At 32.5% G+C, this 114,876-nt stretch overlaps 17 protein-coding genes across 23 annotated transcripts; 7 read left to right on the top strand and 10 right to left on the bottom strand.

Moving 5' to 3' along the window:
* The first annotated feature begins 15,725 nt into the window (after positions 1 to 15,725).
* Positions 15,726 to 17,396, top strand: LOC137832210 (LEAF RUST 10 DISEASE-RESISTANCE LOCUS RECEPTOR-LIKE PROTEIN KINASE-like 2.7). 3 transcript variants are annotated; one of them, XM_068640252.1, is made up of 3 exons: positions 15,726 to 16,645; positions 16,977 to 17,040; positions 17,147 to 17,261. In XM_068640252.1, the coding sequence occupies exons 1-2, from the start codon at positions 15,826 to 15,828 to the stop codon at positions 17,000 to 17,002; spliced, it is 846 nt and encodes a 281-aa protein (XP_068496353.1). In that variant the 5' UTR covers positions 15,726 to 15,825; the 3' UTR covers positions 17,003 to 17,040; positions 17,147 to 17,261. The 3 variants fall into 3 exon arrangements, with proteins under 3 accessions (XP_068496353.1, XP_068496354.1, XP_068496352.1); XM_068640251.1 differs by having other exon boundaries at positions 15,732 to 16,645; positions 16,996 to 17,040; positions 17,147 to 17,396; XM_068640253.1 differs by lacking the exon at positions 17,147 to 17,261 and having other exon boundaries at positions 15,727 to 16,645; positions 16,897 to 17,035.
* Positions 17,397 to 17,440: 44 nt separating this feature from the next.
* LOC137832209 (putative pectate lyase 2) lies at positions 17,441 to 19,053 on the bottom strand. Its single transcript, XM_068640250.1, has 4 exons — positions 18,390 to 19,053; positions 18,181 to 18,284; positions 17,961 to 18,099; positions 17,441 to 17,866 (listed from the first exon to the last, which is right to left on the bottom strand). The coding sequence occupies exons 1-4, from the start codon at positions 19,044 to 19,046 to the stop codon at positions 17,648 to 17,650; spliced, it is 1,119 nt and encodes a 372-aa protein (XP_068496351.1). The 5' UTR covers positions 19,047 to 19,053; the 3' UTR covers positions 17,441 to 17,647.
* Positions 19,054 to 22,416: 3,363 nt separating this feature from the next.
* Positions 22,417 to 24,280, bottom strand: LOC137832207 (putative pectate lyase 2). The gene is made up of 4 exons (XM_068640248.1): positions 23,526 to 24,280; positions 23,130 to 23,233; positions 22,885 to 23,023; positions 22,417 to 22,779 (listed from the first exon to the last, which is right to left on the bottom strand). Exons 1-4 carry the CDS (start codon positions 24,258 to 24,260, stop codon positions 22,561 to 22,563), a joined length of 1,197 nt encoding a protein of 398 aa, XP_068496349.1. The 5' UTR covers positions 24,261 to 24,280; the 3' UTR covers positions 22,417 to 22,560.
* A 1,790-nt stretch (positions 24,281 to 26,070) lies between these two features.
* LOC137832208 (pre-mRNA cleavage factor Im 25 kDa subunit 2) lies at positions 26,071 to 29,406 on the bottom strand. The gene is made up of 7 exons (XM_068640249.1): positions 29,052 to 29,406; positions 28,764 to 28,809; positions 27,458 to 27,551; positions 27,284 to 27,357; positions 27,080 to 27,166; positions 26,877 to 26,987; positions 26,071 to 26,565 (listed from the first exon to the last, which is right to left on the bottom strand). Exons 1-7 carry the CDS (start codon positions 29,168 to 29,170, stop codon positions 26,494 to 26,496), a joined length of 603 nt encoding a protein of 200 aa, XP_068496350.1. The 5' UTR covers positions 29,171 to 29,406; the 3' UTR covers positions 26,071 to 26,493.
* A 2,713-nt stretch (positions 29,407 to 32,119) lies between these two features.
* LOC137833152 (stigma-specific STIG1-like protein 1) lies at positions 32,120 to 32,852 on the bottom strand. The gene has a single exon (XM_068641514.1). It carries the CDS (start codon positions 32,829 to 32,831, stop codon positions 32,352 to 32,354), a length of 480 nt encoding a protein of 159 aa, XP_068497615.1. The 5' UTR covers positions 32,832 to 32,852; the 3' UTR covers positions 32,120 to 32,351.
* A 2,869-nt stretch (positions 32,853 to 35,721) lies between these two features.
* Positions 35,722 to 36,117, bottom strand: LOC137833551 (stigma-specific STIG1-like protein 1). The gene has a single exon (XM_068641893.1). The coding sequence runs from the start codon at positions 36,115 to 36,117 to the stop codon at positions 35,722 to 35,724; it is 396 nt and encodes a 131-aa protein (XP_068497994.1).
* A 2,266-nt stretch (positions 36,118 to 38,383) lies between these two features.
* Positions 38,384 to 41,304, top strand: LOC137832206 (uncharacterized). Its single transcript, XM_068640246.1, has 7 exons — positions 38,384 to 38,749; positions 38,819 to 38,885; positions 39,215 to 39,261; positions 40,046 to 40,133; positions 40,537 to 40,667; positions 40,775 to 40,873; positions 40,978 to 41,304. The coding sequence occupies exons 1-7, from the start codon at positions 38,543 to 38,545 to the stop codon at positions 41,056 to 41,058; spliced, it is 720 nt and encodes a 239-aa protein (XP_068496347.1). The 5' UTR covers positions 38,384 to 38,542; the 3' UTR covers positions 41,059 to 41,304.
* Positions 41,305 to 41,909: 605 nt separating this feature from the next.
* On the top strand, positions 41,910 to 44,834 carry LOC137832205 (pentatricopeptide repeat-containing protein At4g04370). The gene has a single exon (XM_068640245.1). The coding sequence runs from the start codon at positions 42,105 to 42,107 to the stop codon at positions 44,397 to 44,399; it is 2,295 nt and encodes a 764-aa protein (XP_068496346.1). The 5' UTR covers positions 41,910 to 42,104; the 3' UTR covers positions 44,400 to 44,834.
* A 2,388-nt stretch (positions 44,835 to 47,222) lies between these two features.
* On the top strand, positions 47,223 to 49,482 carry LOC137833151 (uncharacterized). Its single transcript, XM_068641513.1, has 3 exons — positions 47,223 to 47,406; positions 48,129 to 48,152; positions 49,014 to 49,482. The coding sequence occupies exons 1-3, from the start codon at positions 47,223 to 47,225 to the stop codon at positions 49,340 to 49,342; spliced, it is 537 nt and encodes a 178-aa protein (XP_068497614.1). The 3' UTR covers positions 49,343 to 49,482.
* Positions 49,483 to 56,258: 6,776 nt separating this feature from the next.
* On the bottom strand, positions 56,259 to 62,456 carry LOC137832204 (glycosyltransferase BC10-like). Of its 2 annotated transcripts, XM_068640243.1 has the most exons (11): positions 62,141 to 62,456; positions 61,759 to 62,011; positions 61,567 to 61,683; positions 60,811 to 60,911; positions 60,560 to 60,631; positions 60,331 to 60,412; positions 59,223 to 59,303; positions 58,963 to 59,004; positions 57,790 to 57,849; positions 57,442 to 57,588; positions 56,259 to 56,733 (listed from the first exon to the last, which is right to left on the bottom strand). In XM_068640243.1, exons 2-11 carry the CDS (start codon positions 61,996 to 61,998, stop codon positions 56,554 to 56,556), a joined length of 1,122 nt encoding a protein of 373 aa, XP_068496344.1. In that variant the 5' UTR covers positions 61,999 to 62,011; positions 62,141 to 62,456; the 3' UTR covers positions 56,259 to 56,553. The 2 variants fall into 2 exon arrangements, with proteins under 2 accessions (XP_068496344.1, XP_068496345.1); XM_068640244.1 differs by lacking the exon at positions 62,141 to 62,456 and having other exon boundaries at positions 61,759 to 62,134.
* Positions 62,457 to 64,333: 1,877 nt separating this feature from the next.
* LOC137833150 (probable F-box protein At4g22030) lies at positions 64,334 to 65,882 on the top strand. The gene has a single exon (XM_068641512.1). It carries the CDS (start codon positions 64,415 to 64,417, stop codon positions 65,711 to 65,713), a length of 1,299 nt encoding a protein of 432 aa, XP_068497613.1. The 5' UTR covers positions 64,334 to 64,414; the 3' UTR covers positions 65,714 to 65,882.
* A 617-nt stretch (positions 65,883 to 66,499) lies between these two features.
* Positions 66,500 to 71,975, bottom strand: LOC137832202 (lysine-specific demethylase JMJ26-like). 2 transcript variants are annotated; one of them, XM_068640242.1, is made up of 13 exons: positions 71,842 to 71,975; positions 70,342 to 70,841; positions 70,135 to 70,247; positions 69,949 to 70,048; positions 69,690 to 69,822; positions 69,559 to 69,619; positions 68,785 to 69,481; positions 68,177 to 68,506; positions 67,541 to 67,846; positions 67,388 to 67,460; positions 67,229 to 67,314; positions 67,017 to 67,136; positions 66,500 to 66,851 (listed from the first exon to the last, which is right to left on the bottom strand). In XM_068640242.1, the coding sequence occupies exons 2-13, from the start codon at positions 70,834 to 70,836 to the stop codon at positions 66,786 to 66,788; spliced, it is 2,580 nt and encodes an 859-aa protein (XP_068496343.1). In that variant the 5' UTR covers positions 70,837 to 70,841; positions 71,842 to 71,975; the 3' UTR covers positions 66,500 to 66,785. The 2 variants fall into 2 exon arrangements, with proteins under 2 accessions (XP_068496343.1, XP_068496342.1); XM_068640241.1 differs by lacking the exon at positions 71,842 to 71,975 and adding an exon at positions 71,032 to 71,095.
* A 2,341-nt stretch (positions 71,976 to 74,316) lies between these two features.
* Positions 74,317 to 80,085, bottom strand: LOC137832201 (chitin elicitor receptor kinase 1-like). The gene is made up of 12 exons (XM_068640240.1): positions 79,301 to 80,085; positions 77,531 to 77,564; positions 77,424 to 77,428; positions 77,159 to 77,332; positions 76,720 to 76,913; positions 76,270 to 76,359; positions 75,808 to 75,901; positions 75,570 to 75,721; positions 75,407 to 75,498; positions 74,994 to 75,132; positions 74,800 to 74,898; positions 74,317 to 74,601 (listed from the first exon to the last, which is right to left on the bottom strand). The coding sequence occupies exons 1-12, from the start codon at positions 79,932 to 79,934 to the stop codon at positions 74,437 to 74,439; spliced, it is 1,872 nt and encodes a 623-aa protein (XP_068496341.1). The 5' UTR covers positions 79,935 to 80,085; the 3' UTR covers positions 74,317 to 74,436.
* Positions 80,086 to 80,989: 904 nt separating this feature from the next.
* On the top strand, positions 80,990 to 83,224 carry LOC137832200 (chaperonin-like RBCX protein 1, chloroplastic). Its single transcript, XM_068640239.1, has 6 exons — positions 80,990 to 81,205; positions 81,385 to 81,479; positions 82,348 to 82,465; positions 82,604 to 82,620; positions 82,703 to 82,765; positions 82,869 to 83,224. Exons 1-6 carry the CDS (start codon positions 81,058 to 81,060, stop codon positions 82,938 to 82,940), a joined length of 513 nt encoding a protein of 170 aa, XP_068496340.1. The 5' UTR covers positions 80,990 to 81,057; the 3' UTR covers positions 82,941 to 83,224.
* A 220-nt stretch (positions 83,225 to 83,444) lies between these two features.
* LOC137832199 (uncharacterized) lies at positions 83,445 to 96,163 on the bottom strand. Of its 3 annotated transcripts, none has more exons than XR_011084524.1 (16): positions 95,897 to 96,163; positions 95,592 to 95,689; positions 95,378 to 95,468; positions 95,146 to 95,272; positions 94,860 to 95,040; positions 94,378 to 94,522; positions 94,203 to 94,293; positions 93,517 to 93,575; positions 93,362 to 93,439; positions 92,951 to 93,034; positions 92,222 to 92,406; positions 91,643 to 91,771; positions 91,369 to 91,489; positions 91,072 to 91,157; positions 84,049 to 84,136; positions 83,445 to 83,906 (listed from the first exon to the last, which is right to left on the bottom strand). XR_011084524.1 is itself a non-coding variant. In XM_068640238.1 (16 exons), the coding sequence occupies exons 1-16, from the start codon at positions 95,984 to 95,986 to the stop codon at positions 83,898 to 83,900; spliced, it is 1,614 nt and encodes a 537-aa protein (XP_068496339.1). In that variant the 5' UTR covers positions 95,987 to 96,163; the 3' UTR covers positions 83,445 to 83,897. The 3 variants fall into 3 exon arrangements, 2 of the variants coding, with proteins under 2 accessions (XP_068496339.1, XP_068496338.1); XM_068640238.1 differs by having other exon boundaries at positions 91,417 to 91,489; XM_068640237.1 differs by having other exon boundaries at positions 83,445 to 84,136; positions 91,417 to 91,489.
* Positions 96,164 to 101,255: 5,092 nt separating this feature from the next.
* LOC137832198 (protein STRUBBELIG-RECEPTOR FAMILY 8) lies at positions 101,256 to 107,410 on the top strand. Its single transcript, XM_068640236.1, has 16 exons — positions 101,256 to 101,679; positions 101,970 to 102,102; positions 102,350 to 102,421; positions 102,512 to 102,577; positions 102,700 to 102,771; positions 102,865 to 102,936; positions 103,443 to 103,514; positions 103,594 to 103,659; positions 103,732 to 103,797; positions 103,892 to 104,202; positions 104,753 to 105,009; positions 105,495 to 105,769; positions 105,935 to 106,070; positions 106,174 to 106,313; positions 106,439 to 106,595; positions 107,018 to 107,410. The coding sequence occupies exons 1-16, from the start codon at positions 101,586 to 101,588 to the stop codon at positions 107,168 to 107,170; spliced, it is 2,142 nt and encodes a 713-aa protein (XP_068496337.1). The 5' UTR covers positions 101,256 to 101,585; the 3' UTR covers positions 107,171 to 107,410.
* A 1,489-nt stretch (positions 107,411 to 108,899) lies between these two features.
* LOC137832197 (uncharacterized) lies at positions 108,900 to 113,776 on the bottom strand. Its single transcript, XM_068640234.1, has 9 exons — positions 113,609 to 113,776; positions 113,165 to 113,313; positions 112,994 to 113,046; positions 112,746 to 112,863; positions 111,911 to 112,059; positions 111,463 to 111,570; positions 111,230 to 111,349; positions 110,049 to 110,222; positions 108,900 to 109,264 (listed from the first exon to the last, which is right to left on the bottom strand). Exons 2-9 carry the CDS (start codon positions 113,280 to 113,282, stop codon positions 109,163 to 109,165), a joined length of 942 nt encoding a protein of 313 aa, XP_068496335.1. The 5' UTR covers positions 113,283 to 113,313; positions 113,609 to 113,776; the 3' UTR covers positions 108,900 to 109,162.
* Positions 113,777 to 114,876: the final 1,100 nt, after the last annotated feature.

Below are 114,876 nucleotides of genomic sequence, written 5' to 3'. Positions count from 1 at the left end.
TACTTCGTAGTTAAGGACGGTGATTGTGAAAATTAACTAGAAATGCAAAATTGTAATTAATTTGAGAACATAACTCAAATTAAGACCAAGTACAAAGAGAGGGAGGAGGAACAATACTGTATATAAGGAGATGAAGATGGTCTGGTCAAAATACAATAATAACTCAATTGGAAACCACTAAATTAGAAAATAATAACTCAACTGGAAACCACTAAACTAAATGTTCTAGTTGAGAGTTCTTTTACTTCGTAGTTAGGGACGGTGATTGTGAAAATTAATTAGACATGCAGAATTGTAATTAATTGGGGAACATAACTCAGATTAAGACCAATTACAAGAAGAAAGAGAAGGAACAATATTGTATATAAGGAGAAGAACATGGTCTCATTAAAATACAACGAAACTGGAAACCACTAAACTAAATGGTATAATTGATAGACATCTTTCTTCACTAGAAAGTATCTTGAAAAAATAATCCAATTTTAATGATTTTGAATTTTTTCTTGCACATATACACAGTAAACAAACCCTCTTCTTCTCTCACACCTAAAATGTTTCCATGAAAAATTAATCATCCTTTTTTCTTCTATTACCATATAACAAACATAATTAATATTTTTTCTCAATTAAAATGAGCGGTTTTATTATATAAAAAAATCCTTATTCATCTAATTAGTTTTGTACTGCTTATAATTTGATACTAACTGATAGATATTAGTAAGCTGCATGTTTTTTTTTTTAAAAAGTTAAAGGCCAAGAAATCCGTACTTGAAGACAATAGTCAGAGTTTGGAGTACGTGATGGGAATGCAATCCCGAGGCAATATCTTGAAGTAGAGAAAAGATATGGTAATTGAATAAATTTTGGAAGTTGTTGGATAAACGTGGATCCATTAAGAAAGAAAACCCGACCCGATGATTGAATTTGTTGGATAGTAGTGGGAGTAGCAGTCTCTGTCTGAATTCTTTTAAAAAGGGGTAAGAGGTTTAATTGGTGAAGAAAAAAAGTAATGTGTTAGATAAAAGTATAGACGTGCGGGGGGTTTCGTCTGGGTTTCGTGAAGAAAGGATTTGACTGACTCATAAATGAGGAAGAAAAAGAGCCACCGCCCCCGAATGGTGCGGGATCGTTACACGTGATGAAAATGATCCCAATTTTCTCTTTTTCTCTCTCAAAACACAAATTCAACAACAAAACACAATAAAGCAAAAGCCAAGTCAACCAATTTGACGGCCCGGCTCTCTCTCTCTCTCTCTCTCTCTCTCTCTCTCTCTCAAGGATGACCGAAGACTGGTTGCCCAAGTAACTTAGTCTTTGCATGGCCCACCCACCTCATTTCAGATCCAAACCCCCGGGTACCTTGTTGACTCTTTACTTGTGGGACCCCCCTCTTCTCTTCACACCTCTCTCCACATTATTTCTTTTATCTCTAATCTCTTCAATTATATAATTTTATTCTACTTATTTTAGATTATTTAAGTTTTGTATTACGAAGATGAGAAACATTAATTATTCATTCATTGAATTGCTTAATTTGTTATATTTGTCAGATAATAAGTCGCTGTATTTCCTAAACCTCTAACGGAGAAAATAGCAGGAGTCGTTCGTCAACTACTGGAATGATTGATCATTTGCCATTTTATGTATTCATTGACCCAAAGAAACCAGACCTCAGGAAAAAACAATGTTAAATTCCCATAAAATAAGGTGAATTGGTCTAGCTACAATCAACAATACTTCTCCAAGAGTGCATATATTTTTGTACTTATTCATTTTTTACAATATTATGCAGCTACCGGATCAAATTAAATGTATATATTTTAATCAATTCACGTCTTTCATTCGGTGCAAGTCATGACTTTAGGTTGTAGCATTTAAAAAATGAAAAACTCTCCTTCGATTTCAAGAACTTGACAATCTTATATTTCACAGTATTCGCCTGTATTTCCATGCCTATATTTCAAAAAATTGACGCAACAAACATCATTGTGGCGTTTTCTTATTTTTGTACTCGTTATATTATATACTTTTACAACGGAAGCAAATTAGGCAATGGACTGGCCAGTTTCTAACCCTACCTGCCTCTTTCTGACGATACAAAAATAAAATAAAAACAGGTATTTATGGATAAAAATACCACATTATAATTAATAAAAGGGATTTGTTACAGAGTGAACGAATAGCAGGTGAGTTGAAGACTTCTGAACCAGGAAACTTTCTCTCAATTATGTCACGCATCCATGCTAAATATGTACATAACTTCATCTTTCACTTCAACAAAATAATGTCACAATTAGTAAGAAAAATGTTGGTCACACAATCACTTCTAACAAATAAAACTTAAGCTAATATAGCGTACATATTTTTAATTTATATTAACAGATTAATACACTAATAATATATAAATATTCCATCATAATGAATTTTTAACAATCAGCGTAGGAGTGCCCCATTTGGTTATAGTTTTTGGGTTTTAATCTTAAACTTGAAATGTACTTTTGGAAATAGAAAAAAAAAAAGTTCTTGGTTTAAGTTTCTAAAAAATTATTGTTTCATAATGTTTTATTCCACTCTCTGATCTAATAAAATTAAACGACATATTTAATTCGGGCATAGAATTTAAACTAAATTAATTTGAAAAAATTGACTAGCCTAATGTATTTGATCACTCCTATCTTCTTCAACCTCTTATTCAAATGTCTGTATCTCTCATTCATTTTTTAGCATTGACTGTCTCACTCGAGTAGTCTCAACTTCAACCTCTCCACCATTTGCTTGCCGTCCCCCCAATGCGACTTCATCGCCTTCTTCTCACCAATGGAGATAAGCTCCCTCGTATAGTCTCCTAGGTAGTGATGTTAAGTAATTACTCTAATTATGGATGTTATGATGAGAGAAAAATAGTATGAAATTTTAAGTAAAAGTATAGAAATGAAAAATATAAATATTTTAAAACTACAACCATTTTTACTACTACAAAAAAAATCTTTATAATATGTGAACCTTTCAACGTTCTAGAATTATTTATTGATATTCATCAATAATAGTCAAACATCACCAATCTCAAATCCTATTTTGAAATTTTCATATATATAATTCTGGTGATTTATATTCAAACCCAATTGAAATCGTAAATGAGCATGCCTAGAGGAGGATGACTATGGAGGATAATTGGATGGAAATGAAGGTGACAACATGAAAGTGAGAGCAATAAGAGGAATTCATGTAATGAAGGTGCCACTAGAACAACTAGATAATAAAGGAGAAAGGAAAATTTTTTGTCTTTTAGGTTTTGTTTAAACAAAGGAAGGAATAGAAAAGGTAAGGAAATAAGAAAAATATAGTGGAATGTTATGTTTTTTTTTATAGAGGGGAGAATGCAAAGTGAGAAGAAAGTTTATAGTAGATTTGATTGATGTAATAAAATAAATTTGATTATATATTAATATATTTAGAAAATATTATTTATAAATAATTTAAATAAAAAAATATTTTGAAAGTGTAAATTAAAGTTAAAATAAATTTTAAATAAAAATAAAAAATAATTATAAAATATTTAATAAATAAATAAAATATTTTAAATAAAAGTATACTAAAATAAATTATCAAAATTTTAATTTTTATTATTTTAATTTTTCTATACATTTTAGAATAAAAGAATAAATATTTTGTTATATTTTATTTAAAATATATTAATTTTGTCTGCTTAATCGATTATAGGTTATAGAAATCAAACCTTCTTCATATTTGAGAATAATAGAAAGTCTGAAGATTTTTTTTTTTCATTTTTGGTGATTTCACGTCTCATTTTTTAAGTTTTACTCCAGTTCCTTCATTCAACGAGTTTTTGTCTTTAGAATAGAAACAGACACATGCTTAAAGACTTTTCATTTAAAACAATTTTTTTAAAATTTATTCTCAATCAAAATAAGATATTATTTTTATCACCTTTAAACATATTAAAAAGAAGATAATAGCTAGTTTTTTTTTTCTTACTAAACTTGCAAGGACCAAACTCCTATTCGAACCTCGATAAGTAGCTCTTATTGCTTCAAAATGAGCTTCTTCTCTAACAACATGGGGGATTCTTGGAATATAATTAATTCTAACAATTATATTATTATTGTTTCAAGGCTATTATGTATTATATATATATATATATATTAATGACTTAGTTAAGTTTTTTAAGTATTTTATAAATTTAAATATTTTTAATTGAGTTTTACATTAAAAATTTGTGTTCTATTTAGTGTTTACAATACTTGTTATTATTATTCAAGTATCCAGTTGTCAACAGGATAACATTGTCTATCTTTTCATAAAATTATTACGATAAAATTATTCTTTTAATTCTTTTAAATATGACTAATTTTAATTTTAAACTTTAAAAATTGTTATTTAATTTTCATACATTTTAAACTTTTGAAATAAGTTTACACGATTTAATATTATTACTTCAAAATAGTCACTCATATAATATGAAGATGTAATAAATGATAATAGAAGTTAACTACAAGAAAATCATAAATCAATTTAAAAAAAAAATTAATTATTATATTAACTAAATTATTTATTATTTTAAAAATTAATTTATAAATTTTATTAATAATAAAAATTAGTTTAAATATCAATAATTGTTATAGTATCCAAAATAGTATCTAATTTAGTTTTTTTTATAAAGTTTTCGTGTTAGGCATCACTATACAACTTGATATCTCAGCTAAGCTGACACTCCAAGAAACAACAATCATCTGCCATCACATGAAAAAAAAATATTATTAAAAAGAAATAATAATAATAAAAAATACAAAAATATGGGAGACTAGACCAAAACCCATATGTTAACACAAACGATACATAAATATAGAGATTAATTATTTTTTTATCTCTAAAATTATTTTTTATTTAATGATTTTTTTAGTGATTATTTTAAAAAATGAATATTAAAATTAATAAAGTTTAAGGCTATTAATTAAAATCAATTGCATTAGTTTATAAAGATTAAAAATCGATTAGTTCAATTTTACACCCAGATATTTTTTAAAATTTTAAATGGAAATTAAAGTGGACATATTGTTAGAGAGGAAATTTTTAGCACTGGGTTACCTACTGAACCGTTTTATTCCCCAAACCATGTAATGTAAATGGTAATTAGAAGGAGAAAATAGGAAGGAAATAGTAGTTTAATAGACACTTTTTGTTGCTTCCATGCATCAACAAATTTCAATTTCTTGCGACGTTGTTCTTTAGCTTTGGTCTCTTTCAGATTGCCTTTAATACTTCTTTTGAAAAATGGGTAAAGTTGAAGGGGAAAAGGCAATTCTTGATGTTACCAGACAAAGAAAAAATAGCACACATGAGCCTAGCTTCCTTCCTTTACCTTGACTACCAAGAGTCCTTCTTTGAAACAAAAACTTCCAATTTAAACCAAAAGAATAATCACCTTCAAAACCATTGAACATAACCACATTAATGGAAGGACAACGTCCATTGAACGTTGACTAATAACTGCACAACATATAGCCAGTTTCAACACTTTAAACTCATATTATATAACATATTTTGATGTAACTATTTCGATTAATTATCTATATCTTACATTGAAAAAAATTACATCGAAAGGGACATTTTGATACCAACTTATGTCCTATGTTCATTTGTTACGAAGAAAATAAAAGAAAGTGTCAAAAAATATGATTATTCGTTTGAGAGAAAAGTAATATATGAAAATGAAAACAAAATATAATTTTAAAAATGAATTATTTTTCAATATTTTTTATTTGAATAGAAAGTAAAATATGTGACCAATGAAAAGTAATATTTTTTTTGTTGTTGAACAAAGAAAATACTTCTTTTCTCATTTTCTGGGTAAACTTTCTACTATACATTTTCTGTGTGAGGTTCGTTTGTTTAAAACAAAAAAAAAAAAATCTGTCCAAACAACACAGACGCGTAGATCTTACATAAAAGTGTAGTTACGAACTATATGCAAGTCTATAGGACTATTATATATGTGTGTGTTCACCCTAATTAAGAGGAAGATTCCATAAAATAAACAACGTGCATATATAAAATAAAAATTGCTTATAATAGAAACATATAAAAAAAATTGGTCATCCTCCTCGAATAATTGGAACTTTGGAGCTATTTTGAAATATTTTTATAACAAACAAAATTTACAGCATGTTTAACTTTTCAAACTAGAAATAATAAAAAAGTCAATTTTTAAACTTTTAGTTTTACTTCTTCCCTTGTGCATTTATTTGGATTGATAGTTTGATTTTTGTTTTCTTGATTGTTGTTCGCTTCCAAGTTTCATCGTGGGACAAATTTAATTAATTGTTTAAGTCACTAGCATTCTAATTGTTTAATACTTTTTTTTATCTTAACTTAATATATGATTAATGTTGTTCTATTAAAAATACAGCTCAAAGAACTTTTTCTTTACATTCTTAAAGAAAAAAACAACAAGAATTATTCATCTTTTAGTCACTCCTCTGCTACTATAGCTTCAAATCTTTCACCTTAAGATTCTACACCTGAAGGTCATTTCTTTAACTGTTAAAAGAAATTCATATTATTAACGGATTGAAAAATGTAGTTATATTTACTTAACAAGTAACTTTTAAATAGTTATTTATATCAATAGATTTAATATTTAGTACAAGAAAATTTGTATTCATCTATTTATTTATGTATATACGGATTTATATTCGTATGTAAATAATCATTTACCTAAAAATACAAATACAAATTTTATATGTAGGTATGGTTAAGTGACATGTGAAAGGTGTATATGTATTTTGAAGAGAATTCATAGGCAATAAAATTAATATGTTACATATAAATATTACATATAAAAGATAAAACAAAAATTGTAACTTATTTACATTCCAATAACAGTATATTTAAGTCATTTATAAAACATATTTTCTCCCAAATTTTCAAATTTATAAGTTAAAAGACAAATTGAAATTATATATCGTTAATTAAAATAAAAATGTCCAAGTTTTAATTTTTGAATTTAAAAATTAATATATATATATATATATAGTAATAAGTATGACTATTCATATATATTTTTTTCAAATGATTTATTAATCCAAATACATATTTTTAATAAATAATATAAAATTCATAAAATTATTTTTAATAAATGTCCATAGTGATTCATAAATATTATTTTTAATAAATAATATGAAATTAGCTTCACAAGAAAATAATATAATATAATATCCATTAAATTATGATTTTTATTTTAAAATTATTAATACTATTATTAGAATAAATACACAACGATCCAATTATAGCAACCATTCAATGACCAAAATTTTGTTTTAAATTTTTCTATTATAGGACTCATTTAAAATACACGAGACAATAAGTATTAAATGCGTAAATTAGTCAAATTTCTTTCTCCAGCTGGCTTTCTACATGAGAGAAGACAAATGGAGCAATTGTTATTGCGGATCCTTCAACATTTTCTAACCAAATTCACACAAAACCAAAAAAATAAACATAAACTAACCACACAAAACCAAAAAAATAAACATAAACTAACCACGTCTTTCTTTATTTTCAAATTTCTGTAAAGAATGTGATGCATAGAAACAAACAGAATGTTAGTAATAAGGTTATATTAATAGAAAAATAAAATATTAAAATTCGTGATGAATTTATTTGTGGAAAAACATTGACCGGTTAAGGTTATTGTTAGTAATAAGGTTAATATTTATTCTCAAATCAACCCTCTGCCGCTCTCTAACAATAAGCTTCAATGAGATTATTCAAAATTTAAATCATATTAAATAAAACTTATATTTAAATTATATCAATTTCAAACAAACTAAATTTAAACAAACCAAATATAAAAAAAATATATCAAACTAGAAAGATAGTTAGTGTAAACAACATATGTGGATGTCGAGACATAAGTAATGTTGATCCACTTCATACACAATTCGTTGTTGTGCTAGTAGTTTTCGAATTCTTCAAAGTTCTTCCTCTCTTACGCGTGTGCTCTGTCGGTCGGTGGGGTACCTGCAATTGCACTCCGACTCTCAAGTCAGTGCTAGTTATTGGTATGTTCTCTTAGGATATGAAAAAACGTACATTTTCTCCCTTCAGAAGTCTTGTTTATAGGTTGACCTGGACCTCCATTAGTGTGGGCCAGATAACCAGTTCACCAAGACGTGTGTAATGGTTCTCAGATCGTGTGTAGTGATTTCTTGATATCACGGGAATATGTTTGAAGTGTGTCTTTGATATATTCAACGTCCATTATTGTTATATTACCGGTACAACATATGTATAAAATATAGTTAAAATAATTTTATTTGACTAAAAAGAAAAGAAAAAAAAAACAGCGTAGGAACGTCCCTTTTTTGAAAGTAATTTTCGGCAGTTATATTGAAGCATAATAATTGGTGTTTTATTTATTTAGTTAGTTAACTAAATAGCGAAACTCGTGGCTTGGACTGTGAAGCCAAGAGCGGATAATTGTCCACGCATGGCTTTGTCTGCGTTGATTTACAGTAGCTGAGTAAAATGTCTGCGTTCAAACTATTTCCAACGCCCAAAGAAAAGTATATAGCAAACAGATCCATGAGGCTGCTAAGGGAAAAAATATACAGTCCCGTGTAGAAATTGTGTTTCTAAAGCATCTGAAAAAGGTAATCAATCACTCTTCATGAGGAAACAAGGCTTATTACAATACATTTTAACAATCGGCACATGCTTATATTATATTTATATATAAATACAGTGGGCGATGCCGACGTAGAAAAGAAGAGCAGCTTAACAAATTTACAACGTCCATAGATAGAGAGTAGCAGTGGCACTACTGAACAAGGCTCATTAAAAGCAGAACAGAAGTTCAAAGAAGTAGACGTAATGATTCTTGAATTCAAAGCGTACAATTTCAGGGACCTCATAAGCTCGCAACTTGATCACTAGAATTTTAATTTTTTGGAAAGGAAAAATTGTTATTAGTCAGACATGGTTGGTCGTTGGTCAGCAAATGCAGGTAACATATAGGTTTTATTTTCCGAGAAATATAGACAGTCTTATAATAAGGGAAATAGTCAATGACGTACGTATGGCACATTCATACATAACTATTCCTACTTCACTATATACCTCACCGTCAAGCTCAAATATTAAATTTGAATATTTAAAGAGTAATCTGAGTTGAATTATTGACGGTGAGAGAGATGTTAGTAATGAAAAGGTGGTGAGGTTTAAAAATGGGAGGATTTGAAGAGTAGGAGAAAGAGAAGGGAGAAGAAAAAGGTTAGGGTTGACTAGGATATTTGTTGACGATTAGATCCTGCCCCACGTGGCTTACTTGTGTTGACGTAGAAATATGGTGTGAGGTTAGGTTGTGACAGCAGGGATTGTAGAAAATAAGCAGACCAAATTGCACAGAGAGAAGAGAAAAACTCTCAGAGCCATGCGGCGAACGGCATCATGACAGCTATTTGTTGCGTACGCTCTTTAGAAACCTATTGATACCTTTCACATTACAATTATTATCACCTCATCTTCAATAAACCCAATTAACTACTCCAACATTTCATCCCATTCTTATCGTTTTATCTTTCTTAATAAAAAACAAACATCAATTATACCTCTTTGCATGTTCGACCAATTGCATCAGATTCACCTGTTGCAACACAACACACCCAGATTATATGTACATAAAAATACAATCCATATATTAATGTGAGTTTCAATCAAATTATAAGTGACAAGTTTTATCAATTTAAATATTAAATGCATATTATATTTTTTGCGTTTGTCTTATTTTGATATATATATATATATATATATATATATATATATATATATATGAATTTTTAGTTATTCAGACATATAAGGCTTTGGTAGTTAATATAAAACAACAAATAGCAGCTGCTCTTCAAATTCTTGTATCATTGTATTTTGTAAATACTTGAGTTTAATACAAATTTTTGAACTTTCAGAGGATCAAAGTGTTTTTTTAATGATTTGAGTTTGAATATTTTTGATTTTTTTTATGTAGTATTCTCTCATTTATTATATTTTTTATTATCGATAAAAAAAATTATGTATTATATGTATAATTCGAATAATTTGATTTTAAGGATATCAAATCTGAAACATATAATCACTTATTAATAGTCATGGATAAAGTTTAATCTGTTAAAATATGACTATTTTTAGAAAAAAAAAGTGATATATTATAACTTGCATTAGTTTACAACTTCAAGTTCTTTGCTTAAAATTTTAGTTTTTTTTATGAAGTGATAAAAAATACTATTTCTCTATATTATGAATCATAAGTTGAAGCAGGTTGTCAATGTATCATTACTCTTTTTAAAAACATGTTATGTAAATAATTTTTTTTTAATTTTAATTATTTAAATATATAGTAGGATTTCAGTTTCTATATTTATTGTTGACACTTATTAATCATTTTATAAGTGTTTTCACTTAAGTAGTACCTTATCATGTTTTGACTAATTTAATTTTAAATAATTCGAATTTGTTTTTTTTATCATTTGAATATAATTATATGAAATTTCAACAGAATCCAAATATTGTTTTCATTGAATGACTTGGTTTTGTTGGGCAGCTTTGATGTAATGTATTCTTATAGCCTTTGGTGTTTTGATGAGTTAGTTGGTCTCTTTTCTCAGCCGCAAGGGAGAAAATGTTGTGAAGTAATAATATAGTTTTCAGTGGCATTGGATGCATGGCACTGCCATTGCCACAAATATCAAAATATATACACACACTACATGAAAGCAATTAAATAACTTGGACCTGCTCATTTTTAATATCTGATATATTAATAAAATAATTAATAGGTACGATTCATGGACGTAATTTTTTATAGCTTTTGTAATAAAATAAAATTATTTTTGTTTGGTTCAAAACCCTAGTGGAGTAAGTGATGATGATGACAGTGTCGCTGTTGAGGTGGTGAAAAGCAAAATAGACGGTGTGTGATACCCCTCATCACTACTTTCCGAGTGGGCTTGGAGTTTTATTCTGCATTGTCCATAAAGATTCAAAAGCCCATTAGCTTTCATCTGTCTCCAGTGACTTTAGATTGCTTCTGTAGTTTCCTTTTTATTTTGGGCCTATTCCATTATTTCCTCAGGGCAGTTTCTTCCTGCAGCCCTACATTTTTCTTCCTGAACCCCACAATTTTGTAAATTCCGAAACTGACCCCGACAATTTCGGGATTTGGGAGTGTGCTACGGATTCATCAATCCGGAAGTGAATCATGGTGCATTCCAGATGAGGGGGTATTCCGGAAGCAAAGTTTGCATAAATTATTGAATTCCGGATTGCTGAATTCGGAAGCCTAATTTCTATTACAGATTGGTGGATCCGGAATGATTTTTTTTAATTATAGATTTCTGAATCCGGAATGCATATTTTGAATTACGGATTGGCGGATCCAGAATGGTTTTTTCAATTATGAATGTTTTGCATTTTTTTATTTTGAATTGACACTATTATTCATGTACTACCAGAAGCATCAATCCGGGAGATTACCGAATGCGCCAATCCAAAAATTTACCGGATTTCATAATCCGGAATACAAAAAAAAAATGTACAGTTTTAGAGGGACAATTTTGTCTTTGCACAACCTTGTGGGGTGCAGAAAGAAAAATGGGGGGGGGGTGCAGGAAGAAACTGCCTTTCCTCAGCTGCAGGCAAGTTGTAAACAAGAAAATAAAAACAGCTTAGTGACAGGTCACAACATAGTAAATTGGTTGATATAGTAATTTTCCTATTTTTTCGTTTCTTATATTTATTTTTATTAATTTTTATGTTGTATATTACATATTGTGTTGTATGCTAATAATTTTGGTGTATTTAATAATTTAAATAAGTAAATTTTTAACATAACTGTATAAAATTAGTATTTAATAATAAATTATGGCCATGAATATTTATCATTTATATTTTAGATTGTTTAAAAGTTTGATACTATTATCTGAAATGATTTTTTAATGTGTTAAATATAACTATGGTGGTGTAACAAAACATGTGGAGGTGCAAAAAGGAAATGATAATTCTGTATTTCAAATTGCACTATACAGTTACAGGCCCATGACTACAAGATCATGGTAATTGTGACGAAAATATAGATATTCATGGAATACATATTTCATTCTCACATGTGCTTTTTGTGATAATCTTTGCAACCTGATGTGATCTAGTAGTCTGTTACTATCAATCCATTTCCATTACATAAACATTCAGTCTGAATCTAGTTCACTAAAAAAATTATTGGTGTTTCAATCTTCAACTTAAGTTTATCATTTGAGATACATGATGTAGTTAAAAAATTAAAATACTGTAGAGTAATTTGATCATAATCATTAGTTGTAATTCCCTCATAATTATCAATCCTATTAGAACTTAGATATTTTTGTTGTTGTCATGAAATGATGATAGATATAAAGTATTTGATATGCAATATTGTTTACATAAATAACTATATGATTAAATTATAAATAATTGTTTGCAAATGTTATATAAATGTACAAAGTATTAAGGATCAAAGATATTCATTCATTTGATCAACTCTTTCAATTTTACTAGTAAATATTGCCCTAGACTCTCATCTTTGTAGTTTTCAGTTAATATTAGATAAGTGTTTACGATGATTATTTCAATAAAAGCCAGTGGAATTTGTATTTCTGCTAAACCATCATTAGGTTTACTTACCATCTCCGAATTTGACTATCCATTCAAAAAAATTCTAATTTTCTTGTGCATGAGTAGATTGTAATTTTTTTGCAATAAAAAACAAATGGGTGGTGCTAGTCTACCTCCTCTAAGATAAACAAGGTAGAAATAATTAATTAATAAAATTCATATTTTCTTTATATAATATTAGCGGAAACACATGCTACAGAAATAACTTTGGATGAATAGAAATTGAAAAAAAAAAATAACATGTAAAAAAAAATGATGAATTGATAAAACAACCTCTTTTTCTTTTTCTCCGATTTGAGTCTCTCTTCTTCTTTAAGTTTTTCTCTTCTTCATTGATAGTTTTTGGGATCAGAGAGTGTGATAATGTTCACGTTAAAGTTAGGATTGACTCGATGGTAGATACAAAAGAATAATTGTTTTACCAAAGAATATAGTTGCTTGAAATGGAGTGAAGAAGATGATTGGAAATGGAAGTTATCTTATCTAATATATGAGATTTGGTGTGGAAATGTGTGAGAATATGTTCTCTCTCTTCCTATTGTTGCCTTAAAATAAGGAATTAAGGAAAGAGTGTGGAATCAACATATAAAAATGACATTAATATTAATTTAAAATTAAAAAATAATTTTATTTTTTAAGTAATTTATATGAAATGAAAAAAAAAATACTTCATTATACTAATAAATATATTAAATAAAGATAAAATCGAAAAAATTTGTATAAAAAAAACAATTATAATGAATAATCCCTTTATATATGTATAAATATTAAACAAATTGAATTGAATAATACGGATTAACTAGTCTTAAGTTTCAGTTTTTAAAAACTCGGTTACATTAAAAATATGTTTAATTACCTTTTTCGTCCCTATATTTATAGCCAATAGTCAATTTGGTACAATGGTTTTTAAAAAATTCAATTTGGTCCCTAAGTTTTTTAAAATGTATTCAAAATGGTCCTTTCTGTTAAATATCACTGATGACTTTTTACGGCAAGTGCACCACGTTTGTCAGAAGTAATAATTGTCCCTAAGGACGGATATCGATCCCACAAAGAACAGTGAATCATCGAGTACAATATTCGCTAAATATAACAACAGAACAATAAAAAAGAGTGTGAAGTGATTATGTTGGCACTGATCAATAAGAAAACAAACAAAGAATTAGTTGCTTCAATTGGAAAAATTGGGATTAAGTTTCATCTCTCTCACTCTCATGTATTTTGATTAGCATGTTAATATTAAGTTCTTTAATTGAAATTGATGCCCGTATAAAAATCATTTATATCGATTCCTCGCATATAAAATTCTTAAGAATGTTCCCTAACTATCGATCCCTCGCATACTTATAAGAACAACTTAGAACGAAGCTCAGACGTTTAATAGCAATTAACATTTCAAGTCTATTCCTAGCACTCAAATATGTTAAGTATTGTTGTTTAGGTCCGAACCCTAAAAATACCTCCCGGTCAGATTTAAGATTCTCAATTTGTCACGGAGAATTAAAAGTAAAACAACAATACCAATAATCAATCAAGAACTGAATATTAATATATAAAATATCACCTCAATACATAAGAGTTTGAGCAGATTACTCCCAATCCCAAAGGGTAGAATTAGCCACGCATACTTCTATCACCTTCCATTCTCCCAATTGGGTTACAATTCACTCTATGGTGTTTTCCTCTCAATCTCACACACTAAGGTTGAGCCTCTAGCCCTCTATTTATCCTAGTTTTCTAGGGTTAGGTTGTTTATTGTGTCGCGCTAATGGGCTAAATGATAAAACATAAAAAGGCCCAATCTTTCTTTCTTTCTTTTTTTCTTTCATTCTGGGACCTTCTATCTTTATCTTTTTGGCTCAAATCATTCATCTTTAATCCAAATCTCCAATCTTCCTCAGAAATCTGCAATTAACACCAAATTTGGGAATAAAATACTCTTATTCAAATAAAGATCATAAAAAATGTAAAAAGGTATAAATTCATAAATTAGGGATTATTTTATATGTAAATTAGCAATAAATCCTCATAAGTGCCTATATTTTAATATGAAATATTACTGAAATTAGACACTTATCAATCACCAAACGGCGTTAAGTGGTGCTTATGTGGCAGACACATGTAAGTTACGTGGATTGTGCTTACATTACTTTGGTGAATACTGAATTAGGGTTTAGGTTATTCAAATTGGGATTTTGAATTTCTGATTTAGGGTTTCTGATACTAGGATTGCTCCCCTGGTTGGATTCTGTGGTGCGCTTCCTTGCTTCGATTCCATTTGGAGGTGTGCTCCCTTCATTCGATTTTGTGATGCGATCCTGAGTTACGATGGTGAGCTGCGTCCCCATGGTGAACTCACTCATTTCTAAACATATGTATTTTGAAAAACAATTATTATAGGACCAAACTGTGGTAGCTCTTATGGATTCATTAGTGAAGAAAATCTGCTTGTGCTTTATGTTCTAATGTATTACATATCTTTTGTATTACTTTTACATACTTTACCTTTATATTATTATAACATCAGTTTTCCTTCATTTATTTAGTCTTTGATGAGATTGACCTCTGCTTGCTCTGAATTTTCTTGCTTAATTGTTTATGACACTAATCTGTTTGCACCATCCACGTAACTTACATGTGTCTGCCACATAAGCACCACTTAACACCGTTTGGTGATATTTAACAGAAATGACCATTTTGAATACATTTTAAAAAACTTAGGGACCAAATTGAATTTTTTAAAAACCACTCTACCAAATTGACTATTGACTATAAATATAGGGATGAAAAAGGTAATTAAACCTTAAAAATAAATAGATTAGTCTAATGTTAAATATTATTGTGACTAGTGGTTCCAAACTGTAGTACTTTATATTTTCTTCACAAGGAAGAGTCTACCTCTCTCTCTTCATGTTGTATCACAGCTTGACAATGCAGAAAGCAAAAGCAACAAGCAAGGAGAAAAAAAAAGGGAATAAAAGCAAAAGAACACTATAAAAGAACATTTCACCAATATTCTTCTTCTTTTCTTCCACTCTCACAACCTATACTTACTTGTGTCTACTTCTGATTCAAAAGACCATCTAGTGATTCAGAAAGTCTCTCATGGCTATGACTCACACACACAACAACCTCATTCACACAATCTCATTATCACTACTCATTTTCTCATCGTCTCTCACTCTCACAACATCTCAATCCAGCGTCTGCAGAACATCCTGCGGGGACATCCCCATCAAGTACCCATTCGGCATCGACGACGGATGCGGAAGCCCATACTACAGACACATTTTCGCATGTTCCAGCTCGGGAAAACTAGAACTCAGAACCCCTTCGGGAAGATACCCGGTTCGCAACGTTAGCTACGCTGATCCACACGTTGTGGTCACTGATCCCTTCATGTGGAGCTGCGAGGATGGTGAGAGGTTTCGTCCCACTAGACCCTTCAGTTTGGACAGCAGCACCCACTTCAAGCTCTCTCCTCAGAACGAGTACATGTTCTTCAACTGCAGTGAGGACAACGTCATCATTCAGCCCAAGCCCATATTCTGTGAGCATTTCCCTGAACACTGTGACTCTTCCTGTGACAGTGCTAGCTATCTCTGCAGGCACTTGCCTGGGTGCTCCTTTGCGCTCCCTCGTAGTACTTGTTGTTCGTACTATCCCAAAGCCACCGAGTCCCTTAGGTTGATGCTTAAGTATTGCACCAGTTATGCAAGTGTTTATTGGAAGAACGTTGGTGCTCCTATGCCTTATGATCAGGTTCCGGAATATGGGATCAGAGTTGATTTTGATATCCCTGTTACCACGCGCTGCCTTCAGTGCCAGGACCCTTTGAAAGGAGGTGGGACTTGTGGATTTGACACGCTCAACCAGAGCTTCATGTGTCTTTGTAAGGATGGAAACTCCACAACTCATTGCAAAGGTATATTCAAGTTCAATACTCTTTTAAGATTATACTAGTTATGTTTTTCTTCATTATCAGATACCACAAAACTACCACCTAGACATGGGCTAGTTAAGTATTTAACATCAAATCAGATATTAAGTTTTAGTCGTCATATGGCCTTATTAGTACACATCAGTTGGCTGTTAATTTGTTATGTTTTTTTGTCTCTAAAATGTTCAAGTTTTTATCTTTTTACAAGCTAAAACTGAATAACTTTTTTTTTCCAGAAATTAATTACTGAATGATTGTCACTTATGTGGATCAAAAGATTAGTTGAAGTGTTTAACTTTACTTAAGTGCGTTATAGACTATTGGTTGTTCGGCAGATTATGACATTGCAAGGCACAATAGGAGGGTCCATGTAATAGCAGGTACAGAGATTAAATACGGTTCATATAGATGTAATTTAATGTTAGATTTTGTAGTGGATGATTATGCTTATGTTTGGGGTTGTGCACGCTGGAATTGTGGGTGCAGGGACAGTTACGGGCTTTTCCGTTGCGGGTGCATTTGGAATTGGAGCTGCTGTTTGGTACTTGAAGAAAGTGAGGGCTAAAGCACCAGTCACATGTGGAGTCCAAAGCAACGAAAATAGGCTATTCTGAAGATCTCCAAATGATGTGAACCGCACAAACATCTTCCTTTTGTTACTGTTTTATTGTGTTTATTTATTTATATATACCATAATTATACAGTCATTGAATAGCATCCCAATTTTTCCTAGTTTGATATGGTGTTCTTTACTAATGTCGGGTTTATGTATAGTCTATTAGAGATAAAGTACTCTGCTGGAGAATCATATCCTTTACACTTTTTTTTTACAATAATCCTTACGAAACGAATCTGGCATGTGTCACAATTCTGCAAAGGAGTTAATTGGCCTACTCTGATACATGACTCCAAATTGAGTCTTCGGGAATCAATCAAAACAAAAAAGCTGAGAGAGAGAAAGATACAAATGCAGCTTGCAACACAAAACTAACATGCTTTACCAGCAACACAAGTTAGGGGACCTGCGTTTAGAGTTATAGCGGGAACCAACGAAGCAGGTGCAGCAGTAAAAGATTGAGAAGGTGAATAGTTTGGGTCACAACTTCCATAGCCTGATGGAACAAAATAAGCACCGTTTAGGAATGCATCCTTAGAAGACCTCCATTTCCAACTCTTCAATTTTCCCTTCATTTCCCTCTTGGTAACCTGTCATCAAGAAGCCAACTCAATCTCTGTTGTCATGTATTAATGGGGCAGGGTGTTTCATTTCATGTTACTTTGATTATATTCCTTTCCTTACCTGTTTTGAAGCAGGGTCATTCGGAGCTACATAGTAGTTTGCTTCACTTAGAATGGTTGGGTTAGAACTGCCACCTATAGCATACATCTTCCACGCATCATATTTGTTGTTCACCACATGGGCATAACCAAATCTCACCCTGCATGCATACAAACCAGTTAATATATATACTTTTTTAAACCTGTTCCATGGAAATTCAATCTATAAAATACACTCTCACCTTGGCATCCTTTCAATTAGACCACTAGCAAATCGGTTGAAGGCTATTGTTACTTTCATTATTTTATCTGCCGTGTACACGTCGCTGTGTCCTAGTAGCATAACCTGCAGTCAAGGAACAGTACCATCCAAAAAAAATGAGTACAAATAGGATGTTTGAAAAACAACTAAAACATGTTAAGAGGAATGGGTGAGAATGGTAACACTTACTTTGTCATGCTGGGTAAAGTAATTGTTAGAAATGGTAATGGCAGTTGAGGCGTGAATAACATCAATCAAGCCATCAAAACAACGAGCAAAGAAACAGTGATCAATCCAAACATTTGAGGAGGCAAATATGCTAATGCCATCTCCATCAGAGCCTTGGCGATGGCCAACATGAGATGGGGTGCTCATTACAAGGCCAGCCTTGCTTGGTTTACAATCATGGATGCTAATGCCATGGATGATAACATGGCTAACACCTTGTATTGTAATGCAAGGCCCATTTGTAATCTCCACTTTAGCACCTCTTCCATCAATGGTCTTGTAGCTATTCATGATAAGCTCGTTCTTGAGCTTAATAGTCATATCTTTGGCAAAAATGATCCAAAGGGGTTGTGTTTGCACCACACCATAGCGAAGTGTGCCTGGTTTTGGGCTTATAGGATCATCAGAGGGATCTGTGACTTTATATATTGCTCCATATTTGCCTCCAATCGCATCTTTTCCAAAGCCAATGACACAATCAGCCAAGGCTTGGCGATTTGATGCCCAATTGGATTTGGCAAGCCTGCATGAGTCTATTTTGTTTAGAACTGCACTTTGTGATGAACTTGCAAGGAGTAGTATGAAGCATGAAAACAAGAGTAAGGAAGAGGTTGCCATGCTTGTAAGGCTTAGGCAACCAATGGAGTGAGTGCATTTAATAGATGTTAGATGAGGTTGTGCATTCACTTCAGAGGTTTGACTTTTAATTTCTTTGCTTTTCTTAATTGAACTAACCAAAACGTGGATGCACGAGTGTTGTTGTGCTTATTGTTTGACTATGCTAATTGGCAATTACCATCTAAAATTCCACTCAAGGATAACAAAAATGTAAATACATGCCTAATGTCGCATGTTTTAAGTTTGATTATACACTGATTAAATTTCTAAATTATAGTACCAAATTATTTAGTCTTTGACTTTCACAAACATTATTCAATTTAGTATGTTAATGAGACTGCTAGTTTAGTTCCACCACTAACATTTAAAAACTAATTTCTCTAAAAAAGTTTTTGTATAAATAACTATTTTAATATACCAGTACAAAAATATTCAGAATATAATTGGGTCAAATCACTACAAATTTGAAAACTCATTTTTGTTAGTCACAAGTATTATAATAAACTAATTATTCCAATATTTGTTAACCATTGTATATTTAATTAACCCTAAAAGTTTATAAATATACATTTATTTTCTAAAAAATACACTCAATCTAATTTTTACATCTTTAAACTTTGTATTCACTTAAAACATCATTATATCTCTAAGATCTTAATAAATTTAGCATATTTTTTTTATAATTGAATCATTATTCGGTCTTTATTATTAAAATTCGACCATTTTTAAATAAAAAAAATGTAAACTTATTTAAACAGTTTATTCATACACCTCATACGATTTCAGTTATTTTCAATGAAAACAGTTGAAGAATATAATTGAATTAAAGAGAAATGCAAATTATACAATTACGGAATAAATTGAATATAATATGCACTAAAACCGGACCAAGAATGATAATTTGTAAAAGAAATTGAGGATAAATATATTTATTACTTTCTGAAATAGATCTATATTCTTTATTAAGAGACCTTATACGAGATTTCAGCTATTTTCAATGAAAACAATTGAAGAATATAATTGAAATAAAGAGAAATGCAAATTAAATGACAATTACGGAATAAATTGAATATAATATGCACTAAAACTGGATCAAGAATTTTTATTTTTTTTTATCAGCAAGAATGATAAAAAATGATAGTTTGTAAAAGAAATTGAGGATGAATATATTTATTACTTTATGAAATAGATCTATATTCTCTATTAAGAGACCGTTTCTTAATTAACCCAAGTATTATTTTTTAAAAAATAAATAAATAAAGAGTATAGATTATATGGTTCAACAATATGTGTAAGTTATGGTAAAACTCTAACATCCATGTTCAAATTTTGTGAACCAAAAAAAAGTCTTAAAATAAACAAAATTAAAAATACCACAAATAAAGGAAATATATAAACAAAATTTGTTATAAAATGAAATATATATTGTTGCCGTCGCATCTGAGGTATTATCTGTTTTGGAGGTCGATGCTCTGTCACGGTTTTATACTTAAAAGGTGTCTCAATGTGTTGAGGAAAAAGAAAGTATATAAACTACCATTTGTCTCAACTCTTGAGCAATGTGAGACTATATTGACATACGTATATAATACATGATGCTGAATATATAATAGCATTAAAATAAGAAGTTTGCGTAAAAAATAACAAATAATTTAAATTTTTTTAAAAAGAAAAAAATCAATATAATATACTGTACTAAAAAATTCACTTAATCTTCTTTTTCAACATTTTAATTGGTTTTTCTTTATGTTGGTTCTATTATTTATTTGAGCTAGACATTTGATTGGTTCACTTAGTTCTTATATGATTGGTCAGTTGCATCCAATTTTGATATTATTAATACAAGCTAGTAAGTTATAATGTGTAACCTAAAAATAACAACTTAAAAATTGATTTAATATTATACATTGGTGAAGATAGTTTAAAAAGTATTTGTGTCACAACTCGTTACTAAATCTACCTATATCTACATATAATTCTTTTTTACGAAATTAAGAGAATATTAAGGATGTAAGAGTTTAGGGTTTAGGATTAAGAGTTCAAACTCTTCTTTCTTCTTGGTTAATTTGTTTAATTAAATTAAATTATTTATTTGTTTGGACAACTATATTTATAAAATTAGTTTTTTCATAAATTAAAATAATTTATACATAAATGTATAAAATTCTCCCATTTAAATTCTTAAAATTTTATTTTTAATTTATATAGAATTTAAAATTAAGTTATATATAAATTAATTTGTAAAAAAAATATTTAATTTTTCAAAATTTATATTATATGTATGATCTAATTTTAAATTATAAAAAAGAAATCATTTTATTTTTTTATTTTATTTTTTTAGGAAAAAGTTTTCCATGCCCACCACTTCAATAGTAAAAACATGCACTAAACATTTAGATAACATTTTCTTCATAGCATTTCTCTTGTTATTTACTGTTATTGTCTTGATATTACAAGACTACTTCAACCAACAACAAAGAAAATTAAACACTGAACAAAATCCGTACAAAATTTGTGGAATTCATAAAAATATTTATTTTTTTGGCAGGCCCAAATTTAGTTAAAGTTTTAAAAAGTGACACACTTGAAAGAAAAGAATATTAACAACTTGAGAAGGGACTGTCTAGCATATTTTTAGAGATTTATCATATGTACCACTTTTTAATTAAAGAAATAAGGAAAGAAAACATAAACTTTCAATTTATACCAAAGACGTGATAAAGAAAAGTCTAAGGTCACGATAAGAGGGTTGTTTAAGAAAATACTTCAAATTCAAAAAACTGCTTATGATTTTTATATTAATTTTCATTTAAATAAAATTATGAACAACTTTATTAAGATAAAGTTACTTTTAAAAGTAGCTATAATACAAATTGTAAATATATTTTTATTCAATAAATACTATTAAGTTAGTTCTTAATTAACTTATTTACCTACCCTCACACTAAAATCTATTAATTGGGAATACGGTTTAACATTTGCATGTAATTGTCATGTTTGATAACGGCAAAAGTAGTTAATGACTTGCACGAGATATTAGTTTATTATATGACCAAGGATTATTCCACTAAATAAATTGGTGAAAATTAAGACCATAATATAAAATTATTTAAATATGATCCACGAACACCAAAATCTTAACCAGCCATTAGAGAGAAATATATGGATTATCAATAGTATAATGTAATTGAAAAAAAAAAAAATATTGATAAGTACATTGTGTAGATGATCAGTCAAAATTATCCACATGCACTTACAATGACAATTTGTTGGTAACACGTCGAGAACCATAGATACCAAACTTTTTTAGAAATGAATTTAAGAAAAATATGATGTTGATTGGAAAATTGATTTGGAATATAATAAGAAAGAACAGAAGATGCACTCTGGTATGCTATGGTTGCAACACTATTTCACTCTCTGTGCTAAGTGTAAATGACTGAAAATTATTGGAGCTTCAAGACACAAAATCATAAAAAGAAATAAAGAAGAAGGGTGAAAATGTTGAGCCAAATTAACAAGCTTTGCCAACAACACAGTTAAGTGGCCCTGCATTGAGAGTTAAAAAGGGCACCATGGATGCCTTGGCCGCTATAAAAGTTTGAGCATCTGAATACAATGGGGTGCAACTTCCATACCCAGATGGCACAAAATAAGCACCATTTAAGAATTCATCTCCAAAACTCCTCCATTTCCAATTATTCCAACCTTCACTACTTTCCCTCTTGGTAACCTGTCACCAACCAATGAACCACATTCAGTAACACAAACTGAAATGCTTAATATGTTATTAACCTGCTACAATCTGTGAGGAGAAGTCCTCGTGCTTCTTAGTTACCTGTTTTGCAGCAGAATCATCTGAAGCCGTAAAATAGTTTCCTTCACTGAAAATGGTAGGGTTGGCACTGCCACCAATGGCATACATCACCCACTCGTCATACCGGTTGTTCACCACATGGGCATAACCAAATCTCACCCTGCATGCATTTCATCATCCAAATAAAGAAATATTTTAACATTAATTGAAGGAATTGAATCTTGTAATGAAAAAAAAAATATGTACTTCAAAAACCACTCTTTTACCTTGGCATTCTTTCTATTAAGTCACTGGCAAAGCGGTTAAAAGCTACTGTTACTTTCATGACTTTATCCGCGCTGTATTCATCACTGTGCCCTAGCAGCATCACCTGCAAAGAGTGCATAGAACAGATGCTCATTAATATGAGCCTCTGGATACAAATTATAGATGTTTCTTGAGTGAAAAAACTCTATTTTCAACTCAAAAATTCTTCTATTAACTGGTTCTATGTCATTAGTACCATGTAATATGGAGATTAGTTATTGGTAAAGTACTGTGTAATGTGGAGATTAGTTATTAGTAAAGTTGGTAGATGAATAAAAAAATACATAAAAAATCATGGTAATGAAAAGAAAGGTTAAAAAAAGAAAGAAGAGGAGTATGTTTTTTATGTTTCTTACTTTGTCGTGGTGGGTGAAGTAATTGTTAGAGATGGTGACTGCAGTTGAGGCATGAATAACATCAATGAGACCATCGGTGGAACGAGCCAAAAAGCAATGGTCAATCCACACATTGGAGGAGGCAAATATGCTAATGGCATCTCCATCAGAGCCTTCACGATACCCAACATGCTCAGGAGTGCTCCTAACCATGCCACCCACACCCGGTTTACAATCATGAATGCCAATTCCATGTATGATTACATGGCTAACACCTTGTATCGTAATGCAAGCCCCATTTGCAATCTCCACTTTGGCTCCTCTCCCATCAATGGTCTTGTAGCTATTCAGCATGAGCTCATTCTTCAGCGTGATAACCATGTCCTTGCCGAAAGTTATCCAAAGGGGTTCTGTCTGGATTGCACCATAACGAAGTGTGCCAGGTTTTGGGTCTACAGGGTCGTCAGAAGGGTCAGTGACTTCATATACATCACCAAATTTTCCTCCTATGGCATCTTTGCCAAAGCCAATTGCACAATCAGCCAAGGATTGGCGATTAGAAGCCCAATTTGTTTTGGCTCGCCAGCATGAATCTATTGTGTTCATAACAGCATTCTGAGGGCTACTCTTGGTGATATAGTTTGGAATAGGAGAGAGGGCATTGAACTCCTTTGTTGAATCTCTGTTATTCAGTGGTGAAGCTAAGGTGGGTAGAATGCATGCTGAGAGCACTAGGAGAATGGTTAAAGTGGCCATAGCTTGAGAATTTGATCGCCAGCAAATGGGTGATGGAGTTATATACATGGCAAATAGAAGAGTAAATTAAGAAGGTGGTGCACACGATTGAAGAAGCCATGCATGCTGTGAATTGTTTGATTAGAGAGTTACTCATCAGGAATTGATTGGTGTACATTTAGCCAACAAAGACGTGGGTTGGTTGACTAGATGATTGGAACCCATGGTTGTGTAGCTGCGAAACAGTGACAGTATGTATAAATTCATTCATGAATCTTGTGTATCTAAGATTTTAGAATCAAAATTACCAGTTCAACGGATGGGGTTATGTTGGAAATAAAATAAGTTAGTGGTGGACTGTGTTGAATCAAACATGCTCACCATATACACAATAATTGAATAAACAAGATACACCATTGACGGATTAATTAACATGTCCTAGGGACAAGATCAAATGAAACTTTAGGTGTCAATCTTAGTAAAGAGATTTTTTTAATTGCTTTTGATAACAAATCATTTTTATCAATGTAAACCTTTATTCATGTAAAATATTTTATCATTGAATATTTTGATATTGTCTGATCAATCGTCTTCTTTAAATTTTAAGTAATTTAAATATATATAACAAGTTATCTTAGGTAACATCCACTTATAATTAGAAAACTATAATATAAAATTACTTAAATTTATTTAATAAAGTATCAAATACATTTCAAACTTTATAAAAAATTGTGAATACTAAATAAAGTATTATAATTTAATGGTTAGATTGTTGAAAGTTAACATTTGTAAACTTATTATAAGACTCCAGTTAGAAGTGATGACATTTGTTCTATTTGATAAGACTCGATCCTTAATATCTCTTGAATTAATTAATTTTTTTAAATATATTATGAGATAAAGTTTAATAAATAGTTTTTTTATGAACAAAAAATAAAATTAGTAAAGGGAGCCTTTTAAAATACTCCAACACTTATAAAAATGTTTAAAGCTTAGCTTCCCTCCTCAACAAAAATAAAAATCAAAATAAATAGTAAATGAAATACATTTATGTATGAAAGTGTAACTTCTGTTTCTATAAAAAATTATTTTTGGAAAATTTATGTTAACTATTCCTAGTCACAAAAAATTATATATATATATATATATATATATTGAGAGAGGAGTGATTATAGTGAAAACACTAATGTCAAAATTATATCACATGAATGAGACTGTCAAAACGTTATATTGACGCCTGAATTTGTTAAACTCATATTTTGCCTTCATTGCAAAGCAATTCAAGCAAATCCAGTCCCTAAAATTCGAGTGCATTAACCAATACTGCTTTGATTTCTACTAGAAATCAGATAAATGTATGATTGAAAATATAGTAAATATCACTAATGTATTCATTCTGGGAATCATTTAGACAGTAATACAAATTTTAAAAAAATTGAACAAAAATATTTAGGCAGCGAACCGTGGAGACAGTGTCTTGGACATGGGGAGCCAAAATGAAACAATTCATTTAAATATTATTACAACCCTTTTCCAAAATCAAGCACTACTATTATGTACATTGTAATTGCTTCCACCTCCAAAACTATTTTTACTTGACGTTTTCTCATTACTATCAATAGAAGAAGTCACACCAAGCCCTTGCACTTTATATTGGTGAAGCAAACTATAATAAGAAAGAATTTGAACTTTCAATGTTTGAATCAAGTGCTACTGCACCAAGCGTGCACAAGCAGCAACTTCCGGAAATTGGATATGCTAAAACTGTATTTAATATGTCGAGAGCATTTAAATTTTAGTCATTGTTGTATACATTTTGCCACGAGGAATATATTTGAATTTCAAATGCATAATTTTTTCCATTCAATTGCCTTTCACCAGAAAAGCTTGCAACGAAAACCAATGCCCATTCCTTTAACCCTGTCCACTACGATATTGGCAACCTGAGGAGGACAGAAGCAACAGACATGAAATGAAGACACCTTTTCAACACCTTGATTTCTACTGGGGTATTAGGTATATAACCTACAAGTTGAATACTTGATTCCATCTTTTGGGTTGATGGTTGATAATCGAGATCTAGCAATAGTGCAAGGGATAAATACAGACAATCCATGTCAGGAAATAACTATTCTACTTAGAAACTCACTTCAAAACTCAGTCCTCTGGCCAGTCTACGCAATAATGCCAGTCCTAGTTACGTAAATAAAAATGACAGTATTAATTTATCAGCATGTAAGCTTCGAATTTACGTTCAATTAGTGATCATTTTAAACTGGAATCTGGATAGCTGCTGAGGAATGGTGGATATAACTGGACCGTATCTCTGCAAACAAATGAGAAACAAATTTCATGAGACACAGAAAAAATATAACATATTTTCACTGACAAACATAGCTGGTTAAGTTTACAAATTTAAACCATGATCAGTCTGCAGATTAAAATTCTAACATATGCCTAAAAAAAATTAAGCATTTAAGATTCATAATCTCCCAAATCAACTGAAAGCATTCCCTTACTTAGTTTCAGTTACTATACATGGTTTTCCATTGGACAACCAATAATAATGAAGGATTCTTCACATTATAAAGAGTTCATTCAACAATCCAGTAACGGAAAATAACTATATTAACATACCTGAACATTGTCATAGAGTTCAAACAATGGAACAGCAAGTAGTTTTAAATTTTTGGGCACGGCAAAGTATTCCCTTTCAGATAAGTGAACAAGGAAAAGTTTTTTGCACTCCTGCATACAAGATATTCAAAGGTATTATTGTAAGCAAGGACCAATTGAACCAGGAATCCAATGTATTCAATGACATTCTTTTCCCAAATTACCTTGGGTTTTGTGATATGAGGGGGGCAGTATGGATACATTATGGTTTCAAAATTTGGCCTCCACCAGATTGCAACACACTCACCTATCTGCATTTTTCAAAGAATAAAAGCAAATGAGCAACAAAAAACACGGGTATTGTAACAGAATGGAAAATTTAACATGGCTTCCCAAAGTCCATATCTGCAAAAAGTAAGTAATAATACCTGCCAGTCAGGCACAAGAGCCGGTGAATTAGCACCAAGCTTGCTAGTCAACTTTCTCTTCAAGCCCTCCATTTCTGCAACAGCATTAAATAACCCCACAAACAAGTATATAAGCATAACCACAAGCTTCTATTTTCAAACTATCAAGTTCGTAATACAGAAGCAAGAACTTACCATTCTCTCCTGGTTTGAGACGCCCACCGGGGAGTTTGCAAAATGTGTTTCCAATTTGCAGAAGAAGTATATGTGGATGATTATGTTCTTGTACCTGCAATATTAGAGGCATAAAGATGAGATAGGAGGACAAAACACAACCTTCAAGGAAATTAGATAAAACTCCTTTCCTATGAAAGCAATGTCATGGATGAGAATTAACAAGAACATAGTGGGACAGTGTATTATAGGAATAAGTAATTGAAAAAGTAAAAATCTAAGTGTGGATGATGAGTTCAATGCAGAATTAATCAGCTGTAAGTAAAGAATCCCACCAAAAGGGGATCAATTTTTTCTCCACTTAGATGGTCCTTTCTGGTCTTAGTGAGCCAAAGTTCCAAAGTGGGGGTGGTCTGGTACATGAAGCTCCCATAATGTGGGTTTGGGGACAGTCAAATATGTACACAACTTCACCCTCATGGTCAGAGAGGATGTCCATATGATTAAACCCCATGACTACATGGTCAATTAGATAAACACTTGAATGCAATTTTATAGATCTACTGATATAGTCAATTAACTTCAAATGTTCAATAATATTAAAGTTGCCCAGGGGAATCGGATTATATAACAGTGGAACATACGTTATGATAAAATCAAGTATGCATCATCTATCATCAACTCTTCAATTTAGATAACTACGCAACCAAATATTGGCATACTAATCTCATAATTTCACCTGAGTTATTGAAATCAATTAACACAATTCACAAGTATAACTCAAATCCCAACCAACACTAGCTCCAACAAGAGAATATTGTTAACATCACTATTGTCCTGTACCTACTGCACAACCAACCCCCCCTCCCCCAAAAAAAAATATTAAATCAAAACCCCAAAAACCTGATAGATAATGACACCATATGTCATATATTGTTCTTCCAGTTAATAGAAATAATTTTGTAGCCAACCATAAATTCATACAACAAGTAGTTCAACAATGACATCTAGTCTAGGAGCCAACTTGAAAAAATGAGTGTCATGTATGTGAACCATAAATACTATATATTTGCATTTCTTATATGCTATGGTCACTTTGAATTTAGCTTTTACATGAAACATTTGTTTTCAATTTGCCGCCCCCTATACTGAAAGTGAATCTCATGGTGTTATAATAACAACAGATTATTAGAATAAAGTTGGAAAGTATTGTACAAATATGATCAAAATGAATTTGTTTTCACACAAGAACCAGATAAAAAATGAGTGCTGCCACCACGTACACTGATAAAAAAATAGAAAAAAAAAAAAAGGTTAAAGTACATACCAGTAAAATTCCTTCGACACTGGTCCTCATTCCCTCCTTCATATAGCTGAAACAAAGTAAATGATGATATCTAAGAAGCCTTAGGGTATATAACGAATTTGAGCAGCACATAGGACAAAGCACAGGTAAACTTATTACACCAGAAGGGTTTTCGTCTCTTTTCTACTCTTCCATTTTGAAGCAGAAGAAAAGTCACGATTTCATATGATGTCTAGGTGAAAACTAAAGTAAAAGGGGCTGTTTAATCTAGGGTTTGGAAAAGAGGAAGAAAAGAAAGAGGATACGAACTTGACTTTCATGCGAGCGAGACGATCCGCGACGGAGGTGTCTTTCTCCATCTTGGGCTCCTTTGTGCCAAACGTGTAGCTCGACAACGGGTATGTATTCACAACTTGGGACGACACCATTTTTTCTTCTCTTCTCTTTTCGATTTGAATTGAATGCTGAGAAAACACAGATTAAATTGAATTGGCCAGTGAGAAAAGGCGAACTCAACAGAACACTTCACTAGAGTGCGCTTTTGAATTTAGGTCTGTAATATTGTTCAGATTCGATTTGGATCTTCATATCGTCTCGTCAACTCTCATACTGTTAAATCTCAACACCGGGTCATGGGCCACTAGCCCCAACCTCTCACATTGCCAAACACTTATATTAATTTATTTATTAATTAATAATTTTTTTTAAGTAATTCTATTTTTAAATTAGAAACATATATATATATATATATATATATATTTTAAATCAATACCACCTGTCATCACTGATAATATATAATAGAAATCTTATATTTAGTCCACATATCACCTTTCTATTTTATCTTTAATTCTATTCTAAAATTACATTTTTATTATATATTTCATGATTGTATAGAATAAAGAAAAGTATCATAAAAATATCTCAAATAACTTACCAAAGCCACAATGAAGATAATTACCTATAAATTATTTATGGTTTATAATAATATATAACTAGGAGGGTTATGTTTGATGTACATAAATTGGTTTTTATTTTAATTTTAATTATATTTTAAAACTACCACGTCTTGAGTCTGGTAGTTAATTTTTATTATATACTTCACTGTCTCAATTATCTTAATTAGCAAAAACACATGTGATGTATGTTTAATTTTTTAAAATTTAAAAAATTAATAATTTGGACAACTCATCAAAGTTAACCGTGTATTGAATAAAGGACAAATTTCCTTGTTGAAGTTGTACAACTCAACCTTTTCTAATGTATAATATTGTGTGGGAAATACTTTTTTTTATAAATATTGTATTGAAGTTATAAATTCAGGAAAGTCTCCAACATAATTACTGGGACTCATCCTTTAGTATGAGTGGCATTGATGATTTTATGGTCCATAGAGTAAGGCACCTTGAAAATCTTATTTCTTATAGTGTGACTTAGTTGGAAGTTATAGTCTTCCATGAAAGTCAAGGAAAGTTTTTTCTAAAATAATAAAAATCCAAAATTTGGTTCTATTGTTCATCTAATATGTGGTATTGGAACCTTTTTCAAGTTTTTTTTTATTTGGTTAATTATTGAAGTGTTTGTTCTAATATGTCTTTCATTGAAGTTTTTATTTTATTTATATCTTTTCAATTTATATTGTTAGTCTTTATTTCTTTCAGTATGTATATTACGATAAATAAAGATGAATATTTCTGGTCTGATATGGTACATCAAATAGAGCGCACGTAATCGCACGCACGTAAGTAATCGTAATGGAGAAAGGAATGTTCTTATAAACCCTAATTGTAAATGAAATAAGAGATAATGATTCAAGCGTAAAAGAGAGAAAAACAAATAAAAAAATTCTTATTTACTTATGTATTAGAGAGTAAAATACATGGTATATATATATAAAAAAATACTAAAACCTAACTGAAACAGAAAAAGAAAGTTGAGCCAAATAAACAAAACTCAATAACGATGTCTATCAAATGTAATATTTATTTATATCTACAAAATATTAACTTTTATGAACAAGATAAAATATTATTTTTTATTTAATCAGAATCTAAATAAGTTTGTTCTAATAAAAAAAAATAATCATTATTATAATATTTTTTATAATTAAGATATCGACTAAAAAAAAGATTAATCATGATATATATAGGTGAATGCAAATTTTATCTTACAAGTCCATTTTGAAATATTGAGTTATACTTAAATCAGTTTTGTACAATTAAAAATAAGATTAATCTATAATATATAAGTGGATACAAATCTTATTTTACAGGTTATTTTTTAAGATTGAGTTAGACTTAAAGATTTTTTTTAAAGTTTACTAAATATAAAAACAAATTTTTCATTTTTAACTTAAATAATCTTCTACCCTATACTCATTCTTGATATTACTTATCTTATCCACCTCTCTATTGTTTGGTTTTACTTTTGCCTATTTTAAATCCTAAAAACAAGTTATTTTCATTGACATCATGAATTACTATTTGAAGTGATGAACTATAACTTAAACTAGGTTTTTTTTTTCTTTTGAAAAAAGGTATGCAAAGATGTAACAGTTAATATAGTGAATTATATTCCACCCTACTTTTTAGCATAGCTAGCTTTATCAAAAAGAAAGATGAAAACATGAGAATGTAATATATAAGACAAGGAAACTATTAAGTCAATTTGGAGAAAAAATATACTTTTAAATTAAATGTTCACGTAAAAGATATTTCAAGAAAAATAGGAACAATTCACAAAAGGTTCATTACTACAAATTTAGAAGAGAGAAATAGGATGGGTACACAGATCCAAGTATGTGGACCGGTCACGGGCTTCACAGTCTTAATGGGCCTAATTAATGCATTCACAAACTAGGCCCTCAAACTAGAAAGTACTGTCATCTTAGATAGAAAAGTTATATATAGTAGCCAACTAAAAAAAAAAAAAGGAATTCCTTTTAATTTAGTATATTTTAGTTAGAGGTATTTTAATTTGATAGATATTGGTTTTATAGATTTATTCTAATAAATAAAACGAAAGATAAATAATTTTTTTAAAATTCATAATTTTTTTATGTTTGTATTACTATTTAAGCTTACATATAGATTTGTTCATACCTCTCAAGACAAAATATACCCAATTAATATATTTAATAGATTGTTTTAAAATAATGAACAGGTGCAGTGGCACCCATGGAATAAGAGCATGCTCCGCCACTGCATTCAAACCTTTAAACTACAATTATAAGAAAAAATGTTCAATTAATGCAAATTAATAATCCTTTATATCCAAAAAAAACCACCTAGTACTAAAAACCATTTTCCTCGTCACGTAAGATCAAATTCTGAAAACGTGTATACTCCTTTAACAAGTTTTTTAACAACACAAGCTATAAATATATCAAATGAATTCAATTTATTCAACCACGACAAATGAAAAAAAAGAATGGTAGTTACATATATATCCCACGTAGCAACAAAGATCATCTATATCATCCTAAAATGATCATTTGTGTTCCTTTATTTAGTCAGATACAAATAATAGATTATAATCTTTCATTCGACCAAATAATAAAAACTAATTAATTGAATATTCGCATTCATCCCAGTTGATGCCCCTATTATTCATTCACGCGTAGCTGCACAAACCAAAAACACAGGAATCCCCTTTGACGCACTTGTTGCCGCATTTTCCACAATGGTGCTTGTCAAACATAGGATTCACACACTTACCTTTGCAACACACTTGCGAGTACTTGCACTTTTTTCCACACATGCCACAGTTATTTCTGTCAGTTGACACGTTCACACATTTTCTCTTGCAACAGTCAGGTCCTTCGCTGCCCTTAGCGCGACAAACTCTAGGGTATTTATCACAAGTCATGGCCCCACGCACATTTTTATGGCCATGGAGGCCCTTGGCTCCACGGAGAGAGGCTAATTCTAGACTTTCAGAAGATGGGGTAGCTGGGCTTTCAGTAGAGTTGTGAGTTTTAGGATAAGTGGTGGTGAGGAATGGAGATTTTTGTGTGTGTAGTGTTTGTGAATCAGCAATGGCCAAAGGCACTAGCATGGCCACAAGGAAGAGTATCTGAAGAAGGGACTTCATATCTGAATAGAAAGGTTTTCTTGGAGTGAAATGAAGAGTTCTTTGGTGGCTATATATATAGAAGGAATGGAGTAAATTGAAGGAGCTTAAGGTAATAGTATAGTAGATTGGAAAGATTGAAACAGTGTGCAAGTGGAGCGGTCTAATTCAACAGCTAGCTAACTAATGTGTGGTGAAGTAACGAAATTAGATAGATTTGTTCTTTCTACGTATGAAATGTGAATGTCTTGGATATATTGTGCGTTGTTATGCAGATGGCGAGATTAACTTGTGCCGTGTGAAACATTTAATTGCCTGTACAAAAGTATTAAGAAAACGCAGTCTTTCCTGAAATAAACCAGAAAAACCGTTACAGAGGCACTGATATGTTTTCTTCCCTCTGACCTTCTGATATAAGAAATAGAAATAAGTATTTAACATAGATAGTCAACAACCAGCTCATGTGTTTCATTTCAGCTACCTTTTACTGGTTTAAAATTTTTTAGCTTTATTTCTATTTTGTGTTAATATCTCATGTCTGTTTAAAATATATTATTAATTTACAAGACTGTTCTTTACATGAATGACAAAGTCTTACTATGTCCCCTATTTGCATGGAAAAAAATATTATGCTAACTTTTTGAGGCAGGTATATTCCAAATAAATTAATTAAGTCAAATATAAGAAAAAGTTTTGAAAGTCATTTTTTTTATTTCCACCAAGCTTATTTAAATGAATAGAATAAGTGTTTCATTAAATTTTGCTATAATATTTTGAGATTATATATTTATTAATTTATTTAAAGGTGTAAATATGTTAGTCTACGTACACATTTTTTCCAAGTTTGCTTAAATTACTGTCATGGTTATGTTTTACTATAAAGTGGCTTGGTGGAAAATTAGTATTATTCTTGATTAAGTGAAAATAAACTTAAACTTTTTTATTTTATTTCAAACTTATTTTTTGATTTTTTTAATAACAAATAAATCAATTAAAAGAAATATTTTAGAGGTCCTTATAATATCGAGAAAACCACACAGTTTACATAGTAGCAGGTTTCTTTAACAAATCTTCCACAAATAAGAAAACAGAAAATACACCAGCAAAAACAAAAAAATCCTACGGCTCTCTTAGGATTACACTATTAAAGCTTAAAGGTCGAGGCCTACCCTATCATAAAGCACCAGGTCCCACTCAAATGATGCAAGCCTTTTAACATATATAGTGGAACATAGCTTTGTATTTTATTTTTGTTGCTAAACAAACACTTTAAATTTATTTGGTTGGATCAACCTTTTAAAATCCCCACAAGATTTGAAAAAAAAAACCTCCTATGCATAAATAAATAGGTTATACTGATTAGGTTTTCATTCTTACTTTATATATATTATTACTAATTTTGATCCCAACAAATGCGGTTCGGTCCAAACAAGGAAAACATATCCAATGACATAAAAGAGTTTGCTTTTGATAAATAACGAATACATTAACGTTGGTGTTAAGGTAACAAAAAAAAATTTAAATATTTAATACAACTGAATCGACTAAGATATATTCTTTATTATGAGGTTACTAATTCTTGAAGGGGATCTATGAGTGTTATAAAAGAGCTTTACGACTTTAAGAGAGATAAATAACAGGTAAACATTATTTCATGCAATACACACTATACTCATATATTCTAATACTTTCACTAATAGGTGAAACTTTTCTCATGTGATATTCAAACATCTCAAAGCGACAGTGTTAAAAAGTCGGCCAAAAAACTATCTTTAGGACTCAATCCAAATTTGTTTAGCGATAATACCTACAAACCTACTATTATAATTTTTCATATTTATGTAACTTTTACAGATTTTTTCATAAAAATTTAGAACAAATAAGTTTCTTGCAAAAATGTTATGTAAATTTTGTAAAATTCAATAAAATATACATAGAAAAAGTCTCGTAAAATATGAAAAAAACCCTTTGAAAACTAAGTAGAGTTCAAATTGAATATCAATTATTAAATTGAATCACCTTATATAAGTTAATCCACATATTTTTAAGTGGCTTCTTAATTATCTTTTTATGAAAACTTAGTGAGTTTGCTCAACTATTCAAATGTTTTGAGATTCTACAGTTTATTTTAAATTAACAGTTTGGTTAATGTGCCCCCTTGTAGGAAATTATATCATTTAGTACTCGTTGATTACAAGCATTGGACATGTTATAGTTGTTATTATCTATTTAATAAAAATTCAATCCAATTAACTGATTTCTTCTTCAATAAATAAATTATACAATCCATTCATAAAATAATATTTTAAAAAAATCAATAAATTTTAAAATAAATTAATTTTTTTTAACAACTTAAAAAATAAATTTAAGAATGAATTAATTGAGAAAAAATTAATTAGATTAATTTCGTGCCGATAGTATAATCCATGGAATTTAGAAAAATAAAATATGAATTATTATTATTAATAGATTAATTTGGTCCATATATCTTCATTTTTTCTATTTTTTAAGAGATGAATTAGATAAATTTATTTATAAATTAATGAAAATAGATAAATAAATTGTATTACACATATGTGAAAAGTATCACTGATTACATATATAATTAATATTTTAATTGAAAATCATGTCATATTTTTTACATTTTGTCTCCAACACTTGAGGATTATATAAGAAGAAATATTTCAATAACAAATTACACTTAATAATTTATTTCACAAACCACCAATTACAAACTACTGTAAAAACAATAATCAGGACATTTAAGGAAATATATAACATTTGTAAAAACCAAGTAATTAATCAGTGCAAAGAATAATAATAAGGACATTTAAGGAAATATATAACATTTGTAAAAACCAAGTAATTAATCAATGCAAAGAATAATAATAAGGGTTGAGTGTTGCAAGCTCTATCCATAGCTGCACATCCCGAAAACACAAGAACCTTTGGCGTTGCACTTGATGCCACATTTGCCGCAATGCTTCTCGTTAGTGTTAGGGTTCACGCACTTCCCTTCGCAGCATATCTTTCCGAAGCTGCATTTTTTTCCACACCTTCCGCAGTTGAGTCTGTCTGTGGAAAACTTCACACACTTCTTGTTGCAGCAATCAGGCCCTGCACTACCTTTAGCAAGGCATATCTTCGGGTTCTTCTCACATGTCAACGCCACCCTCTGGGAAAGGAATCGGCTTGTTCCTCGGAGAGACTTTGGCTCTTCATTCGAATCTGCAGATGTTGCTGACAGAGCAGTAATGGCCAAAGCCATTAACAAGGCCACAAGGAAGAGGGTCTTCAACAACTTCATCATAGAAAAAGAAGTAATGTGGTGGAGGTGGATGCTTTGATTCAGAATGTTTCAAGTATTTATAGAAGAGGAGGTTGATGAGTTTTGCTTTTACATAGATTACGTGCATGAGCTAATAGTCTACGTGTAAGTTGTTAGTTAGTGGAGTGGTCTAAAATGGCCAAATTGATGTGTAGAAAAAGTTAGGCTTAATTTTTGGCAACAACTTCTTCAATATAACTAATAAGTTGAAAATAGAAGGATTATTCAAGAACAACTAAATCTTATGTGTAAAATCTGTATAAGAAAACCAACTAGTCTTTCGATTATATGCAGTCTAAGGAAACCAAAAAACCGTTACAGAACCACCATACTATGCAGACATTCCAATCGCCTAGTTTGACCTTTGTTATATAAAAGAATTTTGACACATCTTTTCAGCTCAATATTGTAAGTAACAAATTAATTTGAATAACAGAATTCTTATTAGTATTAGTTATAAAAAGGTAATTCTTATTACACATTTGAACATTTTCAAGGGGATACTTGTCTTGTAAGAGAGGAGGATCTGTATTAGAAGAATAATACAGCGAATGTGTTTAATAAGATAAATAATTACCTACTAACTCATTTGATTATTTTAATAACTACTTTTAAAATAACTTATTAAACAAATAATTAATATATAAATTTATTTAATTTTTTTCATCAATATTCTTTATATATTTTTTTAACATTTTTTACTTACTATTATTTATTTTTAATTTTATAGAAGACAATTTTGTTCTCTTTCCCCATTAGCCTCTTCCTACCTTATTCCCTCCTTAGCATCTTTTCTATAAAAGTGGTGGAATTTGTATATAAAATTACAGAAATAGATAGACTTCGGAAAATTAGAAATAGACCAGTCGTGCTTGTGCTTACTTGCTTCTATATACTAATTCAGTTTTTTTTTTTTTTAAATCGTGCTTGTTAGCAGGTTTATATATATATATATATATTTATTTTAATCATGTTAGCATTTTTTTTTCCTTTTTTTTTCTTTTTAATGAGTATACATTGTGTGTGTGTTTTTTTTATAAATTTAGATAATATAATTAATTATTTTTTAATTGAATGCATTTTGGATAATTTAAAATAGTAATGTAGTCATATATTTAAATAATTTTTAAAAAAGTAATTAAATATAATGTGCTAATTTTTGCTTATGTAAATTTAGTTAATTTAATTAATTAATAAAATTATTCATATTAATTGAATGTAATTTCAGAAAATTTAAAGCAACACCACTAAAACATATGTTACCATAATTGAAATAAAGAATGAAATAATTAGAGAAATAAATATTATAGAAATTATTTATCATTGTTTATTTGGGTAATGTCTCAGTTTGTCATCTTCCTTTATGGACAATAAGAATATTTTTTTTATTAATTATGACATGTTATTATGGATACAAGTAGTAGTTGAATATTCCCGTTTACAATTCATGTGAGGATCAAGGAATGAAATATGAGATTCATGCTTCTATAAGTAAATCAATAATCTTTATTTTGAACTGGATAAAACTGGACTTCGTAAGCCTGGTAGATATTCTGTAACGATAAATTGAGTCAACATAGGTTAACAATTGTAAGTGGCAAGTGGAATAAACGACAAAAGACAAAACACTCAAAAAGCTTGAAACTTCTCACAATCGCAATATGCACTTTGTCTTCATCCCTCTTTCATAAGTTAGGAATTTGTTCTTTCAAATTTTGTTTAACAAGAGCAGAAATTGATAATAAACATACTCTCTTTAAAACAAAGTTCATACATTCAATTAAGTTGGTTGTCATGTGTTGATACCTCTTATCTCACTTGAATTCACTTCTCTAATAGTATTTGATCTATCCATGAAACCGCTTGACGAAAATCTGACCTCATAATGATTATGATTTTTCTTATTTTTGTCTTTTTCATTATTTACACTATCTGCATACTACGTCCGTCCGACAAGTAGGATCATAGTTATATTGGTTGAACCATTAATTTTAATTTACACATAACAACGAAACATTTAATTTTATTAATCTATATATATTCTCTCACTTATTATATATAATTATTTTTAGATTATAGATTTATTTTATATTTTTCTATATCTTAATTTACAAATTGGATTGAAATGAATGAGAAATGTACTAGCATCTCTCTTCGTGGGTTTGAAACATAAAACAGGTCTTGGACGGGTCAGATTACCATCTGTATTATGCACTATTTTTTCTCATTCTCTATTTCTCTCGTTACTTCACCCAAATCTAAAAAATGTTTTGTTAAAAAAAACAAAAGAATTTAAGAAGCCTGAGAGGCAAGTCCATGGGCCCACGTCCAATACTGTATTTCCCCATGTCGTTTGTCATATGCGGAAGATCCGTGGTGAGGTCAGTGAGAAGGGCCAAGGCCAATGGCATCGTCAGCAGCGCCGTCGCTAAACGCAGTGCTGGATCGCGTCCAAGGGGCTACTGAGCGCTCTGGCCGGAATGTGCAAGAGATCCGTGTTGTGGCGGCTAGCAAGACTAAATCAGTTTCTGCTCTCCGTCAGGTATACGACGCCGGCCATAGATTCTTCGGCGAGAACTACGTTCAAGAACTCCTTCAGAAAGCTCCTCAGGTTAGTTAGTTCTTTCCCTTTCTTGCTTTATTCACTTCTCAATGCTTATATTTCCTTTCCCAATCACAGCTTCCCGGTGACATCGAGTGGCATCTCATTGGCAATTTGCAGAGTAACAAAGTCAAGCCTCTTATCGGTATCTACTATTCACTATCCCTACTTCCATTGCTGCAACCGAAACGATGATTTTTCATTCTTATTCTCTCAGTTTCGATCAATTAAGAGTTTAAGACATGTGGTATTTCATTCTCAAACTTGAGTTTTTTAAAAATATGGGAAATTATGAAATAACTTTCTCAATTGTTGATTGTTCGTTGATTTAGAAACATGAGCACAATTTTTCTTAATGATGGATTTTGGAAAAAATTTGTGTGGAGAGGAGTTCATATTTACCACATCAATAATGTGGGTTCAATGTTGAGGGGATGAATGAGGATTCTAATACTTTTCTTTTATGTTTCACAGCTGGTGTTCCCAACCTTGCTTGTGTAGAATCTGTGGATGATGAGAAGGTACTTTTTTTTTTCTTCATAATTTGGTTGGTTGTCTTGTCGGGGTAGTATGTTTTCTCGTGTATGAGTACATATAAGGACGTAAATCTTGAGTAAATTTTAAATTCTTGGAGGGGGGACGGAATATGGATAATTCATAGAACCTGGAAATTAGGTATAATGTATTTGGGTTTCACTTGGAGTCTTTAGGATAGGAGCATCTAAATGGTAATTTTACAGATGGACATTTTAGAATTAATTCATGGAGCTAGCACTTAGTCAATGAGTTCTCTGGATTCGTGCAAATAAAATTATATTACATGTAGTCTTCTGTTCAGTTTTGTTCCAGCAATACTTAGGCTTGTTTGGATGAACTTCTCTATAAGTTCTTGCTAGAATAGTAAAATAAGAAGAAAACTTGGAACTAGTTTCTCCAAAAACTGACTAAATCAGCTCATTTTTAAGTTAATTTATATAAATACTCTCGTAGAGTTTATCTACTTTCTTTTAGTTCGTGGATAAGCTAATCTTAATTTGTGGAAAAGTCAAAAACATATTTTCTTCTTAGTTTTCTTTCTTAGAAGGGCTTATAGAGAAACTCGTCCAAGGAGACCTTTAATGTACGATACAAATTTCTTTACAATTCTGTTCTATAAAGTAAAAATTGATTTCAATTTTAAAATGATACAGAAAATAGTTTACGTCTAAAATGTGCTATCAAACAAGATATTTTTATTTAGTGCATGTGATCTTAGTATTCTATTGCAAATGGTGTACCGATTATTGGTATTCTATTGTCTGACAGATTGCAAATCTTCTTGATCGTGCTGTAGCAAATGTTGGCAGGAAACCGTTGAAGGTTTTTGTTCAAGTGAATACGAGCGGAGAAACCTGTAAGTTGCACTTGACAGATTAGCCAACCAATTCACTAATCACTATCTGCAGTACGGTATCTTAATAATGTTGACATGGTTGTGTTAGATCATTAAACCAATTTTTTTAACACGGCTTCTCTATAATAGATTTCATGTGAAAATAACATCAAAATCACAGGAAAATGTTGCTTCCAATTCATTTATTGAAAATATGTTTGGAAAATCCTTGAATATAACATCATAGATCTCTATACCTAAATATGTAAATGCAACCAATATTTATTAGAAGGGTTACTTGACTTCTGGTTTATAATCTATGCCCTACATCTTTGTTTTCATTTGTCCCATTTTAAAACATTGTTGTAAAAGTTCAGTTTATTATTGATGTCAAGAATGATATTTGACTGCTATTTCTTGCCAGCCAAATTTGGTGTTGAACCAGCTGTGTGTGTGGATCTTGTAAAGCACATCACAAACTGCTCAAACCTTGAGTTTTCTGGTCTCATGACAATTGGCATGCTAGATTATTCATCCACCCCAGAAAATTTTAAGGTGGCGACTGTACTTTCTGGACATGAATTATTGGTCTTTTTGGGACTTCCTATTTATTTGCTTTTCTAGATAATTCTACAAACTAAATATTCTTCTGCACTCTCAAGATGTTGTCCAATTGCAGAACTGAAGTTTGTAAAGCACTTGGAATATCAGAAACGCAATGTGAGTTATCAATGGGCATGACTGGAGACTTTGAGCAAGCTGTAAGGAATCATTTTTCCCTTAGAAAATATATGGTTTAAACAGGAAGGGATACGTATTGTGATTTGTGATTATATTTTTTAACCAGCTAACTCTAATTTTTCAGATCGAGATGGGAAGTACTAATGTTAGGATTGGAACTGCCATATTTGGAGCCAGAGAATATCAAACTAAAGAAGAGAAGTAGCTATCCTAATTTTGCAGTCGCTTACATTCACATATCAAACTCAGAACAGCATGAGCAAATAATTCAAGCTCAGTATATCCATGAACATGAATGATGGTGGTAGTCAGCAAGTTATGGGACAGCTTTGTATTCGGAATAATCTCAAGACATTTTCTGTCAGACATTAAAACCAACCTATTCAGCTGACGCTATGTAATTTGAAAGAATAATGATAATGATATACAGCAAGGAACTAATTCTATGAAAGATAGCAAATCTAACTAGTTACATTTATATTAGAAGATAATTTTGTTCTCTTACCTAAATGGTCATAGAATTTGAATTCGAGCACTTTTGTGCTTATCACTTCTGCCGCAAACATGATGTCGCGTTCCCATCTTCCCAAGGTAATAAAATATCTGAACCACTTCCTAAACGAGTAGCGTTGTACTTGTAAAGAAAATAATTTGGCTTCACACTAGCGTTTGTTTCTTTTTTTTTTTAATTGGATTTCATGGGTTGAAAAATGATTGAAAAGTGAGATTATTCGATTTTTTTTTGAAAAGAACACAAATGAAAGTCAACTAACCTTCAAGTATTAGTATAGAGTCCTTTATAATAAGTTCATCATTTAGTATTTTTGAATAAAATATTGTTTATTTTCATCCGACTATAACATATATCCTTGAACAATCCTAAAAGATAACAAAGTAATAATAAAGTAATAATGTAATTAAATATCATATCATGCTTTATGTATATCAAGTAAGACTTTAGTTTGTTAAACTTTTACCTTAAAATATAAATAAAATCGGTTGTTATTTAAAATATGAGTTTGCACATCATTCTAGATGATTGAATTAAAAAGTCTGCTTCCAACATTCTTGATTATGGGTATGACAAACTTATGTTGACGACCTTTTTTGGTAGAAACTCCCTAATACTTTTTGCCATACTACTTTGAGAGACACAACACATTTAATCCATACTACTTGTTGTAAGTGTTAAATCGAGAGGGGGGTTGCGGCGAACGAGGAAGAAGAAAGCGATCTTGGGTGGAATGGATAATGTTTTCTTACAAACCAAAGCCGCAATTACTGCTGAGTCTGAGTGTCCCAAAACGGTGCGTGGTGTCAGTAGCACACCCAACTTCAGCTTCAGCCACTACAAACTCCCTCAATGCCATAATCAACCACTATTCATCCCAAGGTGCTCACCGACAAGTTCTTGTTACCTACGCCTCTATGCTCAAAACCCATGTCCCTTCTGACGCCTACACCTTCCCCAGTCTTCTCAGAGCTTGCTCTTCTCTCAACCTCTTTTCCCTCGGTCTCTCCCTCCATCAACGGGTCCTTGTTAAAGGCTTGTCTATTGATCCCTACATTGCCTCTTCTTTGATAAATTTCTATGCCAAATTTGGGTGCGCCGATGTTGCTCGCAAAGTATTCGACTTTATGCCTGTGAGGAACGTTGTACCTTGGACCACCATTATTGGGTGCTACTCACGCTTGGGTCATGTTCCTGAGGCCTTTTTTCTGTTTGACGGAATGCGTCGCCAGGGAATTCCACCCACTAGCGTTACCATGCTGAGTTTGCTGCTTGGAGTTTCGGAGCTTGCTACCGTGCAGTGTTTGCATGGCTGTGTAATTTCGTATGGGTTTATGTCTGATACAAACTTATCAAATTCTATGCTGAATGTCTATGGGAAGTGTGGAAACATTGATGACTCTAGGAAATTGTTTGATTACATGGATGAAAGGGACCTGGTTTCGTGGAATTCGTTGATCTCAGCTTATGCTCAGATTGGGAATCTATGTGAAGTTCTGCTACTTCTTAAGACAATGAGGGTACAAGGTGTTGAGCTTGATCGGCAGACTTTTGGGTCTGTCTTGTCTGTGGCTGCATCAAGGGGTGAGTTGAAATTGGGAAGGTGCTTGCATGGGCAAATTTTAAGAGCTGGCTTTGACTTGGATGCACATGTTGAAACATCATTGATTGTAACGTACCTAAAAGGTGGGAACATTGACATTGCATTTAGAATATTTGAAAGGAGTTCAGATAGAGATGTCGTTTTGTGGACAGCAATGATCTCAGGCCTTGCGCAGAGTGGGTCTGCAGACAAAGCACTAACTATTTTCCGACGGATGTTAAAATTTAAAGTGAAGCCATCTACTGCTACTATGGCTAGTGTAATCACAGCTTGTGCACAGCTTGGGTCTTTTAATTTGGGGACATCGATTCATGGTTATATAATAAGGCAGGAATTACACATGGATATAGCTATTCAGAACGCTCTTGTGACCATGTATGCTAAGTGTGGTCACTTGGATCAGAGTTCCATTGTATTTAATATGATGGACAAAAGGGATTTGGTTTCCTGGAATGCTATGGTTACTGGATATGCTCAAAATGGCTATGTTTGCAAGGCCATGTTCCTTTTTAATGAAATGAGGTCTGATCATCAAACACCTGATTCAATAACCATTATTTCCCTCCTCCAAGGGTGTGCATCCACTGGACAACTTCACTTGGGAAAATGGATCCACGGTTTTGAGATAAAAAATGGCCTTAGTCAATGCATCTTGGTTGACACTTCTTTGGTCGACATGTACTGCAAATGTGGTGATTTGGATACTGCCCAGAGGTGTTTCAACCAGATGCCAAGTCATGATTCGGTCTCATGGAGCGCCATAATTGCAGGATATGGCTATCATGGCCAAGGGGAGATTGCATTGAGGTCATACTCAAAGTTCCTGGAAAGTGGGATGAAACCCAACCATGTGATTTTCCTCTCAGTCCTATCTTCATGTAGTCATAATGGACTTGTAGAACAGGGCTTGAACATATACGAATCAATGACCAAAGATTTTGGGATTGCACCAAATCTTGAACACCATGCTTGTGTAGTGGATCTCCTCAGTCGTGCTGGGAGGGTAGAGGAGGCATTTAACGTGTACAAGAAAAAGTTCTCAGATCCTGTGCTCGATGTTTTGGGTATTATCCTCGATGCTTGTCGAGCAACTGGGAATAATGAACTTGGTGATAGAATAGCTAATGATATTCTCCTGCTGAGGCCTACGCATGCTGGAAATTTTGTACAGTTAGCACATTGCTATGCCTCAACAAACAGGTGGGAAGAAGTGGGTGAGGCATGGACTCATATGAGATCTCTTGGCTTGAAAAAAATTCCTGGTTGGAGCTTTATTGACATACATGGGACCATCACTACATTTTTCACTGATCACAACTCACACCCTCTGTTTCAAGAAATAGTTGGTACACTAAAATTTTTGAGAAAGGAAATGATCAAAATGCAGGAAGTGGACAGTAACCTTGAAAGCAGCCACGTGATATCACAATAACATGCTGAAATTTTATATCTAAACGGAATTTTTTCCAAGACCGGCTGGCACTCTTGTGAGCCGCCTCAATGTTTTTCAATTTCCACAGTTTTTGAGACGTTCACTTTCTTTTCTTTTATATTTTTGGCGCATCAGGTATCTAATGAAGTCTTATGTACATAGGCAGATGACTTACCATAATACATTCATACAGAGTTTTTAGCAACATCCCAACATTTTTAGCATGGAAAAGGGGTTGCACTCACAAGGCAAGGATAAATACATGTAAGCTTACTCCTACTCAGAATGAGGCAGGTTTTAGGATTTGAACCTACAACCTCAAATTCCAACCCAACCATATTGTTGTATCAATGCTCCCTTTTATTTTGATGGAAAAATTATTTATAATTTTTCTTTTTTTTCCCAATGAATCATTACATAATACTATTATCTTCATATTGCTTCCAGAATGTTTCAACTTCTGTAAAAGGATTAAAACGTTATGTAATTATCATAAGTTTTTTTAAAAAAATACTGTTTAATTAAAAAAAATTAAAAGTACCGTCAAACATTATAAATTGTATTAATTGTAAAAGTATATATATTTTTGTGTTCGTAGTGAAATCACCATCCGTTAATGAAAATGACTTTGCATAAAATATGACCATATATTATATTTTTCATTTAGTTCATGAAGACATTCAAAATCCTTTTAACAAAAAACTCCAGATAGATCACCTTTCCCCATATTCAATTTTTTAAAAATGAAGCAAAAACAATAAAGTGTATCACTGGGTCAAAAAGTAGAACTTTTTTTTTTTATGAAACGGCAAAAAAGTAGAAAAATGTTTACTAAAACCAAAGTAAAATAACTTTTGTTATCTTTTGATTTTGGAAAAATATTTTTGAGATATATGTCTACATAAAACAAAAATAAAAACATTATATATAATGTTAAATTACTAATATGAGATAAAATAAGTAAACTACCGGGAAAAGTGAGTCTTCCAAAGCATACCTTTTTACAATTGGTTAAAATTTATTAAAAATTATAAGTAAGACTCATTAAATAAAAAAATCTAAAATTATATGATTCAATAAATAAGAAAAAATAGAATGTACAATAATTTATATTTATGCCATCTTTTTGTCTATCTCTTTCTTACAAAATATAATAATTGTACCGTCCGTATCCGGGCGTTGACTAAGTCAAGATCAAAGTCAACGCCTGGAGGGTCAAAGTCAACGCCTGGAGAGTCAAAGTCAACGCAGGGCGTCGCCTAGGTGGAGAGACGCCAAGTGCCAGCATCGCCAAGAGGAAGCGTCGCCAAGGCAAGGCGTCGCCTAGGTGAAGGCGTCGCTCAACCAGGGCGTCGCCAAGATCAAATATCATTGAGTCAAGGCAATCACTGTGCGGCTCCCCGATACCCATGGGTAGGAAAGACCATGGAGGGGGCGACGCCGTGGGAAGGCCCCAAACCCTGTATAACCAGGGAACAGTAATAAAGAGGAGAGAAAGGTGGCTTCAAGGCCATAGTAACAACACCAGTATAGGGCAGCCTGACTCGTGAAGTACCCCTGCCGCCCCAGAGACGCCTTTGGGACAGATACGACCCAAGAGGAAGGTCACGCCCAGGGTAGACGGGTGCAGGGTACGAGAGGAGGGCAGATACGCTCTCAAAGTAAGTGACTAAATGATTGGGGGCATGAGTTGGCACCCAAAAAGTCACCCCTAGCGCAGTAGCACTCCCAAGCAGGAGGACTCACACGTAGAAACGTCCCCAGATGGGCAGAAACGCTCCCAGATGGGGTCACGGCGTCGTGAGGCCCTCCACTCCACGTGTACGACAACCATGTCAGAATAGAAACACCCTTTAGTCAGGTGCCAGGTAATTAAAGTCATTCAATACAGTTTCCGTTTCGAGCGTTCAGGTACTATAATGGCTCTCAAGCGTTTCAACGTCTTAAATGCGCTACGTTTTCTAATTAGATGCGCTGATTGAGTGCGTTACATTTGTAATTAAAGGCGCTTTAAATGCTTGGGTAGTTTAAATAGCGCTGAGAATGTTGGAAACGGGGTTTGAACTTTTGGCAAATTGACCAGAACTCTCTAGTTGCTTGCTCGTGCTTTGAGGTTACGAACAAGGGACTGGGAAAAGATTTTTGCCCGAGGGAGAAGAACACACACAATACACAGTTCTTTTTACCGCCTTCAGAGTGCCACACGCGGTGCTCAGAGACGGAGGTGAATAGTTTTGGTGTTTCTTGCTGGCTGACTTGAGCGTCGGAGTGCAAACGGCCGCTAGGGCGCCTCTTTGTCCTCTTTTTTGCAGGAATCCACAGGTAACCAGTGGGAAGGAGTCCCTAGCTGACGGTTGAGGTCGCGCACGAAGACGTCCCGGTCAACCGGACGGAACAATAATATATATCATAATTATAAAGAGAGATAAACACAAAAGAAAATAGAAAATGATATATATATAAATTGTTGTATAAGTATCTTAAATTTAAATACATTTTTTTTCTCAAACAATGTATTTTAAAGAATATAATACAGTATAATATATAAATGTCCATAACATAGGTATACAATAGTACAAGATTGCGATGTTAAATGAGGTAAGAAAGCAAGGTTGAATTTATTAATTATGAATATAATGACAGAAAATAAGGAGAGAGGGTGTGTGTATGGAACATAAGAGAGAAACACGTAAACATAGCCAGGGGTACAGTTTGGAGTATGCGAATCTTGAAACCAAACCAAGCTTTAACGAATAAATTATTAATCGCAGTCAAGATCCTCTTCTTCTGCAGCTTAGTACCACATCGTTGCAATTTGCAAAGATGAATAGGAAGCAGCAAAAAGCCTTCAGATTGGTGATATGGATTCTGGGACTCTTTCTCATCGCTTACATTGCAGGACGACCCTTGTATTGGCATCTCAATGAAACCCTTAATGCCACCTCTTCTCCTTGTCCTCCTTGTCAATGTGATTGCTCTCTTCAACCCCTTATTTCTCTTCCAGAAGGTATATTCACTTTTCTTTCTTAGTCATCATCATGCTTGATTCAAAATATATACAAAAACTGCTCCACCTGCATGTTCGTCATATTGGGTTATTAGGATACTTAGGTTTGGATATATTTGGTTACCCATCGTAAACTCATTGTGTTAGACACACTCTCTTAAACACATTTTTTATTGATTAAGATTTACAAAACTTTGTAAGGCTTAATGCTTATTTAATTATTAGTCTCACGATAATTAGTATTGAATAATAATAGAGTGCATTAGAAAGTTCATGTTATTAAACTCTTTAAATAATATATTCAATGAAAACCTAAACACACTCTTAACCATGCGTTGTTACACTTGCTTGTAGATTTCATCTAGGAATAGGAATGGTTTTTAACCTTTATTTTTAATTACCTTTACAAAGTGAAAAATGAAACTCCATGTAATCAAATTTGTATGCAAGTGTTAGGTCATTCATGGTTTACATTCATTCTGATATGGTAAACGGTTTTTTTTGTTGTACATATATTCTGCTAAACGTGGTTTGTAAGCCCAGGAGTATTGATTAAGGGAATGGCTAATCAAATACTGTGATCAAATATTGAACTTAGTCAAACAAAATCTATGTCCATTCAATGGAAAACAAGATAGTTGATAGTGTCTTCATAGATGTGTTTTTTATGCTCTGACATTCATTGCCAATTACTAACACGGTGTCTCTGCTTGATTCTGCAGGATTGACCAACAATTCCATTCTAGGTTAGTTCCTCCACCCTTTAGTACATTAGAGAAAAGCAACAGGTGCAAGGTCATGATTAAATTAAGTATCTCATGTAGGGAGAGGTTTTTGATCCCAACTTTCTGCATCTACTCGCACTCCTAAAATAGTGTAACACTTTATTTACATCAAGTGATTAATCTTACAATCTAATTTATTGGGATAACTTTGGCACAATGGTGATGGTAGTCACAAATGGTGAGGATATCTAATCCTCTCCCACTTTTTCATGATAGTGTGTAACATAAGGTGGAAGTAGAAGCGAAGACATTATTATAAATTTGCAGAGTCTTAAAATCACGTGTCCTGCCAATGTTCTTGCAAAATAACACTTTCTTAGTTGTTAGTTAATTTTGCTGAAATGGGGAAAAGGAGCTGAACAAGATATTTAGGTCCTCTCTATATTTCATTGTTAATTCTAGATCAAGTTATTTCAACATAGATATAAGTTCACACTTTTAGTCATACCAAATCCAAACACTTCTCAATGAAAAAAGTGCAAACGCTAGTCCAAAACACAATTGCCAAAAGCTAACATTGTCCACTCATATGAGAAAAAGGTGCATAAATATTGTACAAAGTGGCATTATAAGTGAAAAAAAAAACATTTCGGGTGCATCCAAGGTCCCCCCTGTGACAATGATGTGTTATAATTAGCTATGCTCATGCAGTTAAAAGTCTAAAATGGTTTTAACATTTTAGTCTGATATAGGGGATACTGACATACTTTTCTGGAGAATAATACTTCCAAAAGGCGTGGCTTGTTATAATGAATCCGAATTCTGGTAGTTTTGATCCTAGACAAGTTGAGATTTTATATATTTAGGATATGTATGTTGTAGATTGCATGAGGCATGACCAAGAGGTGACTGAAGAGGTGGGGAAGAGTTTTTCAGACCTTTTAGCAGACGAAGTAAGGGAAAAGGAAGCTGAAGCTGAGGAAAAACAAAGAAAGGCAGATACAAAACTTTTAGAGGCTAAGAAGATAGCTTCTCAGTACCAAAAGGAGGCTGACAAGTGCAATTCAGGGATGGAAACTTGTGAGCAGGCAAGGGAAAGAGCTGAGGCAGCACTTGAAAATCAACTGAAAGATACTGCTTTGTGGGAGCTCAGGGCACGCCAAAGAGGATGGAACAAAAATGCTTCAAAGAAAGCTCGAGCACGTTCTTAAGTAGGTTAGAGCCCCTTTTGTTTCACACTAGTTCTTTCATTCTTCTATTCTTCTTTTGATTGTTGTGATTACTTGATATATTATTTAGTAAAAAATAAATGCACAAGGATACTTTTGGTTTTAAATTTGCATTAGATTGAGCCATGTATTTTTCAACTTAGCACTCAACGATTCAGTTTGCTCATGAATCATTAATTTTTCTAACTATTTGTTTTATTGTGAGCAGTATATTTTTTTATATCAGCCTATTATATCACTGTGTAAATAATGTGACTATTTACCTGATATTAGGTAGTGTTGAACCTTAACAGTGGCTAATTAAAACCTGAAATATATAACAAACAATTTGTTTGTTGTCTTGTGTTTGAAGAAAGTTGGCTGACATGTGTGTTTCATTGGGAGTTACATTTTTATATGTCAAATGTGAAAAAGTGCAGAAGTTTCATCCTTACTTCAAAAGGGTTGTTTGTCATTTAGTATGAGACGGATAACCAAACACAAATTGCAAACCTTCATGAACTAGAAAAGATAAAGTTATTCCCCTTTAAAGGTAAACCAAGTTGGAAAAAAAAAAATACTCCATCATGAACTTAAAAAGATAGAGTTATCTTTATTTTTAAAGGTGAAGCAATTTGAAAAATCAAAACTTCTATCAAGTTTTCGTCTTTAAAAATTTTAATTGTACGTGAATTAAAATAATGCGTAAGTTATGTGATGTTTTTTACATAGTAGAATTAATCTTTAAGAAAAAGGATATTTTTAAGCATTAAACATGGTTCTTCTATAAAAAAAAATGATACTTTGATATCATCCAAAAAAAAAAATACATACTTAATAATTAATTTTAATAATATTTAGTTGGAAGAGAAATCTGTCCCACTAATTACTTTTGTGTTGAAGAGATTTTTAACGACTTTAGATTTTGTGCATTTCTAGAATAGATTTAGGTTATACATTGTATAAAAAGTATATACTTAGTTACTTATTTATTATAATAATACATTTTTTTAACTCAATAAATAATACTCTGTAACATAATATTATATTTATATTAATACCATTCATATGGAAATATACATTAGTTATATACATACTTTAATTATATGATTAATATATGGTGTTAATGCATCAAATTACTTTAATCTGGTGTATTGAGTAAATTTAAGTTCATAAAATTGATCTAATCAAATTTTTGGATAAAGCATACATGCCTACAAACTCATCCCACAAGCGCTTCTCGTTGAACACTTCACGGTTGAAACTTGAGACCATATTTTCTGGAAATACTTTTGGAATGAAAATAAAGAGGAAAAAAAGAGGGATTATGAAATAGTACATAGAAATAAAGTATATTATTAGTTAATGCATTTCTAAGTTGGAGTGGTTTAAATTTATTGCAAAATCCAGTCTAAACTAGTTTGTTTAGATTGATAAAAACAAATATAATCCTATTATAGCAAAAATTACGTTTAACTCTCCTGAAATTATATTAAATAATACTTATATTTTTTTAATTTTAAAATAAACATATATTTTTCTGAGATTTTTAACAAAATCACAGTTATATCTTCTTTAATTTTTGTCTCTTATAGTTTCAATAAAATAACATTTATATTTTATATTTCTTTTATACAAAGTGATAGTAGCTCTCGTATTTGATCTAAAACTAATATATTGATTAAAATTTAAGTGGAAAATAATGAAAATTAAAAATTAAATTTTTCAAATTTTAAAAACATTATTTATTTAAAATATTCATTACTATTTTAATTAAAAATTACTTTTTTTAAAAAATAGACTATGAAAAATTTTAAAATTATTTTAATTTTTAAAATTTATATTAAATTATTTTAAATTTATTATATTTGTTAAATCACTTACAAACTTTCACACAGAGACCTTAATAAACTTTCTTCATAAATCTAATCTAATATATCAAAACTCAAACAATTTCACTTTCCTCTCAAATCACTCCAAATCTATTATCTTAAATTTCTTCTCAAATCCAAACATAGTATAATGACATGATTGAACCATAACATCTTTTCAAAAGGCTATAAAATAAAAACCAAAAGTTAAGAAAAAAAAATTCAAACTGAAATTTCAACTGTCTTGACGTAAAGATAGTAGACAAAAGTGCAGATAAGCAAGGTTTATGAGAATTCAGACTTCTTCAAATCTTTTCAATATTAAGTGGCAAACTATATACACAAAGTAATAGAGGCTTTTGGAATTATGGATATAATATAGGGAGAAAAATAAAGAAAACTAACCTGGTGAGATTATGAACAAAATTTCAGAGAATGTTTCAGCAAATGAAACTCAATATTTTGTGTTGGTAATGAAGATTCTGTGATGAGAATGAAAGGTACTATACAATGTTGCTAGCAGATACAAATGAAGAATCTAGAAATATAAGAATTTAATCGGTCATGTACATCAACGAATGGCAAATTTTATGACAGAAAAATTTAATATAATAAATATACATAAAACCGTAAAACAACAGAAAAAAATATCCATTCAGAAGTACATGCTTTTGCGTTGGTTTGCCTATTTAAGAGGATTTTTTTTATCAACAAAGAGATAAACACAAAATTACATATATAATTGTTGTTGTATGAGTATCTCAATTTTAAATATTTGTTGTCTTAAACAGTGTATTTTAAAAGATATGATAGTATATAACATATAAGTGCTACTTCACACTTGAGGTATACAGTATTACAAGATTGGAATATGTAAACGAGATAATAAAACTAGGTTAAATTGACTATTGGTGAATAAAAAGAAAAAGGAAATAAGAAGAGAAGGTGTGTGTATGGAATAAGATAGAAGAAACACATAAATATGAGGGTGCAGTTTCATGTATACACGAATCTTTGAAACCAAACCTTTAAACAGATAAGTTATTATTCGCAGTTAAGATTAACTTTTTTTTGCAGCTTAGTATCACGTAATTGCAATTTGCAAAAATGAATAGGAGGCAAGAAAAAGCCTTCAGATTGGTGATATGGATTCTGGGACTCTTTCTCATCGCTTACATTGCAGGACGACCCTTGTATTGGCATCTCAATGAAACCCTTAATGCCACCTCTTCTCCTTGTCCTCCTTGTCAATGTGATTGCTCTCTTCAACCTCTTATTTCTCTTCCAGAAGGTATTCACTTTTCTTTCTTAGTCATCATGATGTTTGATTCAAAATATGTACAAAAACTGCTCCACTTGTTGCTCATATTGGGCTATTAGGATACTTAGGTTAGGATATATTTGGTTATCCATCAGAAAGTATGTTATTATACTCTTTAAATAATTTATTCAATGAAAAACTAAACACACACCTAATCATGTGTTGTTACACTTGCTTGTATAGATTTAATCTAGAAATAGGAAGAGTTTTTCTCCTTTCTTTTTAGTTTCCTTTACAGAGTAAAAATTGAAACACCATGTGATCAAATATTGTTATGCGAAGCATTAGGTGCTTCATGATTTACATTCATTCTGATTACGGGAGATGAATTGTTTGCTGTACATATATTCTCATAAATTGAAAGCCGGGTAGTATTGATTAAATGATTGGCCAATCAAATAGTGTGATCAAATACTAACTTTATTAATAACAATCTTTGGCCATGTAATGTAGACGTGTTTCTTGTGCTCTGATATTGATTGTTGATTACTAACATGGTGTATCAGCTTGTTCCTGCATGATTGACCAATAATTCCATTATAGGTTAGTTCCTCCCCTTTAGTACATTAAATAAAGGTCACAAGTACAAGATCTCATGATTATATATACGCCTTGGTTTAAGTATCTCATGTAGGATGATGATGCATTTTGGGGGTCAAGCCTTTCTTTTTATTCTGGAGACTTGATAAAGATAGGGAAATTACTAACTTGCAGTTTCCTCTGAAAGAAAAAATTCGGGAGAGGTTTTTGATCCCCACGTTTTGCATCCACACGCACTCCTAAAATAGTTAACACTGGATTTTACATCAAGTAATTAATCTTGCACACTAATTTAGAGGGTTAGCTTTGGAACAATGGTAGTCACAGTGTGAAAATGCCCCCATTGTTCCTCTCTGTATTTAATTTCTAATCTAGATTAAATTATTTCAACCCAAGTATAAGTTCTTACTTTTAGTGGTACCAAATCAAAACACTTTTTCACGACAAAAATGCAAACACTAGTCCAACCAAACAACAATTGCAAACCAAGAGCCTACTTGGTTGCCAAAAACTAACTTTGTCCACACATAAGAGAAAAAGGTGCATGAAAGTTGTATAAAGTGGCATTATGAGTGAAAAAAAAGACATTTCAGGTGCATCCAAGGCCCCCCTGTGACAATAATATGTTATAATTGACTATGTTCATGCAGTTAAAAGTGAAAAATGGTGTTAGCATTTTAGTTTGATATAGGGGACACCAACACATTTTTGTGGAGGATAAAACTTCCCAAAGGCGTGGCTAGTTATAATGAATCCAAATTCTGGAACTTTTGATCCTAGCCAATCTCATATTTTATATATTTAGCATATGTATGTTGTAGATTGCATGAGGCATGACCAAGAGGTGACTGAAGAGGTGGTGGTAAGTTTTTCAAAGCGTTTAGCAGAAGAAGTAAAGAAAAGGGAAGTTGAAGCTGAGGAAAAACAAAGAAAGGCAGATACAAAACTTTTAGAGGCTAAAAAAATAGCATCTCAATACCAAAAGGAGGCTGACAAGTGCAATTCAGGGATGGAAACTTGTGAGCAGGCAAGGGAAAGAGCCGAGACAGCACTTGAAAATCAGTTGAAAGAAACTGCTTTGTGGGAGGTCAGAGCTCGCCAAAGAGGATGGAATAAAGATGCTTCAAAGAAAGCTGCAAGTTCTTAATTAGGTTAGAGAATTTAGTTTCATAGTAGGTCCTTCATTCTTCTATTCTTTTTCTATTACTGTGGTTACTTGATATATTATTTAATGAAAAATAAATGCACAAGGATACTTTTGATTTTAAATTTGCACTAGACTGAGCCATATATTTCTCAAGTTAGTATTCTAACTACTCATTTTGCTGTGAGCAGTAGACTTGTGATATTAAAATAAAATATTATATCACTTGTCTTGTATTACCTTCAAAATATAGTGTTATATTCCTCTTTAAAGGTAAAAAAACAACTTGAAAAAAAAAATACGCCTCTTTAAGAAATGTTTAGGTGGATTGAAATAAAATGTCTAAGTTATGTGATATTTTTTTAATGTGGAGAATTATCTTAAAAAAGGTATCCTTTTAGACATCACACATGATTCATCTTTAAAATAATATACATTGATATCTAAAAAAAAACTCACTTGAGATATCTCATCATAATAATATAATGATGTATTAATACTTTAAATTGAAAATTAAAAAAAATATAATGAAAATATTAATATATTAGGTTATCAAGTAGGTTTTGTATTTCTTGGATATTTCACATAAAAATAATAATTAGTTACTATGTTAATTAAATTAAATATTATTTTAAATTTTTAAAAATTATTTCACATAAACAAAAAATAATTAGTTACTATATTAATTAAATTAAATATTATTTTAAAAATTAAAAAATTATTAATATCTAAAGTAGTTTCTATTATTAATAAAAAATTATAAAATTTTTAAATTAAAAATTTTAACTACTAATATTTTATATTCTATATTAGTCTCAAATAATTTTTTAAATAATTTTTTAATTCAATTAATAGATAAAATTTTGATAAATAATTTTTTAATTCAATTAATCTTTAAAAAGATTAATGTAATAATCTTTTAGAACTAATATAAAATCTAAAATATTAGTAGATAAAACTTTGATAAAGATACCAATTTAAAAATTACTTCATAAATTTTTATTAATAATAAAAATTATTTTAAATATCAATACTTTTTTAAGTCTCTAAAATATCTATAATTTAATTCAATAATAATTAATTATTTTGATCTTCAAATTGTAATTTAATGTTGATATATGTTCTTTTGAGAGTTCTTAATTTGTGTCACTTGTTAGTTTTTAACAAATTTAAATTCTGTGCATTTCTAGAATAGATTTAGGTTATGCAAGGTTTAAAAACTATATTCTGAATTAATTATTTATCAATAATACAGTTTATTTTAACTCAATAAATCGTGATCTGTAATATTATATTTGCATTAGTTATAGGTATACTTTAATTATATGATTAATATATATCAACACGTAGTATTCTTGAATAATATATTGAATTTTTTAGAAGATTCAATACTACCGAAACATGTATAAAAAAGATCATAACATTATCCACAACTCAAAATCTTATGAGATTAGATTTGTGTCTTACTATTTAGAATATTACATTCTGGTAAAATGACTCATTTTTTTGACAAATCCAACGAATAATATGATTTCGAACTTTTATCTGTAATCTTCCTTTAGATTTTGACCCATACCATTACAATGGTATTGTCTAAAGAAGAATTCTATTAAGTTTTCCAAAAATCTGAGATTTCTAAAATTCGTTTTTAAATCAAGATTCCTTCTAAAACTCACCTGATAGGGGATGAGAATCTAAAATTTCTCATGAAGAAAATAAGGTGTTTTATAATTGTCTGAAAATTCTACAAAACATTTTAAAATATCAAATATATTTATGACATTTTTTCAGAAAACATGATTTCCAAGAAATATAGAAACAGTAATCGAGGATGAAAAAAGATTTCATATACCGTACCGGATACCACCTCCCCACAATTCAGAACGAAAATTCCCATTCTTATGCCTTGGCAAACACGTCACCACCAGCAAGGCCTTCCACAGCTCCTCTCTCAAAATTTGAGGGATAAGGAGAGGGAGGGAGATGGCCTTAATCTCAATCTGCATGGAACTCCAACAATCCAAAATAAAAAATTTCCAGATGTTACTGAAAAACTATCCTTTTTATATTATAATAACTTACTAGTTCGTGTGATTATCATTTTAAAACTGTGGTATAATGTATAAGACCTCTCAATAAGCCAGATAAAATGGTGTCATCAGAGCTCATAATCCGCAGCTACTTTACCATCTCCATTAATTATCCGTAGCCACCATTTGTCTTCAAAATCTGTTTGTGGAATCCCATCAAAATTTGTTTACGTGGAGTATCCGATTGAACCATTTGACATCCGAAGTATATATCTCAGTGGGTCAGTCCATAGTCAGTATAGGCTAAGTCATGCGGGAGTGGCTAACAGTGCAGAAACTTCAAAGTGGTTAACAACTTCCTGGCTCAGCAAGCGCATAGCAGCTCCCTGAGAGAATTTCCTAGCAAACAAAAAACATGGAACGGAAGTGGAATTGCTATGACACCATTCTATCCTGTACTCAGTCTCATAGTAAACATGATTGATGCCCTGTTTAAAAAAAAGGATATCAGGCGAAGAAAATAGTTGCATTAAAACATGTACTAATTTGTAATAACTACCTCAGCAAAAACAAAAGCGACAAAATCTACCTTCCAGCACAACACAAAATAGAGGAATTGGGATCAGTTGCCAAAACAGTAGTAAAAGAAACGACAATCATTTTCATTTATGAGCTTTATTCAAGTCTTCAAATAGAGAGGGTGAGCCATGACACAACGTTAAAGTTGAGCCTTGGTGATTAGTTCATTATGGGTTTGATTGAATCCATAAATAACTCCTTGCATATGGGCCCATACCATCGGGAAACAAAGATCCTCAGACACCTGGGTACGTTGATTAGGTTATTCAAGTCCTCAAACAAAATCATTACTGGCTTTCAACCTAAGAAACCAAGCACTTCAGTCTTGTCATGAGAAAGGTGGCAGTTTCACTATTGACCTAATATGAATTGCACCATAATTAACCATTACCAGCACTAATTTCAAGAGTCTTGCTCTCGACCATCTAAATTTCAATCCACAGTTTGTGCCAGGACAACAGAAGACATTAAGATTTCATTAACTGAGTCCTCCTCTCCTTTTTTGTATCAATAGCCCCTCTTCCCCCCCGGAAGGAAAAACCTAAAGATTGAACCTTTCTACTTCATAAATGGCCTAAATCTATGCATAAGTAAAGTATCAAACAATAGAAGAAAACCTTTATTTCCTTTATCCTTTGAGGACCGGCATTTGAATAGCTGAAAGTAACAGGATGCCAGCCTTTATTCTCCATTTTTGTAGTAGACTGATTCCATAGGGTATAGGTTATTGCTCTACGTTCAAGTTCGCTTTCAAGGCCATGCATCTATAAAGAGAAGATAATGCATATTAAGATTACAAGCAATATCCATGCAGATTAATCCTTGAAAAGTTACTGGATATCAATGACAACATTTAATCAAAGTAATTTGTGAATAAAGCAGAAGCAAGAATTAATTCAATCAAAGAACACATTCCCAAAACCAACATAGATAATGGTTATGAAATAAATATCTAAGTATCTTACTGCAAGCAATGTCTGCACATAGTGTTCATCTGGAATACAATTGTGCTGCTTCTGAAGTTTCTGCATTTGCACCAAAATCATAAGTATCTTACAGCAAGCAATTATCAGTATTGAAATAAAAGAAAAATATATTATGAAATGAGTACTGAGTAGCATCACAAAATATCACGGTAAAAACATTGTCTCAGCAGCATACCTTGTAAGATTATACTATTGCAGATTACAGAAAAGAACATAAGATTATACTATTGCAGATTACAGAAAAGAACATAAGATTATACTATTGCAGATTTCAGAAAAGAACATAAGATTATACTAATGCAGATTACAGAAAAGAACAAAAGAAACATTCAACAGCTGTTAAATGGAGTAGAGCAGTAACCACCAAAGGAAAAATAATAGATGGGGGCAGAGGGAGAAAATTTAAATAGAAATTTCCCACAATGCTTAAATAATCACTGATCAAATTTTAAATCTCACATCCAGAACTTTAACAGATATTGCTTAAAAATATCACAAGCTATTGGAAAAGGGTAAACAGGAACCTAGGAACTCCTAGGTTTTGAAATATAACCTTACAAAAGAATTTCACTAACTAGTAAATTGTAGAAACTTCCTAACTCCAAGTCAAGGTTTTGAAGACTACTTTCAAAGCCAGTTTTCAGTAATGCGGTTCTTAGTTAATCTGAAAGCATGACCTGACATGCTAGTTCAACCGTCCATACCAGTCAGTCCAGTTTTCAAAAATCAGAATATGCCACAAATATGAGACGTTCTAGAAGGCAAAACATAGGAACTAATTACCGAGATAGAAAATTATTAAAGCTTGGACTAAATGTTTATAATACATTACTCAGTCAGAAATATGCCCCGTGAAAAGTGCAATGTCCCAAATATAACCGATTTTGAACACTCAAAAGCCTTTGTATAATGTTGCATCAGTATTATTTAAGCCTGCTATTGTTTTACCATGATCACCAAGATTCTACTAATGAGTTACAATTATTTGGAACTATAAGCACAATAAACATAACTTCAAAATACCCAATCTGTCTTAACTTAATAATTTACACTCAAAAGTGAAGACTGTGCTATTATGCATAACATATTAGGATAACATGAAGCCTTTCCACTAACAACACTAAAATAGAAAACTAAAATCAGAAGACTTACCAGATTCAGCTTTCCCTTGCTTGTATCAATTGGTGGACGTCTCTGCCAAGTTAGAACAAAATTAGGTAGGTATTTATAAATTATGAACACAGTACAGACTTACAGTTAGTATTTAGTACAGTATTGTATGCTAAACATTCAATTTTGAATTCTATGACAGCTTTCATTATACAATGCCAAGAAAATTTAATAAAATCAATACAGTAGTATGAGAATCTTAATAGAATTGTAATTAAACAAAGTTGAGATCGATTACACACCTTACAATATTTCTTAAAGACAGAAAAGATTACATCATCGTCTACAATCACTTCTGCATGCTTACGAATTACAGTGATCCACTGGAAATTCAAAATAAATTCAAATTAAGACATAATTTCCAGAAACAAATGTTAAAAATTTTATGCTACAACTTCAATGTAAGAAATAATGTCAATTTGATATTTACAAAAGCAACTCAGCTAAACTCTGGCTAAACACCCAATACAAAATTTCCCCCTTTAACACGGCAAGTGGAGCATCTTGACTTTACTAGAAAGCACTTAGTAGAGGCAAATCAGTGAGCAGCAATGGTGATGGAAGAAGGTCAAGCTCAGGCCCAACCACTAAATCCATGGCAAGGAAGATTCAAGAAGACTAGGACTCTGCTATTGATGGCAGAGACACCCCTTCTATACATGTTCAAAAATGTCATAACCTAGTGTAGAATTTCTAGAGTATAATTTATTTTCTTGCTAAAAGTAGAATAGGAATTTTACTTGTAATATTTCTTAAATCAAATTAGGGTTTCTAGAAAACTCCTAATTAACCTAGCCAGTCATTTAGACCGAAAAGAGTCACATGAAGCACATCTTGTCATGCTTGCCTTATGAGCTCATTTAGGTGCCTAATTTCAAACTTAATTGGTTTGAATTTTCCCACTCATTTCCGTGTACAATGGCCGGACCTCATCATTATATATTGAGGTGTTTGGCTCTCATTTTTCTAAGATTAATATGAGTGAATTGCTTCTCACTCCCTTGTCTAGACTTCTCTAGGATAAACACCTTGATTCTTCACATCTCCAAGTGATATGGCCCAACCAATCACCCTCCCTACCTCTCATGCACTTTCAAAGAAACCATAGCTCCATTGGAGCCATCCTTGTCCATTTCATCCATTAGCTTCTGCCAATCATCTCAACAATCCAAGGATTCCAATCGGTCATGAAGACAACACCATCAAATGGTCTTAGTTTTCAACCCAACAACCAGAAACCAAGTTTTTGTTAACTGATCTGAAAAACTTGCCTTTATATTTTAAACCATTAATAAACTCCATTAGTCGAATTAGTCAATATGGAAGTATGGCAAAGAAAAGAAAAATAACCTGGGACCCTTTACGCCATTTTTCTCTTGGTATTTTAGATGACATTTTTGGGTTGTAGCGGCCCTCCTTTACATCAAGAAAACTGCAATATAAACATACTCGTTTATTCCACCTTTAAAGCATATACCTTTCAGAAAAATGAAACAAAATGCAAGTTTAAATGGATTAAAATTGAACATTTGAAAAAGAATTAGTGCCAAGCACCTCAAGAACCAAAGCCTTCTTCTACCTGTCCACGAAACTCCTTGGAGAAACCATGACATAATTGTACACGTAGGAAAAGTTGTACAGAGGAACACAGCTGCACATGGAAAATAAAAACTCAGATTCTTAACCAGGTTTGCACAAACATATGCCAGGCCCAAACCTCTCTCTTCCTTCAAATAGGAGTGGCAAATAAAACAAAGAAGCAGAAACAGAGAAAGAACAAGAACTCCTAAATGAAACTTGTACTAATACAAGAAGATTGGAAATACCAACCTGTCCGAGAGAAGAACAAATCTTTGATTTGAAGGGTCCTCTAAGGCTGCTTCCAGTAACAACCTTTCAGCCTGAATCATACTTGATTCTCCCCATAAAACCTAAAATATGTAACACTGAATTCATATAAGAGAATAAAACAACATATTAATAGCATAACAGTATTACATTTTTATGCTCAACCATATCTGCATGCACTATCACACTGAAGGCATAAATCCTTGTAAAAAAATGTGTATAAGGTTTGGACAAGTACACTTCTCCTAATATTAAAAACAACTTATGCACAAGTTAAAATAAGTTTTTTTTGGAAAAGAATGATTTTAACTTCTCCAGAAGGCTTATTTGAACTTGTGCATTTAATTTCATTTACTTACTCTCAAAGGCACAAATCCTTTACCAAAAACAGTGCTCAAAATCATCAGATTATTACAGATTAATACCGTCACCCCATTGGCATTCGGTGCTACAGATTAGACCAATACAGAAGTAAAAACATAAATGGAAAAGGACCATGTTGTCAATTTTTTCCATCCTGTAAGCAATATACCACTTAACCAAATAGAAAGAATTCGCCATCGATGGAGAAGACAAAATAAAAGTGCATCCGCTTACACCTATTTTTAGGATGCAAAAACCTTACTATAGAAGCAACATTTCAATGTTCTCACAATTTCGAAAAGGAAAGCAATTTCGTGAATAAGTTGGTGGCATAGCTTTCTCAAGAACCGATTCGAAAGAGAGAGAAAAAAAAACCTGAATGCTATTACTGATTTGTCGACCATAGAAGAACTGCGACCTGGTGGTTGACTCATCCAACACAAAGCCAGGCGTGGAGTGAACATAAATCGAGAATCTAGAAACGTCACCGTTCTGCAAAAAAAGAAACCGCTCAGACATTCCCCAAATTTCAGATTTTAAGGAAATGAAAGAAGAAAGATGCAAGACCTGGAAGAAAGCGTCCCAGAGGAAATCGAGAGGGAGGTTGCGGCGAACGAGGAACAAGAAGGCGATCTTGGGAGGGCCATCGAAGACGCGAGAAACCGAAATTGAGGGTTTGGGAGAGTGGAATCTGAAGAGAGAAAGGAGGAGTAAAACGACGACGCATGAGAGGGACGCAAAGAGGAGGATCAGCATTTTTCTACTTATCGCGGGGCGTCTCTTGGCGCCTCTAGCCGCCGATGCCATTCCTCCCACCCTGCTGCAGGTTGGGTAAGTGTAGCACTATTAATAAGCGTCGCTAATATGTTTAGATATATGCATAACATAGCGTAAAGAAGAGGTTGAAATCGAAGCGAATGCGCATGCAGATGCAGAGAGAAACACTAACTCTTTGTTTTCAGTAATTAATAATCATAATTTGATTCTCTTTCTCTCCGCTTTCATGGAGACACTTGTTCAGACTGTTCTCAAGCCTCACGCAACTTCGACCACATCAATACGTCGTCGTCGTCGATACCAGCGCTTTTGACCTGTAGAGGTCGGTGGGTCCCACAGTTGCATTCTTTGTACGTCAGCGCGTGGTAGCACTGAACGCGGCACCGCCACCGCCGCTCCTCAGTGCCCACACTGTTACTCACCAAACACTCAACACCGTTTAGTATTTTTAACAAAACAAAAAAAAGATTTTGCTCCTGATATGTTATGTGACAACTTTCGATATGTTTCATATTTAAGACGAAAATTTTAAACTGTAGATCTTTTTAAACAGTAGATGTTGTTTTTATATGTTTCCTTTAACAGTACAGCGTTGTTTTTGTATGTTTGATGATAATAAAACTATTAAGGTAATAAAGTGTATTAACAAATACTTTTATTTTGTAAACTGAATAAAAAAATTATTACATGGTTAAAAATAATTTTATAACACAGAATATATACTTGTCACAAGTTAAATATAATATTATGTATGTGTATATTTATATCAAATGGCAGTATTTTTTATCAGTTTTTCTTTAACTCTAAATTTTTTCCATTTTTTTTAAAATTAGAGTGCTTCAGACATTTTTCTTAATCTTTTATTTCACTTCATTTATCTTTTTTATTTTTAAATCTAATTTTAACATTTTTCTATAAAGCTTATTAGTTAAACATAATCTGTATAGCAATAAAAGTCTTTATCCTAAATAAATTCAAAATATAATTTATATGTTAAAAATAATTTTTTTTACAAATTATAGTTATACTATAATTATTTATTTTCCAATCATGTCATGTGGTGATTACTCCATAATCAATACTAATAATTTACTTTTTCATTTTCAAAGTAACAGTTAACAATTAAATATTTAGACTTTCTATTAAAAGTCCAACAGCTTAAAAAAATCCTGAAAATATCATATCAGACCCACTAATCTTTTTGCTAGAAATGGAAATTTAAAACCAAAACTCATAAAAAATGAACCAAAGAAAAGAAAAACAATAGAAAAGAATAAGTAGAAAAAAGAAGAAGGAAGAAGTGTGCAATAAAATAAATAATTTGGTAGAGATATACAAAATATAATATAAATTATTGTATATTTTTCTAGTTGGAAGAATATAACATTTTTATAAAAATATCGCTTATTGTTACAATTGATGAGATTAAATTTATGTAGTTATTTCGTCTTCTTTTGTTTACCTTTTAAAATAACTCATGCTTTCATTATCTTAAAAACAATTTATGTCTTTAAAAAGTATTAATTATATAAGTTGTTTTAAAAAAAATATCAAGCACGTTGTCAATTCTTTTAATATTAGTTTAACGAGAGGGTATAATAATGTAAAAAAAAAGGCGCACGAATTTATGACATCATATCTAAAAGCTGAATATTAATAATTCACCAGCTCTGCGATTAACAACACTGGTAAAAAGGTGGTTGTTGTTGAGTAGTGTAAGTAACTAGTAAACAACTCACTTTTATATTATCTAATTCATATCACTTGCATTTAAACATAATTCATTTATATTATTAAAATAATAATTATTTCAATAAATTATAATATTAAAAATAATAAATAAAAAGGTAAATCCTCATCATTAACTTCAAATATAAAAACGTGGAAAACTGCAAATTTGAATTAATTGAAATTTTCAACCATATAAAATCCAACTTGAACCTCGAACACAGACAATAAAAAAAACATTTGCACCTAAAAGGATTAAAATAAAAGAATTGCTGATTTTTATTCTTACTTATTGCCAGTTTTTTTTAGAGTATACCTAGTAGTGTTTTGGTTGTAGTAGGTTATTGACTTTTGAAGTAGTCATTAAAATTAGTAGTTAGAGTACACTTAGTCATATTCTAAGCTCAACTTGATAGTTGCGTTCTGAGTGAAATTAAACCAAGAATGAGTAAACAACAAATGTTCATACAATTTTCCTTAAGTTCATTACCTCTCATTGTTTATCTTTGCAAGTAACCAAGTAAGAACCCTAACTAATGTGTGGGATTTTGACAACCCAATGGAAAAATATTGCAAAAGTGGGAAGCTATAAAAGAGAGAAAGGGTCAGCAAAAGGCCAAGTCCTCAACATTTCACGACCACTTCCTTTGCCTCCAGTTTTTGTTTATTATAAAACTCAGATCACTCATTTCTTTTTGTAATCCAGAACTCTAATTCCATGGCCTCCTTGCATATCTCATCTATGTATCTTTCTTCTTTTTCCTTCAAGAGAAAACATGCTACTGTATCAAAGTTCAGACGAATGTCTTTGTTAGTTCCAAAAATATCTACCACAAATTCATTTCAGGAAACCAACGCTTCAACAGACACAAACCCATTTGAAGAAAATGTCAAACCAAAAGCATTGTACGATGAAAGTGTTCGTAATCTTAATACTCTCAACAACAAGAATAAGATCACCACCACCACGAAATTCCTTGCAATTTTGGAGTTGGTAACCGACAGAGTAGAAATGCACCACAATGTTGGGAAGCAACGTGACAATTGGAACATCCTTCTTTTGAACTCCATCAACATGATTACTCTATCAGCCGCAACCATGTCGGGTCTTGTTGCCACGTGTCCAGGTTCAGGGGCGCCATTACTGGGTCTTAAACTATCTTCCACCCTCTTGTTTTGTGCTGCCACAGGGTTACTACTCGTGATGAACAAGATCCAACCCTCACAACTTGCCGAAGAACAACGAAACGCGACGAGACTGTTTAAGTGCCTGCAGACAAAAATGGAGGCCACTGTTGCACTTGAAAGTCCTTCAGAGGAAGATGTGAACGATGTGATTTTGAAGGTTTTGGCTCTTGATAGAGCTTACCCACTTCCCCTTTTGGGAGCTATGCTTGAGAAATTCCCTGAAAAGTTTGAGCCTGCTGTGTGGTGGCCTAGGCCTGATAAGATTTCTCAACCCCACAAAGAAAAAACAAAGAGAGAGAAGATGGAAGAAGGGTTAGTGAATGGATGGAGTGAAGAACTAGAAATGGAACTGAGGGAGGTTGTTGAAGTGTCAAAGAGAAAAGATTTTGAGGACTATGAGAGGTTAGGAAACAAGGTGTTGAAGATCAGCAAGAGTTTGGCCATTTTAGGGCCTTTGCTCATGGGCATTGCAACAATTGGGTCAGTGTTTGTGGACAACATAGGGTGGTGGTCTTGGACATATTTGGTGACCCTTTTGGCTGGGTCTCTGGCTGCTGTTGTTAACTCATTTGAGCATGGAGGACAAGTGGGAATGGTGTTTGAAATGTATAGATTCTGTGGAGGGTTTTTGCGTTTGTTGGAAGAAACTGTTGAGGTAACACTTGAAGAGAAAGATATGGAGAAAAGAGAAAACGGTGAAGTGTTTGAGAACAAGGTGGCTATGCAATTAGGAAGAAGCGGGTTTGAGCTGAGAGAGCTTGCCTCTAAGTCTGCTTCATGTCGTAGGGAAGGAATTGCCATGGATGAATTTGCTAGCAAGCTCTTCTAGTAAACTATAGAATTGTGAACAAAAGATGTTCATTATTCATATATATATATTATGTGTTTGTGTTTAGAAACAGACCATAATAAGAAAAGGTAGAACAATTCACACAAAGAATGAATGTACTAAGTCATAGTTTTAATAAGAATTTAGCTCGGAATACTAATTTTGTTTTGACTTCTTTAATTTTTCATGCATCACTATCCTCTTGTTGTTATGCTTTTAATTTGACTTTATAGTGGCTTGATGAGAATGTCATATATGGGATAAAATAATATAAATTATATATATGAGTTTTGTTCACAATAAAAAATATTAAATAAAATACTCTAAAATAATCAAATTAATCATTAATTTAATTAAAAATTAATTTAGAATATAAAGTAATAAGTTACTTACACTAATTTAAAAATTATTTTATAAATTACTTTTAATTTTATTAAGTAAATACAAAAAAATAGTATTAATATAATATTAAATTTTATTATTAGATTATTAGATTATTTTGTATATTTTTCTATCTATAAATTATTTATTCTAAAGGTAATATTTACAGGTACAGATCTAAATATAAAATATGTAGAATATCCTTACAATAAGATTGTATAATAAATAATAATGTAAAAATATTATTCAATTATATAAGCTATGCATAAATAACATTAATGTCAGCAACTTAGTTCTCCACCTAAAACATTAAATAAATTCAATTATATCCAACCATTATTACTAAATTTCTTTATCTTTAGAGAAGAGTGTTACTCAATTATATAATTTAATTTTCGCATATTTCGTCTCATAATATGATTGTGTTGTTCATTACATAATAAGAGTAGAGCACTTTTTGTGTTCTCAAATTTTTATAGTATCTTATTACAAAACTCTCAAAATTTATACTAAAATTATGTACTAGGCTAGTCTGACACATTATATAGAAAGCAAGTTAGAATAATGTTTATTAGTGTATATATACATACATAATAAAAGTCATTTAATTATGACTTTCATCACTAAATTCTAACAGATAGTACAAAACAGCAGCTATCATGCCAAATGAGCATGCTTGCATCAGATCCAATCAAGAACGTAAAGCTTGTAATTCTTTGACAGCATTGTCAACAGCATAGAGGATCATTTTCTGTATCTGTTTCATAAAAAAATAAAAACATAAAAAACAAACATATTATAAGTTTGGCCAACATTTAAGTTCTCTTCTTCAATTTGATTAGTTCGAACTTTGAAGTTCACATGAAAAGGAAGAAAGAAAAAGCAAAAAAATAAGAAAACATGCAGGAAGCAAATTAATCACCTCAAGTTTATCTTCTCGGGCCTTGTGATTCTTAGGAAGACGACGGAACTCTTCAGTTAAATGCAAGCACATATGAACATTTTCTGGAGACACGAAATCTACAGCAACTTTTGTGCATGACTGCAAGGTTTATAATGTGGATCTTAGTGTTAGATATGCAATCATAGATGCAGACAATATGAGTCAATTCAATGCGTCAAAACATGTTTCACCTTAAGATTCCTGACTTGGTGTGCACATCCAGCAGGAATAAATACTGCCTCCCCAAGTTGTTGCTCAAAAGTCCAAGGTTCTACACCTGCGAATTAAGATTCATGTTAGTAACTAAATTGCATCCTTTGATCAAGCAATTTGCAAATCTTAATATTAACCAAACTCCTTCTTCAGATTCTTCTTGTGTTCCAAAGTCAAGTAAAAGCATTGGTCATTAATTGGATGGACAACCTAACCAACATAGAAATAAATTAGCCTCAAGCCAAGAATAAGGATAAGAAGAAATTTAGACTAATTAAATATAACATTACCTCTTCAACTGGAGAGCAATAGGTATGCCTAAATTCCTTAGAGTGCTTTCTTAGATATGCATCTAACTTTTCAGAATCCTCTCTCCGAAAGATGTCCCAAAGAGCACCACCTGATTCTTTAGAAATAGCACAGTTATATTCTTCTCTGTTGTCTTTGCAAAGTCCTTCATTCAGGCATTCATCGACCCTTTTGCAACCATGTCCCTCTTTCCCATCTTGGACCATGTGTGCTTTTTTCAGTTTTGGAATAACTGAATTTTGTTCATCACTCAATGTTACCTCAGTCGTGTGGATCAAAATATTCACCTTTGGAAATTTTTGAACAATAATTAGAAAATCAAAATATTCACCTTGGAAATTTCTAGACAAGGAAGTATATTTTGTGAAATAGAAGCATAATATTTCCATGTACCATAATCTAAAAGTGCAAATTAAATTAATAAGAAAACAACCTCTAAACTACGTTAAGTAATACGGAAAGTAAAGTTATTAACCATAGGAATGCTCATCTTCCAGTGATACAACATGCGCAATAAGAAATCTAGGATTTTGGTTTTAATGTACAAACAGAATGCAAGTTGTAAGTTCTAAAAAACAACAAGGCTTGAATAAAAAGTAAGGTTGTAAGTTGCTTACAGCATCAGACATGTCATAGTGAAGTTTTGTTACTGAATCTCCCCTGCCAAGTTCCTCTTTAATCCCATAAGCAATATATGTTTTCGGACCAAGGTCTGGCTTTAGAACATGGGATGGCAACTTTACAGCAAGGTTGAGGATCCCAGCTCGAGGATCACAATACTCTTGAAATGGCAAGCAGCGGATAAACTCGTCACAATGGCGAGGCAAAACATCATCAAACTTGTCAGAGGGAGGCCAGTCTTTTAACTTCAGCATCTCTGGCCACAGGTTTTGATGTGTTCTTCCTTGGGTATAGCCCTTGAAGAATGTACTAGTATTGATTTCTACCTGCAAAGGTTTAGAATAGAATGGTGAATGTTGGTCCAAATTCTTGTATTATTAATATACATGCATGAAAAACATTGTAAAATGTTACAGTTCGATATAAAAAGGAATTAGCAATTGAAGTCATCTTACGTGCATTCCAAAGCATAGGAAAAAAAAAACATGATTTATGGAAATCAATAGCAACCATTTGGATAAAAAAAAACACTTGAAACTTTAGAAGCATATTTTGGGAGGGAAATGTTGGTATTAAAAACCAAAACGAGACAATAGAAGCAAACCTCACAACAAGAAAGGCAATCAATGGCCTTCAATTCAGTCATATTTGAGCTGATTCCTGGAGCCACGTTTTCAGATAGGGCTCGCAATGTGACCATTGGCTCCCAACTAAGACCTGTACCCTGCTTAAGAACATCACGAACTATGATTGGTTCACCCTGAGTCCAATGTTTTCTGAAGAGAGGCAGCCCTTCATTTATGAGGTCACTTGATGATGGACAGTATAAGTTATTATCACTTGTGCCATCTCTAAAAGCTGCTCTTATCTTAGAATTGCAACTTGATATTTCTTCTTTCTGAAGAGTTGTTTGTTCAGTTTTAGAAAAGCCTTTTAGAATGTTACGAGCTTTGGCTTCCAAGTCTGATATCCACCCATTTAAAAGAATGCGCTTCAGCTCCATCACAGGGCCACCACATCCCCCCATTTCTTTGGGTGCACATCTGATACTTCCATCACTGTTGGCCTTCCATTTGGTAGATATCTTAGAATGACCTCTTAAAGTCCCTAAATTACCAGACACTGGTAATGGATCACCACCATGCATATAATCATACCCCCTATTCACATATTGAAACTTCATTTCAGACCGGGGTGATATACTTCCATTGCGTATTTCTTTGCAACAGTTGAGGCAGATTTCAAAGGAACACTCGGGGCAGCTTCGATAAAGATCAGTAAATGAAGTAGCACAATGGTCACTGCTCCAAGAAAAACAAAGTTACGAAATTGTGGAAGGATCAAACTTGTATAATAGGCAAATGGACTAATATCATACCAATAGATACGTTCATTTTCACAAGATGTTTGTGGTATCTCAATCTCAGAGCTTGATTTTCCTGGCAAGACAGATTATCGTTAGTGATGTATTCAAAGTTAAATACCCCCACTGATGCTGAAGCTTAATACCTTGTATTTTAGCTTCAATCTCGTGCTCTTGAGTTTGTTCTTCACAAATATGTTGTATAAATGGAATGAGTAAGTCAATCATGTATTGAAGATGTTGAACCTTTTCGTCATCTGTGATGCTGCTGTTAGATGTCTGAACACATCAAATTAGATGGGAAAACAGAGTTAAAAAGTAATCTCAAAGTTCTTCTGAGTAACATTTTCAATTTATGAAAGGAATTGATTTAAGGGTATCTACCAGACAGCACAGAAAACTAACCTTAATCGTTCCTGTTGAGCCCAAGCAAACACGGCAGTTGCAATTGTTTTGGCAAAAGGGACACTCGTGTGAAATGTCTGATGTTGTAAGATTGGGATACCTATGTGTAAAATGAGAAATTGTTATATTTATAAACTACACGAACAAATACCCTTTCAATGATTATTTAAATGTGAACTACTTTACCATTTCCTGATGCACCCCAAACAATACATTTTCGGACATTTAGTACAAGGTACGAACACTGCCCTTTCCTTTTTCAAACACTGATGACATTTTTTAGAAGTCTGCTCTGTATCCTGTTAACACAAATACAAGGTCCGACCAAGAAAAAAAAATATTATGATAAAGTACTTTTTCAATGAAGGAGTAGGCAGTGAGGAAGGCATTTACCTTAACGTTATCAATTTTTCTAGCTTTGCTTCTGAAATTTGTCTTTGAAGGAACAAAATCCTTGTAATCGCCCAATTGGTCAGCCAAGATATTGTCTTCAAATTTTCTTTTCTTCTTCAATGCAGCAAGACACTTTCTTGGCTCTAGTTCTTTACTAAAAGGACATTCAGTAGTCCTCTTATTATAACTAAAAACATCTTCTCCCCCTTTAGGCTTTGATTTTATTGTATAGTCTTCTTTAACCTTTCTCCTTTTTGAACTTTCAAAACCTCTTGAGCCTCTTGGGATTTTGCCAGTAAAATTATCACTATGTCGGTTTGACCATTCTTCTAGTACAATAGGAGCTTGTTCATTTTGTCTTGATTTTGGACTATTGGATAAGTACTGCTCATTTGATCTCTTTCGAATTCCAGAGTATTTTGCGGGCATTGAGATCTTCATCATATAGTCAATATGATCCTTTGACTTCTCTGGTATTCTTAATATAATTTTCATTCTTACTGCAGAAAGAACACAAAGAATATCAAGATATTGCAAAAGCTCCACTATAACATGGATTAACGATGAATATATCACTCATTCAACCATGAACATGCCAACTTTTCTATAGTTTCTAACAGTCAATATAAAATATCAAATCCTTTATATAATGATACTACAATCATAGAGAAAAGTAGCATACTAACCTACCCTTAACAAACAAAATAAAGGATTTTCTGAACAATCAACATACAATTCATAGTTCTTATGTATTACAGTTAATTGTGTGTCTGGTTTCAATTAAAAAAACATACCTAATATATCTTTAGTGTCAATTTTAATGCGAAATCTTGGAACTTTCGTATACTTGCTTCAGTGTGACGTGAGTCTTCTGTGGAAATGAAGGTATGATAAGGATATATATATATATATATATATATATATATATATGGGGAAAATGTATTTTGATCTGTAAGATATTGCAGTTATTTTAAATAAGGTAATAATCTAGATATTCTCATTTCTTTAAGAGTATAATTTATAAAAAATCTTATCTTTTATTTTCTTGATTTGAAATATGTTCATTAATTGTAATTTTCTAAATGATTTCAAAATGGTATTATAAAGGGAAATATTGTCAGGATCTGAACAAACACACAATTTAATTTTTTCATCTTTTAAAAAGAATATGATCAAACCAAAAGAAAAAAAATGTTTTTTCAAATCTAAAAAAATTGAACTTTGATTTTTAAAAGGAATAAATTGTATTTTAAATATTCATTCTATTTTAACTATACATTTTCAAATTCTTCTAAAAATAAAACATCTAATGACTTGACTGCCCTATGACATCTTTTTATATTCAAAAGCCTAAAATAAAAACTAAAAGTTAAACCAGAAATTTATACTTCTTCAAATCTTTTGAATCTTAAGTGACAAACTATATATAAAATGTAATAATGAGAATGAGGTTTTCTGGATAATGGATATAATAAAGGAAGAGAAACAAAGAAAACTAACCTGCTAAGTATGAACAAAATTTCAGAGAATCTTTCAGCAACAGAAACTCAATATTATTTGTTGGTATTTGGTATTGAAGATTCTGTGAATGAGAATGAATGGCACTGTACTATTTCACTAGCAGATACAAAGGAAGAATATAGAAATATAAGAATTTCAGAGGCCATTGTACATGATGAATGGCACAAAGAACCAAAAAAGTATAATATAAGAATTGTATATATCTTTTTTATCTGCAATAAGAATTCTATAGAAGGAATGAAGGTAAGTCATTCAAACTGTGCACCAACAGAAACCAATTCATTTGTCATGGTGTCTTTTTTGATCCATTCAAATGCTATCCATACATATTGAAGTACGAAAATGAATGTATTAAAAAATGTAAAAACGATTTTTTTTTTTAAGTTTAACTTTCCGCATAACTGAGGATAGATGTGGAAAAGAAGTATACACACATAATAATTTCAAAATAATCGACTATCTATTATAATATAATCAGTTACTACATAATCATTATGACATAATTATTATGTATATAAATATTTTACTATTATATAAGTTCACGTATTCTATTATTTTAACAATTATGTTATTAATATTAATTTATATAAAATTTGATATTATAACAAAATAATTCAATATTAATTTAATAATTATTAATAATTTTTTCTATATTATAAAAAAACAAATAAAATACAATTAAATCATTTCATATTTATTAATATATGTGTGTGCTTTTATAATGTGATAAATAAATAAAATAAAATAAACTAATTTAAATTTTCATATTTTATAAAGTAATTCATCTTAATATATTATTATTTTAAAATATAACGTTTTAGGGTTTAAAATAATATATTACTGTAATCCAAACTAAATTTATTGTAACGAAAACTATATTTTTAATATGTTCCTACTACAAAACACTTAAGCTTATTTAATCAAATTAAATTTTTAATTATAATTAATAAGTTAGTAGATCAAATATTCTAATATAATATTTTTATAATATAAAAGTAATTTTGTTATAAAGATACAAATAGATGAGATACATGTTGGTAATAAAGAGGTTATGGGAGTTGAGGAAGTTGTTATTGATCTTGATAATCTTATTAAAGTTGTTGTTGCGCTCGTGGAGGGTGAATCTCTTGTTGGTCAATTTTTAAAAATTTGCTGAAGATGTAAGGGTTGTTTTAAGATCTTACGATTATATATTTGCTAATATGTCTTCTTTAGATGAGTCAGATGATTTTCTACACACATAAATGCTGCATTGCCCCCATGAACTTTATCGTCTTTAGATTTTTTTCCATTTTAAATATGTAATTAATGTAACAAATCTTAAATTAGTTGTAGACAAACGAGTTACTTCTAAATCTATTCTCTAATATTTTGTGAGGGAATATAGTTAAATCTACCTCAGGTATTTTCTTATAAATAGTCACTTTGGTCTCTAAATTATGGGCGAAAAAGATGAATAAGAAAAAATTATTAAGTAAATATAGTGAATATTTTGAATGCAAACGAGAATTTTCATGGGATTAGGCATTAGAGAAGATTCTTTATTTAATTTTTCATCTTTTTGGTTTAAACTCTCAATAATTATTTAGGTTGCTTTTATTTTTTATTTTTTTCCATAGGATTTAGTCTAGTTTCCTATGTTTTTTTTTTCTTTATCTTTTTTAATTTTATGTTATTTTCATGTGGGGTTACCTGTTATATAGCCTTGAGATTTATAAAAAAAATAATTTATTAGTAAAAATTATAAAGTTTTTATTCTTTTATTGCGGAAAGATATATCTTATGGAACATATATTTATACTTTTATTACATTAAAATAACACGATTTTAAAAATTATATAATTTTGTAAGAATAATTTGAAAAAGTGTATGTGTTAATTATTTTTAATTGTAGAAATTATATAATTACTTTTGAATGGCATGGTGAAGTTGTATAATTGCTTATTTTAGTATTAATAACTATGAGAGGTTATGTAGAGAGAAAAATCATTTAACATTTCGTGTATATATATTAGATATAGACATAAGTACACAAGAATTAATTAAATTTTATTTAACAAAAATGTGTATATATTGCGCTTTTTTAAATGAAGCTTGTTTTCATTTATTTATATTTTTTTTTCAAATGAAACTAAAACAGCCACGGAAGCATACATTTTGGTAATACATAACAAACCATACATTTAACATTTCTCATTGGGAAGTTTTAACATATTTTCAATTTTAAATGGACGAGTCAAAAACACATATAATATATAACTCTTAAGAAAACAAAAGGAGATATAAGAGGTTTGGATGTTGAAGTTACAATTTTTGTCACGAAGCAATAATTTTCATCTTTTACTTATAATAAATTATTCTTCAAATATTATTAATTACTGTTTTAGTGAAATAATATACCGGAATTTCGTTCCTTGTTAAAAATATAATGTAATTAACATCAACTAATGCGACTTGGAGAAGTAAATATCTGCGTATTTTGGTTTTTTGAAGAAAGAAATTGGTAAGATATCTAACTTTTATTTACAAATTAAGAGTTGAAATATTGAGAAATATGAGGTGAGGAAACATGAGCTACCTTCCAGACATAAGGTGCACTAAAGCTTGGTTTTCATAGAAGGAACCAACATCCCAATCCTCAGTTGCAGATGAAAGTGTCATTAAGGCGACAACAATTGATCTCATGCTTGGCCTAAGTTGAGGGTTTTCATGTGTACATGCTTTGGCAAGCTGAGATACCTGCAATAGACCAAAATAATAACAGTTCTATTACCGTTTCTGATACATTTTATGCATGAAAAATCATGTCTAATACAATATTCATGATAATTATTGCTGAGACCGCCATGTTTATCTTAATGATTTGTGATTAAACTATAGACATATTTATCTTACTTTTGGATTGTTGAGGCATTTTTTATTAAATTGGTTACCTACCTTAAATACAGAGTCAAGAGGGTAGTTGTCACCAAGTCTAGGGTCAACAAGTTGACGAAGATTTTCTTTTGGATCTGAGAGACCAAGAACTTCTTCAAACTGCAGTTTATATAACAAGTCCAAAATTTAGTAAAGAAATATATAAGGGATGAGTTACAACTATTGTTGAATGAAGAGAAGCATGGAAAAACAACCAAGGCGACTAGTCCTTTTGATTCACTCTCAGGATCGTTTGTCTTGACGATAGCTTCTTTGCCTGATATGAGTTCATAGAGAACAACTCCAAAAGCATATACGTCTACTTTGGAGGAAACATCACCATATTGTGCATATCTACACCAAAAACCACTACACTTGGTCAAAATGGTCATGTACGGTTATATGCATACATAATATATTAGAAATCAATCAAAAAAATTGGAGATTCAAAGTAATACACAGAAGTTATGTGATGGGTAAATTTGTTGTGCTTTAAAATATGTAGTTCAACCGATAAAATAAGTAATTATAATAGCATGTAAACAGAACATGATTATCAGTGCTGCTAATGATACAAAAATAGGTTCAAACTTGGTATAAATTAAGTTAAGGATAAGTAGTTCCTTACTCTGGAGGCATATAACCAAAGGTACCCACAAGACGCGTGTGTAATGAAGAACTACCATACTCAGTCAATTTTGTGAGACCAAAATCTGCAACCTGTGGAAAAAAGATTGGACTCAGCATTCAAAATTTATGTATGAAAAAAATGTAGAAATTCATTTGCGAACCTTTGCGCGAAAGTTTTTGTCTATCAAAATGTTTGCTGATTTTATATCTCTATGGATGTAGACTGGAACTGTATGTTCATGGATGTATTCCAATCCTCTTGCTGCATCAAGACCAATTTGCACTCTAGCTCCCCATGTTAACGGATCCCTCCCTACAAACCAACCATATTCAGACCATCAAAATGATTTCATCATTTTAAGATGAAGTATATTTATAAGTGAGTAAGAAAAAAAGAACCTGAGCCTCGCAAATGTTGGCTTAAATTGCCGTTCTCAATATACTCATAAACCAAAAATAAGGAGCCCTCAACACAATATCCTATTAACCGCACCTGTATTGAATATGTTTGCAAGGAATCATGTATTGTGGAAATGAGTAATGAAATATATTTAAATATAAGCACTGATTAGTTAACTAGTTAGTTACATAGCAAGCATAGGATCTTAGGAACAGGATGATTAGTTGAGAATCCCTAACAATACTTTCATAAATAGATGGAAGCAAGGCCAAATATAAAGAGATTCTAATTTTTTTTCTTTTTTGTGAAAATCCTTGGGAATCCACAACATTGGATGGTTAGAAGAATTGATAGAATGAACAACTGCACCACCCTTGAGTTTTTTCTTTTCTTTTGGGGGGCTATAACTGTACACTTTTTGAGGTAAAAATTTTAGTATCAGCATAGGGAAAATGTCATACCAAGTTCAAGTGATGGACATGCGTTAGAACCTTTAGTTCTGCAAGGAATTCATTTGATGCTTGCATATCCATCTTTTTAATTGCAGCTTTCTGCAAAAGGGAAAAAAATGAAGCGTTGGTAATAACTTGAAATTTACATTGCTTACAAAAGATCAGTCTTAGATCTGTATGATCAAACTTTGACGAAATAGGATTCAATACAAGAGATAAGTTTATGTTAAGCTTAAACCAAGTACTATGTAATGCAAGAAAACAATGGTATGTGATTAGCAGTAACTTCTTGTCTTCAAAAATAAGATCAATGAACTTACGACAAGGTTGGGTGAGTGTAAATGCATAATATCTATAGTCTACACAATAATTGTGAATAATTACTCGTGTTTGGTGATATTACTGCACATTTCTTATTAATCCTCATGTTAAAAGTGAGTTTAAAGCATCTTGACAAACCTCACTCCGAAGCTCAGCATAGTAAACAGATCCAAAGCCACCTTGACCAATTATATTAGCCACACTAAAGCCATCAGTGGCCTTGTCTAGCTCCCCATATGAGAACTCCACTGACTTGTCCACTGTAATCCCTGTCAACCTTGGAGAAGCAACAACAGAAGATTCCGATGCCTTGTCCAAGCTGCTTCCCAAACCTATATGTATCAGATAAGACCTACAGTTCCACAGTTTACTTTAAACAAAAAAAAAGCCCTGAAATCTAGAATTAGTATTACAGGTAATAATTAAGAGTTTAATTCTAACGCTCCATATAAAGATTTTTACATTATTAACTAATTAGAAATCACCCTTCATGCAATTTTTTGAAGTAATTATTACAAAGGTCAATATAAAATAAGAAAGGGTTGTTTTAGAAATAGCAATGAAAGAAAAGACATACCAACACCATGATAGAGTGGACTACACTGATCTTCAGATGCTCCTGGTACTGCGAGAAGGGACACCTCAGCCACTTTCCTTCTTCTGTGTAGACCAACATATAGAACAAGTGCCAAAATTAAGACCCCAGCAGCTCCTCCAACGGCTATGCCGGCAATAGCTCCACTAGATATTCCTACTTAAATTTGCATAACAATGTCAGCATCTCATAGGAATTTAACCCACCATCATTTATGAAGCAGCAGTTTGCACAATATCCACGTCACCTGATCTGCACAAGGTTGGAAGAAACATAGGTTATTAATTTCAAGAGTAAATCTCAAAACTCTAATCAAAGGATTAAGATGTAAACTTAGTATAAAATTTAACTTACCTCAGCAGCATAGGTGGAAAGTTTCCATTTTCATCTGCAAAATAGGATTTAGAATATAAAGCATCAGAAGAAAAATTGTATCAAATAGCAATTGCTAACAAAAATAAGAGACGGCGAATCCATTGATGCAGAGTCTTCTTGAAAATGAATTTGTCTCAAATTTGGACTGTCAAAAGACCAGTTACCACACAAACAATTTGTATTAATTCCTTAAAAGAGGACATTATTAGATGATGATTCTTGTATTTTTATGCTTTATACATTATTTTTCTGTGGGAAATATTAGTCTTAATGGTAACCGTTTGTGGTTGGACCATTTAAGCACAGTAAATGAAAATAGAATATGCAATTTAGTTCGAAACCAACATTATTTGATAAAAACAAAATTAATCAGGTCATGTGTCCTTGTTCAAAACAGCACCAACACGAGGGGTCTCCTAATCGAAAATACTAATCTCTCTATTTTTTATTCTATTTTTGCATAGTTTTTTTTAATGTATATAGTTAGTTTTTTTTATTAATTAAGTTACTTTATTCACTTTATAGACATTTAGATACTCAGCTATACTTATTTGGGATAACCCAAGTTGATACAAATTAGTTATAGCATCCTTCTACTTTGGAGTTTTTATTTTACCTTATAACTTACCCCATAACTTCTATCCAAATAAAATTATAAATATAGAAATTCTCGTAAATCTTATTTAAATTATGATTTATTTCACATTAAATGTTATTTATGATAAATAATTTAAAATATATTCCCGCTAAAGTTGTATTGCAAAAATAGGCCTGGGCAAAGCAACTCTTAATAAGACAGAAGCCGTATTGTTTCTAACTTTTTAACTTGTCACACAATATATAAAAAAAATATAAATTAAAATTATTTTCGAAAGTTTAAGTTAAAAATAATAGTTATTATTTTTAGTCATAGATTGTATAAAATGAATGCATTTTATATAGAAAAATTAATCTTTTAACAAATTAAAAATTATTTAATAAAATAATTAATTATACAATTTTTCTATTCAAACACATATTTAAAAATAACTACTGATCATCATTTTAAAACTATTTTTAAAAATTATATATTTTCTTGAAACTATATTATTTTAATATAACAAAAGCACAGATAATAACAACAATGTTATTTTTGTGGACTTAACTCGTATTTATTTTGTTTAATCACATACACAATTAATAACGAAGTTGCCCACAAAAGATTTTGTCAACTAATTTGGAATTTGATCTCGGATCATTCTAAAGAAACAGTGATAATAGAAAGTGAAGACCGACTCAGTATAATTGTGTACACAATCATAACAAAGTGACAAATTTTATTGCATTGATGACCTATGTCTGTTTGTTTTCTATCAAGAAAATTATCTTCGAAATAAATAATTCTCAAATTTTACTGTATCTGTCTAATAGTGGTTATTGGGCATGCATGGATCACCAAAATAGTCCACAAGAAAGTGATAATATATGAACAAAGTGTGATCTGTATTATTTTGTTTTATTACCAGAGGACTAATCATCCTTAATAAAATATAAATTTTCAACATTTTTTTAATTTCTGTGATTAATAGCTGTCAAGATCGATGTTTCCAAATATGCACGGAATATACCAAATCTATTTAGCAAAAAAGAACTTCAGTGTTCAACACATGTATGAGAAGGAGCCATGAAGAAGGAGGTACCTTGTTTAGTGTTGACCGGGTTCTTTGTTCTTAATTAATTAGTAAAATGTTATAGGTGTTTGTTAATTACCTTTAGCCGGCACGAACACGAGCCCATTCCCAGAACTGAAATCGGAGGTGGGGTTGTAGCGTACCAGCAGTTCCGCCGGCACACCGGATTCCGCCGCAACCCCTTTCAAGTCATCACCCAGCCGAAGCGGGAACGTCAAAAACAGCCCATAATGCTTGGACACATGTCGGTTTCCGCAGGAGCAGTTGATGGTGACGTTGATGTTGACGTTGTCGGGAATATTATTGGACTGGTAACTGTTGACCCTGCTCACCCAATCCTCGGTGGTCAGGTTCGAGAAAACAGAGTCCGCAACCACCTTGTAGGTGTTCCCGTGTTGGATCCGGTACGAGAAAGTGTGTCCCAAAAACACACTGTTTAAGCACTCACACGAGAACGGCACGTTGATTCTTGTTCGGCTTTTAATCACGTTTGGGTCTTTCACGCTTGGGTTGTACTTGAGAATCTCCGATGTGGGCTTTCCGAAAAGAGTGCTAATGGAAGTGAGGTTCGTGCCTTCGCTTATGTAGTAGGAAGCTAGAGCAAGGTCGCAACCAGAATCACACTTACCTTTGACTCTTGTGGAAATTAACAACTGAATTAAGAGAAGGAAAAGATGGTGTGCTTTTGGTTTTGTGGTTGAATGTGTGGTCATTTTGTGTGTTAGGGACTAGAAGAGTTAAGAGCTTGAAAACTTGTAATTGATTAGAGGTGATTTACACACCTTATTTTATGTGCAGCTTCATTGATTTGTTATATTATTTGTATATGGCACCAATTCATGATCTTATTGACGCCAAAGTTGTGGTGAATGAGTCTTCTCTCGTTATTGTTTTTCTAATACTTTTGGGACGAAGATGCTTAATTTAAAATGTGTAGATTACGTGAAGAATGTGACATCCAATTACGCTTATGCTAAAAAGGGGATGGAAAGACACTCCAAATGGGCGTGTCTTGGATTTTTAAAGATTAAACTATAAATAAAAATTATGTCACTTTTCAATTTTCATAATGAAATAATTGTACAAGGCTTTATTTTATATCAAACAATTATTTATTTTTGTTATGCTTTTTTGCTCTCCAAAAGCACCTTCTATTATAAAACTAACTTGTTTTCCGTTGAATAAATTTGTTTAGAAGTTAACTCTGGAATAAGAAAGATCTCAAATTCAACATTCGTCGCATATTCCTTATTTTCTTCCCTTGATAAATTATTTCCTTGATGCTTTTGGGAAATTATACTCTTCCTTCTTCAGCCAAGTGGATGTATATGTATAATTGAGATATTTGATATGCTAAAAAGAGATCAGATGTAGCCTTTTGGACTGCAGTGAGATATTTGAGATGATAGTTGAAGAATATAATCTTTTCAAATAAGTTTGAGGAAGAGAGAATGCCTAGAAAGGATATTTTCAATATATTAAATAGAACTTTGTTAGATATATATAGGAATAACAACAAATGTGTCTCTTGTATGGAGAAAGGTTGCAGAAAAAAATTTAGAGCCAAAATAAAGTTTGGAAGAACTGAAAACGGAGAAGTTTCTTCAAATTAATACACAGATATATTGAATGGTGGGTTCCACCATGGATTTTAAAGGTTCTCACTTAATTTTCCACGTAAGCTCAAAGATATTTCCCTGTGTGGATTGAAGCATATAGATATTTTTCGCTTTGCAGTGACTATAACCTCACCATTGTATTCACATGCTTAAATTATCATCATAAAAATTAAGGCCTTTTTTCAATATACACAACATAAATTTTTAACAGTTAGCCATGGAATTCTCTGCAACTCTACCGCTTTCTCAGCTTCCTTATGTGTACCCTGAAACATCCAGAAGCAACAAAATCTATCCCTTTTGGCCTTGCAAGCAAAGAAGCTCACAGCCAACACGCTTACACTGCAACAAGATGTTTGTACCAGGTAATTGATTCGGTTACTTTTCTGCTTTGTTCCTCTTCTCCAATATGACTAAAAGAACTAACATTAACCACCAAATATTAGCAATGAAAAAGAATTTTTGTCACTAATACATTGATTTGTGACCAAATTAGCATTACTGATGTATATGTAATGGGGTTGTTATATCGATTGAGATGCAGGATTCGGAGAAGCATCACCGGAAGCAAAGGCGGCCAAAAACCTCCACAATTTCTTCACCTTTGTAGCAGTGAAGATTGTTGCTGCTCAACTTGAGGTTCCTTCTTATTGGCTTTGTGAATTCGTGTATATCTTCGCTTGCATTCATTCTAATTACTGCCACTCGTTGAAAATAGAGTACTCAGAAATCGTTTAATAGCTTTGAACGGCGTAACAATTCACTTAGGAAATTTAGTCCCAAGATACTTTCTCTTAATACAGTATTATTCTTTATATTGAACTACGAAAATTCGTACAGTTTTACGCTGTGTACAAGCAAATTTAGTCTTTGAATGTGTTCCAGACAGAGTTCTCACCATCTCAGATTGGAACATTCAGTGTAGTCAATCTCATCCTGAAACATTCAGTCAAGAATATAAGAATATGTGAATCTTTATCTAATATGTCTTTCTACCTTGTCTTTCCACTGATATATACTAAAATTTCTACTATATTTCTTTTGTATTTGGTCTTGTTATATAATAAATATTATCCTCTGTTTAAGATTGATTAGCCGAATTTTTTTATTCACGCGGATACAACATTGGATATGATAGAGAATCTGCTCGTTCACAATATTGGACTCTGCAATGACGCTATAGAATGCTTCAAACTTCATACGAAAAAGCTTTCACATTCTTAATAACCAGTTATTCACGCAGCTCACTCTTTGGATCTTTCTTATTAACAGTCCTTTTATTATTGCATGAAATTTTTGTGAAATTATATTTAGAGAGATTTAGACCTCCAACGTTGTCAATCTGATCCAAGAAGGCTAAATAATAATAACAATAATTTGACAGTGGATTTACTTTGATGCACGTTGTTCAACTCAATTCAGTTTTTTTTTTATATCCTTTTTTAGTACTTAATGCTTTTTTTCTCTCTAACAATATCATCTGTCAAATAATTATTTCCCGGAGCAGAGCTACAATCCTGAAGCATATGAGGAGCTGATTGAATTTCTTGGTCGACACTCGTTGAATGATGGTGACAAATTCTGTGCCACCATGTTCAGAGAATCATCAAGACATAAGAACTTAGGTAACGGCTATTACAAGCTACTCAATCTCAATCGGTATCTAATTATTAATATCTGACTGGCAACTTTTTTGTGTACTGTCACTGCATGAACGAAATCTCCGAACTAACGATGCGTGGCTCTGGCGTGTACCTGAATAGCCCTACGCATAATGGAAGTAAGTAGATTCTTTTTTTATTATTTGATTCTCCATCACCTGTTAAGGAGTTCCGATTAAATGCGACGATGTATGATTATAGGTGAGATCGGCATACTGCAAAAATGATTTTGAATGGGACAACTTGAAGCGCCTAGCTCTCAAGGTTTGTAATTCAATAACGTTTATGTCCAGGAATCCTGCAGAAGTTTATTCAACTTTCTGTATGATTGAATAATGCTTATATTTCTACCCTTATTGTCTTGTAGATGGTCACAGAATCTAACACGAGGCTCATGACGGAATATGTCTTAGAAACCACTATTGAAAGTGAGAAGTGAATAGTCTTCCACCAAAGCATTAGCCCCTTTATTCCCTCTGATCGAACAGGAGCTAGGGCAATGTACCTATTTATATGTACAGAAATAACTCACCGACATGGTTATCAATCAATTTTATACTCCAGCATTAGCAAGGTTAAAAAAACAGTTAGATCATAGAATGTTTGGAAAATTCGAGATACAAATTGATAATCAACAGAATATTTTGTTAAACCTTCCTTAACTGTGGTTGTGTTTGAAAGCTTCAAAATTTTAAAGTCACATTTGACGCTTGGAATGTGAAATCCCTTTCAATTTAAGTCAAATCGTTTACACAAAGACACACTTAATAGGATACTTGGGAGTACCAGAATTGTCTGCTCCAAATATAAACATTTCAAGCAGATATAGAATATCATATTTCAAGACAAATATTGGTGTTGTTTTCGAGGCTTGATTCTGAAGATAGATTAGTGCATAATAAATTATCCTTTACGTCTGAAATGAAAAAAAATTGTCCAACGATGAAACAAACAACATTACCTTCAATCCTCAATGTTAAGGAAAGAGTTTCTCTTTGATAGTTTACAGTTTACACTTCATGATTTCCAACCAACACAGCTAAATTTCACAAGCAGCATCACCTTCTTCACTAAGATATAGTGTTTGTTGTCAGAATACCAACTACAAATATCACATCAGATGTATAGCTTGAGGTTTACCAAGCATAGCCTATTCAATATAACTTGTCGACTTCGCACCTCTCGTGTCATGACCAAATGAAGTACCGCAGTTTAGCAAGCTGTCTCCTACCCAATTTTGCCAAAGAATTGGATTGGCAATGCGACACAACGCTCTCCAGCGGAAGTAATCAATGATTATACAAGCATACTCAGTTTTAGACTTGAATGCATTTGTCCTATTGTTTTGATAAAACCTTCCATTATGCTCCGATCAAGCAGACTTCAGAATTACTTGTCACTGTGGCTGCAAGTGACGGCAAAGAAAGGTAAAGGTTAATAAGGTTGTCCACTGCCACGAGATTTGTTTCCAAAGCACATGCATATATGATTGTTGAAATATGTTGAGGTTTATCTTCTAGGAATTGATACTAAGCAGTATCCGTTACATCAACAAAGCGATGTAGTAGATCACTTGAGGCCTGAATTTCACCATTGCTGAAGTATGAATGGGCATATTCTTCAATGTGATCCAACCTGTAAAATTACGTGTCATTAGCAGCATATACTTAATTTGACCAAGTGAATTGAAATTTAAAATTTGATCAAAATCCATGTATACATATTAATATATATATTAAGGATGGGGAAAAAATCCAAATTACAAAATCCAATCCATAATTATCCAAATCCATATTAGTTTTGATCCATTTAAATGGATTTATCTCAAATCCAAATCCATATTTTTGGATTTTAAATCCAATCCATTAATTGGATATGGATTAGATATAGATTGGATACATTTTTGGATTATCCAAATTGCATTTTGGGTTGGATTTTGACTTGGCCCGATCCAAGTTCAGCAAAGTCGACCCAAGTCCATGTCAAGCTGAGTCGTCCGGGACCAAGTCATTGAGTCGGTATGGACCAAAGTCGAGCCAAGTCATTTCAGGCCAAAGTCGAGCGGAGTCAACTCTGGGCCAAGTCAAGCTGAGTGGACGATATTGAGTCAACCCGAGTCGGCCGGGGCCGATATTAAGCCGAGTTGGCCCTTGCCAATGTCTAGTCGAGCCGGTTCAGGCCCATGTCGAGTTGAGTCTTTCAGGTTCGATATTGAGTCGAGCAGGCCCAACCCGATATCCAGACAACCGGGCCAGGGCTAAAGTCAAGCCAAGCAGGCCCGGGCTGATATCTAGACAACCGGGCAAGGGCTAACGCCAAGCCGAGTGGGCCCAGGCCGATGTCGAGCCAAGCAGGTCCAGGTCTAGGTTGATGTCGAGCCTAGCGGGCCAAGGCCGATATTAAGTCAAGCGGGCCCGGGTAGATGTCGAGCCGAGCGAGCCCAAGCCCATGTCGAGACGATCAGGCCCTGGCCGATGTCAAGTTGAGTGGGCCCGGGCCCATGTCGAGCCGAGCAGGCCCGAGCAAAAGTCAAGTTAAGCAAAGTCGGGTCGATGTCGAGTCGTCCGGGCCTAGGCCGATGTCGAGTCGCCTGGGCCGATATAGAGACGAGCGAGCCCGGGATGATGCCGAGACAAGCGGGCCCGGATTGATGTCAAGACAAGCGGGCCCTGTTTGATGTCGAGACTATCGGGTCTGGGCCAATGTCAAGACGACCGGGCCCGGGACGATGTCGAGTCATTTGGGTCCGGGCCGATTTCGAACCAAGCAAGCCCGGACCGATGTCGAGCCGAGTGGGCCCAAACTGATCTTGGAGCCTTCACCATCCAAGTGGCGTGATCACTAAACCAAGTCTTCCATCTCCATAAGTTCTTTCTTTCATCTCCATGTTCATATGAAATTCCTAAAACATGTTTAGCTTCTTTATGTTCGGCAATTCAGTTTAATTCCAGCTTTGCTTCGGTTCATTGTTTCCTTAGCTGTTTCTATTTGTTTCTTCTTCAATTCTAGTTGATTTGTTCGGTGCATTTTTGTTCTTGGGCTTTTTAAACGGTGCTTTTGCTTTTATACTCATTTTTAATCGGTTCAATTGGCAATAGATGGAACTTCCATGTGAGTTTGGTGTTTGGTGCAAGTTTTGGTGAGTTCTTGAAACATAGAACCTTGATCCAATTCTATTAAAAGTGCCTAAGCTATCTCCAACTCAAGTTGATTCCATAGAATGTCAAAAAATCATCTCTATTTGGCTAGTGGAATCATATCATGTGGTATCTAGAGTTTAGGTGTGTTCTTGTTTAAATTTGAGTTGTGTTGCACTTTAATTCAAGAGCTCTTTAATTCTTGTTGTTTATCTTTCTGTTTTTAAGCTTATTTTGAGTTTTATTGTTGTTTTCTTATTTGTGCCTATCATGTGTTTGTGTCTTTTCCTTTTTGAATCCATACAAGTTTTGTCATAGTCATGTTTTTCCATGAATGTCATCACTTCTTGTAGTACATTTATTGAATTTTTTGTTTCTTGCTTTGGTGTAATTCAGTTTTCTGAGTTTGATACTTGATCCTTTGTGCATTTTCTGTTTTAGTTGAGTTCATACTTGTATTTTAGATCTATACAAGTTCCTATACATCATTTTCCATTATGTCTTTGCTAGTTCTTAATTCTGTTTTTCATTCCTGTTAGGATTTCTCTGTTTTCTGAAAACGTGCTTACTGTTTCGATTTATTACAATTGATTTACTCACTGGAAATTTCTGAAATTCTGGATTTGTGTTCTTCAAAGTGTTATAAAAGAGTAGAAAAAAGAAGTACTCAAAAATTTCAAGTACAAAAAAAAATGATAAATAAAAAACAAACAGTGTGCAATTCTGCCGAAAAAAATACGGTAATTTGGCATTGATTTTGAAAAATTTATCTCAATTAATTGGCTTACTGTTTTTTAGTAATTCCAATGCCATTGTTGAGCTAAGATCTTGAAGTTTCTGTGGTTAAAATTTCATAATCTAGTTCTCTTTATATCATTCCAGTTAAATCAGTGAACATTTCGCACAGTTTGCATAAAAATATTTTCCAGTAGTTCTGTTTTTGTTTTCTTCATCTACTCTAGTGCTTTTCTTTAGGTATCTTTTGTGTGCCTTCTTTTTCATTGAGTACCTTATTTTCTTGCTTGTCTTTTGTTCATTAATCTTTGAGTTTGTCATATATCTTGTATTCCTTTTTGTGATAAGTCTTTTCTTGCTTATACCTTTTCTTGCTTGTCTTTCATTATTCATTAGTTTTTGTGGTGAAGTGCTTTGAAGATTGTGTGCTCTTGCTTTGACATCTTTCATTTGCGATTACTCAAGGCCTCAAGATCAGCTTGGTGCAGAGAGTATTCTTTCTTTGAGAGTGATTTTAAGTGACACTTCACTTCGGCAGTTTGGTTCCAATTGCTTTTGGCTAACTTTGTTTGCTGTTTTGTTGTTTGCTGTTTTCTTTTCCAAATGGCTGCATATTCCAGTGATGAGTGTTACAACCAGCATTCTCCTAGCAAAGCTTCTGTCCTTGGTGAATTAAAGGAGGCCAAGCGAGCCCTTACACAAAAAGATGAAGCTATTAGACGGTTGGAGGAAAGATTGCAAAGCCTTGAAATGAAGCAAGCTAGGTCCTCTCATTCTATTCATGGAGAGCATCATCATCATAGACCTTCATCAAGAGGCTCTTCCAATGATCATGGACGTGAAGATGAACATAGAAGGAGACCTCAACCCAACTTTCATGGATATAGACCACCTTATGTTCATGAAGATAAATGTGAAGATGGCTACTACCGAGATGCAAAGGCCAAGCTCCCTTCGGTCAAAATTCCTAGTTTCAATGGGGATAGTGATCCTAATGTGTATCTAGATTGGGAGGCTAAATGTGAACAGATTTTTGACCTCCATGAGATCCTAGATGAGCACAAATATAAGCTAGCCAACTTAGAATTTAGTGATTATGCCATGAAATGGTGGCATGGTGTTGTAAAGGACATTATCTATCACAAGGGTCCTCCCGTGGACTCTTGGAACTCTTTAAAGGATCAAATGCGCCGTAGGTTTGTGCCACCACACTTTAGGAAAGACCTCATGTTGAAACTCCAACGGTTTCAACAAGGCACGCTAAGTGTGGATGCTTATTACAAAGAATTAGAAACGCTTTTACTTAAAGTTGATTTGAAAGAAAGCGAGGAAGCTATGATTGCTAGGTTTGTGAGTGGTCTAAGGAAGGATATTCAAGATACATGTTCTGCCGAAGTGAAGTGTCACTTAAAATCACTCTCAAAGAAAGAATACTCTCTGCACCAAGCTGATCTTGAGGTCTTGAGTAATCGCAAATGAAAGATGTCAAAGCAAGAGCACACAATCTTCAAAACACTTCACCACAAAACCAATAAATAATGAAAGACAAGCAAAAAAAGGTATAAGCAATAAAAGGCTATAACAAAAGGAATACTACATGTATGACAAACTGAAAGAGTAATGAATAAAAGACAAGCAAGAAAATAAGGTACTCAATGAAAAAGAAGGCACACAAAAGAAACCTAAAGAAAAGCACTAGAGTAGATGAAGAAAACAAAAACAGAGCTACTAGAAAATATTTTTATGCAAACTGTGCTTGATGTTCACTGATTTAACTGGAACGATATAAAGGGAACTGGATTATGAAATTTTAACCACAGAAAGTTCAAGATGTTAACTCAACAATGGCACTGGAATTACTCAAAAACAGTAAGTCAATTAATTGTGATAAATTTTCTAAAATCACTGCCAGATTACCGTATTTTTTTCGGCAGAATTGCACACTTTTTTTATTTTATTTATCATTTTTTTTGTACTTTGAATTTTTTAGTACTTCTTTTTTTTTACTCTTTTATAACACTTTGAAGAACACAAATCCAGAATTTCAGAAATTTCCAGTGAGTAAATCAATTGCAATAAATCGAAACAGTAAGCACGTTTTCAGAAAACAGAGTAATCCTATCAGGAATGAAAAACAGAATTAAGAACTATCAAAGACATAATGGAAATGATGCATAGGAACTTGTATAGATCTAAAATACAAGTATGAACTCAATACTAAAACAGAAAATGCACAAAGGATCAAGTATCAAACTCAGAAAACTGTATTACACCAAAGCAAGAAACAAAAAATTCAATAAAAGTACTACAAGAAGTGATGACATTCTTGGAAAAACATGACTATGACAAAACTTATAAGGATTCAAAAAGGAAAAGACACAAACACTTGATAGGCACAATTAAGAAAACAGCAATAACACTCAAAATTAAGCCTAAAAACATAAATGAAACAGCAAGAATATAGAGCTCTTGAATTAAAAGTGCAACACAACTCAAAATTAAACAAGAACACACCTAAACTCTAGATACCACATGATATGATTCCACTAGCCAAATAGAGATGATTCTTTGACATTCTATGGAATCAACTTGAGTTGGAGATAGCTTTGACATTCTATGTTTCAAGAACTCACCAAAACTTGCACCAAACACCAAACTCACATGGAAGTTCCATCTATTGCCAATTGAACCGATTAAAAATGAGTATAAAAGCAAAAGCACCGTTTAAAAAGCTCAAGAACAGAAATGCACCGAACAAATCAACTAGAATTGAAGAAGAAACAAATAGAAACAGCTAAGGAAACAATGAACCGAAGCAAAGTTGGAATTAAACTGAATTGCCAAACATAAAGAAGCTAAACATGTTTTAGGAATTTCATATGAACATGGAGATGAAAGAAAGAAGAACTTATGGAGATGGAAGACTTGGTTTAGTGATCATGCCACTTGGATGGTGAAGGCTCCAAGATGAGTGAGCTAGTGCCGCCACTTGAGAGAACCAATTGCACTCAAGATAAGACAAAGTGAAGGAGAAGACAAAGCTCTCACAATTCTCTCTCAATTTGAGTAGAGTTTCTCTATATCAATTTTCCAATCTGAATTTTACAAAAGCCCACACCTCTATTTATAGTGTGAGGGTGCTGGAAAATAGGTGGGAAATTTCAAATAAAACTCATTTGAAATTCCCACCAAAAACAAGTCACATGGGAGGTGTGACCTTTTTCTACTATGACACCTCCTAAAAACTACACCTACACCACTCTCCTAAGTCACATGGACAATGTGACTTTATTTTACATATTCACACTCCTTTATTTAATATCCACACCTCCTAAAACTATACAAGAGTAATTCAAAGCTTGGCCTTGCCCCTCATGGGATGGACTTGGGCTTTTTGGGCTTTGGCCTTCTTGGGCTTTGGGCTTGGGCCTCTCTTTATTTTATGTCTTCTTTTAATTTTGAGAAGACTAGAAGGAAGAACTTCAAATATGAGGGTGAATGACCTCTTCCTTCATTAATAAAAGTCTCCTTTATTTGATTCTCATCAAGTCTGGGCCCACTCGGCTCGACATCGGCCCGGGCTCGCTTGGCTTGAAATCGGCCCAGGCCCAAACGACTCGACATCGACCCGGGCCCGCTCGTCTCGACATAAACCCGGGCTCGCTCGTCTCGACATCAGCCCAGGCTCGCTCAGCTCTATATCGGCCCAGGCGACTCGACATCGGCCCGGCTTTGCTTGACTTGACTTTTGCTCGGGCCTGCTCGGCTCGACATGGGCCCGGGCCCACTCAGCTTGACATCGGCCAGGGCCAGATCGTCTCCACATGGGCTTGGGCCCGCTCGGGTCGACATCTACCTGGGCCCGCTTGACTTAATATCAGCCTTGGCCCGCTCGGCTCAACATCAACCTAGACCTGGACCTGCTCAGCTCGACATCGGCCTGGGCCCACTCAGCTTGGCGTTAGCCCTGGCCCGGTCGTCTGTATATCGGCCCGGGCCCGCTCGGCTTGATGTTAGCCTGTGCCCGATCGTCTGGATATCGGGTCGGGCCTGCTCGACTCAATATCGAACCTGAAAGACTCAACTCGACATGGGTCTGGACCGGCTCGACTAGACATTGGCATGGGCCAACTCGGCTTAATATCGGTCCCGGCCGACCGGGTTGACTCAATATCAGCCACTCAGCTCGACTTGGCCCTGGGTTGACTCGACTCGACTTTGGCCTGAAATGACTTGGGTCGACTTTGGTCCATACCGACTCAATTCGACTTGGGCCCGGACGACTCAGCTCGACGTGGACTTGGGTCGACTTTGCTCAACCTGGGACTGAATTGTCTAGGCTCAACCTGGATCGGGCCAAGTCAAAATCCAACCCAAAATGCAATTTGGATAATCCAAAAATGTATCCAATCTATATCTAATCCATATCCAATTAAATGGATTGGATTTAAAATCCAAAAATATGGATTTGGATCTGAGATAAATCCATTTAAATGGATCAAAACTAATATGGATTTTGTAATTTGGATTTTTTACCCACCCTTACCTAACTTCACTAGAAAAACCAAAACGGAGTAACAGGAACTTTCATCTTAGCAAACAAAATTTCTTTGTACGACCAAAATGGCCTCCACAAAGTAAATTGACACTATAAATGTAATTGTGGTACGAACAGAACAACATCCAGAGGACAATTACCTATACACATAGTTCACCATGATCCCTCCACTTTGGGAAAGACCTTTTTCTGATCGATCAGCCATCCAATTTATTCTTTCAACCATCTGTCCACATTGAGAAGCAAAACTTTATTCACACCAAGTTACTCAAATTACAACTGAAGATTTGCTACAAGAAATAACCATTTTATCATATTGATTATAGAGAAAGAAATACCAAGAAAATAACCCATGCAATGTCTTCATTGAAAAAGCCATTCAAAAAGTATAAAGTACTATATGGAAACTACCGCTTTCAGAATGAAAATACCATTACCACTAACAATGAAGTTTATTGGCTCTACAATATGGTTGCAAGACATACCGCTCCATTTTGCAAGTGAAAATTTGCTACAGAGTCCAAAGCTTTTCCTCTTTTCTTCTCTTGCAGAAGGTACCTGTGATACCAAAAGAACCCCAAATGCTTTCAGATTACCTTGAGTCATAAATTATGAGTACTAGCAAGCGGCCTAGCTCAATCCGATATTTCAAAGTCATTTCTAACATGGCTTTTTTTTATTTTCCATAATTTGTTTCCAGTATTTCAATACCTGGCACATAAACGCATCAAAGGAGCTTTTAATGCTGACCGAAGTTCTGGAGAATGGATCCACTTAGAGGATGTAGAAGTAAGCAAGTTGAACATCAAATCCATTCCATTTTTTCCCGTGGCAATATCCCTGCATCTCATATTGATATTAGTCGCATGATAGTAACCCAGAGATGAAGTAGAGGGGAAAATGAGAAAGAAAGGCAAAAAAGAAGAGGAAAAAAAACTGAACCACTGAATGTTGCAGTTAGTATTAATCATAGGGAATAACAAGGTCATATTTTGATTCATCGGACTACATGAGTTGTGAACTTGCCAAATCGTACCATATTTAATCATGCAATCTGAATCATGAATCATGCACTTTAACAACTGCAAAAAAAAATCTACTTTTTTTCAACACATAAGAAGCCAATTGGGCTCACAATAAAGGAGAAACAAGAAAAAGACAAAAAAAGATGTAATGCAGCTATTAGGATAGGTTACTTGATGACATATGAATTTGCGATAGTGGTGTTGCCAAAAATTATCGAAGAAAATCATAACTTAAAATATGAAGATAGAACAGAATGCATCTTACTTGGATAAACTCATAAGTGTTTCTTCTTCCTCGGGTTTAAGTATATTTTCATAGAAAGTGGAACTAGATCCCTCGGCTTGCGATTGAGACAAATTGACTCCTTCAACAAGTGGTGTCTGAGATGCTGCTAACTTGGATAAAAGCCATGACATGAATCCCGGGATGGGACTAAGAGTTGCAAAGGTCTACAGCCAAAAAATCATCAGCAATCTTGGATGTGGGAGGGCACAAGTAAGATATAGCAGTATCCTAAGAAATATGGCATTTATAAAGAAAAATTCATAACACCTGTGCCTAATAACTACTGGGAGTAAGCATGTCACTTTTAGATCGTACTACAATGAAGAAAGGAATATATCAATTTCAGAGAATAGTCTTTTAGGCAAATTCCCACGTGTCTATAGTTTTATAGTGCCTTTGAGAGCAATGACTTCAGAAATCTGCATCTTTCAGAAGAGGGAAAGATTTAAAAAACCCATGGTTTAAAGAATAAACCATAAAGTTGTACTGGTATATTTGGAAAACCTCCCATCAAATGTGAAGGGTTAAAGGGAAGACAACACATTTTGTTTGGCCATTTCCATTCATATAAAAACCATGAAAATAAAAGGTAATAAACTGAGATTCAAAAAAGAAAAAGAAAAAAAAAACTAAAGAAAGAATTATGTTCATTAATTGTTGTGCATTCACAAAACCCATGAATCTCCGTATAGTTGATAAAATACTTACAGAAATGTGCGGCATCTCTCTTTTCACCTGTGTTACAACTCGTTTGATAAGAAATTTTCCTAAGTTGATCCCTGCCAAGCCAGGCTGCAAATTATACCATATTATAAACTCTCTCTATCATTATTCTTCTTCAGAGAGTCAGGAGGGGGAAAAACTGACAATGATATAAACAGAAAAGCAAACAGATCAAAGGTGCTAACATGAATAAAAACGGAACAGAAAAAAGAACGAGCAAATTGTAGCAATAATTCCAGTCAGAGAAAAAACCAAAGAATAAACAGTTCACATTGCACTAAGAATGATTGTGCTGAGCTTCACCATGGCATATAATTAAATACTTAACAATTTTTAGATATATAGTCAAATCTCCACTGGCCATAACTTTCATTACTTTTATGATACATAGCATACCTGAGTTGATGATATAGAGTAGAACAAGGCACATGTGGTCTCACTTTCAGGTATAGGAGGACTATCCCACAAAACTTCCTGTGGAATAAATAAATACTGTTTAAAAGAAGTTACCGAAACAGGGTTTAGTCCAGTTGAATTTTAATAACATTAACCTGTATTGTCTGAGCAACATCCTTCAGCAGTGCAACTTCAATGAAAATTAGGGGTTCACCTGAGGAGAATATAAAAGACCACATAACGTACTTTAACACACTTGAAGCTTTAAGAATAGACTTCTTCAAATGCGACAGAAGTTAAGTGAACTGCTTGAGTAACAGCACTCAGTAACCTTGATATTTATAAGAATAAATTATTTTTGCATTTACAAGAATAATAATAATAATAATTATCATAATAATAAAGAAGTAAACTATTTCATTTGACCATCTTACCAATGTTACATTAATTTCTATAATTCCCAATGACATGTTAATCACAATCACAATTTTTAAACATCAGATTTGAGAACAGGCATATAACTACATATTTTAAACCAATGATATGCACTGGATCCCAAAGGGGCAAATAATGTAGACTATAGAAAGCACCAAATTTAGTTTTTCAAGCTAGTCGGTAGGAGAATAATGAAATTCCACTGTACTGCCTACTTAATACGATAACTTCACTATAAAGCATTTTGACGTTACTAACTTTGTGAGCTGATACAGACTGAACTCAATATTGAAAGAGATGAAAACAATTGCTGCTGGGATGTTGATTAGTGCACCAGTATAAATTATAAAACTGTGAGAGGTAGAGAACTATCTTTCAGTAACAACGGGTTAGAGGAACTGCTGACCAGGGATAGCTGGATGTAAATACCCAAAACAACGACGGCCAATTCCGAGCCTTCTCTTAAGATCTAGAAGATTGCTAATAGGGTGAACAGCCTACACAAGATATGAAAGATTATGCATATAGTGGAATACCAGAGCTACATTAAATGACAATTCAAGAAAAAAGGAGAAAAGTACTTCATAAGCAACAATTTTCTCCAGCAAAGAAGCCGGATCATCCCATGTAATCTGGTGAAGCTCTAAGGCAGCAGGACTAAGCCATGTAACAAATTTTTCCTTTAAATAAGAATCCAATGCTCTCAAAGATGCAATATTTTCCTCTCTGTGTAATGGAAGAATTGAATCATTACAATCAAAATATCAGGAAAGCAGGTTGAACTCTTGTTCTTCTCTTATCTTTCTTTCTCCATTTCCTCTAGGAATGCTATGAGCTACAGGTATCTAAAATTCATATTTGTATAAATTTATTTTATTTTAAGGTTCTCGTAGCAAAAAATCCTGGAGCAGACGAAGGTAACTAAATTTCAAAGAGGAAACGATGAACTAAGGTTTCTTTTATTTGCTCTACTGTCATTTTGCAAGACAAGGAAATTAAAGGAAACAGATGTAGTAGAAAAATTGTTAAAAATAAAATCGTGTTGCACCAGCCATAAACTTACCCGAGAATGGTTAGGACATCTTCTCGAAGAATGGATAAGATCCTCAACCCTCCAGGATGAGTGTTGAGACGCTCAAAGAGAACTTCATAAACTGGCTGAAGGGCATGCCTCAAATTCCTCTCAATGCGATAGAAAGGAGAAAACAAGCCTTCATCTTCAGAGCCGATCACTTGAGTTTTGTCTGCCAACCCAATCACTTTTCTTTCACACCAAAGTTTTGAAAGCAATAATTAAAAGAGTTACACACGTGGGCGTACGCCCACGCCCACACCATATAATAACTCACCAACAGGTGGTTCAAGTCCAAGATACTGCTTTATCAGGTCACGCACTTGTGATCGATTGAGATCATACTCTCTGGCAAGGACAAGAAGCAACTTGCGACGGTTTTCATGAGAAAGAGTAAAATAACCCTACATCATCATCACCGGCTTATGGAATGAAATAAGCAATGACGACAAAAGAATCGAATTGAGAAAGTTTCACCGCATTAATTAAAGAACCTAAAATTAGACTACCTCCGAGAAGTTATTAAGAACATCATCAAGAACTTCTGTTTTGTTCATCGATATAGCAGAGTGCATTGAGGCACGGACACGCTTAAACTCTCTGTGAATAAGTCAAAACAACACATAAATAACAGAAAAAGAAATAGCAAAAAAACAAAAGCAAGCAAAATCCAATTCAGGCATGCGAAACAAAAATTAAAAAAAATAAATAAAAATTAGGAACCTCTCGGAGTTGCCGGAGTCATTAGGCACCGCATTTCCTTCGCCTGGAGATTCGTTTTGGCGGGAATTCTGCTGCTGCTGCATTTGACTCGTCGCGTTCTGTTGTGGATTCATCGCAATCGAAAGAACCATAAGTTAACAAGAATCAAACTCAAAGCTAATTCACGCACAGAAAATATCATCGACTTATTGAATAATCGAATCAAAACAAAGTGTACGTATAACTCAAATCTTGTACAGAAAAAAGAAATCAGGGGAAACTAAAAGGAATGAACAGAAGTGTAAGTGCAAGATTATTTTACTCACAGCAAGAGGAATGGACGAGAGAGAAATGTTTGTACGATCGTTGGGCTTCATTCTGGCGCGCATCAAAATGGACAAAGCTTTTTTGCTCATTTTTTATTATTATTATTACTCTCCTATTTATTGGGTGAAGCATGTCCGTTCGGCAATCGAAATCAACAACTGGTATAGTGAATGAAGTTTGCTTTCTGCTTTTGGATCGTGCGTTACATCACTGTTTGGCAACAACCTATTTTTGTTTGTGAGTTCGTATTCCGAGGTAGCAAGCGCGTTTCTTGCAAGCCACACAGATATTTTTTTATTCCTTTTCTTGGTCAACGTCTAACGCTGACTCTCCACTTCACTGTAGATTTTCACGTTTTGACCCAATTCAGGTTTTGGGCCTCATGACCCAAAACGTTAACAAATTGGACTCTTTGCTTTTGGGTCAGCTAAATTGGACTTTTATCTAGTTGGAAAAAATATAAAGTTTGTAATGAAATAATGCACAATTCAAACACGTAGTGTAGCATTATTCCTGATTAGTGACTTCTGTCATTACCATATGCTATTTTTTTTGCTTAAGCAAGTTTCTATCTTGTTTAGTAATGAACGATTCGTTGCAAATGATGTCCTTCAGTCTTAATAAATGTTTAAAGCAAAATTCCCAAAGAGATTAAAAAAACATGGAATCAGTTATCTATATGTAGAAAATAATTACTATAAAGTTACTAGAAGTTATGAAGAAAAAGGACAAACATACTTTGAGTGTTCTGTCAAAAGTTCCTCAGTTACTAGGAAGCTCTAACCAAAACAATAAAGAGAAAAGGTTTTTTATTCTGAATGGTACCATGTGGGTTACTGTAAATATGTATATATCTTACTTGCAATCTAAGAAAAATGACAAATAGATGTGGATAGGTCACAACTACCTTACTGGGATCACATTCTTTCCTTTCGTTTACAGTATATACAAAATGCTGTTCTCTTCTTCTTTCATATTACCTTTTTCCATACAAATTTTAATTAGGGTTTCATTCCATGTATTCAATATCACTAATTTTATTACTTAGATTATTAGTAGTAAATATTTTTAATCTGAATAAAATAAAGATGGCATAAAATAACGTAAACCTAAACTTATCAAAACTAATAAATTTAATAAAAACAACTAGATTCTAAATAAATATGTTTGTGTTTACTTTTGTGGAAGAAGTTTGATTTTTGAAATAAAGGTAAATATAAAAGTTGTACATATTTTTTGAATTTTTAGTTTGCATGGATTACATTCTTAAATAAATTGCAGGGAACAGAAATGGTTAGATTACACTTAAAATGATTTGTTGAGAATAAAATTAAATCATCAGACTTGAATAATGGCTAAACGACTGAGTGAATCATAAAATATCAACAGAAACATTACTGGATAACTTAAATGATGCAAAAAAATTTAAAAAATAACAAGAAAATATCAAACATTTGAATAATTCATTCAATCAAACTCTGCTCCATCACCATTCATCTACTTAATCTTCTAGTATTTACATCTTTACCTTTTCCATTTTTATTCACTTCCTACAACAATTAACAAAACACCAATGTCTTCTTCCTTTTAAGCAACAAGGTAGTTTTTTTTTATCGTTAATAAAAAATAAAAAAATATGAATCACTTTAGATGTGATTTAACATTTATACATGAAACTCAATATTTAACCTATCCCTCTTATCTAAATTTGAGAAAAAAAAATCATCTAAGACTTTCACTCATACACCTAAAAAGGTGCATCATGAAATCATCTCAATACAAACCAAAAGAAGACACCAATCAGAGAAGGAAAAATGCGAAAAATGTGATTTGGATGTAACTCAAGACTAAGTCTTAAGTTGAATCATAAGAAACACTTTCAATTTCAATAACAAAAGAACAAAGTAGTTAGATTAAGTAAATGTACTATTAACGATCAAGTTTTTTTTTATTTCTTTTAATCGCTGATGAGTATATAAGTTTGAGTGTCTCATATGATGTTGAATGGGTATTTGGTCTTAAATTTTAGTCTCTTGAAATATAAATCTAAGTTTTATATCTAATATAAAAAAAAATGTAAATCATAATATAGTAAAAAAAATCATAAACTCATTCATTTAATTAAAAAAAATAGATTAAAAGTGATGTTAATTTGTATATAAATTTGGTTTAGGTTTTATTATTGTTGACTGTCGCATTTGAATCTCCTCGAAGAACCCATCAACATAGAATCATGGAAGAAGCCGTTGAACTGATCTTCTCTGCGCGTGAATGTTGCTTGTTCCGTAATCCGTGATTCAATCTCTATTTTCAAGTTTGATCACAGAATTAAAAAAGGTAAGTTGTTAATCAAATATACATAATGAATTGGGTGTTGAAAAGACAATTAACGTTCGAATTTAGTGACAATTGAGCTGGGTTACTTATTATGGTGAGTGATTTCGATAATATAATTATTGAAATGTGAAACATCATTATTTGAGATTCTAGTTGTTATCATGACAAACCATGTTAACAAGGCATTACTACATCACTTGGATTTTTTTCTTTTTAATTTAGTCACCCTAACCATTAACTAGACATGTTCGTTTATTTCAAATTTAAGTATAAATAATTTTAATAAGATTGATTTTGAATTGTTATGGAAAGTGAGTACAACTTATCCAATCATTGATTTCTTATTAATTTAAAATTTATTGATAATCGCATAAATTGTCTCATTTTATATTTAATGAATTTCAGTCGTTATTTTATAATTTTTAATGAATTTAAACTATTAAAAAGTGTATTACTAATTATTGGTATTAAGCAAAGTACATGACACGTGGGCAATTTGTTGAATTGTGTGTTCTTATTGTGTTGAAGGAATCTATGATAAGTCACGGGCAATTAGGCATTTTCATATCATAAAAAATCAAATTAAAAGTAAATTATTGTTAGCAACCCTTGGACCCATGCAATTATGGGAACGCTTTTCACGAGTTATTCAATTCTCTCTTCTTACTTTTATACTCTTTTCATAATTACTTTCCACACCTCCATCTCGTAACTTTTTATGCCAAAACTCCGATTTTTAAAAACTGTTGCTTCCTTTACTACTATTCTATTGATTTTTAATTATGTAAAAGTTAACCAACTAATTTACAAATACAATATACACTCCATGTACGAAATTTATTCATTCTCAATATTAAAGAAATTAGTTAATATAGTTAATAATATTAAATTAATTTTATATTTATATTTTTTTTTCAAAATTATTTTTACAATTATCGAGGAATATTATTGTTTATTTTAAATGTTTTAGTTAATTGTATTTTTGTCTCACGTTGTATATTTTTCTCATCTAGTTCTTCTTCAAAAATAATTATCCATCTTCAGTCATAAAAACATCTTAATATAAAATAAAATAATAAGAATTTATTTTTATATTATAATATAAATTTATGTATAATTATTATATGCATACAAAATGGAAAAGAAAATTTATCGTTAAATATAATTCAACTCCCTTTTGGAATAAAAAATATATTAACGCTAATAAAAAAATTAAATAAAAGATAATATTATCATCTCGTGTTGGTGAAACATATTATAATATGGTAGTTATTATATCCTATCTGTCTGCCAAATGAATCCTAAACTTATAATACACAACTTTTTATTATTACATGTAGTGAGAGAAAACAAAGTGTTTAGTTTTCACATTGAAAGACACAAAAATGAGCATCATTGTTTGAGTTTTGGAAAACAGTAATTAGATTCAACTTAAAAGTCTGTAGGATAAAAAAGTAAATGCGAAAAAAAAGTAAAAGATAACCCCAAAAAAATATATCGGAGAAAATAAATAAAAATTCTTATAATGGTCAAATCTGACATTTATAATATAAGACTTATTATTTATGATCATTAACGTATGAGTTAAATTGTACAACTTTTTAAAATACATGTATTTAGTAGTGTTTTTCTGCATGGAGTTAAAAGCATAGGGGTGTTGTAGTTCATTCATAATATTAATTAGGAGAGAAAACAGTAAAAAAAAACATATGGAGAATAAAAGATATCACTGTCATAATTTAAGAAAGCTGATTAAAATAAATAATTTGAAAATAAAATAAAATAAAGAGTAAAGATTAAAAATATATGTTAAATGAGAGAAATCAAATGAAAAAAAATCCCATATTCAAGAGTCAAAACTTAAATTTACAATGTGTCCTCTTTCTCTCTCTAATTTGTTTATTTAAATATTAAATAATTAATATTTTTTTAATTAATTATAATTTAACAGTTTTTTCTAAGTTTATCAAACATGCCCAACTCATATTAACAAAACTTTATCAATTAAAATAAATGAGATATTATTTTTATTTAATATCAAACATAATTATTCAGGTTGATGGCTGATATTGATTAAGATTATTTTCATAGTTTTTTTTTTTACTTAAACTAATTTTAGTTAGCATTAACTGAAAGTCATTTCCAATTAATATTAAAAAAATTCTAACAATCCACTGTAGAAAAACATTATGTGTTGATGATAAAAAAAACTTATTATATATATCAATACAGAATAATCATAATAGATGTAAATTGAAAAAATCCAATTCATGTATGCCAAAATATACTTTGTTTTTCAACATTGATAACAAAATCTACTAATATCAATTAAGAAATAAAAGTGATCTACAAAATATCAACATCAATAAAAAGCTCTAATCAAAATCCATATCAATAAAAAAAGTCTCGGTCTTAATTAAGCTTATCATACTCTAACAAAAAAAAAAATTTAAGATTATGAAAATTTTTAAATTCTGAATGATTAGGTTAATTTTAAATTATTTAATTACTTTAATAAAATTATAGGATTTAAAACTTTTTTTAAATTTCATATAAAAAAGAATCTATTTTGTTGTATACATTTGAATTTCTCTATTAAAAAGAAATTATCTTAATCTTTATTTGTCATTCCCTAAAATTCCATATTACGTGGTGATAGGGATGATTTGCACTTTTATCTGGCATTAATACATTTCCAAATGATTTAATGTTTGAACACACAAGATTGCGATTTTGAATTAAGAGTAATCTGAGATTTTTGGGCCGTGGAGCAGGTGAGAGGGATGTGAGTACAAAAGTGGTATGAAGGGAAGAGAAGCTGGGAAAGCTGAAATGACAGAGTTTGAAGGGTAAAAGCCCGAAAGGTGTAGAATGAGAATGTGCAAACGAAAGCCACAAAATCCAAAACCTCAGAAGGGAAAAAAGGTATGGGACCCAAATAAATAAAATAATCACCCACCCATTTCACATTATTATTTTTCGCTTCTTCCTATATTATTATTAGTTCCAGTACTTTTATGCAGTACATTGCAGTATTAATTTTTTCAAGTTTCTTATTTTCGCCGACACACACAAACTCACACACTCAAAGCGACACAGCACAACACAACAGTCTTGTGTGCTTTTGGTTATTCTCTCTCTTCATTACACCAAGCTTCGAATCTCCAATATCTGTCCCTTTCTTTCTTTAATGGCCTTGCCTTGTACAACCAGTCGCGATCTGAAACTCAACTACTACGGTACTGCTTCTACTACTGCTACCCCCATTTTCCTCTTCTTCTTTCACATCTCTTTCGCCTCCATGGTACTCCGCATGTGCCTCTCCACACCTGAACCACTCTTCTGACCGCAATGCCTGCTCCTCCTTCCCCTCTTTCTCCCTCCCTCGCTTTCATCTTCCTTGCTCTGCTTCCTCTTTCCCTTGCCAACACTGACTCTTCTGATGGTAATACATTACTGCTTCTCCCTTTTCTGTTTCTTTGTGTTTTCTTGGAGTGATCATGCTGCGGTTGATTGATGGGGTCGGTTTTAATGTAGTAATGTGATGGGAACTGGGGAGTGTTCGGTTTTGGGGAAAAAGATTGGATTTTGTGTCGAGGGCATTGGTTTTTGATTTTTGTTTTGTGGATTCTGGGTGCATAGGACATACGTGGTAATGCAAGTAATGAAGTTGTGGGTGGGTGCTTGTTCATACCAAGATGGTCTTTTTTTATTGATGTTTTGTTTTTGTTGCAGTTCAAGCTCTCGAGGTTATGTACAATGCGTTGAATAGTTCAACTCAGTTAACGGGTTGGAGAATCGGCGGTGGTGATCCATGCGGAGAGTCATGGAAAGGGGTAACATGTGAAGGTTCAGCCGTTGTTTCCATGTATGAGATTCCTGTCATATTGCACATTTTTTATTTATTCATTTGTATTTTTTTTAAGTGTGTTTATTATTGTCAAGGTTTTATTAGCAATGGTTTTAGTCGCAATCCTTGACATTGCCGGAAATTGCAGACAAATGTGCTGGAAACCTTGATCTTTTGACCGAAATCGCGGTTGCTGACCCACTTTTTTTCAAGCTTGTTTGTGGTCAAGAAAACTAATTGATCTTCCTTTTGTGATGGTGGTTAGTGAGCTCTCAGGATTAGGACTCGATGGGACTCTGGGGTACCTGCTTTCGAACCTAATGTCACTCAGAAAGCTGTGAGATCATTTTACTCTGTTATTTTATTGTTTTAACATATGCGGGTAACTGGTTATTGGTTTTTCATCCTTTATTTTGTATTTTTCCAGTGACTTGAGTGACAACAAGATCCATGATACAATACCCTACCAGTTGCCGCCAAATCTTACAAGCCTGTAATATTAACTTCCAATTACCCGCTCATTTCATTTCCTGATCGCTGTCACTTTGCTTCTTTACTATAAATGTTAATTTTTTTACTGAATCGTGTCATATCTTTTTCAATTGGGACAATCAGGAATCTTGCAAGAAATAATTTATCTGGAAATCTTCCTTATTCCTTTTCTGCCATGGTTTCTCTCAATTATTTGTAAGTTTCTTTTCAGTGTATATAGTTTTATTTCATAATATTCAATTTGATCATACATTGGGGCCACTTACTGTGTTTCCTTGTTGTTTTTAGGAATTTAAGCAGTAATGCACTCTCCATGACAGTTGGCGATGTTTTTGCTAGTCTTTCAGATCTTGGTATCCTGTAAGATATAGTATATAGGTTCTTAAGTCCAACTTCCCCTCCTTTCATTTTCTTTTTATTCTAACTAAGAAATGAATGTTTATAATGCTGATTTATGGCAATGGTTAATCAGTTTCCGATGTTTTCCCCCCTCAAAATATATGAATAAGCATTTTCCTTGTCTGAATCAGATGAACTTTTACACTTTAGGATTGAGAAGTTGTTGTTTTCGAGCTAAATTTTTTGAGTTTTGGATTTGGACTTGAAGCATGTTCATAAATTGACTTAATAATTGACTCATACTTTTAGTATCATATATCAGAATTCAAATTAATTTACCACACTAACATAGAGTTTATGCTCTAGTGCAAATCTGATAGAAATAGAGAAAGAGGAATAGTTTCATACAGAAACCTTTTATAGTCAATTGGTTGTTTGGATGGTTTTATGGACTAACTAATAATAGTTTTATGGTGGAATGCTGGATTCTATTTGATGACTGTTTGCATTTATTTTCAATGATGCAGGGATCTATCATTTAATAACTTCTCTGGGGATCTTCCTCCTTCATTTGGTGCATTGACCAATCTTTCTTCTCTGTATGTTGGTTGATATTTTAATTGATGGAGTGATAGCAATTTTCAGTAAATGTTTAGGCTTATTAAAATTATTTTGTAGTTTCTTGCAGAAAAACCAGATGACTGGCTCTCTTAGTGTTCTCGTTGGTTTGCCTTTGGATACTTTGTAAGTTCTTCTCTCCCATTTCACCTTGATTATCGGCATATCAGTTTCTGATATTGCTATATAATTTTCCAGAAATGTTGCAAACAATAATTTCAGTGGATGGATACCTCGTGAGATTAGTTCCATACATCATTTCATGTAAGTATTATGGATTCTTGTTTGAAATGCCTTTGTATTTTCTAATGCATAGCTTCAGCATTGTGGTTAATGTGACTCTTTAAACATTGACTAGATATGATGGAAATTCATTTGAGAACACTCCTGCTCCTCTTCCACCGGGATTAACTTCACCTCCTCCCAATGGATCTCACAATCATCATCATTCTGGATCTGGTTCACACAATACAACAGAAGCCTCTGATAATGAAAATTCTGATGGCCATACGGGTTTGACAGTGGGGGCTGTTGTCGGCATTGTGTTAGGTTCAGTAGTGGTGGCTGCTATTGTGCTGCTTGCTCTTTTTTTCTTCATCCAAAAGCGAAAGGGGAAGAAAACAGGTGCAAGGAATTTTAGTGGGAGCCTTCCTCATGGAGTTATTAATGGTGAATTCCTTTCCTTTTTCTTTTTTGTTTCCATATATATATTATGATTCTGTAATTTGGGTTCTTTTTCAAATGTAGTTTAATATGGTATATGGATTAATTTGCCCCAATATTTGTTGAATCACAATATTTGGAGGCACTAAAGGGAGCAGATACAAGTAAGGTCTTTAGAAGGACATTTTTAGGGAAAATTAGGATTTGGAGCTTTTTATTTGGTGTAAATTCCAAGCATTATAGTTTCATAGCATGTTTGGTTTAATGTTAACTAAGTAAGATCCATGACAATACCAACACACTAACAAATGCACATATCAAATGTGAAAGCAAACACCCACTCAACAAAAAGAATTTTTATTACAAATGTTATGGTGACATTTTAAACTTTATTCTTTTGCAAAATTAGTTTGCATTACCCTTTTAAGCTGTTTCTATAAGTGATTCTTCGTTTCAAAATTTATACTATTTATTTATTGGTTGGAGCTGAAGGATGGTATATATGCATCCTAACTAGTTTAGTTTTTTTTTTCTTTTTTTGGGTTTGTGCCTGCAGTAACTCCCCAGATGCAAGAGCAGAGGGTAAAAAGCGCTGCTGTAGTTACAGATCTCAAGCCTCGTCCAGCAGAAAATGTATCAGTTGAGAGATTACCTGCAAAAAGTGGATCTGTGAGGCACATGAAGTCCCCTATAACCTCAACATCGTACACAGTTGCTTCTCTCCAAAGTGCAACAAATAGCTTTAGTCAAGAATTTATAATTGGTGAAGGTTCTCTTGGCCGAGTTTACAAGGCTGATTTCCCAAATGGGAAGGTAACACCTTTTAGTGTTGCATTTTGTTATCTATCTTCCCAATGCATTTTTGGAATTTATTTTTTTATCTATGGATGAAAAGGTCTTTCAAATTAATTGATGGGAAATTGGTTGAACCAGTGCTTGATGAATGTGATGTGAGTTTGTAGACATTTTTTCTACATCAGTAATTCTGGTTTTGCTGCACGTTAAACAATGTTTCTTTTTTCCTCTTCAGTTGTTTTTAATCTTTCATTTGGTTTGGATTTCTTTATTTTTTATTTTTTTCTACAGTCTCTAGTCATAAATCATCTGGTTCATAGTGTCTACATATTCGCCAAGGCTGCTTGTCATTTAACACAGTTTTTGTACAATGATGATCCATCTATCTTTGTCTCTCTCTTCATTTTCTTTTTCTACCATGGATATTTATTTTCTTATAAATTTGAACTTGGAGAAAATTATTTTTAAATGTTCTAATGATTCTGATATTTGCTTTTGTTTAGGAAATGGCTATCAAGAAGATCGACAACTCTGCACTGTCATTACAAGAGGAAGACAATTTTCTTGAAGCTGTTTCAAATATGTCACGCCTGCGGCACCCAAACATTGTGACATTGACTGGATATTGTGCTGAGCATGGCCAACGACTTCTAGTTTACGAGTATATTGGAAATGGAAATCTGCATGACATGCTCCATTTTTCTGAAGATAGCAGTGGCAAGGATTTGTCTTGGAATGCTCGTGTACGCATAGCACTTGGCACAGCCCGGGCTTTAGAGTATGTTTCATGTGTATATCTGACATATTAAGCCTCTCCTAGGCATGGCCTTCAGAGGCTACCCCACCCCCTTATTTATACCCTCTAGTTTATCTGCTTTAGCATTGAGGATGAGTAAGCATATCACATAAAGGCTGATTTCTTGACTTATGCTTTGTCTATCAGGTATTTGCATGAAGTGTGCTTGCCTTCTGTTGTACATAGAAATTTCAAATCAGCAAATATATTACTTGATGAGGAGCTAAATCCTCACCTGTCTGACTGTGGTTTAGCTGCTTTGACTCCAAACACAGAGAGGCAGGTTGGTGAAATATTATTTCCTTCTTAAACATCTGAACATGATTTTTGTATCCTTTCCTTGCTATTTGCTTACTGCATTAATTACAATCATTGAGTTTTAACAGGTATCAACTCAGATGGTCGGTTCATTTGGTTACAGTGCTCCTGAGTTTGCATTATCAGGAGTATACACTGTAAAAAGTGATGTTTACAGCTTTGGGGTGGTTATGCTGGAATTGTTGACTGGTCGGAAGCCACTAGACAGGTCAGTCTAGCATAGACTTTGGAAATTAATAATGCTCATAACTTTAATGTTTGCTCATGATTATTATTATTTTCTTTCTTCTATGTATGGCTTCTTACATTCATTTGAATTTTTTGCAAGTTTAGTTCGCGAATTCGATCAGAGCAGTCACTTGTGAGGTGGGCTACACCCCAACTCCATGATATAGATGCCTTGGCGAAAATGGTGGATCCTACTTTGAATGGCATGTATCCTGCAAAGTCACTGTCACGCTTTGCTGATATCATTGCCCTCTGTGTTCAGGTAAAACTTGAACGACTGATGGCTAGCAACTTGTTTTAGTACTTATTTCATTTAATGCACTCGTGCCTTTATTTCTGATCTCTAGTTTAGTCTTTATAGTATACAGCAAATGCTGACTGGTACCAAAGGGCATTTGTCAAAGGAAACCAAAGAAGAAATTTTTATTGAATAAAATGGAGAAGTTAATGATTTTTTATTTTTGTCGCTCATCCACCTTGTGGGAAAATAGTTTGATTACAAAGTAATACTATTTAAAAACAGTAGTACTAGTTATTGGATGCATTGAATAGAGTGTATTTAATGCACCTTAACGACACCCTTGTAATAATTTTGTATTGTTGACCAATATGTTATTGCACTTAGTGTTATTGCCAACACCACAATTCTTCAGAAGATGTTAATGAGTTTGATTTTGTACACAGCCGGAACCTGAATTTCGACCTCCAATGTCTGAGGTGGTGCAAGCATTGGTCCGGCTAGTGCAAAGAGCAAGTGTGGTTAAAAGACGACCCAGTGACGACTCTGGCACTGGTCACAAGACCCCAGAACATGAGGCCATAGACATGTCATTTTAAGTGTTAGTGCCTCTACTCTTTTGCAATTTTGTGCAGTTGCCCCGGCTAAAATTTACTACCATAAAACACAGGAAGCAAGGAAGGAGTAGAAAGTGTGAAAATGTATCAAACAATTTTAAGATATTAATTAATTACGTGTTGGATTTTCTCACACAACATTCAGAAATACTCTGGAAAATAAACTGTATATTTAGTTAACTTGTCATGATGTAATATATATAATAATATAATTTTAAAGTCCTTGATGCAAAAAAAGAGTACTGTAGGAATCAACTTTATGGGTTTTAGCTTTGTTGGCAAGCACCGATGAAATTCCAACTACCGACATAAAGGCCTCGGGAAAGAGTGTGGATGCTATTAATTTGTAATGAGTTGGATTATTATTGTGACGGTGCGTGCATTTGGTCCCACTGTTCTCTAATTCCATTCCATTTCTCAAACAGACACGCATTTGGCCTTTTCCTTTCATTTTTTGCCACTTTATTGTCTTCTTCTGCATGACCTTTCAACTATTTTGAATTTACAGTAAACTCCTTTTCCATTTTAGTTTCAGCATTTTGGGATGCCTTGGGACGTTCACATGTTTCGTAGTATGAAATGGAGAATTTAAAAATTGTCACTGATGTGGAAAGTGAGTTTGGTTGGTTTGAACTGATAATCAAACAAACACTTGAAGTTCTGAGTGCCGGGGCCAGTGCATGTTTGTATTAAAACTAAGTTTAAAAATATTTGTACTTTACTTGTAATAATTTTCTTCTCAATTCATCTATAGGATTTTTATATTGGAGTTTGTAGAAGTATTTCTTTAACATAAAAATTTGGTGAGGTTTTGGTTTATCTTATTTGAAATAAGTTGGTGTAAAAGTTTATTTTTGGGTAACGGTTCTTTAAGTATTTAAGATAGGGTATCAAGTGTTTTATAGATAATTAGTTTTGTTCAATGTTTTGAAAATATTTATTTTGAACAGTTTAAATTAATAATCATGTAAAAGCTTTAGTGGAGGATTTTATTCCTTTATTCTCCACTTTTCAACGACAAAGAACGTCCTTACCGACAAACAAGATGAATATAACATGATAAATAGACCTTTTTTCCTGGTACAGATTAACATTTCTTTGTTGATTTTCTAATCATGCAGTCTTAGTAATTTTTTAGTATTTATTGTCTTTATGACCACATACAGTGGGAAATTCACAATTTTATTGAGACGTAAATAACTATTTTTACCTAACATTTCTCCTTTTTATATCTATAAAATAGTAAAAGGATAACGATTGAACCTTCTACTGTTACAACTAAGTGTGATTACACGGTTGACAAACAGTTTCTTTAAAATGAAAACAATCATAAAATGTGTTAATTTCCTAATGGATTCGAAAATTTATGAGAATGTATTATTTTTTTTAAATGCAATACAATTTGAGGCCGTTTCCATTTTGTTGAAGGATAAATTTATAAATCTATTAAATTAAATGAATTTTGAATAAAACATGTTATCCTAAATTAAATATCTACACTTCATTTAATTTTTGAAGTTTCTGTTCTTTTATCATATTGTTTAAAGAGTACCTATAATATTAATTATCCAAATATGAGGAAACAGACGAGAGTTAAAGGCACTAAAATTTGGAAGGAGCACACGCTAGCTGCTCTGCCAAATCCACATCAACTACTGAAAGCAAAAGACATTATATTGGTTAAATTCATGAACGAAGGACAGGGATGACATGCATGTGAACAGATAGAAATAAATGAGATTTAGCCATCGGAAAACATGATAAACCAACATCTAAATTCGACCAAAATTTCCCAAGTTCTAACATTCAACATGAGAAAAATGACATAACTTGCCTAACTTGTGTAATTTTTAACAGAAATCTCGTACCAAAGATATTCTCATTGGATCTCTTTATGTTGTTACAGAAATGGGGACATTGGATACAATTCCTATTTCGAGTAAATGAAGCAAAGCACAAAAAATAGTTATAGCCTCAACGATTTATTGGAGTGCGCATTCGCTCAACAATTCTGGTCACCGCAGCTCGGGACATCACCAACGTGTCATGCAGCAAAATGCTGTAGACATTCAAGCCCTACGAAAAGCATGTTAAACATAACTATATAATATGAAATACCAACTGTTTTAGGAGAAGCTTGGAACTAGCAACAACTACAAGATTCAGTGACGCATACCACAAGTGGTGACCAATTGGAGATGGTCCGTCTTTAGGAGAGTTTCCATCACTTTCTCCTCAAAGACTACAGAGTACAGGCTACTCAAACACGTTTAGGGCCATCTTCCGTTTGTTTGATCATAAATATGGTCTAATGAAGAAAACAACTGGGACAAACCACTAAAAAAGAATTTGGTCTAAATAGTTTTACTACAAATTTGTTGTTTGATGGACCTAATGGTATCTCTTGAATTTAGGTTGGGCCTAATTCAATTCCAAAAGCTAACTCGTGAAGTGAAGAATGCCCAAAGCCCTTATAAACTCTATTTTAGTCATATATATAGTCTAAGTGTGATTTTAACGCACTCCCTAATGCTAAGGATTGTATCTAATGTAAGATTGAGGGATAATATACATAGTACAGGGAAAGCTTTATTTAACAATTGAGGTTGGTCCAATATCAAATATTATAGGCTTTGATATTATCTTAAATTTCGGTTGAGTCTAACTCAACCCCGAGGACTAGCTCATGAAATGAAAATTGCCCAAACCTTATTATAGCTCTATTGCTGCCGTAGGCATAGTCAATGTGTCTTAATTGTGTCAATTGATTATTAATCCATGTACCTATTGTCACTGTTGGAAATGCTTTGACTCTAAGAAACATGTTATAAATTTCAAATAGATAAAAACTGAAACTCACAATGGCGGGAAGTATGTTAACATAGTGTAGATTTTGTGTAGATAATTTTAACTTTTCATCTATAGGCCCGCCATCTACAAGCAGAAGTTTCTTGGTGTTCTCCATTTGATTGTAATAATTCACAATGTTCTTGGTTTTATGTGTGGGAACCTCCAGATCCTCAAAGATAAGAAGCTGTATAAACACAGTTCCCCAGAACATTAGCACGAAGAAACTCTTACGTGACATTTAATGCAGTAATAAAAAACAAGATAACTATTGGATGAAAGGAACACTATATGCTAAACAGCTAAAAGAAACACAATCTAACATATCAGAGCATATGATTACCAGGATTCAGGATAGGATACATGCCAAAAATAACCATTTAACTTGAAGAAAGCAATAAATGACAGAACAGCTATAGACGAGCATTGTCTTTTCGTGATTTGAGTTTTTTTTTCCTAGTTTCCCGTTAATGAGGCTTCATTGTATTTATATAGTCACATTTCTAGCTGATAACAACCAGACTCTAGAGTATCAAGTTTAGACGTGGCATGCATTTTGAGCAGGGCTCAGTAAAGTACAGTTAACATAGTATAAATGATCTTAAGGACTTTGCACTCTAATGCCACGTTATAACTCTAGATGCACGATTCCTTTGTTCCTACTTCAATTCTTCCTACACCCCAACCACAATTCTGTGAAGATATAATACTCTATTTTTTGCTTCTACACATGAGGGTGTTCATTTGAAAGAAGATCCCACATTTGTTACTTCCATAAATATATGAAATAGTCAAATATATTTATGTTAAATGATATAATTAAAAAGTCAAAGAGGTAAAAAAAACATTATGATTGATTGACAACCAGGTTGGCTGAGGCTGACAACACAATCCACTTCACTGAACTAAGAATATCTTATATATTATACGTTATAACTTTAATTTAGATATCAACCGCAAAACAAACCCTTAGAAGAAATAAGAACATCTTATATCTTTTCAGTTAGGTTACTGAACCATCAAACAATTTACATATAAATTTTTAAGACAAATCTTCCAGAAGTGAAAACTGAAAAATCACACTATGTTTAGTATAAGCAAGAACGTACACATGTAGGAGATAGAATAATGTAGAGATGACACATTTTAATTTTTGATAATGAATAAAGTCACGGGTGGGGGGGGGGGACTTGCCTTTCCTTCTGCTGCACGAGCTGATAAGGCAATCTTTAGCCCCAAACGCCGAACCTTCTTATTGACTTTGAAAGCATGGCTTCGAGGCTTAGGGCCATGCATGGTGGCACCACCCCTAAACTGTTACCATTCATAAAATTTATTATTTTCAACTGCTCAAAAAACAGAAAGAAAAGAAGAAATATGAAGAAATAAAGATGGACAAGCAAGGAATGAGCAGAATGATCCACTACCTGAGGCCCACGCAATGTACCATGCCTTGCTTTACCAGTTCCCTTTTGATTCCAAGGCTTTCTCCCAGTCCCACTGACCTCGCTGATAGTTTTTGTACAATGAGTCCCCTGTTGACCAAATCAATTAGCAAAATACATAACATTCTCATGGGAGAGTCTCCATAGCTAAATTTAGATCCATGCTACTAGATAATATAATATATATATATATATATATATTAAACTATTAAGCACACGACAACAGTGAAAACATTTGTATAGATATGCTAAAGTATAGTTTTGTGCCAAACCAAAATGCTGGTCTCACATCCCAAAATTGCTAAAAGCCAATATAGAAAAAATATCACCATCTTGCCTAAGAAATAAATATAGCATTTCCTCTGGATTGCACATATGCAATGACAATGAGAAACAACCTTTAGATTCCAAAATATTAAGCAGTCACTACCTGTTGTCGTTTTGCAAGCTGCCACCTAACAACACGATGAATAATGTCCTTCCGGATAGGCAAATCAAAAACATCTCCATGTAAAACCATAAAGCCCTTGTCTTCATTATGAAAGTTGGTAACTGGAATTAAAAGATCCTGGCAAAGCCCTACAATAATTGAACTTGATCAAGACACTCTAGAATCTTATTGAGACAGCAATCAGCACATGCTGTGATCAAGACTAGATAGTGAAGAAAAAAGTGAAACAATCAAAAGATGCACTCAAAATTTTGATTTATGGAAGAGTGACATAAGCACCTTCACCATGATCCCAATGCAATCCCACTGTGATTTTCCAGTAATAACAAGGTTGTGGCCCTACAAGCAGTTAAAAACTAGGGAAAGCTATTGGTAACATAGGATATTAAATACATGATTTTAGTGGAGGAAACAAAAGTTAAACACTGGGCCCAAGTTCCTTTAACTTCAGGCAGAGTAAGATCATTAAGCATGAATAAAATATTAGGTTCTCACTTACAGGATCAATTTCAGAACAAACTATATGCAAGTTCTGAATTGTAAATATGTAAAAATGCATTCAGTCAATTGCAAATGATATTTGGGGTAAATTTTGTATCTTCGGAGGTACAAATAAAGAAGAAACATTGACACGGAAGATATTAGTCTAGATCATACAAAATGGACAACAAAAATTATCTCATAATCTAAACCACACTGGAATTCATGCCTTGCAGTCGATTGACTCTCTTCTTTCAGAAATAAATGTCCAAGTCAGCAAAACAGAAAGCACTGTTATATTCTGGTACAAGATGCTTCAACTCATCCTTCATACCTATAGTACGCTCAGATGCTGCTAGAGTCTTCTTAGACAATAAATCAGACGGAAATGCACCCTCGTCAGGTCCAGGAGTTAAAATAGAAGTAGAAAATTGTCGGATCATTTTCCTGACCTACATTTAAACACACTATACCACATTATTAAAGAAGAAGAAAGCCAGTATAGGAGAGAACCGCATTGATTAAGCTTTCATCCTGAAAGTAGTAACAGATATAGAAGTATATCCAAAGGCTATGGCATACCAAAGAACATTCTGCAGAAAGAAGTCTTTCCCCAGACAATCTGCTGAATACATCTGTGCAAAAAAAATAATCTTATATATAAAGATTTACAAAAGCTGAAAAAAAACACAAAAATCAAATTTATGGCAAATGGCAATTGTTCACGTTAAGGAACTGCATAAAAGGTCTTACCACGTGATTTATAAAAAGAGGAAGACCCAGCATTACGTGAATTAAAGTAGCTTCGTCCTAGTGAAGGCAAGGACCCAGAAGAACAACGTAGTAACCTTTTGGAAATCAGCGCTGCCATAACTGACCAAACAATCTACACTAGAGTGCACCTTCCCATTTGAAATTCAGAGCAGAAGCAACGGTAAGAATGCAACTAAAAGTGCTCAAACTAAAGCAGAGAAGGAAGCGAGACATTTCATCAAATGCATTGCACGCAACTTAAATTCTCGAAATCAACCACTACACCATTTATATCTAAGTAATCCAAAGTATTTTCACTAGAGAAGGGTACCTCATCAATTTACAAAACGGTGTGAAAAAATGAAACAAGTATATACAATCTGATTCTACACTACAACCATAGAGCAAATTCAGATGTGAGAAAAAAAAAAAAAAAAGAGTTACCAGATACAATAAAGAGAGGTAAGATAATGCTGATACAGGATTTAGATTGTTGCTGCCCCAAATTTCGCTCAGAATAAGAATCTATACTTTCTCCAGTTCATGATTATGTCTCCGTCTTTGCCTCCATGGAAGATGCTCCCGTTACACTCTACAAAGGGTGCTCTGCCTAATGGGCCTTTTTGGGTTTAGTTTAAGGCTTCTTCTTCCTGCACCCCTACATTTTTCTTCCTGCACCCCCACAATTTTGTAAATCCCAAAACTGACCTTCACCTTGTTTCGAAAGCAACTTGTTGATTTCTGGATTGCTGAATCCGAAAGTCTAATTTTTTTTACGGATTGATGGATCCGGAAGATTACCGGATTCATCAATCCGGAATATTTATGGATTTTTCAATCCGGAATGTAAAAAGATTAATGCAGATTTTTCATTCCGTAAAATTACCGAATTGCATTGTCTGGAAGAAGAAAGAGTAGTGTGGATTTTATGTGTATTTTGGGGTCTTTTAAAAATAGTAGGGATATTATTGTCTTTGCATTACATTGTGGGGGTGTAGGAAGAAAAATGTAGGGGTGCAGGAAGAAACTGCCTTAGTTTAAAAACGGACAAGAAATTATAACTTTTAGCCCAACAACATTTTTGGCTTGGGTGTAAAAGTTTCCATATTATATCTAACTATTACTTGAAGTAATTATTGATATAATTTTTAAGATGATTAGTAAGAAAATTAATAACTTTATTATATATAAAAAATTGTGATTAGATGACAATTTAAAAAGCTAGCATACTGTAATGAGCATTTACTAAATAAAGTCCGTATAAGTTATAAATAAGTTCACCAAATAAACATCCCTAATTCTAAATGAAAAAAAAAAAGAATTATTAAAAAATAAATTTTAAACTTAAGTCCATTTTATAAAATCGCTTTAAAATTCAATTTTTATCTTTCTACATAAGTTTTTCAGCATAATCCGGCCACGCAAATAATCAGCACTATAACTGAAATCTGATTTTGTCCGACCCATAACTCTCTTTTCCTGTAGAAGCTTTTTTGTTTCCTTCTTACTTTAAGATGCTCAGGGATCTTCTAAAGTTCATCTTCTGCACGTTTAAGCTCATTCTCAACTTGATTAGAGTCTTCAACCATATAAGTAATGGTTTTTTTGAAAAAATTCTAAAAATAGTAAAGGTAACAACTCACTAGTATGTTTGAAAAAACGTAGTCACACTAACCAAAAAGAGCAACAGTTCCATTTAATTTTTCTGTTGA

This window comes from Phaseolus vulgaris, chromosome 6 (genome assembly GCF_000499845.2).
Source record: "Phaseolus vulgaris cultivar G19833 chromosome 6, P. vulgaris v2.0, whole genome shotgun sequence".
NCBI lineage: Eukaryota > Viridiplantae > Streptophyta > Magnoliopsida > Fabales > Fabaceae > Phaseolus > Phaseolus vulgaris.
The sequence above is the reverse complement of the archived record's forward strand: the minus strand, read 5'-3'. Positions and strand labels throughout refer to the sequence as shown.

What these genes read in the sequence shown, in the direction of transcription:
- LOC137833152 (XM_068641514.1), bottom strand. Translation starts at nt 32,831, where the DNA reads ATGAAGTCCCTTCTTCAGATACTCTTCCTTGTGGCCATGCTAGTGCCT.
- LOC137832200 (XM_068640239.1), top strand. Translation starts at nt 81,058, where the DNA reads ATGGAATTCTCTGCAACTCTACCGCTTTCTCAGCTTCCTTATGTGTAC. An exon ending in TTGTTGCTGCTCAACTTGAG is followed by an intron (nt 81,480 to 82,347) that starts GTTCCTTCTTAT and finishes TTCCCGGAGCAG; the next exon opens with AGCTACAATCCTGAAGCATA. An exon ending in TGAAGCGCCTAGCTCTCAAG is followed by an intron (nt 82,766 to 82,868) that starts GTTTGTAATTCA and finishes ATTGTCTTGTAG; the next exon opens with ATGGTCACAGAATCTAACAC.
- LOC137832204 (XM_068640243.1), bottom strand. Translation starts at nt 61,998, where the DNA reads ATGGCATCGGCGGCTAGAGGCGCCAAGAGACGCCCCGCGATAAGTAGA. An exon ending in TCTGGGACGCTTTCTTCCAG is followed by an intron (nt 61,684 to 61,758) that starts GTCTTGCATCTT and finishes CTTTTTTTGCAG; the next exon opens with AACGGTGACGTTTCTAGATT. An exon ending in GCAAGGGAAAGCTGAATCTG is followed by an intron (nt 57,850 to 58,962) that starts GTAAGTCTTCTG and finishes GTGCAAATGCAG; the next exon opens with AAACTTCAGAAGCAGCACAA.
- LOC137832198 (XM_068640236.1), top strand. Translation starts at nt 101,586, where the DNA reads ATGCCTGCTCCTCCTTCCCCTCTTTCTCCCTCCCTCGCTTTCATCTTC. An exon ending in CAACACTGACTCTTCTGATG is followed by an intron (nt 101,680 to 101,969) that starts GTAATACATTAC and finishes TTTTTGTTGCAG; the next exon opens with TTCAAGCTCTCGAGGTTATG. An exon ending in AGTTCCATACATCATTTCAT is followed by an intron (nt 103,798 to 103,891) that starts GTAAGTATTATG and finishes AACATTGACTAG; the next exon opens with ATATGATGGAAATTCATTTG.
- LOC137832205 (XM_068640245.1), top strand. Translation starts at nt 42,105, where the DNA reads ATGTTTTCTTACAAACCAAAGCCGCAATTACTGCTGAGTCTGAGTGTC.
- LOC137832208 (XM_068640249.1), bottom strand. Translation starts at nt 29,170, where the DNA reads ATGGTGTCGTCCCAAGTTGTGAATACATACCCGTTGTCGAGCTACACG. An exon ending in TCTCAAACCAGGAGAGAATG is followed by an intron (nt 27,358 to 27,457) that starts GTAAGTTCTTGC and finishes ATGCTGTTGCAG; the next exon opens with AAATGGAGGGCTTGAAGAGA. An exon ending in CTCTTGTGCCTGACTGGCAG is followed by an intron (nt 27,167 to 27,283) that starts GTATTATTACTT and finishes TGAAAAATGCAG; the next exon opens with ATAGGTGAGTGTGTTGCAAT.
- LOC137833551 (XM_068641893.1), bottom strand. Translation starts at nt 36,117, where the DNA reads ATGAAGTTGTTGAAGACCCTCTTCCTTGTGGCCTTGTTAATGGCTTTG.
- LOC137832199 (XM_068640237.1), bottom strand. Translation starts at nt 95,986, where the DNA reads ATGAGCAAAAAAGCTTTGTCCATTTTGATGCGCGCCAGAATGAAGCCC. An exon ending in GATGTCCTAACCATTCTCGG is followed by an intron (nt 94,523 to 94,859) that starts GTAAGTTTATGG and finishes TCCATTACACAG; the next exon opens with AGAGGAAAATATTGCATCTT. An exon ending in AGAAAATTGTTGCTTATGAA is followed by an intron (nt 94,294 to 94,377) that starts GTACTTTTCTCC and finishes TATCTTGTGTAG; the next exon opens with GCTGTTCACCCTATTAGCAA.
- LOC137832209 (XM_068640250.1), bottom strand. Translation starts at nt 19,046, where the DNA reads ATGGCAACCTCTTCCTTACTCTTGTTTTCATGCTTCATACTACTCCTT. An exon ending in ACTTTACCCAGCATGACAAA is followed by an intron (nt 18,285 to 18,389) that starts GTAAGTGTTACC and finishes CCTTGACTGCAG; the next exon opens with GTTATGCTACTAGGACACAG. An exon ending in ATGACCCTGCTTCAAAACAG is followed by an intron (nt 17,867 to 17,960) that starts GTAAGGAAAGGA and finishes TCTTGATGACAG; the next exon opens with GTTACCAAGAGGGAAATGAA.
- LOC137832197 (XM_068640234.1), bottom strand. Translation starts at nt 113,282, where the DNA reads ATGGCAGCGCTGATTTCCAAAAGGTTACTACGTTGTTCTTCTGGGTCC. An exon ending in CTCTTTTTATAAATCACGTG is followed by an intron (nt 113,047 to 113,164) that starts GTAAGACCTTTT and finishes TTTTTTGCACAG; the next exon opens with ATGTATTCAGCAGATTGTCT. An exon ending in TTTCTGCAGAATGTTCTTTG is followed by an intron (nt 112,864 to 112,993) that starts GTATGCCATAGC and finishes GTTTAAATGTAG; the next exon opens with GTCAGGAAAATGATCCGACA.
- LOC137832201 (XM_068640240.1), bottom strand. Translation starts at nt 79,934, where the DNA reads ATGACCACACATTCAACCACAAAACCAAAAGCACACCATCTTTTCCTT. An exon ending in TTTGGTTATATGCCTCCAGA is followed by an intron (nt 75,133 to 75,406) that starts GTAAGGAACTAC and finishes TTTTTGGTGTAG; the next exon opens with ATATGCACAATATGGTGATG. An exon ending in CTCTTGACTCTGTATTTAAG is followed by an intron (nt 74,602 to 74,799) that starts GTAGGTAACCAA and finishes GGTCTATTGCAG; the next exon opens with GTATCTCAGCTTGCCAAAGC.
- LOC137832202 (XM_068640242.1), bottom strand. Translation starts at nt 70,836, where the DNA reads ATGAAAATTATATTAAGAATACCAGAGAAGTCAAAGGATCATATTGAC. An exon ending in ATTGCTCTCCAGTTGAAGAG is followed by an intron (nt 67,461 to 67,540) that starts GTAATGTTATAT and finishes TATGTTGGTTAG; the next exon opens with GTTGTCCATCCAATTAATGA. An exon ending in CCCGAGAAGATAAACTTGAG is followed by an intron (nt 66,852 to 67,016) that starts GTGATTAATTTG and finishes TTTATGAAACAG; the next exon opens with ATACAGAAAATGATCCTCTA.
- LOC137833150 (XM_068641512.1), top strand. Translation starts at nt 64,415, where the DNA reads ATGGCCTCCTTGCATATCTCATCTATGTATCTTTCTTCTTTTTCCTTC.
- LOC137832207 (XM_068640248.1), bottom strand. Translation starts at nt 24,260, where the DNA reads ATGGCCACTTTAACCATTCTCCTAGTGCTCTCAGCATGCATTCTACCC. An exon ending in ACTTCACCCACCACGACAAA is followed by an intron (nt 23,234 to 23,525) that starts GTAAGAAACATA and finishes CACTCTTTGCAG; the next exon opens with GTGATGCTGCTAGGGCACAG. An exon ending in TTAATAGAAAGAATGCCAAG is followed by an intron (nt 23,024 to 23,129) that starts GTAAAAGAGTGG and finishes AAATGCATGCAG; the next exon opens with GGTGAGATTTGGTTATGCCC.
- LOC137833151 (XM_068641513.1), top strand. Translation starts at nt 47,223, where the DNA reads ATGAATAGGAAGCAGCAAAAAGCCTTCAGATTGGTGATATGGATTCTG. An exon ending in CCTTATTTCTCTTCCAGAAG is followed by an intron (nt 47,407 to 48,128) that starts GTATATTCACTT and finishes TTGATTCTGCAG; the next exon opens with GATTGACCAACAATTCCATT. An exon ending in GACCAACAATTCCATTCTAG is followed by an intron (nt 48,153 to 49,013) that starts GTTAGTTCCTCC and finishes TGTATGTTGTAG; the next exon opens with ATTGCATGAGGCATGACCAA.
- LOC137832206 (XM_068640246.1), top strand. Translation starts at nt 38,543, where the DNA reads ATGGCATCGTCAGCAGCGCCGTCGCTAAACGCAGTGCTGGATCGCGTC. An exon ending in TCCTTCAGAAAGCTCCTCAG is followed by an intron (nt 38,750 to 38,818) that starts GTTAGTTAGTTC and finishes TCCCAATCACAG; the next exon opens with CTTCCCGGTGACATCGAGTG. An exon ending in GAATACGAGCGGAGAAACCT is followed by an intron (nt 40,134 to 40,536) that starts GTAAGTTGCACT and finishes ATTTCTTGCCAG; the next exon opens with CCAAATTTGGTGTTGAACCA.
- LOC137832210 (XM_068640251.1), top strand. Translation starts at nt 15,826, where the DNA reads ATGGCTATGACTCACACACACAACAACCTCATTCACACAATCTCATTA. An exon ending in CTCCACAACTCATTGCAAAG is followed by an intron (nt 16,646 to 16,995) that starts GTATATTCAAGT and finishes GTTGTTCGGCAG; the next exon opens with ATTATGACATTGCAAGGCAC. An exon ending in GAGGGTCCATGTAATAGCAG is followed by an intron (nt 17,041 to 17,146) that starts GTACAGAGATTA and finishes TTGTGGGTGCAG; the next exon opens with GGACAGTTACGGGCTTTTCC.